The 144,179-nt window shown below is 40.7% G+C and overlaps 1 protein-coding gene and 1 pseudogene across 7 annotated transcripts; both read right to left on the bottom strand.

The window, feature by feature from the left end:
- Nucleotides 1-45,997: 45,997 nt before the first annotated feature.
- HORMAD2 (HORMA domain containing 2) lies at nucleotides 45,998-137,493 on the bottom strand. 7 transcript variants are annotated; one of them, XR_009250387.1, is made up of 12 exons: nucleotides 137,260-137,377; nucleotides 128,010-128,097; nucleotides 122,133-122,274; nucleotides 118,933-118,996; nucleotides 118,229-118,265; nucleotides 113,656-113,676; nucleotides 112,914-112,940; nucleotides 101,146-101,213; nucleotides 97,275-97,426; nucleotides 96,625-96,878; nucleotides 46,990-47,173; nucleotides 45,998-46,158 (listed from the first exon to the last, which is right to left on the bottom strand). XR_009250387.1 is itself a non-coding variant. In XM_058690783.1 (12 exons), the coding sequence occupies exons 2-12, from the start codon at nucleotides 128,058-128,060 to the stop codon at nucleotides 47,069-47,071; spliced, it is 780 nt and encodes a 259-aa protein (XP_058546766.1). In that variant the 5' UTR covers nucleotides 128,061-128,097; nucleotides 137,260-137,377; the 3' UTR covers nucleotides 46,186-47,068. The 7 variants fall into 7 exon arrangements, 6 of the variants coding, with proteins under 6 accessions (XP_058546766.1, XP_058546762.1, XP_058546761.1 ...); XM_058690783.1 differs by lacking the exon at nucleotides 45,998-46,158 and having other exon boundaries at nucleotides 46,186-47,173; nucleotides 96,625-96,696; nucleotides 96,838-96,878; XM_058690779.1 differs by lacking the exons at nucleotides 45,998-46,158; nucleotides 137,260-137,377 and adding an exon at nucleotides 137,384-137,493 and having other exon boundaries at nucleotides 46,186-47,173.
- LOC131489057 (large ribosomal subunit protein uL22-like) lies at nucleotides 86,497-87,562 on the bottom strand (annotated as a pseudogene).
- Nucleotides 137,494-144,179: the final 6,686 nt, after the last annotated feature.

The following is a 144,179-nucleotide window of genomic DNA, read 5'->3' as shown; positions in this document are numbered from 1 at the left end:
CAGCTGCTGTCTTAGGGCTGTGACCACTGCTGTCAGGCTGGCACCAGACCTTGGTGTCTCCTCTCTGGGTTCCATCACCCAAACACAGTGGGGCCTGCTGGGGTGTGCTCACATCCTTGGCCTATAACCCTTTTTGGGGTAATGAGTTCCATAAGTTTATCTTTGTTGGGTACTGTGAATTCCTGTTTATCCAGGGACCCACAGAAATAAACAGAATACTCGGATGACCAGAATTTTCCATCTCAGCATGTTCAAGGATAATCCAAGTCATAGCCACCCCCCAGGCCTTGTAAGACCCTGAGGGGCCACCATATACACCCCTGCCCCCCATTATGTTCCTTTGCATTTCGCCATATGGAGGGGTCATTTGTAGAATTGCAGAGCATTGGAGCTAGAAGTGCCTCAGAGAAAAACCCCTGTGGGTTTCAAACTGGGCCATGAGGGAGCCCTGTGGGGAGGAGAGGTAACCCAGGACTATTTTGGGGTGGGGTGGTGGGGGGGGGAATAGAGCCCACCGAGAGACAGAGCTCAGCGTTTTATTACATGTTGGGATATCACATGAGATTTTCCTTTAAGAAGGAGACTAAAAACAAAATAAAAACACCACAAAACTCAGAAACCACCAGTGTAGTTCAAATCTTCTTCACTTTACAAAAGAAATCTCTGTGGATCCAAGGGCCAGAGAGACAGCAGAGTTCACCTGGCTGATGGCACAGGGGTCGGGGCGGTGGGGGAGGCTGGATTTCAAGCCCCAGCCTGAACCCACAAAAGGCACTGAGCTTCCTGCCATCCTGGGCCACAGCTCACCCTCAATCAGAGTAGCCAGTTAACGGGAATGCCCTCTGCCCTGATCATCTCCCGGCCAGGATTTGACCAGGTTTCCCTCATTTATTCCAGAGTGACCTCCCTCCAGCTTTGAAGAAAGGGACCTGCTCAAGGACCCAGGGTTTACTGAACAAGTCTGTGGTCACTCTCCCTATCCGGGTCATTTCCTCCTGCAGGGGAGGATCCTGCTCACACGGCCTGCCCCTCATCCTTCCTGTGGAGCTGTCTGTCTGGACACCAGCCAGTGTCTGGGTCAGAGACCTGTGCTCCGGAGGAGCCGGGGAGCAGTCAGGCAGTGGGTGGCTTCCCGAGGGGGTAGCATGGGCAGTGAGAAGGTCTGGCTACAGACCCAGGCAGCCCTTGCCCCCGCCACTGGACCAGGATAGGTTAGTGATGCACTGAGCTGACCTCTTCCCCTGGCTCCCTCAGTGCATGTGCATGGAGCCCCTCCCCTACTATGTGGGGACCCAGAGGTGAGCAAGATCCAGGTGGCCTCTAGGTGCCCACTGTCTAACGAGAAGACAGACATGGAGGCACTCAGACACTGCGTGATTTAGGGGAGCAATGGGATGCTGGAATAGAATTACAAAGAGGGGCATGGATGAGACAGGGAGCAGGAAGGGGCTCCAGGTGGAGTGACACTTGATTTGGGACAGTACCTTTTTTTTTTTTTTTTTTCAACGTTTATTTTATTTTTTGGGACAGAGAGAGACAGAGCATGAACGGGGGAGGGACAGAGAGAGAGGGAGACACAGAATCGGAAACAGGCTCCAGGCTCTGAGCCATCAGCCCAGAGTCTGACGCGGGGCTCGAACTCACAGACCGTGAGATCGTGACCTGGCTGAAGTCGGACGCTTAACCGACTGCGCCACCCAGGCACCCCGGGACAGTACCTTTTGAGGAACTGGAGTAAAGGCAGGCAGAGGAGTGAGGGAGCATGGAGTAAGAAGACAGACCAACTGAGACAGATTACAATATTAAATGAAGTGATGCATAGAAGACTCTCAGCATCATGCAGGCCACAAGGGGCTCAAAAATGCCAGTGATTCTTGTGGTTCCTTGTCTAGAACTATGGAATCATGGGATCTCAGGGCATCTTAAAGTTTACCTAAGCCAGTTTGTCATAACAGGGGCGTGATTTTGCCCCAGGGGACACTTGCCCGTGGCTGGGGACATTTTTGATTGTCACAAAGTGTGGGGAGGTTGGTGCCACTGGTATTAGCAGGTAAAGACCAGAGATGTTCCTGAACATCCTATGGGTGCACAGGCAGCCTCCACTTCAAAGAGTATCCGTTGTGCCAGGGTTGAGAAGCCTGCTTCTAGGCTCACCTCCCTCAGACTTCACTCCCCTCTGAGTTATGTCAGGCCTGCACTTGAGCACCCCCCACTCCCAGTGATGGGAAGCTCACTACCCCTCAGGTAGCCTGTTCCGTCTCTAAGGTCAGTGTATTCATAACGTTCTTTCTCTGTGTTCCCATAATCTCTCAAAGTTTGCCCAAGTTCTAGCCACAGAACTAGCCTCATTCAGCATCTGCTTGAGAAGGTTTTAAATTTTTTTAATGTTTATTTATTTTTTAGAGAGAGAGAGAGAGAAAGAGGCAGAACACGAGCAGGGGAGGGGCAGAAAGAGAAGGAACAGAGGATCTGAAGCAGGCTCCATGCTGACAGCTGAGAACCCAAGGTGGGGCTCGAACTCACAAACCACGAGATCATGACCTGAACCGAAGTCAGACGCTTGACCGACTGAGCCACCAAGGAGCCCCTGAGAAGCTTGTAAATACTTTCTTTTTAATAAACACTGAATGCTTATTATTTATTTATTTATTTTGAAAGAGAAGGAGAGTGGGAGAGAGTGTGCACAAGCAGGGGAGGGGCAGAGAGAGAGGGAGAGAGAATCCCAAGGAGGCTCCACGCTGTCAGCACAGAGCTTGACGTGGAGCTCATTTCCACAAATCATGAGATCACGACCTGAGCAGAAACCAAGAATCAGATGCTTAACCTACTGAGCCACCCAGGCACCCCAACGGGCCTTTAAATATTTGAGGACGTGTTTGTGAGTCTTTCCTGCTCCAGACCACACATCCTCCACAAGACCAAGGAAGTTTGACCTGGGGCATAGGGTGATCCCTCTCCTGTATGAAAAGTACAAGGATCTCCCCGACCCCACTCGAGAGAGCAGGGCCTACAGGTGGTGAGGTCCAGGCCCCAGGAACCCAACATCCCCATGTTCTCCTGCCTGCTGCACGGTGCCCCGGGTCATGCAGCTTCTCTGAGCCTCACTTTTGTCTCTTGTCAAGTGGACAGAAGGACACTCTGGTCTTCCTTGCTCAGTGCCACGACATTTAGAGGAGGCAGCAGATGGGAAGATGCTTCGAAAGGTAAAAGCACTTCACAGAACAGTTCAGGAGGCTAATATCCTCATGCCCACAGTTCGCCCTCCCCCTAGATCTGCACTGTCAGCCAGCTATTTTCACACGACTGTCTTCCTCCCTATTCACTGGTAGCCAAGGTGGAGTAGAAGTGGCGATCCCATTTCACAGATAAGCAAACTGAGGTGCCAGAGACTGCAATTAAGACGCCACAGGGCCCAAAGCGGAACCCAGATCCTCTGGCTCCAAATGCAGGACCGTAAAGGCCAGAGCCACCGCGACTGAGGGAGGCTGACAGGCACCATCAGTGGGAAGCACCCACCACCTCCAGGGCCTGCGCCTCCTCCACTCACAATTCTTTTGCCCCTTTGGAGCTGCCCGTGGTTGGGTTCCCCCCAGCAAAACCGGCGGGGTGGCCATGGGCCACGTGCCCACACCCAGGGCACCTGCTGCTCTCTCACATCTCCCCTCCCTCACTTCCTCTCTCGGCTTGGGTTTCCTTCCTCCCTTCAAAGCTCATGGGTTCTCTCCTTTAGAAGCCACTTTCTTTTCTTTCTTGGAATCTGCCCAGGGAGAGACACCTGTGTTTCTGTTTCGATTTCTTCTCAGGCACTGTGTTTCCTGGGGAGGTCAAGGTGGGGGACCCGGCCCATAGGCAGCAGGCCATCATCCGGCTCCGACAAGCTGGGAAGCTGGTGTCTGAGAGGCCCCGGTCCCTCTGTTTCCAGGCCCTGACACCCCAAAACCCCTTCTCCTTCGGCCCCCCATGTGTCATTGGTTTGCCCTCTTTTCTCCAATCTCAACCTCAGAGACTCACAGCATCAGAGGTGGTAGCGTTTGTTGTTGAAATCCAGGCCCAGAAAGGGGCAAGGGCTTGCCTGAGGGGTACAGCTGGATAGGGGCAGATGGGAGTTCCCTGCCTTTCCTACTGTGCCAGGCAGGAATCCTGTCTCAGACTCTCCTTCACTCCCACCCAGCCCCTCAGAACATTCCCTGAGTGTGCCTCTGTCCCCTCCACCTGTGACATCTTTTTCTGCCCCTCACTTTCTTGCCCGACTTGTTCTTTCAGAGGCAGCCCAATGTCACCTACTCCAGGAAGCCTCCTTGGATTGCCTCTTCTTTCACCCCAGCTCCCTAGGCTGAGAGAAGTTCCCTCTCTTCCCATAGTACTATGCCTACCACTCATCTCTATTCATGTGGAAAATTTGTTACTTCCACACCAGGACTCAAATGCCTGTCCTCAGCAAGACCTGCTCCCCCTGGCCTGGTGTCTTGAATAAAACGGTTTGCTTCTCTGCCCTCCCTCACTTGTAAGCTCCTTAAAGCCTGCACCTTCGATCTTTTCTTCTTAAATGCCTTTATTGAGATCAAATTCACATACCATACAATTCACCCATTTAAATGGTTTTTAATGTATTCACAGACATGCGCAACTATCACCACAGTCATTTCTAGAGCATTTTGATAACCTCGAAAAGACAGCCTGTACCCTTTGGCTATTACCACTCCCCATGTCCCCACCCCATCCCTTGGTCCCCACCCTGAGCAAACACTAACCTCCTTTCTGTCCCTATGGATTTCCCTATTCTAGACATTTCCTATGAATGGAATCATACATGACTTTTGTGACTGGCTTCTTGCACTCAGTGTAATGTTTTCAGGGTTTGTCCACGTTGTGGCACGTATCAGTACTTCCTTCCCATGGATGGCTGGGTAATATTCTGCGGTACGGATGGCCACATTTTGTTTAGCCCCGTGGATTGTCTCCCCATTTTGGCCATCAGGAACAGTGTTGCTCTGAACATCGCTGTACAAGTCTTTGTGTGGACCTATGTTTTCATTTCTCTTGGGTAGATGCTGAGGAGTGGAATTGCTGGGTCATACGGTAACTCTATGGTTCATCGTGTGGGGACCTGCCAGATCGCGTTCCAAAACAGGTGCACCATTTCACATCCCCACAGGCAGCGTACGAGGCTCCGATTTCTCCACATCTTGGCCATCGCTTGTTATTACCTGACTTTTTGATTCTAGCCATCCTGGTAGGTGACATGTTTTTTCCCCAGAGGTTTTTTTTTTTTTTTTTTTTTTTCCAGAAGTTATTTAAAAACACCTCAAGAGGATGTGCTTTTTGTAAACAATATATTGGACAAATATAAATTTTATTTATTTATTTATTTATTTATTTATTTTAACGTTTATTTATTTTTGAGACAGAGAGAGACAGAGCATGAACAGGGGAGGGGCAGAGAGAGAGGGAGACACAGAATCTGAAACAGGCTCCAGGCTCTGAGCTGTCAGCACAGAGCCCGACGCGGGGCTCGAACTCACGGACTGCGAGATTGTGACCTGAGCCGAAGTCTGCCGCTTAACCGACTGAGCCACCCAGGCGCCCCTTATTTATTTATTTTTAAAGTTTATTTCTTTATTTTGAGAGAGAGAGAGAGAGAGAGCACAGGAGGGGCAGAAAGAGTGGGAGAGAGAGAGAATCTCAAGCAGGCTGTGCGCTGTCAGTGCAGAGCTCCATGCAGGGCTCAAACCCACAAACCATGAGATCATAACCTGAGCTGAAACAAAGAGTTGGATGCCTAACAGACTGAGCCACCCAGGTGCCCTGGGGATGAATATAAAATTTTAAACAGGACAGATGATATTACAATTAGCAAGGAGGAAGGAATTCAAGGAAACTACATTTTTAAAAACGATTTTCTTTAATCTTTATTTTTGGGAGAGAGAGACAGAGTGTGAGGGGGGGAGGGGCACAGACAGAGGGAGACACAGAATCCGAAGCAGGCTCCAGGCTCTGAGCTGTCAGCACAGAGCCTGACGTGGGGCTCAAACTCATGAACAGTGAGATCATGACCTGAGCTCAAGTTGGATGCCCAACCGACTGTGCCACCCAGGTGCCCCCAAGGAAACTACACTTAATGGGGGTAACATCATTTGATGTTAAGGTTCATAATGAGCAGAGTGTGTGTGTGTGTGGGGGGGGGGGACTCATATCTTTTATTTTTTGGATATCAAGGCTCTGGAGCAGTGAAGCCCTGGAGGCAGACCCAGGGTGGGAAACCCACCTCTTCGCTTCTGCTGGGGGACCTTAAGCAGGGTCTTTTCACCTTGCTGAGCCTCATCATTCTCTTCTGTGAAATGGAAAAATAGTAGGTGGTGGAGAAATAGAGAATGTAAAGTACTTAGCATGGTTGCTGGCATACAAGGTCAGTCAATGTCAACTGTGATAACAACTATGATGATCTCTCCAAAAGCCTTGGAGTCGCAGAGGGTCTCCCGGGGGCAAACGTGCCCCAGGGAGGGTGCCAGCTGAGGGCCCGGGTGGGACGTGGGGGTGCTCAGGGAGATCCTCACCACCTCTCGTCCAGAAGCCCCTTGACCAAAGCCCCTGTCCAGGCTGGCTCTTGTCTGGCATGGGGAAGAGTTTTCTTTCTATGGGCGTTTTGAGACTCAGCACATGTAAGCCTCCTCCTCCTCCTAATGGTTTGAATTAGAAGGCAGCTGGTGCCTTCTGGAAAACCCAGGGAAAAACATTATTGTTGGAGGCCCATCTCCTCTCTGGCAGAGCTGACTGCTGTGGCCTGGCATTCCAGAGCACAAAAGCCTTCGCTGGCAAAATCGGAGCCTCCCCATCCGGGGCTCCCCTCCTCCCCTCCCTCCCTCTCATCCAGCCTCAGCTGGGCCTGGCAAATGCTGGCTGCCAGCTGGGAGTTGGGACAAGAATCCTCTGGCTGTCTGGGCCTGTCCACCCCAGCAGCATGTTGGTGGACCAAGGTTTGACTCAACTCCCAGGCTGGCAAAGTCCTGGTGTCTGGTGAGGTTCAAAGGTGGTGCCCTCTGGGGAAAGGGGGAAGCCACAGGAGAGGAAACAGGGCCAGGAGGAAGGCGGCCACAGTCTGGTTGGACATCAAGCTCAGGGAAAGGAGAAACAGTGTGGCTGCTTTCACTGGACAGATGAGGAAAATGAGGCTCAGAGAGGTGATGTCACCTGCCCACGATCACAGAGCTGGCAATCAGCCTTGCTGTGGCTTCTGCTTGGTCACCGACAGTTAGAGCCACATGACCGAGTCGCCTTATCTCCTGGAGGGCAGAAGACCCGTGCTCTGAGAAGCCGGGTTTCAGATGGGCAGTGGCGATTGCCAAGACCTGCGGGGCCCTGATAAAGCCACTGCGGTACAGAAACAGACACATGGAACGTCCCCTCATGCCCTGTCCTCTACTGTTCCTTACTGCCGAGGCTCCTTCGGTGCCTCTCCCTTCCTCACAAGGGGCCCAGATGTGCCCAGGTCCCAGTAATTGGTCCCCACTCCCAGCTACCCCTCTTGATGGTTCCTTGGGCTTGGGACTGAGCTGGCCCAAGGCCCAGGTCTGGACCAGGGCCATGTCTCAGCCAATGAGTATGGGTGTTTCTGCTTCCTTACCCTACCATGAGGGTTCCCTTGTCTCCCTACCATGAGGTTTGGGGAAGATCAAATGAGGTAACATGAGAGACACATGAGAACTGGGGCTGACACGTGACTAGGTGCCCAAACAGCCAAGTTTTTTATCCATTTCCCCGGCTCTGTGTCTTTGCCATGCTGTCCCCTTGCCTGGAATTTCTCTCCTTTTCTGTGGTCTTTCCAAACCCTGCCTCTCCTTTAAGACCAAGTCGAAACTTCACATTCCCCCAACACCATCCCGGACCTCCCTGGGCCCCATAACCTTCCTGTGCTTCTGCATCACGGCACGTAGAACCTGCCAGAAGACTGGAAGGATGTGCTGTGGTTAACCAGGTTAACCAGGGCTCTCTGGGATAGTAAAGCACAAATGATTTTGATATTTTCCCCTGGTGCATGTGTGTGTGTGTGTGTGTGTTTGCAACCTTTCTTTCCTGCATTGTGCATAAATTAGCCACATAATTAGGACAGAATCATAAATAAATGATTTGTCGAACAACCTTGTGCTCTACTTGGTTGAATACTTCATTGAATGATGCAGCCTTGCATTTGTCATTGCTGTGTTGACAGTGACCCTCCAGGCAGAGGGTCTTGCACTTGACCCGCTCCCTCCCCCGTGCACGCTGCTCACCGTGGGACAAACGTGGAACTGCAATTCAAGGCCCTTCGGTGTGGCCCGCGCTAACTCCCCAGCCTCAGCTCTGTCTGCTCTAGCTCCAGAGACACCCACCACTAACCTGAGGTGTCTCCAGAGTCCTCGCCCACTCTCCCATTTCCGAGGGCCACGCTGCTATCAAAGTGCATCTCAGATTTCATCTCCTTTGGGCTTCCCCTGCCACGCCTGCCCCGTGCCCAGCTCCTTCCTGGGCACTTTGCTAGCTGCCTTGGATTGCTAATTAACTGCCTCCCTCACTAGACTGTAAGTTCCTTAGGAGCAGGGGATGCATCCTACACTTCCCCGCCTCCCCGCACCTGGCACAGCGCCTCGCACACAGCAGAGCAGGTGCCCAGGGAGAAGCCCGGTGCCGGAACCATAAGAGTAATGATTATAGTTGCGATGATAATAATGGCAGCCACCGTTTCCGGAACACTGACCTTGAGCCTTTACCTGCTCAGCCCTTTACCTGGCTTGTGTCACGTAACCCCCCTGGCAACCCAGAGACTCAGATGTTAAGTGCATCTTATAGAGGAGGAAAGACCACCGAGAAAGGAAGGCATGCCGGAGGTGGGGCACTGGGAAGGCACACAGCCTCTTCCTGCCTCAGTTTCCTCCGCTGCACGGGGGCCTGACACCTGCTCTCCTTTCCTCCCTGCAGGTGGTTGTGAGGGTCAAACAGGACAGCAAGCTCATTGTCAAGTGCAAACAGCTGCACAAACTTGATGGTGTGTTGGAGTAAGTGCTTAGCGGAGAATCCATTCAAGCCCAGTGAGTTGCAGGGAACGGGAACTTCTAAAGTTCCCTTTCCCCTGTGTTCTCTAAGGATAATAGTGAAAGTAGAAAAATTACAGTAGCCCTAGTTCTGTAGTATGGGAGGCCTCAGGCACTGGGCAGGATGCACAGCCCTCGTCCCTGGCACCCTCCCCACCCCACCCCCCAGCTCCTGTCTTCCTCCCATTCCAGCTCCAGCCACACCAGTCTCCTACCCTAGTCAGCGCCAAGCTGAGTCCCAGGCTGTATTCTTTGCTTGGAATGTTCTTCCACTCTGCTCGTGTGACCCCAATCCACCCTTCAGCTTCCAGCCCTGAGGTCGGCCCCACGGGCTGCCCTCCCCAGCTCCCAGCCCTGGTAGTGCCCATCGGAGACTGGCAGGGCCTTAACCCTCCTCGGTGGCACCTGTCTTGGCTCTAATGAAACAATTAACCACATAATTATGGTATTAACCTCTCCTGACAGGCCAAAGCTCAGTCGGGACAGGGAGAGCCCTCATCCTGTTCAGGCTGTGTCCTAGGGCCACTCAGTGGAGCACACGAGTGGGGCTCAGTGAAGGCTGGACAATTTGCAGAGTGAATGAGGGAGGGAAAGGCGGACATCTCATTCCACACCATTCCTCACCAAAGCGCAGCCTGGCTGTGCTGTGAGCCTTGTGTGGTCCAGCTGAGGATGCTAACTTGTCCTGAAGTGTTACTGGCCTGTGGCGTGTGGTCTATGGAGCCAGATGGGGTCTGAATCCCAGCTCTGCCGCTTTTCAGTCATGTGATGTTGAGGAAGTTGCTCGAGCTTTCCGGGCCTAACTGTAGAACTGATATAATTGTGCCTCACTGGTGCCATTGATAAGAGGCTTACATGAGTTAAAGATTACAGTGACTATGACTGCAATTATTATTATTATTGCTGGTAATGACTCAAAGGATTCCTCCTGCCAATTAATATCTTTGTCCCGTAACAGCAGGGGCCCAGGTCTTGACAACAGAGTTGGAAAGGCCTGGGAAGTGTGCCAGAAGCCCGGGGCCACAGCTCAGCAGCCGGGCCTGGCTGTGTGACCAGAAGGAAGTCACTCCATCTCGCCCGCTAGCCAGATGACTAACACTGGCAGCAATCATATTTCCTAACTTGCTACCTCACAGGGTGTGGGGGGAAGATCAAACAGAGACATGAATGAGAACTATTCTCTCCACAAATATTTGTTGAACACCTACTGTGTTTCAGGGCTCAAGGAGGACAAAATAGTGAACCAAACTACAGGAGTCCTTTCCCTCTGGAAGCCAGAAATTAAGGGATTACTGCAAAGGGAGGAAGGGCCCTATAAAGGATCGGCCCGCTCAAGGAGGGGGACGCGAGGCAGCTGGGGCACCTCTGGATCCGGCCGTACAACCCGCCTTCTTGCTTCCTTCTAGTGATGGGATCTGGTACCTCCCTCACTCTCAATGCCTCTGAATCTTCATTAATGAAATGGGTTTTGGGGTGGGCCTAAAACAGACCTTCCTCATGGTGCTGATACAAGTATGAAGTGCGTTCATGTGTGCGAGCGCTTAGCACCAAACCAGATGGGGCTAATCTCTTACTGGATGGTGTTGTGGTTAATGCGGAGATCTTGCCTTGTTGTCTGTGACCTTGTGACCTTGTTGTCTGGCCCTGAGGGGGCACCTGGGGTTTGTGAGTGAAATGCAGATGTAACATTGTCCTTCAAAGACAGAGGGAGAGAGACAGACTGGGAGCGCAGCTGGGTAGCTATCTGCAGCTGGCGCCTGGGGTAGTTGGCCACCTCAGGGGGCCAACTTTTGTCACACACACATACAGGAATAGAAAAAGGTTTGAAATATTCCAAACCGTTAATAACAGAGGATGGGATGAGGACATGGACCGGTTATCTTTTACTTTTATGCACTGCTTGCACAACAGATTACTTTTTTGGTTTGTGCCTATCATGATAAAATACACATAAATGGAGAATTTCCCATTTTAGCCATTTTTAAAAATATTTATTTATTTTGGGGAGAACACATGTGGGGGAGGGGCAAGGGAGGAGGACAGAGGATCTGAAGCAGGCTCTGTGTTCACAGGCTGACAGCAGCCAGCCTGATGCGGGGCTCAAACTCACGAACCACGAGATCATGACCTGTGCCGAAGTTGGATGCTCACTGACTGAGCCACCCAGGTTCCCCCATTTTAGCCATTTTTAAGGGTACAGTTCAGTGGCGTTAAATACACTCACATTATTGTGCAACCATCAACACACCTCCATCCATCTCCAGAAATTTTTCACCTTCCCGTGTTGAAACCGCACCATTAATCTCTAGCTCCCCTTGCCTCCTCTCTGTCTGCCATCCCCCCAGCCCCTGGCATAGGATGTTCTGTCCCTATGATTTGGACTATCCCAGGTGCTTCGTGGGAGTGGGCTCATACAACGTAGGTTTATTTCACTGGGCATAGTGTCACCAAGGTTCATGCGTGTTGTAGCATGGGTCAGGATCTCCTTCCTTTTTAAGGCTGAATAATATTCAGTAGGTTACTTTCACAATTGGAAACAATAAAAATTGGGGGGAAAACACCCCAACACCAAAAAGAGCATGTGAATGATTGAAGAAGACATGGGTGGGTGAATGCAGGGGGCCACCCGGGAGTGACTCCGACTCTCTGAATTTCTGATGGGGGGCAGCAGGTCAGCAGGGGGAGAACCGGGGGCAGGCACCCCGTGAATCAGCCCTGATTTCCTCTAACATAAGAGGAGGCAGTCGGGCCTCCCATCAGGGTTCTGGGCCTCTGTCCCATGGCCGAATGGACAATGAAGACACTCAGCCTGCCTGTGACTCACAGGCCCCCACGCTCGGCCCCTGATGCCCTGGCCATTCAACCTGGGCAGCGCTCGGCGCCGAGTTCCCGGTCCCCTCTGATACCGGCCCTGCTCCCGGGCTCTGGGGACGACCCAATCGGCCCGGTGAGTAAGGCGGCTCTGGACAATCCCTCCTTTCATAAACCGCTGCTGCTGACTAATGCCTCCCAGTCACGCTGGGCCCCTTCCACCCCAAAACCAATCCCTGCCCCGGGGGCGGCCCTGTGGGGTTTTGAGGGGAGCTCTCCCTCTCCTGCCAGTGCTGCCCTCATGTCCTGCCCCACCAAACTCTGGGCCCTGCTGGTCGTTTTCCCTTTCCTCCTCCTACACCTGAGCCCCTGGGCTTTGCTGTCACATTTAGGTCTGTCCTGTCATAATCAAACCTTTGCTGAGCGGTTTCTTCTATAGCTTTCTTCTGCCTATCCCTGACGTTTCCTGGCCACCCATGACTGGAGTCACTGGGAGATGACTCCGATGAGGGACTTCAGACACTCAGGCCGGGGGCACTGTTTCTGAGCATGTGTGCAGGGGTGTCTTGGGACGTCTACAGCTCCTTTGAGGCACATGGAGAGGTGTCTGAGGAAGAGATGGGTTTTGGAATCAGACCTGAGTTCATATTCTGACCCTGCTACTCACTAGCTGGGTGACTATCGGCAGATCACTTAACCCCTCTGAGTCTCAATTTCTACAACAGCTTAAAAAAAATGGAGTGGGTATGGGCAATCCTTCATTCCAGAAGGGATGTGAAGGGCCTTCCAGAGAGATTCTTGACCCAGCCTGGGTGAGAGGAGACAGTCTCAACTCCCATTTCTCGGGAAATGGGGGTTGTGCCGCCTTGGGACCACCTGCTCTCCAAAGGGAGGCTTCGGCTAAGGGGCATGAGACATCCCTCCTTCATCTTGGTGCTCATGGTGGCTTGATTGCCTGGCTAAGAAATGGCCTCTTGTTCTCAGGACTGACAGGGGCAGGGGCGGGGGGGTTAGATGACATTCTTTTATGGCATCACGTGAGGGCAGAGAGCTGCACCCGCAGCGGGGAGCCTGGAATGGATAGTACAATACATCAGAGGACAAGAAAAAAAAGATCCCTGTTTGGTTCTGGAATCTCTTTCCTTTTTGGTGAGATGGTGGGGAGGGAGTGAGAAAGGGCCATGGCCAGCTTCTCTTACTGACGGCCAATGGAGGAGAATGTGGAAATGATTTGGCGGGGTCTGACAGGCAGCTTGGAAAACCGGGAAAGGCTCCGGCCTGGGAGGGGAGAGCCACGGGATGGTCCCAGCTGGGCCTCTCACCAGCTGTGTGGCCGTGGGTGAGTCACAGCCTTTCCTAGTGGCATGGCCCTTATCTGCGAAGGGAGGAGGTCAGATGCGAGGCCTTTTTAGGCCTCTGCAGCTCTGAGATTCTCGAACTCTGTAACCATCTCTTTAAAGATGGAAAGCAGAGATGCTGAGCTAGACCAGATGTGGTGGATAAAGCCAAGATAATCAGCCCAGCGGTTTCTCTCTCTCCAGTGCCCTGCGTCAGCAAGGCCTTGGGTGAGTTTTGGCATTCGCTCATTTTGATAGGTAATCAAGGCAACATCTGTGGGCCCAAACTTGTGGAAGAGGGGCTGATGAAACAGTTTTTACCCTCAACCCTTCCTCCTTCCTAAACGGCATGCGGGTGATGTGACTTTCTGAATCCACGAGGCTCCAGGCTGGCTCTCATGCAAACGAGCGTTTCCGAAATAGTTTCTTTGCTCAGACCCCCACATCCTCCCAACCTTTCACAGGCAGCCAGAGTCTGGGGAAGCTTTTTCCCTGAAGAAGTATTTACTATGTGGCTCCCCAGTGCCAGGCCCCAAAATGAAAGGTTCTGGGGGCATGTCTGTCAGAGGGAATGTGCACACGGCACCGGTGGGTGAGACAACTCTGCTTCCTGCCCCTGAGAAATAAAGCAATTCAATGCCCACAGGACAGAGTGGCACGTGGGTGAGAAGGGCTCAGCGAGGCAGAGAAGCACACCCTCCCCCCTGCAAAGGTGGGACCGAAAAGGGTGGGGAAATGACATGAGCTGAGGCGGTGGGGCAGGTGACAAATCTGGTGGTACACAGCTCTGAGGGTTGGATTTCCTTTTATTAAAAAAAAATTTTTTTTAATGCTAATTTATTGAGAGAGAAAGAGAGAGAGGGAGAGACAGAGCAGGAGCCCGGGAGGGGCAGAGAGAAAGGCAGACACAGAATCTGAAGCAGGCTCCAGGCTCTGAGCTGTCAGCACAGAGCCCGATGTGGGGCTCAAACCCGCGAACTGTGAGATCATGACCTGAGCCGAAGTCAGGCACTTAACCAACTGAGCCACCCAGGCGCCCTGGATTTCGTTGTAAAGTAACCCTTCCCCCCACCCCCCTCCACGTTTCTATCCTAGCCCTGATTAGTTTCCTTCAATACCTTGACTGCCTTCGGTAATTGCACTTTCACTTGTTATCTGAATCCACACGTCTAGAGGGAAAGCTCTGAGAGGAAAGGAGGGTCCCCGCCCTCTTCACCATTCCACGGGTGCCCAGACAGAGCCCCACACAAAGAAGGTGCAGGAAAAGTCCCTGTGGCATTCACAAAGGCGTCTGAGCAGGCAGGCGACCAGATCAGGATGATGGAGAGTTGGGCAAAGGAGTTGAACGTTCCATTTTTTATGAGCCCAGGACATTTTTTTCCTTCTTGCTTCCTAATCAGTGGTTGCTTGCCCTTCACCGGAGCCTGAGGTACAGAGCATCCGGGCCTGGAACGCGGACGTGCGTGGGAGGGATGGGAAACTGTGCCGGCAGCCCCAGGAAAGAATCAGTCTTTGTCTTCATCTTCGAATGCACCTGTCGTCCCAAACCCTTGACAAACACTGTGTCATTCACCTTCCAAACCTCTCTGTGGATTAGGCCTGGGGGGCAGGGGTGGAGAGGGGTGCAGGCGGAGCGCACAGAGCTGCATTCCAAGCATTCCTGCCTCCTGACAGCTCCTGGTACCACGGTTGTGAGCCTGGGATGTCCAGAAATTCCAGCTGACTCATCCGTGGGTGAGCAAGGCCAGCACGAGGAGTCAGGTAGAATATCTGCCGATGTCCCCATTTCAGAGGAGAAAGTGGTGGGTGGAGGTAGCAATGGCCAGGATTCTGGCCGTTTCTGCTTGAATGACACTTAGGGGTGACCCGAGGTGCCAGGAAGTGATGCAGGTGCGACACGGGGTCAGGGGTGGCAACCTGGGCTGGGACCTTGGTTGCCTGGATTTGAGTTCTGGCTCCATCCTTATCACCTCTGTAACCTCATCAAACCTCTCGGCCTCTGTGTCCTGCAGTGGAAATCTAGAAATGGGGGTGGTAATTGTTCTGACTCCACAACAGTGGTGAGAATGAAGCAAGAGAATGTGGGGAAGATACTGAGCACGGTTCCTGGCACACAGGAGCTGCCTCACAATGGTGAGTCGTGCTAGAATGTGGCACTTCTGACACAATGACGTGCGAGGCGCTTCCATGAGAGCAGCCGAGTGTGCTGTGAGCCCTCGCTCAGTCCCACAGGACAGAGGCTGCAAAACGGCATGACGGGAGTGTCCCTGCCCTGCTTTGGGATTCGGGGCAGAGACACCCTCTCTGAGTCTCCCCGGTCATGGCCACACCTCCTGTGAACAGAGAGCTGTGACTGCACTCAGGCAAGGACACCACACTGAACAGGCAGCCACTCTTTTGGTCCTCACACCAGCCTCCAGATGGCTTAGAACCAGATCCCTGCCAAATTCCTCTTGCTTTCCCCCACGAGTCGTTTGATGCCAGAGCATTTCTCAAAAGTGGGAAATACAATGCCATCATCATCACCTCATGACCACGTCACTAGAGCCTCCAGCTTGGCCCTGCCTTTCAGCTATCTTCCTGGGAGATGTCTCTGAAGGTTTTTCCCCAGCCCTGTCCTGGGGCTGTCGGGGAAAGCAAAGTCCGGGAATGAGGATGAGACCCGGGACGCGACACGACCTTGGGCCAGCCCTGCTTCTTCACCACCCCCCCTGCTGTCTGTGAGCTGAGGAGGCTGGCTGAGGTCATCCGTTTCCGGGAGTTGGGTCCCAGGGGTTCTGGCCCCTGAGTGCGGGGGAGAGCCGGGAAGATTAACACTTACTCCTCTTCAGCAAGAGAGCACAACAGTTAGAAGACAAATGGGCTGTGGGTTCAAATGTCACCATGACCCCTTGCCGGCTCTGTGACCTCGGGCAAGGCTCACACCCTCCTTTGAGCGGTTATCCTATTTGTAAAAGGGACATAACTTTCATACCATCACCACCTCCACACGTAGCATAAGGATTGAGATGATGTGCATGTCCAGAACTCAGCACGGTGTTTGACACTCACAACGTTAGAGTCCCCCCCCCCCCCCCGCCGCCCCCCAAAACATGAGCCTCGTCATCTTCACTGATTTGTGTATCTTACCGAGTGAAAACCTGAGGCCTGGTGTTGGTTGGTGGGAAGAGAAGTCGGGCCACGTTTCCGTGTTTCAGCCGCCACACCAGGCCAGCTTGAGGAGGAAGCGGCAACAACTCAGGAGAAAAGTCCCACAGTGTCTGCTCCAGCTCCCTCAGGCGGCTCTCAGAGCTCGTGCCAAGAGATGGCTTGGCGCCGTGTTTTCCTTTATGCCCGTTAGCGTGTTTCCAGATGTTTCAGGCAGCAGCTCGTGGAGTTCTTTCAGGTTCTGTTTCTTTGCATCTCCTTTCCTATGGCTTCTCTTTCCTCTGCTTTTCCCCAGCTGGCTACTGTAGCTTTAGAGACAAAAGACGACAACTTTCTCACCGCCTTCAAAATTGTCTGCCCACAGCTCCTTTCCAGGAGATCCCTGGACATGTTTTGGCCAGACAGCTGGATACCTTATAAAATGTTCCTTTGCTAGCAACGATGTGAATTGCCTTTCATATTCTGCACTTGGACTTCACTAGTCCCCGTCTTGCACGTGCCCAAAGACCTGGGAAATGGTGACCGCAACCCAGCGCAGCAAAATGGACGGAGCTTTCTCCTGAACGCCTACACTGCATGACCACTTCACTGAGATCATGTCCGTCTCTCCAATCCCATGAAGTAGGTGCTATTCGCTTCCTATTTTTATGAGACTCTAAGACTCAGAGAGGCTATGTAACTTGTCCAAGGTCACTGAGAGAACCATGTTACCCCAGTTCCAAAGCCCTAGCTCTTTCCATGGCAGACGGATGGCAGGAACATGCCTACCTGGCCTGTCCATGGCCCAGGCTCTGTGACCGGTTGTCTGTGACCTGGGTCCCAGGCCATGGGTTTCAAACTGAAACCTGCCCCAATAAGGAAGTCATTGGCTTTGCCTCTTCACAGACTGGACAGTTAAATCAACTCCTGGAGAAGCATCAGCAAAACAGGGGTGTGTGTGTGTGTAAGGCTATTCATCCATGTGTGAGGGTGTGAGGGAATGTGCTTGTGAAGGGAGGTGTGTGTGAGGATGAACCTATGGGTGCATGTGTGTGAGGACATGTGATGTGAAAATGTGTGCCCGCATGTGGTTTCATGTACGAGGTGCACTTATGAGTAAGGGTGTGTGTGTACATGCATATGTGCATACATGAAAAGGGATTGAGGATGTGTGTTTGTGTACCGATGTGTATGCACGCTGTGTGTGCGTGAGGATGTTTGTGTGAGATGCACGTATGCATGAGAATACATGTGAGGACGTGTGTGCTTTGCGTGAGGAGGTATGTACATCAGCGTATTTGTATATAAGGGTGCATATATGTATCCTTGTCCGTGAGGGTAGATGCAGGCATACTCACGTACGTGCACTTGTGTGAGGCTATGTGTGGGATGCGTGTGTGGAAGGGTGAAGCTTAGGGAGAACGTATGAATGTGGGCATGTATGTGACCCTGTGTGCATACATGTAAGGGTCCAGGCATGCATGTGCGTGTGCATTCACACGTGAAGACATGTGAGCATGCGTGGGGAAGCAGGAAGAGGATGGATGGTGGGGCGGGAACGCTGTGATCACCACCAGATGGATTCTTTGTTTTGTGAGACCTCTCTGGGGTAGAGTACCAGGCGTTTCCCAGCACTGATGACAGATCTATTAAAAAAATGTATTTATCTTCTCACGTGGTCAAAGGGCAGCAATCAAGCAAAGACGGGGTTTCTTTTCTTGAAGGACCGGACTTGCCCCCTCCTGGGCATCGCAGACCAAGGTTTACCTTGGCAGGGTACCGATGCACAGGCCCAGCTTCCTGGGCCCGAAGTTCCCTGGGCTGGCTCCCTCTCCACCTCAAGGCGTGGCTCCCCCTATCTCAGGGCAGATTAACTTCCCTGGCACCGGCTTTGTTTTGGATCATTAAGGAGGAGCAGCCGCTGAGAGTGGAGGCCTCTCCCTTCCACCCCCGGGGCCTGGTTCTGCTGAAAACACTTGATTTAGGGCTTCTTGCTTTGCTTTCCCTGGCTGGGTGTCCCAGGCAGAAGGGGAAACACCTAGGGCCCAGGCTGTTTTGTCTGCTGAGATTGGGGAAAGGGATTTGGTTTCCCCACTGAGGTGGCCCCAGCCTGAGCAGCCACGGTGGGTCTGGATTGTTTGTTTCTTGAGCGTCTGCTCCTGAGGGTGGGCGGGGTAAGACTGAGGACACTGTAATGGGAGGAGGGAGAGCGGGTGGACCTTCGTGATGGTGCAAGGGGGCCTGCGTTCCTGCGTGCATCCTGCCTGGGAAGGCCCCTCTGGGTTCATGTAAACCCTTTTTTCTTTTTCTTTCTTTCTTTCTTTCTTTCTTTCTTTCTTTCTTTCTTTCTTTCTTTCTTTCTTTCTTTCTTTCTTTCTTTTTAAAGTCCTTTTTAAATTTTTTTGTTTTTAATGTTTATTTAGTTTTTTGAGAGAGAGCGCGAGTGAGGGAGGGGCAGAGAGAGAGGGAGATGCATAATCCGAAGTAGGCTCCAGGCTCTGAGCTGTCAGCACAGAGCCTGAAGCAGGGCTCGAGCTCATGAACCATGAGATAATGACCTGAGCTGAAGTCGGAAGCTTAACAACTGAGTCACCCAGGCGCCTCAACCCTTTATTCTTTTGTTTATAAATTCACTTTACCCCATGCTCCTGCCCAAACCTCTGCTTTCCTCTACAGTTTGCCTCAGGGATCATAAAGGCCACAGTGTCTTAGCTCTGAGGGAACACGGTGGTCATCTGGCCATACTCTCTCCAAAGAGAATCTCATTCCTAACATCTTGAGCACTATGCACACCCAGGCTGCTTGGGCCCTTCTGGAGCCACTAGACTGTGAGCCTCCTGAGGGCAACACCTGTGTGTCTCTGGAACCTGTCACTGCCCCAGCACCTGGCCCAGGGCCTGCTGCCTGGCGCATAGTACCAGGCCTAGTAGGCCTCCGTACGTATTTGTCAGATGGGTGAAGGATGATGTAACTTGTTACTGCTGCAGAGAGATGCCCCTTGGCAGATGGCCTTAATCCAAAGATCCCTTGGATCTTTGAGTCAAATTAGATTGAGCCAGAATTTGCTTCCTTCAGAATGTCACCCCCCCCCGGAACAACACAGATTATGGGTACCACGAAAGCCCTGTAGCTAAGTGAAGGCAGAAATTATGCTCGTCTCAGGGCCTCCTAGATCCAAGCTGACTATAGTTACCATGACCATTCCTCACACAGACGTGAGCAATATTTCAGTGGACGTCTTGAAACATGGTTCATGAACTGGCCCCAAAGCTCTAGAAGCAAACTGGTCAGAGACAAGCACACTGGATGCTGCAGGATAGTGTCCCCCACAAAAAGATATGTTGAACTCCTAATCCCTAGGACCCATGAATATTTGGAAATGGTGTCTTTGCTATTTGTTAAGATGAGGCCATATTGGATTAGAGCAGGTCCTAAGTCCATTGGCTGATATCCTTACAAAGTAAGACATTTGGACATATACAGACACACTCATGAGGAAGCAGGCCATCTCTGACAAGTAGGGAAAGCTAAGAGAGAGGCCTGGAACAGATTCCCCCTCAGAACCTCCAGGAGAAGCCCACCCTACTGACACCTTGATTTCAGCCTTCTAGCTATCGGAACTGTGAGACGTTTCTGTTGTTTGAAGCCATCCCATTTGTTACAGCAGCCCAGGACACTAATACACTAGACTACTACCCCCCTGACTCACGTATCAGTACAAAACCTCAGGGGAACCTGGGTGGCTCGGTCAGGTGGGCGTCCAACTTCAGCTCAGGTCATGAACTCATGGTTCGTGCGTTTAAGCCCCACATCAGGCTCTGTGCTGACAGCTCAGAGCCTGGAGCCTGCTTGGGATTCTGTATCTCCCTCTCTCTCTGCCCCTCCCCTGCTTGCTCTCTGTCTCTCTCACTCTCAAAAATAAATAAACTTAAAAAAAAATACCACACATCATTCTTTGTAACCCTGTGGTTGCACCCTTAACAAATTTAAGGGACCGGATAAGAACTACTGGAATTAATAAGAAAAATATTTAGAAAAATGACTGGGCACAAGATAAACACGCCACAGTCAAGGCATTCTTATATGCCAGTAAGCTACCGAGAACCCTAGTCATAGTATTACCTGAAGCCATAAACCACTTCTTGATAAACCCGCATGGGATCCTGATAAAGAACACTACACAATTGTACTGGGAAATTTTATTTTATTTTTTACAAATTTTTTAACCTTTATTTCTGAGAAAGAGAGACAGAGCGTGAGTGGCGGGGGTGCGGTGTGGGGGGTGCAGTGGTGCAGAGAAAGAGGGAGACACAGAATCCAAAACAGGCTTCAGGCTCTGAGCTGTCAGCACAGAGCCTAATGTGGGGCTCAAACCCATGAACCATGAGATCATGGCCTGAGCCTAAGTCGGATGCTTAACCTACTGAGCCAAGCAGGTGCCCCTGTACTGGGAAATTTTAAAAGAGATGTGAATAAAATAGGTGTTGCTAAACGGGGAAATTCAATTTAGAACAATTCTTTAGCCTCAAATGAATTTGCTGATTCATTGCAATTCCAATCAAAACCTCAAAGGATTCATTGATTTTTTTTAATAAATAAATCCACATTTAATGAATGAGAGAAAATGGCAAAGACAATTCTGGAAAAGAAGGGTGAGGTGGAGTTGGGAGAGGCCTGTCCTAGCAGACCTTGAACATATTATTAACTAAAAATATGAGTGTGACTCAGTATCACGTAGATGAGGTGCTGCCTCAATGTCTAGCACCCCCTTCCAGAAATGGGTTCAGAGTGGGGTGTGATGGGCAAGACAGGGCCAAGGAAGACAAAATGGCCGCGTTGGAGGCTTGGGCACTTGAGTGTTTATGCAGATTGAAGAACACTCCCATGTCTACCATCGACAATCTCCAACGTAGAGCGTCATCCCAGAGGAGTGGTTTATAACACCAACAACTCAGTTACTTTCTTGGTGGAAAGGAAACTCCTGAGTCCTGTTTCTGTGATGGCATGAAACGCCGTTCCAAGTCTAGAGCTGTGAGCGGGAGCAGGCAGGGTAAGGTGCGTGTGCCCATCTGCTGAGAGCTGCTGCGTGTCCTTGGCTAATTCTGCCACTATTGAGTTCTTGAGAGGGAGTTTTGTAATCACCAGACATCTTTTCTCAATCTAATCATTTGAATTTCAAGAACCAGATTAGGTTGGGGAAGCACCCTGTATTGACAGACTTGACACATTCAGTTTTATCAGAAGTTTGCTGAGCATCTATGAGGTGCCAAGCTCTGGTATGGGCCCCGAGCCCTGAAAGTTTATGACTTGTCGTTATTGGTGCCTTGCATAGGATGGATTTGCCCTGGGCCCTTGCCGTCAGGTGTCACTAAACTACAGCCTGGTGCTCCTCACCTCATTACGTAAGGATGACTGGATGCGTTACAAATACAGTCATTTTTTTTTTTTGAAAATGTTTATTTATTTATTTTGAGAGAGAGAGCTTGGGCAGGGGAGACAGAGCGAAGGAGACAGAGAATCCCAAGCAGGATCCACGCTGCCACGCAGAGTCCAACGTGGGACTTGAACCCACAAGCTGTGAGATCCTGACCTGAGCCAAAACCAAGAGTCAAAAGCTTAACCAACTGAGACACCCGGGATCCTCACAAATGCAGTCATTTTTACTGAGTGTGAAGGAGTAGCTTAGAATGTTGAGTTATACTTGAGGGCATTTTGGGGAGAACTGTTTTGCCACAGTGATGGTCACAGAGGAAGCCAGATCCCAGATGCTGAAACCTAGGGTGAAGCCAGGGTTAGAAGCAGAGAGAGGAGACAAATGCCAGAGAAGAGAGATGTTGTCCCAGGGGCTGGTGACTGTGGGTCTTGAGGACCAGGGGAGGGAGACTTTATTAAGGGCTGGACTAGTTTAGTGCATGGTGACCTTGGATGTGCACTGTAATGAATGTACGAATGTGTCCAGACCCCAGAGCAGCTCAATTAATTCAGAACCTCTGGGAGAGACACTCAGGCTTCCCTGTGTTGTAGACAGATCTCTGCAGGTGTTTGTCATATGAAAGCAGGTCTGAGAACAGAGCCTCGGCCAGGAATGAGGTTGCTGTTTCTTGCTTAATTGTACTTGACCTGGTACAAATGAAAACGCACACGTACACACACACATGCACACACACACACAGACACATACACACACATAAAAGCCCTGGTCAATACTACAATTTTAAACAACAAAAAAGTCTTTAGCATGTATGCTGTTTAGGATTATCATGACACTGGCGGTGTTGATGATGAAGCCATGAGCGGAAGACAGTTGCAATGATATTTTGACTTCAGAATGATCTCTAGGGCTTATGCACGGTGCTTGACTTTTTTCTTTTTCTTTTTAAAAGCTTATTACTGATTTTTTTCAGATATATAGGAAAAAAAAAAAGATTCCGGAGATAAGAGAACAAAGCAGACTAGGGCTTACTCATCCTACAAGGTCAGTGTCCCTGTCATTTACCTCTTCATGATCCTTATGTGGTTTCCTCTGATTAAAAGTAGTTGTGTCTATGAACCCCTTCTTTTTTTGAGGGTCTCTCTTGGCCAGTCTCCTGGAGGGGGTGGGGTGGGCATCAGCAAAATGTTAAGAAGAGTTTTCTTGTGCCTTTTTAAGAGTTTGTCTACAGAGTGTGTCATGAAATGGGGGAGCCTGCAATGCTTTTTCTAGAAGTTTCTATCGTTCTCGGGGATTTGCTCCAATGGAAGGTAGGGTCATGGTTCTGAATTAAGCACCTACTTGCTGATGCCAGTTAGTTGGACACATTCTGACATTAAAGTCCTAGCCCAATGTTCCAAATGTGAACTGATGTGATACAGGCCCACCATGTGATGTATCCTAAGAAAAAGATCATCATAAGGTTTGGCAGCGGGGCTCTGTGTGTGTGCAAGAAACAAACCTAGGTCAAGGTCAGAGTTGAAGAAACTGAAAAAAGAAACCCAACCCTTTCAGAAGACATAACTCTTCCCTGTCCCTAGGTCTCCCTTAGACCACCACCCAGTGTCACTTCCAGGGAAAAGCCTAAAAATCTAGTCCTAAGAAAACTGACTCTGAGAAGGAACCCGGACAGCACGGCCAGGCTGCAGCTGCTGACATGGAAGAAGCTAGACTGGGGATGACAAGGCAGGTCTCAGTGAAAATCTTCCAAGGAGGTAAGGAGGGAAAAAAAAAAAAAAGATTCCTCATTTACATTGAGAGTAAACTTCCTGTCCTATTGAACAATGAAGCATTCAAAATCCGCCTGAGTAAAAGTCCCCTGATGCTGTGAGAGGGTGAGCAATTTCATGTCAGGCTGTTGTTATGGGATTTATACATGTCCTAGCTAGGGCTTGAGGTGAAAATCGTAGCCAAAAACAATAGCCTTAAACCCCACATGCACAGAAACCTCATTCCAGTGGAGTTTCCTTAAGAGAGAGCCCAGCAGACTTTTCACAAACAAAGTGACTTCAAAGGTAGGCTTGCATCATGAGCCTCCCCCACTTGACACTTCCCTTTAGCCCAGACCTGGCCTTCTGTTTCTTGGTTTACTTTATGAGGTTCTCACACACACACACATTGCAAAGCAATTATCGGAGCTTGCAGGCCAACAGGAAAGTAATTGTAACTGAGTACTTCCTTTGTCAGGCTCTGATGCTGGCCACTGCCTCCGTGATGGGAGGTGTGCCGGGCAACTCAGCACCCGGTGACTCTGCAACCCCTCCCCCACAGTGCGCTCTGGCTGAATTCCCTGGGGGGTGGGGGGTGGGGGGTGGGGAGGAAGCCAGTGGGATGGGGGAGTGGGGGAATTTTCTTACATCACTTGACGTGCTTGCCTTCACTCCCAAAATCCTGAGTCATGACTAAAGCCGTATTGCCTCGGGTCTCTGGCTGAAACCAAGAGGTTATAGATTTGGAAACCTGACTCCATTGGCTGACTCTCGTCCAATTCATCAGAGGCAATGTGTATTATTTTGGTTGCCCCTCTTCAAGCTGAAGTGCCTTCTAATCGAGGGGATTACGTGAGGAAAGTGGCTCTGTAGTGGCTTAGTAAACCGATGCCATGCGAAGGGAACGATATTTGACGTTCGGTGAGTTTACAAAAAGGGCTGTCTCTCTGTTTGTTTAAACCGAGATTAAGTGAAAGAAAAAGTTTTTCTTTCCCATCCCAAGACAAATGTGAAACACATGTTTTCCCTTTTGACTTTGTAGTTACAAGGCTCAAACAATTCTCCCCACCCCCCCTCAGCTGCGAGTTTTCAAGGATTGCAGAATGTTTCCTCTCTTTGGTGGCCAAAGCCAATATGAGCCTTTATATTTCCAGACAGTGGAGCTAATGCTGATGGCCCTGTTGATTCCAGGTAATTGGAGTATGGGGTGTTCCTGAGCCTACCATTGTCCGGGTAGGTGGGCTGGTAAGATCTAGTGCCAGGAACCCAAGAACTGCGTTCAAGTCACAGCTAGGCCTTGGCCTGCGTGGCCTTGCTGAGCCTCACTTTCCTCATCTGTCCTGCAAAGCAAAACTGGTTGACACTGAAACATCTCAACTAATTTCCCACTCTGGAGAGACTGTCGGTTCAAGCTGGTTTTTCTGGTAGGTGGAAGACATTCCTAGTTGAGGCACCCTTTGCCCGGGCTCCAGGCAGTGTGGCAGACTTCAGTCAAAAAGCCCGCCCTGCCACTGACTCACTCACTGCCTTGACCTTGAACAACTCACTGCCCTTCTTTGTGAGGCCTTCTTCTTATCTGAGAGAGGAGGTTTGACATTCTTGCCCCTGACATAGTAGTTCAGATATGTGACAAGACTGAATGAGACTAGGGTGAAAAGTACTTTGAGTTCCTTGGACTAAAGAGATCACTCATCTGGAAGATAAGTTAAAAAAAAAAAATGCTAGCCCCAAAATATTTTTTGGATTATCTCAAGAATAAAGTAATGAAAATCAATATTCTTTACTCTTGGCTTTCCTTAAATCGCTCATGGTTCAGGCAAGGTGAGCACCAGCACGGGCTGTGAAAATCAGGATTTCTCCCCCGATGTTGGCCAAAGCAATGTTCCTTGCTTTTATCATATCGTTACTGTACTCAGAAACCTCCAAGAGTCCCCTTGCCTCCGGCGTTCAATCCAAACTGACATTCAATCCCATTATGACCTGTCTTCAACGTGCATTATTTACCACTTTCCTTACCCCAAATCTTAGAATTAGTTAGAATCTCCACAATGATGCCACAAATGCCTCTGTAAATGTCTCCTCACAAGTGGCCAGCCAGGCTCTGCTTGGACACAGTTGGGGGAGAAGCTGTTGATACTCAAAGCAACCCGAAATTTTCTTTGGTTTTTTTTTTTTTTTAATTTTTTTTAATGTTTATTTGTTTTTGAGAGGGACAGAGAGAAAGAGAGTGTGAGCAGGGGAGGAACAGATAGAGAGGGAGATGCAGAATTGGAAGCAGGCTCCATGCTCTCAACTATCCGCATAGAGCCTGATGTGGGGCTCGAACTCACTATGAGATCATGACTTGAACCTAAGTCAGACGCTTGACCAGCTGAGCCACCCAGGCGCCCCTCAATCTGGAATTTTCTAATAATCCCTCATCATTAGAAGCTTCTCCCTTGTATTGAGTTAGAATCTGCCTCATCATAAAACCCAAGTGCCTGTAGGTCCCAGAGAAGCCACCCCAATTCAGCCTCATTCTTCCTTGGCATTTGAAGATGGCCATCAATCATGTCACCCGGAGAAATCCCTTTTCCAGACTAAACAACTACGGCATCTTCAGCAGATTTTTATTGACTTGGTTTTCTGATTCCTAAATGTCATGGTTCTTACTTTTCCCTGGATATGCTTCCAACAGTCAACGTCTCTTTTTTAAAAAGTGACCCTTTGAACTAAATGCAGTGTCTAAATGTGAACGGGTTGGTGGAGCTAGTACTCCTTTGTTTCTGTAACAGTTAGGTTTAAGTAAGAGATGTGGTACTATTCAGTGGCTTAAAGATCTCTCTCAAGGTGAAAGATCCAGGTTAGCAAGTGCCCTGCTCTCTGCAGGCATTGAGGGACCCAGACCCCTTTCCAGCTGGAGATCTGTCTGCTATTCCATGGGGCGTTCCTGTCCAAGCTAGGTTGCTGCCATGTCCTGGATGCAGGCAGCAAGAAACAAAAAGAGCATGGTGGGGTGAGGGGTGGTGTATATACCTCTTATGGGGGCCAGCTTTCAACACAGACCGTTTGTTACCATTCCACTAATGATGACGATGCAATCCCATGGCCACATGCTGGGAAATGTAGTACAACAGGACTGCCCAGTGTCAGCACCCCATCACCATGGAAGAATGGGACAATGGATGTTGGTGACCTCAAATATGGACAAGCCTCATTGGTCTTTCAGTTCACAGAACACATCAAGCTCCTTCTGCACTCACAGCCCATGCACTCTGGCGTGTTCTGCCTCTCTGCCTCTCCTTCCCTGCACCTGGCCTCAGCTTGACTGCCACTTCTTCAAAGAGGCCTGCCATGGCCACCCCAAGAAAAATGGGTCCCTCATTCTCACCCTCTTTCTGACCTTCATTTGTGTCTCTCCAGGCCTCTGTCACAAGTTGTAGTGATTTCTTGTGTCTTTGTGTCCTTCCCCTAGGAAACTACAGGCTGCCTGAGGGCAGGCACTCTGCCTGTCTTGTTCTCCAGTGTTTTTGCTGCCCAACCCAGTGCCTGACACATATTGGGGGGCTAAATAAGGATTTGTTGAATTAAAGAATATATAGACACCGTATGTTTACTAAATAGTCTTTTTCGCCAAACGCATCACTCTGTTAGGTCATATTATGGTAAACTAAAATGTCTCTTTTGACACCAACTGTTACTGAGACATTTCTCCATGTGCTTCTGGAGTAGTTGATTTTTTTATCTTACTTACAGTCTTTTACATTTATATCTATTGTATTTTAGCTGCTTGTTTGGGTTCACTATTCTAGCCCCAAGAGATCTTTTCCAACACACCCATAGATACATTTATTTTTCCCTTCCAATTTTATATTATCTGAAATTCTAATAGATGCATCTTGTATGTTTCTTTATGTCACTGGCAAACAGGGATGAAGACAGAAAAAAGAAAGGGGCCTAATGTGGAGTCCCGGTCAGTACTGGAGCCCACCCTCTGTCCTGTCATTAGTCCATCCTCAGGCCTCTTTGGGGATGAATGTTTAGTCATACAAACCACACTCTTAACAAGAATGTCACTGCACCTGGCGAGGTCAGATGCCCCACTGAAGTGAGATGCATGGTAGAACTCGGGGCCTTCCATTCCACTCCTGAACAGGACCATAGAAACTTCCAGACAATCACAAGAATCCCCTTGACAATATCCTCCAGTTTACCAGTCTAGTAACCTTATAAAAAACAGGAAATGACTAGTTCTTAATGAATCCATGCTTAGTGACTCCTAACAATTATTGTTCTCTCATAAATGTTTACAAACCTTTATTTCATAATTTCTTCTGAAACTTTTCCAGGATCTACCCTCCTCTCCTTTCTGGAAGCCGTACCACATTGGTGCATCCTCTGTCCTCAAACACTTCTCCATCCTCACACCTCTGAGCAGTTTCTCCTTTGTTCCTCCTGGTAGGAAATGTTCTTCCTGACTCTGAGTATCCTAACCTCTCCCCTCAAGATCTAGCTTGAAAGTCACCCCCTCTATGAAGCTGTCCCTCACCTCACTGCAGGCCTGCAGTGCCCTGAGTCCCTGTGATGTTTGTCCCTCCTCTCCAGCCTATGCCTTGCATGGAACCCTCTCCAAACAAGGTATGTAGATTGAACTGAGCACTGATAATCACCATCTAGTTACACCTAGGAACTAGCTCTTCATTAAAAAGTCAACCTAAGCTGTGTTCAAGGGCCAGATGGTGTGGTCTTCCTGTGTGTTCGGAATGTGTTTTTTAAGTTTTTTTTTTTTTTTTAAGAAAAATTTGGTAAAGTATTATAAAGTTCCAAGGAAGCTGTAGAATTATTATATTTTTCTTTTTTTAAAAACTTTATTTATTTTGAGTGAGAGAGCTTGAGTGGGGGAGGGGCAGAGAGAGGGGGAGAGAGAATCCCAACCTGTCAGGGCAGAGCCCGATGTGGGACTCAATCCCACGACCATGAGATCATGACCTGAGCCAGAATCAAGAGTATGATGCTTAACTGACTGAGCCACCCAGGTGCCCCATAGAATTATTAGATTTTTCACACTCAGAGAACCAATCTGTTTGATAAAACATTCTGGGAAATCAAGATGGATAGCGACAGATGATTCATCTGAACTGCAACATTTACAACATTCTGAATGTTCTAGCAGCAAAGGAGACAAATCAAAATTCAGAGCTACAAGCAAAATATTTTGAAAATTGTTTACCTTCTTTTCAGAAGCATATATAGATTTACAAAAGATTGCAAGCAGGGCTTCTTTAACTACCTTGGTCAATTTAAAATTACTTCATTTTCATACAACTTTGGAAGACTAAATCAATGTTACAAACGCGGTCCACCTGCGTTTCACTTCCCCTGGGTAGCAACAGAATCTGGCAGAGATGCTGATGTCACATCATACCATATTTGAGAGCAAAAACTTAGCTCTATTAGATCATGGAGTCTAATTTCTCCCAATTACAATTGAAAACTTTGTACCCTGGAGGGGAGGGGTTTCAGAAGGGAACCGTTCTACCACTGCTGGAGTCCCCAGGATCTGTCACAGCACTTACAAAACAAGACCCCCTCCTCTTAGCCTCCTGGGGCCTGCCACCTCCTTCAGACCAGAGAAAAACTTTCCTTTCTATCGAAATGATGACTCTGGCTCATTATAAAAATCCTCTCTGCTGCTTGCTTTCTGAGCTTTAATAAATCCTGGATTACTATGAAAACCACCCAGGCACTGACTCTCCATATTTCCCAATGAGTTGTCTGGAGTTGGCTTCTTCTTCATGAGTAACTTCCCCAAATGTTTGGACAATTGCCCAACGCCATGAACTTACGACTACCAGATAAACTTTGCTGAGCAGGGAAAGAAAACTCATCACAATGTCAGTCTCAGAAAGCTAGCACTGACCTCTCTCTTATTTCTTTTTTGCTCTCTCTTCGCTCCCCTTTCTTGCTCGTGGCAATTCATGCCCCTTTTATCAACTAAGAATGGAATTTGTGTTATGACCAAGAACTTACAACATGTGGCTTCTCAGCTTGTCTTTGCTTTCTCTTTCTTATAATTGCTCAGTGATGGGACATCTCAGAGATCAGGAGGAAGCCTGGTTTCCAGTTACTTCCATGCAGTGCTTCACTGTTTTCAAACATGTCTATCCATTTTTCTAGGAAATTCCAATGCTACAGCTGTTCTTGAAAAGGGGCCACAAACATCTCAGTCAGTTAAGCGTCCGACTCTTGATCTCGGCTCAGGTCATGATCTCACGGTTTGTGAGATCAAGCCCCACATCAGGTTCTGCACTGACGGCAAGGAGCCTGCTTGGGATTCTCTCTCTCCTTCTCTCTGCGCCCCTCACCTCAAAATAGGTAAATAAACTTTAAAAACAAAGTGGGGGGCATATTAAAGTTTCCCATCTTAATAGTTTCCCAGCTCTTACTCCATGTGTTCTTAGGTCCATGATCACCATTTCCAGAGTTTCTTTCCAGCCTCACTTTTCCTTTTCTCATTTCTTTCTGCTCTTCTTTCCCTCCAGGGTGAGTGCCTCAGGCCTTACTAGAGCATGTTGCCTCTGTTACTCTCTTAGCAGGTGTTAGGGTGAGCCATAAACTGGCACTGGTACAGGCGCTAAAAAGGCAGCACCATGGGAGTGACCACGAGAGAGAACCATTCTGGAGGTGGGGGGTGAGGCGCAAAGCCACGCAGTTAGAGCAGTTGAGTAAGTTTAGTGTCTAGAACCCACATCCAGAAGCCAGCTGATTTCTCTTTCTTCTTTGTTTTTCTTTCTTTCTTCTTTCTTTCTTTTCTTTCTTTTCTTTCTTTCTTTCTTTCTTTCTTTCTTTCTTTCTTTCTTTCTTTCTTTCTTTCTTTCTTTCTTTCTTTCTTTCAGCAGGCTTCACACCCAGCATGGAGACCAACGCAAGGCTTGAACTCACAACCCTGAGCTCAAGACCTGAGGTGAGATCAAGAGTCAGATGCTTAACTGACTGAACCACTCAGGCGTCCCTAGAAGCCAGCTGATTTCTAAATGTATCTTCCCATCTACAAAATGGTAAATGAAATCTCCTTGAAGTGCAGACAAAAATTTGATTGTGGTTTTTTTTATTGTGGTAAAATACACATAACATAAAATTTACTATTGTAACTATTTTTAAGTGTGCAGTTCTGTGGCAATAAGTACATTGGCATTGTTGTGCAACTGTGACTACCATCCTCCAAAACTTTCTCATCTTCCTGAACTAAAACTTTGTATCCATTAAACAACAACTCTTCATTCCCCATTCCCTCAACTCCTGGTAGCCCCCAGTCTGCTGTCTGCCTCTATGATTTGACTACTGCCAAGTACCTTATGCAAGTGGACATACACTATTTGTCCTTTTGTGACTGGCTTATTTCACTGAGCATCGTGTCCTCTGAGTTCATCCATATTGTAGCAGGTGTCAGAATTTTCTTCCTTTTTAAGGTTGAATAATATTCCATTGTGTGTACACACCACATTTTGTTTCTCCATTCGTCATTGATTTGATTTAGATTTTTTAAAGTAGTGAAGTTCGTATTTTAACAGTTAGAAACAATTGCAGTCAGTGAAATCTGGTAGGAAAAGCATTGAACTGGACATCAGGAAGCCTGGGTCTTGGATTCAGCTCTCTCACTAGTGACTTAGGACAGATGGCTCCCGCCATGCAGAGGACCCCTGCATAAGAATTGGCTGGGCCACCTGGGAGGGTTGTAGAGTCCTTGACTCTGCCTCTGAGAGTGGAGCCTGGGAATATGCATCTCTAAAAAGCTCCTGGGTGTTTTCATATATTCAAGTTTGAGAACCACTGCTCTGGGTCTCATTCTCTCATCTAGGCTAGATCAGAGATTTTTCAAACCAGGCTGTGCCCTTGCTCAGAAGAATGCCAGGGTTCTGTAGAGGGACTACAGGGACACTCAGGTAGATGGGTGTGAGGCCCAGAGTGAAGGAGATCTTCAGAGGCAGGACCTGGGTCCCCGTTCCTATTTGCTTTACCTCTTTTGCCTCTAAGAATCTACAGAACTCTTAAAAAAATTTTTTAAGTTTACTTATTTGTTTTGAGAGAGAGAGAGAGAGAGAGAGAGAGAGAGAGGAGCAGAAAGAGGGAGAGACAGAATCCCAAGCAGATTCTGCACTGTCAGTGCAGAGCCCGATGCAGGGTTCCAACTCACGAACCATGAGATCACAACCTGAGCCAAAACCAAGCTTAATCCACTGAGCCACTCAAGTCCTCCTAAGAGTCTACTGAATTCGTAAAAGCAAATGTAAAACCAATAGACTCTATATTAAAAACCACTTCTACTGAAATTCAATGAATCTCAAAATCACTACATTTATTTTTGAAATTATCATTGAGTTTTATACATGATTGTTTTACAAACTTAATTGGTTTGGGATTCTCTTGTTTGGGATTTAACATAAGGTTGTTTTAATTTAATTTTAAGCTCTGGCAAAAGGTTCCTATATAGATCTGCATGTTCTTCCTGCCAAGCTGCCAGCAGGCCATTTTTGTACTACATGGGCACTGTAGAATGCATATTTTGGTCCATATGTCATAACTGTACCTAATCTCAATATTTCTAGTTCTTAATTGTAAAACATGATTGGAGACTTTTGGGCAAGATCAGTGTTTGACTCCTACTTTCATCTTGGCTTCACCTGGGCCTCCTTTGCTCTCAGCCAAGTGTCTTAACCTCCTCGGAGGGGACCCCTTTCTCTGGAAACTTCCCTCCCTTCCCAGACCCTCCCACCATTGCCACAGGGTCAGGAGAATGGGCACCTGTGCAGTGCAACTGTCACCCTGCTCTTTCACTGCACTGACCTGACTCAGCTGGACCATCAGAGTATCTCCCTTGGGGGCCTGTGCCTGGGTTCAAGGACAGTCTGTCAGCCCCCTCATGTAGCTGGGCCTGTGACTGGTGACCTTGGAGTCATGGGCAGCCATCTCGGCCAATGGACTGGGTACCAAAAAGGCATTATGAAGAGAGAGAAGAATGAGTTGCATGTGTAGAAAGAAGCAGAAACAAAAACCCTGAAGGCTTTATAATGACTGACTCTGTGCCTTGGGTTCCATGAGACACCCCTGCTCACTTATAAGTTCCCTTCTGCTTTTTTTTTTCTTTGCTTAAGTTAACACAGGATGGTTTCTGCCACTTGCAATTCTATGTCATTAATATGCCCTGTAAAACAGGAGTCCAATACAATGAATAGGAGAATTATAAGAATCAATTGAGATAATCATATGAATATGCCATAGAAGCATAAATTCTAATTTATCTCATGGTATTATTGTTATCTGAGTCTCCCTTTTCCCCTTTGGATTAAAAATACTATATTTGTTGGTAAGACTTAATATCCCAAAGTTATTCTTTTCTTTGGAGCAAGACACTGAAAGCAGGAGGAATTTTCAAATGCAAAGAGGGTGGGGATTTTGAAATGCAAATATTTTCAAGTAAGAGTCAAATGCCTGAAAAAAATAATTGAGCTTTATGTGTTTCAGGAAAGGTGCCAGGAATATTCATTCATACACTGCCTTCTTGCCTGCCCTGAGTCAGGAGTGGGTCTGGGAACCTGTGTAGTTCAGGCCCTGAAGGAGCTTATGGGCAAGCCAGGGAGTTAAGGTGTGTTCTAGGTGCTAGGAGGGGAGGAAGGACGGGAGAGGGCCACATCTGACCCAACTCAGGAAGACTTCTTGGAGGAAATGATACTTAAGCTAAAGAATGAAGAGGATGAATAGAAATTAGAAAGGGGAAAGACAGAGAGTTGGAGAAGAGAGAACAGTCTGCTCAGTGGCCTAGAGGTAGAGGAGGGCGTGATATATACCTGGCGCTGAGTTCAAGAGGTGAGCACTGAGCACTGGTGAGGGGAGCAGGGCCAGAGCATGCAGGGCTTGAAGACCACCCCAGGGAGCCTGGACTTGACTCTGAGGCCCTGCAGAGCTGCTGGAGGGTTTAGGCAGGGGATAATTCTGGTCATACTTGTACTCTGGAAAAGATACCTTCCACCAGGGTGGCGAATGTATGTTTGGCAGGGACCAGGTCTGGAGGAAAGTAAGGCCACTATAGGAACCCAAGGCGAGAGGGGAAGGTGCCCTGAAATCCGCTTTAGGAGAGAAAGATGGGTTTATTCAGTTGATGTATATAACACCCAGATGATTTCACTTGTTCCTCACTTGTAACAAATTATTGTCTCCATTGTACATGTAAAGCTTAACTCACACACTTGCCCAAGCTCACAGAGCCATCAAATGGTCCTGAGGGATGTGGGGTAATAGAATATTAGGCCAGTTCCAGCTTTTATTTATTACTTGTTTATTTTTAATTTAATTTATTTTTTAAATTTACATCCAAGTTAGTTAGCATATAGTGCAACAATGATTCCTTAAGCCCCTTACCCATTTAGCCCATCCCCCCGACAACCCCTCCAGTAACCCTCTGTTTGTTCTCCGTATTTAAGAGTCTCTTATGTTTTGTCCCCCTCCCTGTTTTTACATTCTTTTTGCTTCCCTTCCCTTATGTTCATCTGTTTTATATCTTAAGGTCCTCATATGAGTGAAGTCATATGACATTTGTCTTTCTCTGACTAATTTCGCTTAGCATAATACCCTCTAGTTCCATCCACATAGTTGCAAATGGCAAGATTTCATTCCTTTTTATTGCCAAGTAATACTCCATTGTATATATATACCACATCTTCTTTATCCATTCATCCATTGATGGACATTTGGGCTCTTTCCACACTTTGGCTATTGCCAATAGAGCTGCAATAAACATTGGGGTGCACGTGCCCCTTCGAAACAGCATACCTGTATCCCTTGGATAAATGCCTAGTAGTGCAATTGCTGGGTCGTAGGGTAGTTCTATTTTTAATTTTTTGAGAAGGCCAGTGCCAGCTTTTAGCATCTCAGCACAAACTGCTCCCCTCACAGGACTCAGAGAGATAAGACACAGAGTAAGTGAGCCTAATTGTGGGAGAAGAGGTCTAGGTTCAAGGCATGAGTGGTTATCCAGGAGAAAAGGCCTGGGTGTGGTGTTGCCTTGGGAAGTCCTGGGAGAATGTGACGTATGGGGACAGCAGGCAATGGGGGTTTCAGGAGAGGAGCCTTCAGACAGGGGTAGAGGGACACCAAAACCCAATGCTATTTAACAGGTTGGTAAGCCTTGGAGAGATAGCCTTTGAATGTGGCCTGTGGTGCTACAGGAAAGCCAGACAAGGTGTGGACCAGGGACACTAAAGGTGAGAGCAAGGTCACAGTGCACACATCACAGCACTCAGACTCAGGTTCTTAGCTGTGCGATCTGGGGCAGTCAACACAACTTCTCTGAGCTGAGCTGAATGGTCCAACCCACCCCCACGACACAATTGTAAAACTTCTGTGAAATGATATACATTAGAAGCGCTTTGTAAATCCCATGTAAAGGTGACTTCTATATTGTCCTGAGTCATAGTTATTATAGTGTAGCCCTCCCCACCCATTTTCCCCCACATCTTCAACCCCTCCTTCGAAGAAGTCTCTGTGAATCTGAGAGAAGCAGTGACAGGCTGTTGGTTGGAAGAGCTGATTGGCTACCTGACCCAATGCCTTCCCAGGACTAGAAGATTCTGACAGAAAGGAGTAGAACTAGTTTTAAAAACACTCGCAAGAGCTTAAAGGAAGAGAATACAGATTTGACCTTAGTTTTAGGTCAAAGAAAAAAATCATTTTATCCATTTGTCTGCCGGGTATTGCATCTTAAATTTCAAACAGCTCCTACCTGCAATAGCTCCCAGGGGACATAGGACCAGTGACTGTGAGTAAAAGGTAATCTAAAGGGAAAAAAGGTGGTGAGGTGGATTTAGGGGTTCAAGCTAGTGAGTTCTGGTTTCCAAAAAAGCCAAGTTTGACTTAGCAGTTGAGATACACCTGATTTTCTGGTAGCACAACTCAAGTTAGAACATTGGACAGGAAGCTTGACAGAGCAACTCAGCTGCATGCAAACTCCAGAAGGTACTTATTGTGGAAATTTATGCGCATACAAAAGTAATTCCCAGAGACGGAACTTCAACCTCATTGTAAAGGTTGGTCCCTGGTCCCCCTCTCCCCTTCTTCCCCTGTAAATGGGTGACACAGCTCAAGGGAAGAGTGAGGATCGATGTGACTGTGTTTCTAACGCCATGACTGGTTTTCTTCAGAGATGGGAGTCATTCTTTGACTTTCCCTTTTGAATACGTTTTTCTGCTGCTGCCTCTTTAATTAGAACTAGAAATTCAATTAAGGAGGGAAAAAGAGAAACAGTCTTTTCAAGCCAATTTCTCTGTGTTCCTGAGAGGTTTTGAGGTTAGGTCGAACATATTCATGCTGGTTACCTCTCTGGCTATTAACAGGATGGCATGTGACCTGGCTGAAAGCTGTCGCTGGTCATGGCAACGACCACTACGGTCTTGGCTTCAGAGCCTGCTCTTTAACGTCTTGGCATATAATAACAGTTTTGTTTACCAGGTAAATGGGGTTTTTTGAACATTTACTATTACTATTATTATTATTATTATTACTGGAACACCTATCAAAGAAAGAGAAAGCAGCCATGCCAGGGTATGATTAGAGGCCACTGTGCCGTATCAAGGACTTCAGATTTCCTGTTGACTAGCCTACATTTTTCTTTGCACCAAGACTCACCACCCCCTGCCCCGCCCCTAAGAAAACTGAACAATGCAAAGTAGAGACAACATAAATGTTTTGATGGGAAAAGTCACGCTATGTTTCTAGGCTACCGTACTTTTTTCAAGTCTCTTAAAAGAAATCACGCTGAGTCCATTTTCAGGGAAGCTCTTGGACCCTGGAGAAATAAGACATCTACTAAATCAGTAGCCCCCACCCCACCAATCATGGTAAATGCTTCCAGACTTGGCTGAGCCAGTATTTACAAAGCAGACTATGAAAATTATCTGAATGTTCAATCAAATTAATATCTTTCTGTGGGAGAATGTTCACAAGGTATAGCTAACTGAAAAGAGAGAGAGAGAGAGAGAGATACCACTAAATTAAGTGCTTTTGTACACACGCACACACACACACACAGGAAATACACAATTATGCTATAATGAGTGGTGGGACTATGAGGTAATTTTCTCTTCTTCTTCATACTTTTCTTATTTTTCAAACTTTCTACCATAAGCAGGTATTATACTCATACTAGAGCATGGTGTTTTGTTAAAAGCACAGCCTTTGGAGCCAGACTGCATGGTTCAAATTCTGGTTCTCCCACTTCTTTCAGTGACATTAAGCAAATGACTTAATTTCTCTGTGCCTCATATTCCTCACATAGGGCTGTTATGAGAATTAAAGAGTTAATATGTAGAAAGTTCTTACAAGATGTCTCGCACATAGTAAGCACTAGCCAAGTATTTGCTAAATGAAGAAGAAAGGACTTTTTAATTTAGTCAAATCATGGTTCATTTTCTCTGGAATGTCATTGGCCATATTTCTATGGGGTTCATATTTTGTAAGTGTTGCTGAATTGAGGACACTTATATCCCTATGCTTCTGTTTGTCCTCACCGAATATAGTTAGTGTGGATGCATGACATTCGATGGGTAGCTCAAATTCTTAAAGTTATTTGCCAGGTCATGACAAAGAGCAGGGATTTCCCAGGGGTATACTATAACCATCCCCCACTCCCTCATTTGGTCATAGCTGAATTACGGCAAGCCTAATTCTCTCCTAAACCACAAGCTATACTATCACAATTTGATTCATGACATTCACAGAACCGGAAGGATCCTTGACCTTTGGTAAATTCTGCCCCCTTGCCCAGGTTGAAATGCCCTGGGTAAACCTGGTTCAGTGATACGTGCCTCACTTCCTCACGTAGGCCTGGGAGGAGCAGAGGGAAATGAGAACCGGCTTTGTGGTAGATAGTCAAATAGTTGTGAAATTGTTAATGACTGATAGAAGATGAAGGGTATAATGATGAGGCAGAATGAGTTCAGAAGGATCTTTTCCCAGCAACAGGAGAGTATCTACACAAAAGCAAATCCATAAACTTATACATGTCTTACAGACCAAAGAACTGAATGATAGAGCTCATTTTTTGTGTGTGTGTGATAAAAAAACATGTGTTGGTGAGGTGTAACCCAGGAACAGACAGAAAGAAAGAAACTGGAAAGAAAGAAGCACAAAACGGACGGTGCCTCCTGCCTGGGGCAGGAGGACAAGATGGTACTGAAAATCCTATAAAACCACACTGATGCTGTTTCCTTTCAGCCAAGGGAAAAACAGTCTAGAAAAAGGAAACTCCAAATCTCTTGTTTACCCAGCTGTCTGTACAAAGTGAATTATTCATGATTAAATGTGAATAATAAACCTATGCAAATATTTGTTGTATTCTCAATTTTGAGGAGGTTGGGGAGTAGCGGGAAATGAAGTCACTTTAGAGTAATTTAGTTAACTATTTTCTTTAGAAACATATCAAGAATATAGATTTTGATTGTTATTTATATATTTCCCTCCCAACACCAGAAAAAAAGGTGTTTTTTTTTTCTTTAGGAGGCTATGTCCTATTGGAAATGACAATCTAAAACTTTTCTCTTAGTATCATGACATTTATATAATTTCCTTAGAAACTAATTGTGAAAGTTTTTTTTTTTTTTAATTTTCTGACTTTGGAGGCTTAAAAAGGCTTACAGCAGAAGTTCTTCTATAATGGGAAACCTTAACTGACAAGTTTCCAAGTACCTGCTGCTTACTGTAAATTCTTACCTATAAATTTCAGTTATAGGTTTTTGATAAAGGGAATATTACAATAATACTGATACCTGGCAGTTTTAAGCTGTTTATCATTTTGGTTACAGAATTGGTTTAACAGTTTCCATCAGAACTGTTAGCCCTTTAGCTAGAACTAGGTTAGATTTTATGTAGCTTGTCCATTCTAAGAAACACTTAAAACCCAAGCAATAGCAAGGTAGTGAAAGGTGTCTTATCATCTTGCAACCTCTAACTTTTCAAAGTTAGTTTATACAGTGTGTCATCACCATACCATCTTAAAGAGTTCATAGCATGCAAACGGCTGTTCTATGCATTCTGTAATCATAAATGAGTTTCATTAATTAAAAACAAAAAAAACTTGCCCCATCCTTAAGCTGAGTTCATTCTGACAAAAGCCCATGTTTCAGTTAACCATAGACTAGGTTCAGATGAATCTCGCTTTTGCTCCACAATAATCTCCATGTCGGGAGGAGGGGCCAGAGAACTGTTCTGGTCTCCCTTGGCTCCTGGGATTTAGGCTCTGTCTAGAACTATTGATGAACAGTCTTGCCCTCCAAGGGAACTCTCCATCCATCCTCCCAACTAACCCAGAGTCCAAGCAGAGGGATTCCAGGCACCACACCAGATTTAGAGTAGACTGTCCCCACACACTGGTTCTGCCTCATGGTTGTTAAAAACCCTAGGTGGGTCACCATCCATGTTTTGCAGCCAATGAAACAGAAGAAATGGGAAGATAAATTTCTTGTCCAGAAATAAAGGGAGAACCAAGATAAAGACTAAAATTCAGAATTTGACTAACAAATCTCTAGTAAATTCCCCACATTATCCTACCCTGCACGCCCACCCCCACCCCAATCGACCTAGAAACCAATGAATTGGTGGTTTACCAGTAACAAGCACAATTCCTAGCACTATGATTAATCTGCCACTATCTTTTTCTTCTGCAGTTGTTATTTCTGGAGATTTGGACAGTGCAAGATGGACCACACAGAGGAATAAAAGACCAGAAAGTCATCTGAGCTACTCCCCAAACTTTAGGCATACTGCACTGAAACCAACCTAGACTTCCAGAAAAGATAATTCTACCACCTTCTCTCAGATTCAAATCACACTGACTGCATCCTAAGCCCATTCATTTTTATTCTGTGTTGACTGGAGATAATTATTTTCTTCTTCTTATTATTATTATTTTTTATATTTATTTTTGAGAGAGAGACACAGAAAGCAAGTGGGGGAGGGGCAGAGAAAGAGAGGAAGACACAGAATCCAAAGCAGGCTCCAGACTCTGACCTGTCAGCGCAGAGCCCAACGGGGGCTCGAACTCACGAACCGTGAGATCATGCCCTGAGCCAAAGTCCGACGCTCAACTGATTGAGCCAACCAGCACCCTGATAAGTATTTTCTTATTAAAATAAACACATTAACGTTGCATTGTAAGGTTAATTGGCAATGTTAATAAGTGGCAAACATAGGTCTCAAATAAGAGATCGAAGTGGTAATAAACATTTGGAAATGTTTGGAAAAATATGATCTATATTTAATAAAACCCAATCAGTGAGTGGAAATTGGCTTCATTATTAAGATTTCCACTATCCTGTTTTTCCTAGGGTCTATAGTTATCTTAGCAAACTTGCCTCTCACTTTATAGGAACCTGTCTGCATTACGATTTAGTTCAGTGGCTTCTTTCTCACACTATTACAGCTAGGGAGCCATTTCATTATGCTGGCAAGTTTCTGAACCTGCAGTATAATTAATTCCTTTAATAGGCTCCTCCTTAGGGAAGGCCCATTAGTAGACATCACTAGGAATTAACATCTTAGTCCAGAAGAAAAGCTCTTTGGAGGCAACAGTGAAACAGATAAATCTTTGTTGAGAGATGTGGCCAGGGGACTTCACCACAATTCCTTGTGGTTTCAGAATGACATGCATATTCTGGGACCCACAGATAGGCAGAGATAGTTGTCATTCTCAGTAATGCCCTGACCACACCAGTTCTTTAACATAAAGAGGTAGTTCTAAAGGTTATAATTTCTTAGAAGAAAGCAGCATGGCTGGTGTGCACACTGAAGGCAGGGGAATGAAACTGCTCACTGACAGACTATGCCTATCAAGAAAGGCTACTAGCTATTTAAAGCATACTTGAAGGCTGCTAGACAAATCCGTTTTATTTTATTATTTTTTATGTTATTATTTTTTAATGTTTATTAATTATACATAATAATAATAACTTATTTTTGAGAGAGAGAGAATGCAAGCAGGGCAGGAGCAGAGAGAGAAGGAGACACAGAAACTGAAGCAGGCTGTAGGCTCTGAGGTGTCAGCACAGAGCCTGATGCGAGATTCCAACTCACGAACCCCAAGATCATGACCTGAGCTGAAGTCTGACACTTAATGGGCTGAGCCACCCAGGTGCTCTGACAAATCCATTTTATATTAACCTATTAAGGATTTTTTTTTCCCTCCTTTGATCTTGTTAAATAGTAATGAAGTCCTTCTGTTGGAGTTTGAGTATTTTCTTGATTATTTTCACATATGGTCTCTGGAAGCAAGATGACTTTGGGTTCAAAATCCTGCTTCTGCTAGCTGTGCGACCTGGGGCAAGTGGTTTAACTTCTCTGTATCTTAGATATCTCCTCTGAAATGGAGATAACAGCAGCACCTACCACATTTGATTTGGCGAGGATTAAATGGATGGGCACATGTAGGTGCTTAAGTAGAGTGCCTGGCCCAGTGTTAGTGCCACTGATGTTGACTAATATGGTGATTAGCTCTGCTGAGTGGAGGTCTCACCACACCGCCTGCCATGTAGGCCTGAAACACAGAAGCTGAAAAACTCTGACAAAGCAGAGGAGTGGGTGTGTGGGCCCTGGGAGGGGCACTGGCTACAAAGGGACATGAGAGAATGTCTAGAAGGGACAAAAAATGCTCTAGATCTTGATTGTGGTGGTGGTTACCCTGGGGTAAGATTTAAAAAAAAAAACAAAACCCACTCAAATACTTCTTTCCCTGACAAACCCTCCTTAATGTACTAGTCCAGGCCCTAATCACTTTGCTTCTGGGTTAATGCAAAAGTCTCCTGGTTGATTTTCTGTCTCTGAGCTCTTCTCTAATTCCTCCTTAATGTGCCCATGCTCACCCCCTCTGGGACCCCTTCAGTAAACAGGCCTAGAACAGTGTATATTGCCATTTGTTTAATAAAGAGGGAAAGAAATGAATGTGCATATGCTAGTATGTTTACTTATTTGTGCCTAAAATAGCTCTGGAAGGATATGCGAGAAAGTGGTTACATTAGTTACCCTAAGAGGAAGGGAACTGGGTGGCTGGGGACAGGGTGGAAGAGATGTTTTTCATTATATAGTCTTTTGTTCCTTTTGAATTTTACATCATGTGGATGTATTACCTAATCAGAAATAAATAAATAAAATGTAGGAAATAATAAGAACCCTGCCAAGTTCATCTATTCATTCAACAAATATTTACTGGGCACCTACCACTTACCAGGCATATAGCAGAGTTAACGTGTCCATAGCCATGATTGTGTTTCATCAGCAGGATCCTTCATAAACAGTGCGTCACAAGCCCTGTCTGCTTGGTTAGTTTTAAAGCTTGCTTATAGGAGATAGAATGTGCACTGGTTAATTACAGTGGTCATGGCTGGCATATGATTTGGGAAAAAACAAGGTCAGGGTCAATTATGCTACAAAGGATCTCCTTCCATATACTGAAAAGACACAAAAAGGTATAGAGTAGCAAGGATATCAGATAATACCTCATAACTAACATGTACTGAGCATTAATTTTCTGTGTGCCAAACATTCTTCTGAGTACTTTACCTGTATTAACTCACTTAGGTCTCATAATAACTTTGTAAGGAAGACACTATTATTGCCCCCATTTCACAGATGAGTAAATTGAAGTACAGAGAGAACAAATGACCTGACCAGAGTCACACAACTAGTAAGTAGGATGACCAGGGTTTGAACCCAGGTGATGCCTAACTCCAGAACCCCCTAGTTTTAACCTCTTTACTGCTTTTTGGGAAATGGATTTATAAAATCTCCCTTTGCCCCAAAATATCTGTTGAAATTCTATCATTAATAAAAGTGTCATAGAATTTTACAGCTAGCAGAGGCCTCAGTATGCATTGGATTCAATTTTTATCCAAAGGAACAACATCCTGGACAACTTAGCTTGAACACCTCTCATGATGAGGAACTCATTACGTCCAGAAGCAGTCACCAGCTGACAGCTCTAGTTGTTAATAAAAACTGTAAAATGTTGATTGCCTTTTGTACCCGGCATTTTGCTAGAGCATGGGGTAGAAATTCTTCAATATACTGGGCCCAAATTTGCCTCCCTGCAACTGCTTCCCACTGGGTCTGTGGTCTGCTCTTTGGAACAATACAGATTTTGTCTGTGGTTCCCTGCATGTCATGACATCCGCATATATATTTGAAGACAGCTACAAAGTTCTCCTTAGATTTTATTCTTCCCTGTTTATTCAATCTGTTCTCAGATCACATTCCCTAGGTGAGATTCATTTTTCTTATTAACAAGCTTCTGTTTGAAAATGCAAATGTGGGACAGTAGCATATTAAACCTAATCTGATGCCTCCCTGCCACTGAACTGTCTTGAGAGAAAAGGAGTCTCCATCTGGGGAAAGGAGCAGAGAGGGTGTTGAGAAGAGAGGCAACTGGGAGCATGGTTCGACTGCTAGCACGGGTTTGGAGTGGGTGTTGATACAGGATCTCCAGGTGGGCAAAAAGCATCACAGTGATCGTGGGCTCCCAAGACTAAGGAAGGAGACATGCCAAGAGTTAAAAAACAGCAAAACTGATGAACACCTGTTGAGCACTGGCTTTATGCATGCTTAGGGCAGTTAGCTTTCATCACCTTGCTTTAATCCTCACAACAGGGTCACCAGGTAGGTGCCATTATTATCCACATGTTACAGATTGAGTAATATGAGGGCTGGAAGGGGAAATAACTTGTTTAGAAAAAGGCAGTCCAGTTTTGAAGTCAGCAGCCTAAACTTTTCCTTAACTACTTTGATGAAAGGATGATGAAAACCTAACTTTGCCAGCTTACCCCAAAGCTGATTAGTAATTATCCAAATGGAACTCAGATGCCTGAGACTTCCACAGTCTTAAGGAGTTCCGCAATATCCAAATAATGACCCCCAAAAGTCCACTCTTACACCAGGTTTCTGTCCTAAGTATTTGAGTCCTCGAGGAGTGTTCCATGCTCCATCGGTCTGTCTTGGATGTTTTTGACTATCTCAGTGAGCCTGCCTCTCCACTTCTGTCATGATGAAACCCCTGTACTGCTGAACCTCATGACACAATTAAGACCAGGCTGAAATGTTTAATGAGGCTTTCCCCGAGGATGCCCTATGGAGCAAGTCTCACATGCAGTTTCCAGCCAGGTTGCAGGGATCAACCTAAAATCACTATAGGTTTACCCACCACCTCCCACACAGTCAGCCAATAGACTTTGTGAGCCCACCACCTCCTACAAAAGTCAGACTCAACAACTGTGACACTTCCACAAGGTAAAACCTTATTTGCAAAATTGTAGTGCACCCAAGGGGAAGTTACACGAACAGATTAGTATCTCAAGCCTCTCTGTTTCTGGATAGGATGTTGGCTTTACCATTGCATAACCAAAGAGTCCGTTAATTAAGGCCCTAAAGGGTGCCCTCATCCTCTGCAGAAACTGAAAACTGCATAGCAAGTCTCAGCCAGGGCCTCATTACACAACATACAATCACAGTTAAAATATTGCCTTTAAAAAAATACAAACCAATTCTTTCTAAAGAGGATACATTTGGGATAAACAAAGGCATTTTCTCATTTGTATAGAATCTAGGTTCATTCAGTGTGGAGAACCTTGCCTTAACTCTTACAAGCAGTTTGTTAAACCTCATTTTATCATCTGGATATTCCTTCTGAATGATGATGATTATAACTGAGAATTATTTGTACTTTAAGAATCTGTGGAAATCTCCAAAGATCCAATACTATTGGATTTGCAACCACAAATTAACAAATGCTAAGATACACTGAAATTGGCTCTAATAGTGTCATTTTAAAACCATACACAACTTTGAACTTGTATGAATGCAACTTTGACACTGATGAACATTTCCAGCCTCTTCCTGGCAGAAGTGAGCTGGAGAATGAAAGAACCAGACACCAGAGGGACCTGCAAGAGGGGAAATGAAGGTGTGGTTTCGGTGCTTGGCTTCAAAGGCTAGCGGCAATCATGGGTCTAACCCCATCACTTTCCAGCTAAACCAATTTTCTGTAAAGACAGAAAAACCCCAAACGGCCGATGTCAAATTTCCCCTGCATCATTTTTAATTTAACAATGTCCCAGTTTCCAAGCTGTCGTCATCTAGTCTTTGTAAGTGCACTGATGAACCAAACGCAGGCAGGGGGAGGGAATGGCTAGAGTGTACACCTCAGACTCTCCAGCTTCGGGTCTAAGTTTTCATTCTTTTCACTGAAGTTCTAGCTCCTTGATGAACTTGTTCACCCATTCCATTACTATTAAGGCCAGAAATGAATAGACTAGAGAAAAGAAGATTTTTTTTCCCCCTACAAATAAATCATTCAGTAAATAGAATTGAAACCATCCAATCTTGACAGCTGGTTGCACATATGAAGTCTGGTGTGTATAATCAGCTAGTTCACATTTTCATGGTTCTAGGATCCTTTTTTTTTTTTTTAAGATTTTATTTTTAAGTAACCTCTATACCCAGCATGAGGCTCGTACTCACAACGCTGAGATCAAGAGTTGCATGCTCTTCCGACTGAGCCAGCCAGTCATACCTCAGATCCTCTTATAATAGATCTCCTTCCCTGTGTGCCTGTACTCAGCCAAGGGCATAGGCCCGGAAGCTTCTCTCTGCTGCCAAACACACATGTGCACATGCACATATACACGCACACATTGGGCATACACATTCCACCTAGTGGCCTCAATAAAAGACCGTTCCTTTGGGGAAGGAGGGTTGTTAACAGAGACAATAAAATCACTATAGAAATTTTCTAGACAAATTCAGATTCTAGACTTTGATCTTAGGCCAAATAATGAAAATCGTAAATACAGATCGAGAGCCAAATTCCCCTTTTAGACAAAATGGTTTCTCCTGAAATCCAGATTGACTAAATACTCCATATAACTAATTTGTTTTGAGTCAAGGACTCCTAGGGTCTTTGTAAAGCTCCCTTGCGTTCACTTACAATGGAGGTATGCTCACTACCTCAGAAGGCAGCCCATTTCAAAATTTTGGCAACCTGTAAAGTTAAAAGTTCCTCCTTAAACTGAGCAAGATTGACCTCCCATAGTTTTCACCAATTTGGTCTTATATCTACCCTCTGGAGGGACACAAAATAAACTTAATCCCTCTACTAGACAGCTAATCTCTTTATATGATTCTCTTAAAAGAAATTGTGGTGACTCAGGCTACAATCCTATGAAGGATATAATAAACCCAATACCTTTCCCTCCTCCCTGCAGTGGCAGAGTAAGCCTAGTGAGTATACTTATCATGCTGGGAGAGGGGAAAATGCTCCTCCCTGGCAGGCCTTGGATGAGAGTCTGGCAAAGGGTAGTGCTGGACAGACAGGCTTTCTCAGATTTTCCTCTCTGTTATGATAACCCGCAGCCTTCTGCTGGCGAAAGTACATGTCTGGCCCCAGAGATTCTCCTCTTAGTCTGGGTCAGAGGTCCAGGGTTCTTACGTGTGCAATAGAATCCTGGGAGTTCTCTGCAGGGCCCCACCCTCCAAGATTTTGATTTAGTAGAAATGAAACAGGCCTGGTAATTCCGTATTTTAACAAGCGCTCCAGGTGCAGATGTCCTTACTACATTTGAAGAAACATCAAACTAAGAAAAACAGAGAAGTAAAAAAAATACTGTGCATTTTGGTTTTATTTAACTGGAAAGCACACATATTCAACATTTAGCTTATTGAAGTCCTATCCATTTAAATTAAGTTATTAAATTGCATGTTACTAAATAATAAAAACACTTTCAGTCACTTATTATTCATCTAATACTAATCATTAAGTCTGTCAAAATTCCCTCAGAATGAGGGAATGAACAGTCTGCAGGTTATAGACTGATAAACTGAAGTATTTGTTGGGAAGCATTCAACGTGGGCCTTAAGAAGGGAGCCAGTCTTCTGCACTGCAACCTATTGCCTGTCTCAGGTTGGCCAACAGAGCAGGGCATCGGGCCAGATTTGAGGAACTTTACAGGGAGAGTACACTTTGGTCCAACACTTGGCTGATCAATCTCGTGATTGAAGTTAACATAAAAATCACACCTGCATAAGCACCACCACATACATCCATGCAAGTCTGTGGGAATTCTAATAAAGCTATAGAGGGTTCCAGTACACAGGTTACAACAAGTTACAACATTTCACAGTAGTCTAAATACCTGGGGAGTTTAGTTATGCAAAGAAAACCCTCCTTCCTTTGAGAACAACAGCTTATGTCTTTTCAAAATAGCTGCTGTGGTTCTTTTACAGATATAAAGGCTGTCTTGTCTCTAACTCAGCCTTAAAGTAATGCTATCCCAAGGCAGCCCCAGTAACTTTGTTTTCTTGTGGTAAAATGAACCCATGCTCTACTCAGTAAGTTAGCACTTAGTAAATTGATTTAAAAAGTTGAGCAACAAATTTAGTAAAAGATTTTGGTGACAGGAACTTACTTTCCTATTAAGACACTTCATGCATGTTTGTTGTAAAATAAAATTATTTTAGAATAAATGCAGTGAAGGTATCTAACTTTCATTTTCTGTCAGGGATGAAGACTTTCACTGGTTCGCTGACCTTCCTCTTCTTCCTGGAGCTCTGAGAACTTTGCTGACTGTACACAAAATTCATTCTTTGAATCTGTGAGAATCACCAGAGAGGCACAATTCAGCAGAGATTTTGACGTCTGCACAAGGCATATACAAGACAGGTAGACCAAGCATTAATCCCTCTAGCTGCATAACGGATCCAAACCTGCTTTCCTGTGGACTGGTTTGGCCCTGCACAGAGGCCCTGCTGCCAGTATCAGAGTCTGGTATTCCAAGTTTCAGGAGCTGAGGTCCCCTGGAGGCAGCCAGTTTCAGGGACAGTTTCTTGGCTCCCTTCAGTGAATTCAGCACATCCAACTCTTAAGGGAAGAGTTGTCAAGGTGTGGGGCCAACAAGGAGCAATTAAGGGTCAGGAGAGATCTAGGGCACTGATTACTTTAGAAGCAAATATAATTGAAGTCCCAATTTCAGTTAGCAGCAACATACAGCCTTATCTTTCCTATCATATGTTCAGATTAATCAATTGGGGAGGATATGACCCTTCTTTCTGCTGGAAGAGAAGTGTATATTATTGATTAGAGGGAAGTTAATTAGTGAATCATCATGGATATATATTTTCCCATTGGGCTCGGATTTAGTAAAGATTTTAAAGCTTATTTTTGCTTAACTGAGAGAACAACTGGATGTGTTATAATCTTGCAAACAATCCCTAATGCCTGTAATTCCAAGAAACACAGAGTTTTTATATTTTCCAGCCACTAGATGGGAGGAAAGGTTTTTCAATATCCTCTCTTCTTTCTTTCGTAGGAAAATGGAATAAAACATATTTTTAAGCAAGATTTGTCAGAATATCTAATAGAGGTTTCTAACACCATCCTGTTTTCTGTTATAGATGTAAGTTTTTGTTATTATTGATATGTTACTACTATAAAATAGTAGGAGTGTCAAGAAAGCACTTAGGTACCATTTAGAACCAAAGATTGGGTCTACAAATGGCTACTTTAATCACTGTTTTTCTTTAGTTTTAGAAAGCATTTGAATTTCTGATCTCAGAAACCACAAATTCTCTTTGGCTTAAACTAAGACATCGATTGTAAAATGCCGAAAAAATAAAATGAGCAGCTCATCAAATAACTGGTTTGTTTAGATATGTAAAAGCATGAAATGGTCTGCACTAAAGGGAAAGAAATAGCAACATAAAGCACAACAACCAATTTCTTTATCCAGGAGATGAATTTGTTACAGTGTGGCTGTAAAAAAAAAAAAAAAAAAAAAACACTCAGTAAAATTCAGCTTTTCTAGAAATGTTGCTTGGGTATGCTTTCCCAAGCATACAACACATCCAGTTGTTTCATTCCAATGAAAATTTCCTCACTTCTATCAAGTCTGGGTATACTGAGAAGAAAGGAAGATGGATATACAAATCCTCAAATGACAAGTTGGCCTGATGGTTTAATAGTATTGTTTTCTTTTTCTTCTTTACTCAAAAGTAAACCAGTTTTATTACAAGTTTCAGAACTGTATGTTTATTGCAGTGAGTTAATCAAAACATCTTTAATAATGTATACAATTTCAAGGCAACCAGTGAGGCCTGGGAACTCTCAATGGGTTTATGGAAAACTAGTGCATTCAAAAGCAAGTATGTGATCGGTCAGGGGACACTTTCTAACATAGATGAATAATCTATATGAACTGTATATAAACCAACAATTTATTCATACATTTTTTGAGTGTATTTCAACTGGCTGAGTTTGCATATATGATGCCAAAGCCAACCAGGCAAGCAAAGAGCCAGTGATCAGGCAGCCCAGACAGATTATCTGGGTGATCTGAGCCACAATGGATGATCATCAAATGATGTCTAATGCACATCATATTATATTTAAACAGTTAGCTTTAAAAAATTTTTTTAACGTTTATTTATTTTTGAGACAGAGAGAGACAGAGCATGAACGGGGGAGGGGCAGAGAGAGAGGGAGACACAGAATCGGAAGCAGGCTCCAGGCTCCAAGCCATCAGCCCAGAGCCCAGGGCTCGAACTCAGGGACCGCGAGATCGTGACCTGAGTCGAAGTCGGACGCTTAACCGACTGAGCCACCCAGGCGCCCCTAAACAGTTAGCTTTTAAAGTGTTTCTTTTATACAGACTAACAAGAGGCTACTATGATACACTTACCAATAGGGCCTCAGGAGTAGAGTATCTACATATATGTCTGAAAAAAGCCCTGAAGATATGCTTTGTGCTATAGGATATTTCCCTACTTTCCATTTTTGGCTTGGTAACATGTTCTCCATTTGAGAAGCCAGAGAACAGGTTTTGCCTTAAGCACAGATAGGATAGCTAGCTGACTTGGTGACAGTATTTGAACAGCACTGGAAAGGGTCCTTTCTTCTAAATGATTCAATTTATCATTTATTCCTTTATTCATTTACTGAAAAACAAATGTTTGTTACTTGAATGTTCTCCCAGAGTTCTGTATTTGGCCATCTTTTCTCCTTATTCTTCACATTCTGCATATGTCTCCTGGGAATCAGTCACCAATTATAAGCAAAGACCTCCACATTTATATATTCAGCCTAGATCTTCCTTTTGAACTCCAGATCCGTGTGTGTAATCAACTGCCTACTAATAGTCTCCACATGGATGTTCCAAAGAAAACTCAAATGCAATGTGTCCAAATTGGAATTCATCATCTGCCTCTCAAAGCCAACTCCAAATCTTTGTTCCCACTCTCTGTGATTCCCCTAGGGGTGTCCCATTGAAAACCCAAGACTCATCCATGAATACTCCATCATTCTCACACTACCATCTAACTAACCGCTAATTCCTATTGATCCTACCTCCTTAACAGCTCTCAAATCCATCCATTTTTCTCTACTGCCAGTGCCTCTACTTTAGCCCAGGCCAACATCATCTTTCCCAAGTACTAAGTCTTGAACTCCCACTACTACTGCTTCTCCCATCCATTCTCCACTCTGGAGCCTAATTTGTCTTATATGAAATCTGACCATGTCAGTCGCTGTCATCCATCCACTAATGACTTCTCATTGTCCTCAGGATAAAGTCCAGACTCTGTGTGGCCCTTGCCTACCTCCGCAGCTTCATCTTGTCCAGACTTACTGAGAGCTACTTGCAGTTCCCCAAAAGGGCCCTACTCACTTCGCTCTGGATTTTGCCTTTAATGCCCACTCCCATGCCCTGCTTCTCCCTTCATCATCAGGCCCAGGGTCAGCCCTGGAGTTTCTTCTGCCTACTGGCCTTCTGAGATATCTCTATGGTTGCATTCTGTTCTTACCCCTTTTGTGGCATTTACTACATAGTATTATCAGGCCTATGTATCAGTCTGCTCATCCAGAGGATAAACTCCTTGAGGTTAGTGACAGTATCTTAGTTATCTTTGTATTACCAGTTCCTGATATCTGGTAGGTGCTCTTAAATTACTGGCTGAAAGAATGAATGCATTTTTAAGATGAATGTAAGACAAGCCCTATGCTGGGCACTAGGACAAAATCTCTAGCAATAAAAAGATGAAGACACAGACGTTTTCAAGGATCAGGTCTTATAAGAAAGAGGCATTAAGTGCACGATTATAATATAATGCAATACAATATAATAAAAATCCATTCAATAGCCACAATAGACATCCATTAATTAATTCAGCAATTATTTATTGAGTTCCAGCTCTGTGCATGGTACTGTTCTAGGTGCTTGGGACACATCAGTGAACAAAAGAGATAAAAATCCCTGCCCTATGGATTTTACAATCTAGCTGTGTTACTTTTTGGCTTCCTATTTTCCAAGGACATCTCACTGTTTTTAGGAAATAGACCAAAGTTAATATCTTGGCTTTTTTCCACACACCACCAGTGATTCTTTACATTTCTAGGGAGGGAGAGGGGTCACAGGCTGGCTATAAGACCCTGATGAAAGCTATCCCCTCTCTCCTCAGAATGCTCACACCTGCAACTCACACACTCATCCACTGTGGCAGGCCATTTGAGGGGGCACCCCCGAATATCTCTCAGTTATAATCACTACCCCCCAGGACCTGGCTCTGCCCAGCAGTACCAACCTCACCTCCCCACTTGACCTCTCACTCTCTGCCCTCAGTTTTCTCAAAGCGTACTTCTTCCTGATTCTAGACCTTTGCATATGATGTTCTTCCTGCCTAAAATGTTCTTTCCCCTCTACTTCTTTGTCTAGTTAGTTCATATTCATTCTTTAGATCTCAGATGAAAAATTATTTCCTCAAAGAAACATTCCCTACTTTAATTCCAATTAAGTTAGGTCCCCTAATCATATGCTCTCAATAGAGTTCCAGGAGATCAGGGACATGCCTGTCTGTCTTGGTCACAACTTGTACATAGTAGGGGCTCAATATATATCTCTCGATGAATAAATAAGTGAATGAATCTTCAAAGAGTACTCTGCCTGCAGTGTAGAAAGGTACTTGAGGCATCAAGTGGATGCAGGGTGATGAATCATACTGCGGTAGTAGTAAGGGGATAACTTGGGTGACAGTCCAGATGAAGAGAAGTCAACAGTGAGAGAAATATTTAGAAGATAGAGTCAGAAGGATGCCCAAATGGATATGACAGTAAGGAACAGGTAGGTAGGTCAATAGTGACTCCCAGTTTCTGGTTTAACTAACTTTATGGATGAAGGTACTGTTTTTTCAGGTAGAGAACAATGGCAGTTTTGAACTTGCTGAGTTTGGAGAACATGTGAAACCCCCAAGTCGACACATTGAATAGGCAGTGGTATATGGAAGTCTGGAGCTCAGGAGAGAGGTCTAGGATAAGGATGAAAACTCGAGAGTCATCAGCACATGGAGGCTAATTAATGACATGGGTGTGGAAGAGTTTGTTTATTGAGAGATCTGAGCGTGAGAAGGGAAAGGGGCCAGGACATAGCCTTAAGGAACTCCAACATTTAGAGATTAGGTGGAAGATAAGCCAGGAAAGGAGATTGAGAAAGAGAGAGATAAAAGAAGACTAGCAGGCTGTCATGTAAAGAAAGCCAAGGGAAGAGAGTTCTAAGAAAGACTGGAGAAAATAAAAGAGACAATGGTGGTGGTAAGTAGTGTCAGTTGCTGGGAGGTCAAGAAAGATGAAGACAGAAATATATATAATTAATTTAGCCACATGGAAATTACTAGGTGCATCGGATTTGTGGGGACAGAAGTCACCTTGAAGTCAGTTGAAGAGTATATAAAAAGTAAAAAAAAAATTGAGACGGCAAATACACAAAATTTTATAAAAGTCAAGAGGGAGTAACCAACTCACCCTGGGAAATTTAGAAAAATCTTCTTAGCAAAAGAGGGACATTGAGTGGGGTCTTAAATAATGAGTAGGAGTTCACCAGACTGGAGACAGTGAGGAGGTGAGGTAAGAAAGTCATTCTAGGCAGAAGGTTCAGTACATTTAAAGACATTGAATCATGAAAACACATGGAAGGTATATGGGAAAGTGAGAAATGTCCCTTTATTGGCTCTTAGGGTTAAATGCTATGTATCCAATACACTCCTGTTAAAAATATAAATACTCCTGGGATTATTACTCAATATGATGTTAGTGTAAATTAACTCATCAAATGGTCTCCAAGTGGCAGCCTGCTGAAAGCAGGGCCTCACAGGCCTTGGAAAGCAGACATATGTTTCAATATAGAAAGAGCAGTTCAGGGTACAGTACTTACTTTGCATTAGGAGCTGGATCTGCGTGGGGAGCCAAGGGGGGAGGGGGCAGCCCCAGGCAACCAGGAAATATCATGAGTATTTTATGTGCCTGGGGTGAGATGAGAGTGCAGTGAATTTTGCTTACTTCAAAATTATTTGTCAGGTCAGATCTCACAAAATGTTTTCTCTTTAGAAAACCAGTCCTTACCAGTATAGATTTATAATCAAGTGTTAAGCATGGAATCTTTGGATTTGGAAGTTCCCAGATCAAGAAATTTTATGGTTCAGAGATGGTGTGTGCCCCTATAAGTAAGTTATAGCAGTGATGTTAGTTTTGGTTCCTCTCTCTTAACATTTATCCTTTTTTTTTTTTTCACAATTAAAGGTAAATCAACAACAAGTATAAAATAAATGCTATTAGCTCAAATGTAGGTCAAGTTAACATTGATGAATGAGCAGTAAGAAATTGAATGCTTAAAGAGAACACATACCTCCAACTCCAGCAGAGCTGTGAGCTCTCTTATATGTTGGGAAGTGTCTCATGTTTTACTAGAATTTGTGAATTCATTTACTTTCTTGATTTCCTGAAATTTATGACCAGGGTTCTGGGCCACAGATGTCTTTATTTAGGAGGTAAATATGTATTATCCGTAGAGTCATAACCACATATTTCCATTAATATCCAAAAGTTATTATATCAGTTCTCCCTTTCTCCATATTTTCTAAAGCATCATATGGCTTTAAGAGCTCTAGGATTAATTCAGTTATTCAATAAAAATTTTGGGGTACCTTCTCTGTGCCAGATATAATGTGCTAAGCACTAACAGTACAAAGCTGCTCAAGACATAGTACATGTGTGTAGGTCTGGTAGGGGGAAACAAACTGGCTACAGATGAAATGATAGTCATGTATAGGGTACAGCAGATGTTCCAAAAAGATCTTATTAGCTCTTCCTGAGGAAGCTTGGCAAGGCTTCAAAAAGGATGCAGAGCTTGCACTAAACAGTGCAAGATGAAGAGAAATTCACCAGGCAAATGGCATTAGAAATTGAGTTTGCAGGGAGACTATTCTAGACAAAAGGAGCCCAAGTCCAGGTATATAAAGCAGAATATTTTGGAGAACTGGGATAGTTCAGTGCAACTAATATAAAGGGGATAGTGTGGTGGGCTGGGTCAGACAACATCCTTCTCTGAAGTTTGGACTTTGTACTGTAATGGACTGCCATCAAAAGTTTCTAAAAGCAGATTTGTTTTAGAAAGATTCCTGTGGCAGTAGTGTGAATGGTAGACTGGAGAGGAATAAGACAAGGAGCAATGAGGCTACTTCAGAAGAGAACCGACCTGGGCAAAAACAAGAGCAACAAGGAAGTTAGAGAGGAGAGGACTAATAAGGCAGAGGGCTGAGGAGAGAGAACAAATGCCTGAACCCAAACCTTAATATGACTTAATCATTCACTGAAACAAACACAGGGAAGGCAAATAAAGGAGTAAAAAATGACAAAAATTACGTAAGTTTCTGGTAATGGCATTGACCAAGATAGGAAATAGAGGAAGCTCAGGGGGTAAGTGGTGGGAGCATGGTGGGGAGGATGGATGGAGAAATAATTGACTCTGTTTTCAAGATTCTGAAATTGGAAGTGAGACATCCAAATGAAGATGTTCACCAGGCCATTGATGATGTGATCTGGAGCTCAGGATGGAGGAAACTGCATCAAGAGCACATACAGAAAGATGTATTCACTATGGACAAAAGATGGGATATTACTTGGGTTGTCTGGGTAGCTCAGTTGGTTAAGCATCAGACATTTGATCTCAGCTCAGATCTTGATCTCAGGGTCTTGATCTCAGGGTCATGAGTTCAAGCCCCACATTGGGCTACATGCTGGGCATGGAGCCTACTTAAAACAAACAAACAAAAAGATGGGATATTACTTGAGGTCTGGAAGGAAGGAAGTAAAAGTAGATATAGATATGTGTACATTTTTTAATAGAGGGGAAGGAAGTTGAATTATCCATATTTGATGGCCATAATTATTTTTACAAAGTTGAATTTAGGTTATCCACTTACAAAGAGAAGGAATTGATTTTGGGTGGTGCTTAAGACACTTAAGTGGTGAAAGTCTGAACAATGAGAAAGGCAGCCAATGATAGACATTTAAAACTAATGTTAATTGTTGCTTAGGTTCTGGACGGTTTTAAGCTATATCACCTTAAAATTAAAATATGTAAGTTTAACATATTAAATTTTTGCTTTTTTTACAAACATTTGAATGCTTACCATAGACCATATACTGTGCTAAAAGCATCACAAATATGATCTCATTTATTCCTTATGATAACTGTATGAGTGCAGGGAGGGGTTTTTATTCTTCTTTTACAGATGTGGAAACTGAGCTCAGAGAAGCAAAATGACTTGTTCAGTTCACACAGTAAGTGGAAGTCTTGAACCCAGGTCTCCTGATTTCAAATTTAGTGCTCCTTATAATTTATGTTTCATCCCAAAGGGGAAAATGAAAGTAGGAAATTGCAGGAGATTTCTATGTAGGCTTCAAATCCTTCTATTTTGGGTCATAACCTAACAGGACCTCAAACTAAACACAGCCAAAGCTGAGTTCACTATTTTTCCTTTGTAACCAATTTTTCCTCATGACTTTTCAATTTCTATTAATCACCATTTCCCAGTCATCAAAGGTGGAAAACATAGTCACCTTACATTCTTCTCTCATCTAATGCCTACACAGAATTCTTGTAATGAGTAAATGGAATAGCACAGATAGAGCATCTGATATAGCAAGGCATATGCACAAGTCATTCAGTGACTGACAGCTGCTAGCATTTCTACTGCCACAGGCATCCTCTACTCCAGCCAAACTGGATTGTTGTAGTTGGCTGAAAAATGAGCTGCCAAAAGATATTCCATGTCCTAATCCCTAGAACCCATGAATGTTACCTAATATGGCAAAATGTGGGGGGGGGGGGGCAGGGATCTTTGCAGGTATGATTAATGATTTTGAGATGGAGAGGTTATCCTGGATTACCTGGGTAGACCCTGCATATAATCACATGTATCCTTTTTATGTTTTTATTTTTTTAACGTGTACTTATTTTTGAAGAAGAGCAAGACAGGGTGTGAGTGGGGGAGGGACAGAGAGAGAGGGAGCCACAGAATCCAAAGCAGGCTCTAGGCTCTGAGCTGTCAGCACAGAGCCTGACGTGGGGCTCGAACTCACAAGCCACAAAATCATGACATGAGCAAAAGCTGGACACTCAACCGACTGAGCCACCCAGGCCCCCTAATCACATGTATCCTTATAAGAGAGAAGCAGAGGGAAATTTGAACACAGACAAAGAAGACAACATGACCACCTAAGCAGAGATTGGAGTGATGTGGCCATAAGCCAACGAATGCCAGCAGCCACCAGAAGCTAGAAGAGGCAAAGAACAGAATTTCCCCTAGAGTCTCCAGAGGGAATTTGGATCTGCCTACACTTTGATGTCAGCCCAATGACACTGATTTTGGACTTCTGGCCTCTAGTGAAAGAATAGATTTCTAATGTTTTAAGCCACCAAATTTGTGGTAATTTGTTACAGCCTTCTAAAACTAATACAGTTACATTCTCCAAACATACCTCATTCTTTTCCCTCTTCACTATTTCCTGAATTTCAGAAAATGGAAATCTTCTATGACTTATTTTCTGTTAAATTTTGAATAATTCCTTCAAGATTAATCTCTAACTGTTAATCTCTAATGGTAGAGGTAGGTAGCAAAAGAATTATTGATACCTACTGTGTGAAAGACATTGAGTAAGGCATTGCACTGCAGAGAGTATAAAACCGTAATATTAATGCAAAAGAATTCCCAAAGAAATTAAACCCAGACCCACATATAGGACAAATTGTTTACAAACATTTATGCTGTCAGAAAAACACAATTACAAAAACATAATTTGGGGATTTGCTACCTACCTCTACTGTTAGAGAATAACTGTTCAATTACACAGTTATTCATACATCCTAAAGCCGCACTGTTACAGTAGCCATTAGTCAAATGTAACCATTTAAATTAAGTTTAAATCAATCAATATTAAATAAAATTTAAAATTCACTTCCTCAGTTGTATTAGCCACACTTCAAGTTCACATATTAGACGTCACAGATAAAGAACATTTTCATCAACTTTCACAAAAAGTTCTGTAAGACAAACCTCTTTACAGTGGCAATCTGGATATAATCCAAGTAAATAGAAAGTTTCCTAGGGACCATGGTGATAATGGAAATACAGAAACTAAAAATAATTTTTCTTCAAAATGCAAAGACATTTCTTCAAAATGTAAAAATGGCAATTTTCCCAAGATTATTTTATCAAGTTAGTGTAATCCCAATCAAAATTCCAATAGTATGTCTGTTGGAACTTAGTAAACTGATTCTAATAGTCACCTAGAAGAGAAAATGTACAGAAAAATCTTTAAAAAAAGAACTATGGGAGGAAAGGAGTTGCCCTTCCAGATAGCAAAACATAATACAAAGAGTAATGAAGACATAATGGTAACAACTTAGAAGTAGACATATGGATCAGTGATATTGAATAAGAAGTCTAAAAACAAACCTATGTATGTATGGGGCTTTAATTTATGATAAAAGTGGCATTCAAATTAGCAGGAAAGGAAAGACAATTCAAGTAATGCCAACACAATGGGAAAATGTTCTCATATCAGAAAAAAAAAAATTCCAGCTAGTTTAAGAAGCCTGATGAAAAAGCAAAACCATAAACTTATTAGAAGAAAATATAGAAAAATTTGCTTATAACTTTAGCACTGGAAAGGCCTTCTCAATCAAGATACAAAATGACAAAACCATGGAAAGACATCCCATGTTTCTAAATTGGAAGATTTAATACTGTTAAGATGTCAATACTACCCAAAGACATCTACAGATTCTGTACAATCTCTGTGAAAATCCTAATGACATTTTTGTGTGTGTGTGGAAATAGAAAATCCACTCATAAATTCATATGGAATTTCAAAGGCTCCCAAAATGCCAAAACAATCTTGAAAAAGAAAAACAAAGTTGGAGGCCTCATACTTCAGATTTCAAAACTTATTACAAAACTGCAGCAATCAAAACATGTACTGGCATAAAGACAGACATATCAGCCAAGAAATAGAATGGAGAGCCTAGAAATCAATCTTCACCTATATGACCAAATGATTTTCAACAAGGGCATCAAGAGCATTCAATGGGGAAAATAAAGTCTTTCCACAAATGGTGTTGAGAAAACTGAATATCTGCATGCAGAAGAATGCAGCTGGATCCTTACACCACATACAAAAATTACTCAAAATGGAGTGAAGAGGGGCACCTGGCTGGCTCAATCAGTAAAGTATGTGACTCTTGGTCTCGAGTTTGTGAGTTCAAATTCCACAGTGGAGGTACAGTTTACTCAAAAAATAATAAATAATTTTTTTAAAAAAAGAAAAGCTAAAAAAAGAGGATTGAAGATCTAAACATAAAAGTTAAAACCACAAAACTCACAGAAGAAAACATAGAGGGAAGCTCATATCATTATATTTGGCAAAATTCTCTTAAGATATTTTTTAGACACCAAAACAGAGACAACAGAAGAAAAAACAGCAGTGCCTGAGTGGCTCAGTTGGTTAAGTGTCTGACTTCAGCTCAGGTCATGACCTCACAGTTCCTTGAGTTCAAGCCCCGCATTGGGCTCTGCGCTGACAGCTTACAGCCTGGAGCCTGCTTTGGATTGTGTGTCTCCCTCTCTCTCTCTGCTCCTCCCCAACTCACGCTGTCTCTCTCTCAAAAATAAATAAACTTTAAAAAAAAAATTTAAAGAAGAAAAAATAGATAAATTGGCTTTATCAAATTTAAATTGTGCCTCAAAGAATACTACCAAGAGAGTGACTAGACAACCTGTGGAATAAGAGAACGTATTTGTAAATCATTATATCTGATAAGAGATTAATGTACGGAATATATAAAGAACTTCTGTAATTCAACAACAAACAACCTGATTAAAAACCAGGTGAAGGATTTGAATCAGCATTTCTCCAAAAAAGATATGCAAATAGCCAATAAGCAAATGAAAAGATTTTCAACATCACTAATTATTAGAGAAATGCAAATCAAAACCACAATGAGATATTACTTCATACCCATTAGGATGGCTATTATTTTTTGAAAAACCAAACAGAAAGTAAAGTTTTTAGGGATGACATGGAGAAATTGGAACTCTTGTGCATTGGTGGGGGGAATGTAGAATGGTATAGCTGCTATGGAAAATAGTATGGCAGTTTCTCATAAAATTTAAGATAGAATTAATATATGATCCAGCAATTTCACTTTTAGGTGTATACCCAAAAGAACTGAAAGCAGGAACTTGAACAGATATTTGTATACCCATGTCAATAGGAGCATAATTCACAACAGCCAAAATGTAGAAGCAACCCAAATGTCCATCAATGGATGAATACAAAAACAAAATGTAATATACACATGCAATGGAATATTAATGTCATAAAATCGAAGAAAATTCTGACACATGCGACAACGAGGATGAACCTTGAGGACATGATGTTAAGTGAATAAATATGCCAGTCACAAAAGGATAACTATTGTATGATTTCACTTATATGAGGTACCTAGTCAAATTTAAAGAGGCAGAAAGTAGAATGTGGTCACCAAGGGCTAAGGAGAGATATAGAGAGTTATTATTTAATAGGTATAGAGCTTCAGTTGGGGAAGATAAAACAGTTCTGGAGATTGACGGTGGTGATGGTTGCACAACAATGGGAAAGAACTTAATGCCACACAACTGTACATTAAAAATAGTTAAGGGGAGCCTCGGTTGCTCAGTTGGTTGAGCATCTGACTCTTGATTTCAGCTCAGGTCATGATTCCAGGGCTGTGGGATCAAGCCCCACATCGGGCTCCATGCTGAGCATGGAGTCTGCTTAAGATTCTCTCTCTTTCTCCCTCTGCCCCTCTCTCCCATTCATGTGCACACTCTCTAAAGTAAAATAAAATAAAATAAAATAAAATAGTTAAAATGATAAATAAATTTTATGTTATATATATTTTTCCACAATTTTTAAAAGTGGCACTTCTCTTAAATTCAAGATGATTTAAATTAAAGATGACAGGGGCACCTGGATGGCTCAGTCGGTTAAGCATCCGACATCAGCTCAGGTCATGATCTCACAGTCCATGAGTTCAAGCTCCATGTTGCACTCTGTACCAACAGCTCAGAGACTGGAGCCTACTTCGGTTTCTGTGCCTCCCTCTCTGTGCCCCTCCCCCGCCCACATGCACTCTCTCTCTTTCTCTCTCTCTCTGTCTCTCAAAATAAATAAACATTGAAAAGAATTTTTAAAAAAAGATGACAATCTGAAAGATCTATGAAAACTTCAGATGACATATCCTCTGAACCCTAGGAAACTACTCTAGAGAAACATTTCCAATATGCCCATACAGAGAGACATTCCCTGAAACAATGTTCCTAAGGAAAAGTAAAAACAATGTAAATGTTCCAGTAATAGCAGAAAATTAAAATAAACCAGATCATTTTACAACGAAGGAATACTACGCAGTAGTTAAAAAAAAAGAATGTGGTTAATCTAAATGTACTGAAGAGGAAAAATCTCTAAGAAGTGAAAAAAATCAAGTTTTAGAAAAAGACAGTATTATCCCATTTATGCTTTTTAAATGTCCACAAATCAAATATATACACATTTATATGTGTGTATATGTATATACACTATATATACACATATATTTCTATACATTTATAAAGTGATGTCCAATAGAAAAAGAATGGGGGCACCTGGCTGGCTCAGTAAGAGGAGCATGCAACTCTTGATCTGAGGGTTTTGAGTTTGAGCCCCATGTTGGGTATAGAGATTATTATAAAAAAATAAACTTAAAAAAAATAAAAAGAATGTAAGAAACTATTACAAGCCACATACATAACTTTAAATTTTCTAGTAGATATATTTTAAAAAGTAAAAAGAAAAACAAAACAAAAAAACAAAAAGTAAAAAGAAACAGATGAAATTAAATTTTATTTTATTATTATTTAATGTTTATTTATTTATTTTTTTTTTGAGAGAGAGGCAGAGAGAGAGAAAGAGAGGCAGAGAGAGAGGGAGACAAGAATTAGAGCAGGTTCCAGGCTCTGAGCTGTTAGCAGCAGGGCTCGGACTCACTATGAGATCATGACCTGAGCTGAAGTTGGACGTTTAACCAACTGAGCCACACAGGCACCCCGATGAAATTAAATTTGAATTGTTTTTACTTAATCCAACATATTGAAAATACTATCATTTCAATATGTAATCAATGAAAAATTATTGGGATATTTTACATTCTTTTCATTTTATACTGTCATCACAATCCAGTATATATTTTACACTTACAGCACATCTCAATTCAAATTATGTAGCTAATAGCTACCATATTGGACAGCACATCTTATGTCTCTGTGTGTGTGTGTATGTGTGTGTGTGTGTGTGTGCATGTGTGTACTTTAAGTACAAAGTCAAAGGCATGGAATATCTTTATGAGTAGTTTTTGAATTATCTATGAGAATGTATTCATGTGTGACTTATATAAAGTTATATTAAAAATAAGAAGTTCCATATTAATTTCCTTATTAATTTTGTTAAAATATGTCTTTTTAATTACTTGATATGTTTATAATCAACATGCTTATTATTTCCTCTTTTGCTTTCCTTTATTTCAATATGATGAAAGTTTCATTATGAAACTATTTTTGTTTGTAAACTAGAAAGGTAATAAAGGAACGTAAAATAGACTACAAATAAAATAAAGAATATAAGCATAACCTTCATAATTTTTATATTACATGGTATAATCATAATATTTTGGATATATTAATAGTGTATTAAATTTAAAAAAGAACATAAAAAATCTTCAAGTTTATTTGGTTTACCTTTATAAATTACAAAATATTCTAAAATTTTATTAGATACTTTTCAATAGAAGAATATCAGTTACTTTCTTACTTCCAAATGTCTGAGTAATTAGCTATTAATTCTGTGGTAGCTAAAGGTAGACGTTTAAAACACACATAAACAGGGATGTCTGGATGGCTCAGTCAGCAGGGCATGGGACTCTTGAACTTGGGGTCACAAATTTGAGCCCCACTTTGGGGGTAGAGTTTGCTTTTAAAAAAACACAACACATATAAACACACTCAAGCACATACTTGAAGTAATTATAAAAATGAAGAAGTTGTTTCTTGGTTTGTGGCATGTAGGAGGAAACCTACAGGCAATGACATGATGGTGTTACTAGATGTACTAAATTTGACATGGGTTTGCTGATTCTTCAAAAAAGAGATGAAGAGATAATAGATACAGAATTGGAAATGTGATACCTTGCTTCTTATAGATTTGCTATGTAGGTCATTTGCTTGAATCTGAGTGTTTATAAAGTGCTTTAGCAGGTGTTGAAAGTACAGAAATGACTGTAGGGATAGGTCCCATCAAATGTACAGAAAAAGACCACTCTGGTATGAAGACTGTCTGAAATGGAGGGTCTCTATAGGTGTGATATCCAAATCTCAGTTTATAACTGCCTAATCTCATTGGCAGGAAGGAAAGAATAAAGTTGACAGCACTTAGGGACTCTATCCCCTACCCACAAAAGCTCTTTCATACAAGGTGGAGGCAGAATGGCAAAGATAACATTCACTCAGAAGTCAGATTTCCACTTTAAATTGGCCCTGAGTTCACTTGAAGAGAAAAAGAAAAAAGAATACCTCAAAAGAGAAGTAGCTGGATGTTGACAGGGAGGATAAGTTTTATCTTTTTTTTTTTTTTTTTTCAACGTTTTTAATTTATTTTTGGGACAGAGAGAGACAGAGCATGAACGGGGGAGGGGCAGAGAGAGAGGGAGACACGGAATCGGAAACAGGCTCCAGGCTCCGAGCCATCAGCCCAGAGCCTGACGCGGGGCTCGAACTCACGGACCGCGAGATCGTGACCTGGCTGAAGTCGGACGCTTAACCGACTGCGCCACCCAGGCGCCCCAAAGGGAGGATAAGTTTTATATGAGGGGCAGACACCTAACCTTAATTTTTTTTTTTTTAATTTTTAAGTAATCTCTGCCCCCACTGTAGGGCTCAAACTCATGGCCCTGAGATCAAGGGTTGCATGTTCTACCGACTGAGCCTGCCAGGTGCCCCCTAAACTTAATTTTTATTTTACTTTTCCAGCAAATGGTGAAACATTTTCAGTTTCTAACACAAAATAAAAAGAATCATACCTCTCTTTCTGATCTACTTTTATTTTTTTAAATATAGTTGAATCCTTTCAGAATTTTCAATGGCATTAGTTTAGTTAACATATAGTTATTTAATTTCCTGCTTCCACGTATTTTGTTTTGTTTCTCTATTTCAATAACTAATACAGTCACATAGTACAAAGTTTGAAAGGTAAAAATAAGGGTATATAGTGAGACTCTCCCTACTACTCCTGAACCACTCAATTCCTCCTAGACAGCAACCATTGTTAACAGTTTCTTATATACCCTTCCAGAAACTGTTCTGTTTTCATTTTGAAATCACTCAACTGTTGTAAAATTCCCAATGTCATTATCTTCCATTTGTTTTACTAAAACTGGACCAAGTCCTGGCGACAGTAAGAGTACATGAGGAAGTGGAGGGTTGTGACCAAGTAATAGACGTATCTACAAGGTCACTCCTGGTCTACTATCACATGAAGGTGGGCTTTCTTCTTATGGCCTCCAATTATCTTCCCCATCTAGACACCACAAGTTTTCCTCCTGACTAAAGGAAACGAAAGAGGATCAAAGAGTGGAGGGGTAAAAGAGGAGAATAAGGAAAGCAGAAATTCAAGGTGCTGTGCTAAGTGCTGCTGTGGTGATGGGAGCAATAGGAAGGCATGACAGGAATGGACAGTAGTGTTTCAAGGTAGTGGGGAACACAGATGTGTAAACGATGAACTCTAACCAACTTCTAACACAGGTAGGATGAAGTAAGGGCTAAATAAAGGTATAAGCAGCATACTGTAGGAATGTAGAGGGAAAAGAAGAATAGGGGGAACGACTTCATAAATTAGCCCAGGGCTGGTTGAGCATGTCTGACAAGCTTCTCAAACTGCACACGTTTTCCCTGACTCATGAAAACCTAGAACTGGGAGAATGCCAGACCAGTGTGCTGCAGCTCAGTCAGTAGGGAAGTCTTTCGGAACCAATATGGAGAGGAAGAACTTGGCACACGAACAAAAATGTTAAGGAATAATAACAAAAGTCCCACTGAAGCTCACAAACTGGTCTTCAGTTGTGAATCAGAGGAAAAAACATGAGCATTTTCAAAAGCTTTACTAATCAAGGATGCCAGAAATTGCTCACCTCCAGGGGTTGCTGTTTACACTGTTGTCTATGTTTTAGGTGTCCTTGGAATTACACAGTGCACAATCAATACAACTATGCATGGCAACCTGCTAGGGCAAACATCAGTTTTTTGACTACCACTTTCTAAACTTTCTAAACCATCACTAAACTTTTACTTGAGTTACAAGGTATTCCCTTTAGCTAACATTCCTATGACAAGAAAAAACAAACATTTAGAATATTATGAATATATTTTCTTAAAAACCCAAGGTTGTTGAGTATAAACTGCAGTGTAGCTATGCTACAGAATTTGGCTAAATTATATACCTGAAGTATGACATACTATACATATTTTCCAACCTATAAAGATTTTCCATGAGGGGTTAGGGCTGCTCAGTTTCAAATTAAACAACATTTATTTAGAATATTATTTCGAGTGGAATAGTATTACTGTTGCAGGGCATCTGGCGCACTTTTACTCTGAGGCATTTCGAATTTAATGAGTAAAAATTGAAAGTTTCTCTTTATTTTAGAAGAATTTTTCTGATTTTCCCCCAGTATCTCTCTCTTCACAGCTATTGTCTAATTCAGTGATGTATAGACAACCACCAATTTGGAAAACAACATGATTGTTGGGTCATATAAAAGAATTAAAAAATGAGATATGAAACTGATTTTTGTGAGTGCTTAAAGTTATGCCACTATTGTTCCTAATTCCTGATTCTAATATTCCTGATTAGGAAGTGTCTACGTGAAATCAAGAAATATTTATTGCCATTATATATGACTGTGTTTTGTTCTCCTTGTGTTTTGCAATTAATTGTTGAGTATGCAGGAACTGATTTTTTAAGGTGTGTGTGTGTGTGTGTGTGTGTGTGTGTGTGTGTGTGTGTTTTAGTTTGTGAGTATTGAGCTAATGCCTGGTGGTTTTTAGAATTTAGCCACATGTTCCCTTTTTGTGGAAATATTTATTCTGGGGATTTCCACTAAGGGAATTAGAATTAATTGAGCTCTTTTCTGGGGGATAAAGCAGCTAAGGCCATATTTCTATTAGTGCCTTTTTTTTCTTGCCCTACACTAAGAGAGTGTTTCCACACACACAAGACTTAATCTAACAGGTTCTCATGGAATATTACGTATGTAAAATAAGATCATGTATTTAAAAATGTTTGGCACCCCTATCTGGTATATGTTAATCACTCATTACAAACTGGATGTATCTAGTTGATTTTGGTGAATATGTGGTTGCTATAAAGAAATGTACCCTGAGCTGGTCAAGGGATTTTTTAAAAATCTAACTAATCTTGGGGTATGAAATGTATAAAGTATCTCTGACAGATAAGCCAGATTACATATTCAATAACAAAGTCTTTCATTTCAAATTTCAACTACAAATTTCTGGTATTCCTGTAAATCCAACAGTGGAAGATGAACTACATACGCTTGAAAGTGCTTAACTTAAAATGAAAAAGGAAAAGAGGAACACAGAACCTAGAGACACTGAAAATTGAAATGCATATAAACAGACATCTTTTCAAATCCCACCCAAGAAGCAATGAATAAGCTTGAAAAATTATTCATCTGGTTTTTTTCATGGTATAGTGCAAAGACTCAGAACTAGGGGGCTGGGTTCCATCACTGACTTGCAAGTTTCCATCACAGTAAAAAAAAAAAAAAAAAGAAAAAGAAAAAGGAGGGGGATAATATTTGCCATGTACCAAACAGTGATGCTTTGAGGATTAATGACATAATGTCTGTAAAGAGGTTGGAGCTCCTTGGAAAAAAGACACTACATAAATATAAAGTAGTATTAATATTTAGGCTTAGTCCACAATGTGAGACCTGCTTTCTTTGGCTCATGAGGTCATCAGCAGTTTTGTAAGGTGTGCTTAAACACTCACAGAGGAGCTTTGTTAGCTTCCTCGTAAGTGAACTGTAAAGCTAATCTGACCCACCTGGTCAAAGCAGTCACGGAGCCTGTGTTTCCTTTCCATGGCCTCCGGGAAGCTACAGATAGAGTGCTGGGCTCTCTAAAGGAATGAGACATGGCCATGAGAGCACTTCAACAGCATTTAGGGCTTCTCAGGAATGCAGTGGGAGTTTGGGAATGTTTTGACTTAGAATTAAACAAAAGTTTAGTCATATCATATCTTGATTTAGAAGAAAGGCTAAATTCGCCTTTCTCAGACAACGAAAATTTGGAATAAGAGTAGGAATGAGAAAGCTACTTTGGGGAATGGTTAGTTTATATCTGTAAAGGATTTGTAGGCAAATTTGGGTATTTTTGTCCTGGGAACATTGTAGTCTCCAGGGGTTGTAGCCTCTTTGATGGCAATATCCTGACTCCTCATCACGGCTTCATCTCTGAAATGGTTATCAAGGGCAATCTTGCAGAAGTTTCAGTTCTGAAGTTTCAAAGGACAATCAGTTCAATGTAGACATTGCCTTGCAAAGTCTTGTGGTATAACTGAATGACAGAAATCTTATTGTGATGAAATATTTGCATTTCTCAGTTTTAAAAGATAAAATTAATTTTTATTCAAGGGCCTTAGGCATCAGAAACCACCATCTTCAAAATGTGAGGTTCATGAACTTATTATAATCATTAGTGGTTAATAGCGATTCTGAGGCTGTGTCCATATACCAAAACATCTGAACAAAAGATGAAAACAATGTGAGGGAATTTTTTTTTTTTTTTGGTGGATGTTTTGTTTTACATTGATCTAGGTTGGATGTTCTTTAAGAAATGAATTTGGCGCAGTGCCTGTGTGGATCAGTCAGTTGAGCATCCTACTCCTGGTTTTGGCTTGGGTCGTGAACTCAGGGTTCATGGGATTGAACCCTGCTTGGGGTTCTTTCTCTCCTCTCTCTGCCCCTCCCTCACTCTCTCTCACAATAAATAAACATTTTTTTAATTAAAATTTAAAAAATGAATTTGGCCTCTTGTCCACTGATTTCTATGGTCTTACAAACTGATTAATATTGATAACATATGCTTTGTTAGGGGAAAGAGAACAAAAATGCTATAGCCTTCTCAACTTGTAGTCAAATTTATGCTAACTAGAATGCATTTTCTAAATAAAATATTGACTTTAGTTCTTCTTCTTCCCATCCCTTGATGAACAGTACTGTCTTAACACCAAACACCAGTGTTAGGTGTAGCAGATCAAGATAAGCACCCTGAACAGGGTAAGGGGCAAAGGCCCAGGGCAGGAGGGTCAGAGCCCTACAGCGGTAAGGTGGGTATCTATATGTGTGTGGGGAAGGTAATGAGGATGGGAGTTTGGTTACATTGGAGGGGACTAATTAAGTATGTTAAGCATAATGGGAGCCAGGTTTCTCACTAGTGGAGAAAAATTACAAATATGGAAAGTGAGAAAACTAGAATGATTTCTATAGTATTGGATTGGAATTGGCAGTATAGGTGTGAACTCGTGGATTTCCATATAGAGACATAAATATAGATGTATGTGTGTGTGCATGCACAGGTTCATACACATAATTTCCAGCTCTGTCCACTGAGGGAGCCCATGTCTTGGCTCCTAAAATAAACTAATAAAAAAGACAGGTGTCCTGGGGTACCTGGATGGCTCAGTCGGTTAAGCATCTGACTCTTGATTTTGGCTCAGGTCATGATCTCATGATTCAGGAGATCGAGCCCTGCATTGGGCTCTGTGCTGACAGTGCAAAGCCTGCTTGGGATTCTCTTTCTTCCTCTCTCTATACTTACATACACGTGCTCTTTCTAAATAAATAAACAAACAAAAATTTTTAAAAACAAAGAAACAAACACATGTCCTTGGAGAAATAGCTGATTCCAGGACTGGAACAAGGAAGGTACAAGATGAGCCTGAAACAGCATGATGTATCAGAATGTTAAGGAAGTACTCAAAGAATCGAGGGGACATGTCAAAGAACACAGAAGCCAGGGGTGCCTGGATGGCCCAGTCAGTTAAGCGACCAACTTTGGTTCAGGTCATGATCTCACAGTTTGTGGGTTTGAGCCCTGCATGGGGTTCTCTGTTGTCAGCACAGAGCCTGCTCTGGATTCTCTGTCCCCCTCTCTCTCTGCCCTTCCCCCATGCACATGCACACACACACACACACACACACACACACACACTCTCTCTCTCTCTCTCTCCCTCTTAAAAAATATATATAAATAAACATTAAAGAAGAACACAGAAGCAAGCTTGAAGGGGCTCCCACTGGCAAAATCTGAGACAATGAGAACATCAAAATAAATAATAATAGTAATGGATAAAAATAGGCACCCATGAGTCTATACTGATATAACTAATGAATGAGAAGTCTGATGAGAAACAGGATAATTTACACAATTTCAAAGAACTTCCCTATAAAACTACTTTAAATTACAAAAGGAGGAGAATAACTCTACGGTAGAGAAGGCTGGTAGAAACCACTTTAGTAAGTGACCAAAATAAACATCTATCAGTAATGGACAGATCAAAATCATATGCCATTTGACAAGAAGCAATATGTACTCAGCACCATTTCACTGGTATTTTTGAAAAAGATGCAAAGACCCTGAATCTAATCACGAGGAAACCTCAGACAAACCCACGCTGGACATTCTACAAAATAACTGGCCCATTCTATAAGAACTTATCAAGTAGCACAATGTATAGACTTGTTGAATCACTATGTTGTACACCTGAAACTAGTGTAACATTGTGTGTCAACTATACTTTAATAAACACAAAACAATTATGGGGCACCTGGGTGGCTCAGTCAGTTAAGCATCTTACTCTTGATTTCAGCTCAGGTCATAATCTCATGGTTTGTGAGTTCTAACCCCAAAACAGGCTCTACACTGACAGTGAGGAGTCTGCTTGGGATTCTCTCTCTCTCTCTCTCTCTCTGCTCCTCCCCCACACTCACGTGCGTACACTCTCTCTCAAAATAAATAAACTTATAAAAAAACACATACACAAAAGCATGTCAAGGTCATGAAAATCAAAGAAAGATTGAGGAACAGTTCCAAGCTAAAGGAAGTTAAAGCAATTTAACAATTACATACAACATGTGATGTAACCTGGATCCTTTTGCTATCATGGACATTATTAGGACAATTGGCAAAACTTGAATGGAGTTTGAGGGTTGGGTAATAGTAATGTATCAGAATTAATTTCCTGATTTTCATGGTTGTATTGTGATTATGTAGGAGAATGTCCATGTTTCTAGGAATTGCATGCAGTATTTCAGGAGTGATAAAGCAACTGGTTCAGAAAATCATTTGTGTTGTACTTGCAGCTTTTCTGTAAGAGATTGTTTCAAAATAAACATAAATTTATACAAAAAGATTATTTATTTTATTTATTTTTTTAAATGTTTACTTATTTTTGAGAGACACAGAGCGCACGCAGGGGAGGGGTCGTGAGAGTAGGGGGCAGAGGATCCAAAGCAGGCTCTATGCTGACAGCAGTGAGCCCGATGCGGGGCTCAAACTCACAAACTGGGAGATCACGACTTGAGCCAAAGTCAATCGCTTAACCGACTATACCACTCAGGCACCCCAAAAAAGATTATTTTAGAGAAAAAATTGTATATTTTCTTGTTTTTTCCTGTTGATATATGTTTTACACATATAAACAGAATTATTTATATAAATTATACAGAGACAAATATTGTGGAAACTCACATTTATTCTGTTCAAACTTATCTAGTGATTATTTTGAAATGTGTCCACATGCAAATGAGGTGTCAATAAATTTGGCTTGTTCTTGAAACAGAAAGAAAGCCAGAGAAGTGGGATGAAGGAGTGAAGGGAAACTGACAGGAGCTAAAATTGGGAGCCTTGGGCTAGAGCAGATCAGGTATGACCTAGAAGACCATCGAAATTGAGGTGACATAAACAGATATATATCTTTAAAAGAAGATTCTGGGTGCACCTGGGTGACTCAGTTGGTTAAGCGTCCAACTTTTTATTTCAGCTCAGGTCATGATCTCACAGTTGATGGGTTTGAGCCCTGCATCAGGCTCTGTGCTGACAAAGCAGAGCCTACTTGGGATTCTCTTTCTCCCTCTCTTTCTGCCCCTCCCCTGCTTGTGAGAGCGTTCTCTCTCTCTCTCTCTCTCTCTCTCTCTCTCTCTCTCTCACACACACACACACACATACACACACACAAAATAAATGAATATTTTTTAAAAATATAAGAAGATTCTAGATGTCTTGTGTCAAACAGTGCAAAGGCAAAAATGAAAGCAGAGAGAGCACTGCAGGGTACTATTTACTTGAGCTAGAGTGGTAGACTTGAGATAGTGAGAACTGGTCAGATTTGAAATATATATTGAAAAGAGAGCTCACTGAACTTGCTGATGGACTAGATGTGGGTTATACAGGAGATGAGCCAAGGATGGCTGCTAAGGTCTTATTAGAGCAACTGGGTAAATGATGGTTTCACTTACTAAGATTGGAAATACTGAAGATGGACTAATGATGGGAAAATAATATGAATTGTGTATTGGACAGTGGAATAGTGGGGAAGAATGCTTGATTAAAGTGCATTAAATGCCTGATTAAAGAGAACAGAAGGCAGAGAAGTGGACAGAGCAAACATGGACAGTTCTCTTGCAAGATAGATAGGATTTGGTCAATGGAAAGAAGAAAGGCATTCCAGGTAGGAGAAAAGTATATTTGTTAAGATTTGGAGGCAGAAATGAACTTGGTTTGGGGTGCCTGGGTGGCTCAGCTGGTTAAGCATCCGACTTCGGCTCAGGTCATGTTCTCGCAGTTCGTGGGTTCGAGCCCCACATTGGGCTCTGTGCTGACAGCTCGGAGCCTGGAGCCTGCTTTGATTCTGTGTCTCCCTCTCTCTCTCTCTCTCTCTCTGCCCCTCCCCTGCTCATGTTCTGTCTGTGTGTCTCTCTCTCTGTCAAAAATAAACATTAAAAAAATTTAAAAAAAAAAGAAATGAACTTGGTTTGTTTATGACAGTGAGAAAACTGATCCAACTCAAGGAAGGGGAACATATTGGGTAACAGTGGGAAACATTATGTAAAGTGGAGCCAGATCATGAGCAACCTGAAAGCCAGGTTGAGGTGTGTTAACTTGATAGTAGGAAACAGAAGTCAGGAGGTATTTTAATTAGGGAAGTGATATGATGAAAGTTATAAAGAAGATTAGACTGTCAGTGGTATGCAGGAAAGTGCAGGAGGCTGTGGCAGCAATTCAAATGCAAGAGACTCAAGTTTTGGCAGTAAAATCAGACCAGAAAGGGAAGGCTTGGGGGAATTTTGATACCTGACTAAATAAGGAAAATGATTTCAAAATTCTGAACTTAAGACACTGAAAGAATAGAGTTGATGCAGAGAGGCAGGGAAACTGGGTAGGAAAATTCATTCTAGATGTGAAAACAGGAGGGCAGTGGTGAATAAAACGACAAGCATACTGGGGGCACCTGGGTTGCTCAGTCAGTTGAGGGTTGAGCATTGAGCGTCCCACTTTGGCTCAGGTCATGATCTTGTGGTTCATGGGTTTGAGCCCCACATCCGGCTTGCTGCTGTTAGTGCAGAGTCCACTTTGGATCCTCTGTCCTGCCCCCCCCCCCCACCTCAAAAATAAAAATAAACATTAAAAAAAAAAAAAGACTAGCACACTGGATTTGACACAATGGTGGGACATCAAAGTGGAAATTCCCAATTGAAAGTTAAAGTTCTGGGGCAAGAGGACCCTAGATAAGACATTTGGGAGTTAATAGCATGCATGTGTTGCTTGAAGCCAGAGATGGGATAAATCCTCCAAAGGAAAGTATGTAGAGCTTGAAAAGTATATGGTCAAAGACACTGGAGATGTTGAAGTTTGCTTGCAATTAGAGGTGGGGGGAGGAACAAAAGTGACAGAGAAATGGATGACAGGTCAGACAGATGCAAAGAATGAGAACAGTATAATATCACAGAAATAAGAAGAGTATTTAAAAAGAATATATAGGTAATATGGTAAAATAGATCAAGAAGAATGAAAAAAAGGAGTAAAGACTGTGAGAGCTATTAATTAAAAAGTCATTATTTATTCTGAAGAGAGTAGTTAGGAAAGTGAAGATGAGTGAAGTGACCAGCTTTCTGAGCCAAAGAACAGGTAAGGAGGGTGCAGTAAATGGAAAGCATCTTGTGAAAAATTTGGTAAGGAGAGGAAGGAAAAAGCCTTTTAACTAGGGGGATAATTAGGATCATGTAAAGGCTTTTTTCTACTTAATGGTTACACCAACTTCACTTAAATTTTCCTCCCCTCCTAACTGAGAAGTTTAAAATCTTGCTTTTGAACAAAGTCAGGGATTATGACACAAAGCATCCAAAACCAAGTGGAGGAATTTGATTTCTCTGTTGTGTTCTTGTAAACTAACAGGAAGTATCTTTTGGACTTTCAAACTATCCTCTACCAATACTTTTTTTTCCTAAATTGAGATTACAATATTCTGAAGATAGAGTATGAGTGAGAAGTTTTAAAACATGCAAATATTTTCAGATGTCATTATTATACCCAGCAGCCTACCCAGCTGATGTATTTATTTCCAAGTGGAAAATTATGAGTTTATATTCTCTTCCTGAGACTACTTAGACTTAAATCTTTAAAATATAATTTTGTAGTAGTTTTTTGGTATTATGAAGTGTTTTTCATGTTTATTTTTTCCCCATAGGTGAATTCTATCTAACATTTATTTATTTTTTTAATATAACTTATTGTCAAGTTAGCTAATATACAGTGTATACCGTGTGCTCTTGGTTTCAGGGGTAGATTCCCTTGATTCATCGCTTACATATAACACCCAGTGCTCATCCCAACAAGTGCCCTCCTCAGTGCCCATCACCCATTTTCCCCTCTCCCCCACCCCCACCATCAACCCTCAGTTTGTTCTTTGTATTTAAGAGCTCTTATGGTTTGCCTCCCTCTGTGTTTGAAACTATTTTTCCTCCTTCCCTTCCCCCATGGTCTCCTGTTAAGTTTCTCAAGTTCCACATATGAGTGTAAACATATGATATCTTTCTCTGATTGACTTATTTCACCATATGATCCCATCAATAGATGCAGAAAAAGCATTTGACAAAATACAGCATCCTTTCTTAATAAAAATCCTCAAGAAAGTCAGGATAGAAGGAACACACCTTAACATCATAAAAGCAATATATGTAAAGCCCACAGCTAAAATCATCCTCAAGGGGAAAAACTGAGAGCTTTGTCCCTGAGATCAGGAACATGACAGGGATGTCCACTCTCATCACTGTTTTTAACATAGTGTTTGAAGTCTTAGCTTCAGCAATCAGACAACAAAATGAAATAAAAGGCATCCAAATTGGCAAAGAAGAAGTCAAACTTTCACTTTTCTCAGATGACATGAGTCTACTCTACATGGAAGATTCTACCAAAAAGCTGCTAGAACTGATACATGAATTCAGCAAAGTCGCAGGATACAAAATCAATGCGCAGAAATCAGTTGCATTTCTATACACCAACAATGAAGCAACAGAAAGAGAAATAAAAAAATCGATCCCATTTACAATTACACCAAGAACCATAAAATACCTAGGAATAAACCTAACCAAAGAGGTAAAAGATCTGTATGCTGAACACTATAGAAAACTTATGAAAGAAATTGAAGAAGACACAAATGGAAAAACATTCCATGTTTTTCATGTTTAAATGCACTGCATCTCCTTTAAACAAATCCTTGACATACTTATTTTTTTAGAAACATGTTCACTGACTTCTGGGTAGAGATGGTAGATTGACACATACATTTATTTAGTTTCCTCTCCAAATCCCACCAGAATGCTGGTAAAGAGATATATTTAAAGATCAGAAACCCCAAATTACAGAAAGAATAAAAAGGGAAGACAAAAGCATTGAAATTTTGGGAGCTGGAAAGCAGATACATGAAAGATAACTAACATAGCTGGAAACTTAAACCAGCAGCGACGTGAAGCAAAGACCACCCAAATGAACATCAGTCTAAGGGATTTCCAGCATCATGTACTTTTGGAAGAGGAGATAAAGAGGATGAGTAGAAGAGCTAAAATAAGATCAACTTAAAGACATTTATGAAGTTGAAATCCTCAGGTCCCTTCCTCAATTTTTCAAACCAAACAGTTGCCCCTTGCTCACCAAGGTATAATATCGTAAGTTTATTCTCTAGAGAGGGTGATAGTCTTTGGATAGTGGGATATACAAAGCACCCTCCAGGAAAGGTTATGGGGAATTAAGTAAAATTATACATACTAAGTGCAGAGACCCTTAGGCTTCCATCTCTATTTGGCTGCTAAAACACTGGGGATGAACACAGATTCTGAGCACAGATTCCTCTGACCAAGAGGAAAAATTTTATTTTTTTTATTAAAAAAAAATTTTTTTTTAACGTTTATTTATTTTTGAGACAGAGAGAGACAGAGCATGAATGGGGGAGGGGTAGAGAGAGAGGGAGACACAGAATCGGAAGCAGGCTCCAGGCTCTGAGCCATCAGCCCAGAGCCCAACGCGGGGCTTGAACTCACGGATGGTGAGATCGTGACCTGAGCTGAAGTCGGATGCTTAACCGACTGAGCCACCCAGGCGCCCCTAGAGGAAAAATTTTAAGATACAGACATTAAGAATTCTCCCAAAGGCCTGAAGTTCATTCTACAGCGAAGGCCACAATCATAACCATCTATAAGCTCAGGGCTTTCTAGTCTCTCCACTCTTAAATATGAGCAGACAACCCAGAACTAACAGCCATTTTCAGACTTCTGAGGAGAGAGAGGTAGAAGAGATGCACGGAGGTAGAGGTGGAAATGGCAAACAAACAGAGGAAACGGACATACACTGAGAGGAAATCTACTTAGAAATAATTAGTATCTTCTGAGACAAGAGACAATTCTTTGAGCACGAACAAAAACAGGATAGTATAAAAAAGAACATTCAGAAAACAATAACAAAAGGCTCTTAGAAATGAACAGCAATATAAATGAAAACTCAAAAGAAGAGTAAGACAAAAGAGTACGAGTACAACAAAAGCAAAAGATACAAAAAATTGGAGAGAAAAGATTTTTTAAAAAATAGAGTGCCTGTGTACAAGGTCCACTATCTATTAGGAGATCTAGAAAGAAACAGAGGAATTTGAGAAGACGACATAATTTTCATCAAGGAAATAATTGAAGAAAATTTCCCAAAACTGAAGGAGTACCCAAGTTACCATATTTAAATGGGCCACATTTGTGTTTGAGTGACGAACACAAGTAATGAATCTGTATATATAAAAATTATATATTCTGAATACAAGTTCTTTGTCAGATGTATGTATTCAGAATATTTTCTCCCAGTATTGGCTTGCTTTATCATTTTGTTAACAATGTCTTTGGAAGAGAAGTTTTGATAAAGTACCTTTGTAAAAATATCACCTGATTACATATGTGTGGGTATATTTCTGAACTCTGCATTCTAGTCCATTGATTTATATGTTTATCTTCACCACAATGCCACCCTACTTTGTTTAGCGTATTTTTACAGTCTTGATATCTGATAGAGTAAGTTCTCCAACTTTGTTCTTCTTCATAAGTTTTATGGCTTTTCTAGGTCCTTTGCATTCCCATTTAAATTTTAGACTCAGCTAATTTTAGACTCAGGTCAATTTCTACAAAAGTGACCTGTGGAATTTTGACTGGGACTTCATTGAATGTATGGATCAGTTGAGGTAAAAGTGACATCTTAATCAAGCTTCCAATCCATGAACATGGTAAATTTCTTTAATTTTTCTCAGCAGTGTTTTATGGTTTTTATTGTACAGGTCTTGGCATATGTCTTATTATTTCAGCTCTAAGTATTTTGAATTTTTATACTACTGTAAATGGCATTGTAAATTTCACTTCTAATTTATCATTGATAGAATAGAGAAATAAAATAGATTTCTATGTATTGAGCCTATATCCTGTGACCTTGTTAAATTCATGTTATTAATCCTGAAAGACACTAGTCTTTCTTTTTAAGTAGGCTCCACACCAAGTGTAGGGCTTGAACTCTTCTTGAACCTGAGATCAAGAGTCCGATGTTCGACCAACTGAACCACCCAGGTGCCCCTGCAATCCTGGTAGTATCTTTCTTACATATTTCCTGAAATTTTCTATGTATGTAATCATGTCATTTTCAAAGAAATTCAGTTTTATTTCTTCCTTTCCAATGTGTATGCCTTTTATTTCTTATACTTACCTTAATTCACTGACTAGGACCTCTAGTATAATGTACAATAGAAATGGTAAGAGTTGATATCTTGTTTTATTCTCTACCTTAGGTGCAAAGTGTTTAGTCTTTCACCATTAAGTATGATGTTACTTTTAGGTTCTTTGTAAATATCTTTTAAAAGGTTGAGGATGTTCCTTTCTATTCCTTTTTTTCTATTAGTTTCATTTAAAAAAATTTTTTTTAATGTTTATCTATTTTTGAGAGAGAAAGCATGAATGGGGGAGGGGCAGAGAGAGACAGAGAGACAGAGACAGAGACAGAGACAGAATCTGAAGCAGGCTCCAGGCTCTGAGCTGTCAATGCAGAGCCCAAAGCAGGGCTCTAACTCACAAACCGTGAGATCATGACCTGAGCCAAAGTCGGATGCTCAACTGACTGAGCCACCCAGGTGCTTCTAAAAGTTTCTTTTTAAAAAATTACACATGAGGGGCAAAAGTAAACATTAAAAAATTAAAATAAAATAAAAATTACAAATGAATGTTTAACTTTGTGAAATACTTTTTTATTAATTTTTTTAATGTTTATTTATTTTTGAGAGAGAGAGAGAGCACAAGCAGGGAAGGAGTAGAGAGAGAGGAAGACAGAGAATACAAAGCAGGCTCCAGGCTCTGAGCTGTCAGCACAGAGCCTGAGGCGGGGCTCAAACTCACGAAGTACGAGATCATGACCTGAGCTGAAGTCGGACACTCAACCGACTGAGCCACCCAGGCACCCCTGTGAAATACTTTTTTTGCATCTACAGAGGTGATCATGTGGCTTTCTCCTCTATTCTGTTAATATGGTGAGTTATACTGACACTTTTTTTTTTTAATTTTTTTTTTTAGTTACCTTGGTTCTTAAATCTTAAACAAACCTTGCATTGCTGGGATAAAAACCATTTAGTCATGATACATTATCTTTTCCACATATTGCTAGATTCGATTTGCTAATATTTTGCTAAGGACATTTGCATCTACAGTCATGAGGGATATTTGTTAGTCTGTAGTTTTCTATTCTTGTAATGTCTTTGTCTGGTTTTAGTATTAGGGTAATGCTAACCTTATAAGATGAGTTTGAAGACTTCTCCTTTATGTTCTTATAGAGTTTGTTTAAGATTAGCATTATTGTTTCCTTATTTGTTTGATAGAGTTCACCAATGAAACCCTCTAGTCTGGAGTTTACTTTATATGAAGGGTTTTAGTTATGAATTCAATTTCTTTAAGAAATACAGGTTTATTAAGTTTATCTATTTCTACATGTGTCAGTTTGGTAATTTGTGTCTTTCAATGAATGTGTTTATATTATATAAGTTATCAAATTTATCAGAATACAGTTTTCACAACATTCCTTTATTTTGCTTTTAATGTCTGTGGAATTGATAGCAAAATCTCATCCTTCATGCCTGATGTTGGTAATTTGTATCTTCTCTCTCTATTTCTTAGTCAGTCTAGTTAGAAGTTTACCAAGTTTATTGATACTTTCAATATTTTCCAAATTTTTGTATATTTTCCCAGTATTGTGTTGTTATTAATTTTTAATAGAACTCCATGGTCAGAGAAATACTTATTATAATCCTTTCAAATTTAATGACACCTATTTTATGACCCAGAATGTGGTCCAGCTTGGTTTTACAAACACTTGTAAGCAATATATATTCTATAGTTGTTGGATTTTGTAAGATTTTGTAAGATTAATGAGGTCAAATCGATTGCTCCATTATTGAGAGAAGAGTACTGAAATCATCAACCATAATTATTGATTTGCTGATTTCTCCTTTAGTTCTGTCAGGTTTTGATTCATGTATTTTGAAACTCTGTTATTAACTGTATATACCTTTAAGATTGACTCATTATTTTGTGATATCTCTAGCTCTGATAATATTCCTTATCCTAAAATCTTCCTTGTCTGGTATTAATATTGTCATTCCAGCTTTATTACAAGTAGTCTTTGTGTGGTATATCTTTTTCCATCATTTTACTTTTAACTTATCTGACTCTCCATATTTAAAGTGTGTTTCTTCTAAATAGCATATGTCAATTCATTTGACAACATCTGCCTTTTAATTGAAGTGTTCAGACATCTTACTTTTTTTAAAGTTTTATTTATTTATTTTTGAGAGAGAAAGAAAGTGAAAGTGGGGGAGGAATAGAGAGAGAGAGAGAGAGGGAAAGAGGGAATCCCAAGCAGGCTCTGCACCACAGTGCACAAACCGTGAGATCATGACCTGAGCCATGAGTTCAAGCCCCACACTGGGCTCCACACTGGGCCTGAAGTCTACTTAAAAAAAAAAAAAAATCATAAAAGCAACAAAAGAAAACAACTCATCACTTACAAGGGAAGCCAATAAGGCTAACAGCTGACTTCTCAGCAGAAACAACGGAAGCCAGTTAGGCAATAGGATAACATCATCGAAGTGCTCAAAGAAAAACTGTCCTATATTCTATATCCTATATATCCTATATCAAGCAAATCCATATATGTGTAGATTTATATATACATTAAATAAAAACATCCCCAGATTAGCAAAAACTGAGAGAATTTGTTGCCAGCAGACCCATCTTACAAGAAATACTAAAGAATATGCTTCAGATTAAAAGCAACTCCAAGTGACTCCAGATGGTAATTTAAATTGCCATAATAAAACAAAGGACAATGAAATGGTATTGGTAATTATGCAATTATAAAAGGCAGTGTAGGGGCATCTGGCTAGCTCAATCAGTGGACCATGCAGCTCTTGATCTTGGGGTTGTAGGGTTTGAGCCCCATGTTGGATGTAAAGATTACTTAAAAGAATAAAATCTTAAAAAACAAACAAATAAATAAACGGCAGTGTAAAAAATAATAAATAAAAGACATTACAAAGGCATATTTAAAAAGCAATTATACAGGGATGCCTGGGTGACTCAATTGGTTGAGTGTCCAATTTCAGCTTAGGTCATGATCTAGCGGTTCATGAGTTGGAGCCCCACATTAGGCTCCATACTGTCAGTGCAGAGCCTGCTGAGGACTCTCTCTCTCCCCCTCTCTCTGCCCGTCCCCCACCTGTGTGTACTCTTTCTCTCTCAAAATAAATAAAGCTTAAAAATAAAGTAAAAAGCATTGTATAAAATATGTAGGTAATGTATTCTTCAACCTATAACATAAAGAAATATAATATATTTACCAATATCAACACAAAGAAGATGAACGGGAGCAAAGCTGCATTGGGCTAAGGAAATGACTACAGATGATAAAGTAATAATTATAACAATGTATTGTTGGATTTGTAACACTAATAGATGTATAACAATAATACCATATAAAGGGGGAAGGTAGACAATAGAGCCATATAGGAGTAACATTGCTACATTTCCCTGGAATTAAACTAGCAAAAACCTGAAATTTATTTTGATAAGTTAAGATTTATATGATAAGCCCCAAAGCAACCAATAAAATATACATATATAGCAAAAAACAAAAACAAAAAAACAACTAAAGAAATTTAAATGCCTCATTAAAAATATTCACTCAATGCAAAAGAAAGCAATAAAGGAGGAATAGAGGAACAAAAAGAATGAAACGTGGAAAAGAAAAAGTAAAATGGCAGGCATAAATCCAACTCTATCAATAACATTAATGTGAATGTATTAAACTTGTTACTAGAGATAATGAGAGACATTTTATAATGATAAAAGGGCCAATCCATCAAGAATATAAAATAATTATAAACATATATATGTCTAATAATATAACACAAAATTACATGAAGCAGAAACTGATAGAAATGAAGAGAGAAGCAGGCAATTCAACGATAACAGTTGGAGACTTCAATGCCCCAATTTCAGTAATGAAGAGGAAAACTAGGCCGAAGGTTAACAAGGAAATAAAAGATCTGAACAATAGTATAAACCAAGTAGACCTAACAGATACCTATAGAACACTACACCCATTAGCAGAATATACATTCTTCCCAGGTGCACATGGTTCACCCCCCGGGGGTTCAAGCCCCCGCAGTGGGCTCTGTGCTGACAGCTCAGAGCCTGGAGCCTGCTTCAGATTCTGTGTCACCCTCTCTCTCTGCCCCTCCCCCACTCACACTCTGTCTCTCTCTTAAAAATAAATAAACATTGGGGCGCCTGGGTGGCTCAGTCGGTTGAGCGGCCGACTTCGGCTCAGGTCATGATCTCACGGTCCGTGGGTTCGAGCCCCACGCCGGGCTCTGTGCTGACAGCTCAGAGCCTGGAGCCTGTTTCGGATTCTGTGTCTCCCTCTCTCTGACCCTCCCCCATTCATGCTCTGTCTCTCTCTGTCTCAAAAATAAATAAACATTAAAAAAAATTTTTTTTAAATAAAAATAAATAAACATTAAATTTTTTTTAAAAAAGAAGAAAACTAGGGCACCTGGGTGGCTCAGTCGGTTAAGCATCCGACTTATGCTCAGGTCATGATCTCACAGTTTGTGAGTTCGAGCCCTGCATTGGGATCTGTGCTGACAGCTCAGAGCCTGGAACCTGCTTTGGATTCTGCGTCTCCCTCTCTCTCTACCCCTCCTCTGCTCATGCTCTGTCTCTCCCTGTCTCAAAAATAAATAAACATTAAAAAAATATTTTTAGGGGCGCCTGGGTGGCGCAGTCGGTTAAGCGTCCGACTTCAGCCAGGTCACGATCTCGCGGTCCGTGAGTTCGAGCCCCGCGTCAGGCTCTGGGCTGATGGCTCAGAGCCTGGAGCCTGTTTCCGATTCTGTGTCTCCCTCTCTCTCTGGCCCTCCCCCATTCATGCTATGTCTCTCTCTGTCCCAAAAATAAAAATAAAAACGTTGAAAAAAAAAAATTTAAAAAAAAAAAAAAATATTTTTAAAAAGAAGAAAACTACAGATCAGTATCTCTTATACATATGAACATAAATGGTGTTGGGACAACCAGATATCCACATACAAAAGAAGGTCAGATCCGTACTTCATACCATATATAAAAAATTAAGTTGAAATGAATCAAAGATCTAAATGTAAAAACTAAAACCATAAACTCTAAGAAGTAAATATACAGATGTAAATCGTCATGACTTAGGATTTGTTAAAGAATTCTTAGATCTCTCTGTCTCTCTCTCTCTCTGTGTCTGTCTCTGTCTGTCTCTGTCTCTGTCTCTGTCTCTCTCTCTCTCTCTCTCACACACACACACACACACACACACACACACACACATATACACACACACACAAAGCATGAGCATAAGCAACAAAATAAAAATGGATAATTTGGACTAGATCAAAATTAAAACCTATTTGTGTTTCAAAGGACATCATCAAGAAAATGAAAAGACAACCCATAGAATGGGAGAAAATATTTGCAGGTCACATATCTGATAAGGAATTAGACCCAGAAAAAAATAAATAATTCTTACACCTCAACAATAAAAAGATAAGCATTCTAACTTTAAAGTGAGCAAAAAATCTGAATAAGCATTTCTCCATGGAAGATATATAAATGAGAAATAAGCACATGAAAATATGCTTGACATCGGTCACTAAAAAATGCAAATCAAGGGCACCTGGGTGGTTCAGCTGGTTGAGCATCTGACTCTTGATTTTGGTTCAGGTCATGATCTCACAGTTCATGAGTTTGAGCCCCACATCAGGTTCTACACTGGCTCCCTCTCTCTCTGTGCCTCCCTCACTGGCTCTTTCTCTCTCTCAAAATAAACAAATAAACTTTAAAAAATGCAAATCAAAACCACAATAATATACCCTTACTTCACACCCGTTAGAATGGCTAGAATCAAAAAGTAAGATGATAAGGGTTGGTGAAAAAAGGGAAAATTGGAACTCTTATACACTGCTGGTGGGATTGTAAAATGATGCAGACACTTTACAAGACAGTTTTGGAGTTCAAATAATTAAACATAGAGTTACCATATGACCCAGGAATGGCACTCTTAGGTACATACCCAAGAGAATTGAAAATAGGTGTTCAAAAAGAACTTGTACATTAATGTTTATAGTGGCATTATTCATAACAGTCAAAAGGTATAAACAACCCAATGTCCATCAATAATGAATGGATAAACAATATGTGGTATATCCCTACAATGGAATAGTATTCAGCCACAAAAAAGGAATGAAGTACAGTAAAACCTTGGATTGCAAGTAACTTGTTCTGTGAGTGTTCCGCAAGACAAACAAACATTTATAATACATTTTAACTTGAAAAATGAGTGATGTCTTGCAATATGAGCAGTACATGATGCCGACATCACATGATCACAGTTGAATCAATGGTCCTTCTCTCTCTTGCTATGGGATTGTGGATGATCATCAATGCAATGTCACATTTCCACAAAATCTTCAAAAGGAGGCAAAAGTAAATATCATTGGATAGGTTCCTTAATAAAGTTGCACTAAAAGAAAAAGATTCCATTGAGCCAATAGACAGCAGTGATTCCATTAGTGATAGTAAAAGTCGCCTTACACAATAACTCTCTTCTCTTCTTGTCTCCCTCACACTAACCACGAAGGTTTTCAAAGGTAAGTGCAGGTTAATTTGTTTTTCTTTATATTTTGTATTTTATTTATTATTTTGTATTATAGTATAGTATTGTAATCATTTTTACATGAATATTTTTGGGTTGTGAAATGAATCATCTGAGTTTCCATTATTTCTTATTGGTAAATTTGCTTTGATATACAAGTGCTTTGGATTCTAAGCATGTTTCTGGAACAAATTATGCTCACAAACCAAGGTTTTATTGTACTTATACATACATCTACAACATAGATGAAACTGGAAGACATAATGCTAAGTGAAAGAAGCCAGTCACAAAATACTACACATTGTACAACTCCATTTATATGAAATATCCAGAATAGGCAAATCTATAAAGTCAGAAAATATATTACTGGTTGCTCAAGACTTGAGGGAAAGGAGAAATGGGGAAATATGGAGGTGATAACTAAAGGGTTTGGGGTTTCTTTTTAAGGTGATGAAAATGTTCTAAGATTGTGGCAATGGTTGCAAAATTTTGTGTAAATACTAAAGACCATTCAATCATACACTTTAAATGGGCAAATTGCATAGTATATGAATTATATGTCAATAAAGTTGTTAAAGAAAGAAAAATGTTGTAGGGGTCCCTGGTTGTCTCAGTCAGTTAAGCATCTGACTTCTGATTTTGGCTCAGGTCATAATCTCATGGTTGTGAGAGTGAGTCCTGAGTTGCATGCACTCTGTCAGTGCAAAGACTGCTTGGGATTCTCTCTCTCCCTCTTTCTTTGCCCCTTCCCCACTTATAAGCATTCTCTCTCTTTCTCTCTCTCTCAAAATAAATAAATATTTTTTAAAAAGAGAAAAATGTGTAAACAGAATCATACAATATGTAGTCTTGATTCTGGCTTCTTTCACTCAGCATAATGCATTTGCAATTGATCCACGTTGTTGCATGTATTCACAGCTTGTTTCCTTTTAAGTTTATCCATTACCCCATTAAGAAACATTTGAATTGTCCAGTTTTCGAAGATTACAAATAAAGCCACTGTAAACATCTGTATACATGTTTTTGTGCAAACATAGGTTATCACTGCACTTGGTATAATAGCTGTTTTAAAGTCTTTATCTACTAAATTTATCATTGCTGACGTTTCTGGGTCTGCTTCTACTGACTGATTTTTTTAAATGTTTATTTATTTATTTTGAGAGAGAGAGTGCATGACAAGTGGGGGTGGGTCGGAGAGAGAGAAAGTGTGCATGGGGGACCGGCAGCGACAGAGAGTGAGGGAGAATCCCAAGCAGGCTTCATGCTGTCACCGCAAAGCCCAATGCGGGGCTCAATCTCACGATTTGTGAGATCATGACCTGAGCCGAAATCAAGAGTCGGACGCTTAACCAACTGAGCCACCCAGGTGCCCCATCTACTGATTGATATTCACTGGTTATGATTGATATTCACTGGTTGCCGGGGGCACCTGGCTGACTCAGTCAGTAGAGCATGTGACTCCTGATCTTGGCATTGTGAGTTCGAGCCCCACGTTGGGCATAGATACTACTTTAAAAAATTTCATTCTGCTTTATATGTCAATAAAGTTTTACGGATTCTGGACAATAAGAATTGTACATAGTTGAGTGTTTGGACTTGGTTGTTTTCCCCTAAAAAGTGTTGAATTTTATTTTGGCAGGCAAGTAAGCCAGATCCTTTCAAGGCTTGTTTTTAAGCTGTTAATAAGATTGAATTTGGAGGACTTCACTAAAGGGTTGGTTTAGTTCTACTGCTAAGGTGTAACCTATCTGGAGTCCCTACTGAATATTCTGGGTTTTCAACAAGGTCTGTTCATGTAACCGGTAATTTTGTGAATATTTCCCAGCGCTGTGACAACTCTAGGAATTACGAATGGGGAGAAAACTCCCCAACAGATTTCTTTGTCCAACCTTATAGAATTTCTAACCAAACTTGAGATGCTGAATATTCAACCAAAGACTCAGGGGATCCCTACGCCAACTTCTGGAGCTCTTTCTCTGTATAGGTCCCTTCCTTCTGATATTCTGTCCCCAACTACTTCAGCTTTCTCAAACTCTAATCTCTGTTTCTTCAACTCAGCAAGATGGTCATGTTCTGCTTGTTTTCCCCCTCTCTGTGGTGGTGGTCCCCAGAGTACCTCCTGACAGGCCAATTTTAAGGCTCATCCTGCTTTTCTTCTCTCAGGGATCACAGTTCTGTATTTTCTGTTGTTTAAAATCTGAAAATAGTTGCTTCACATATTTTTCCTAGTTCCCTAGCTGTTCACAGCAAGACAGCAAGTCTGTTAACATTATTTCTTCATGACTAAAAGTGGAATTTGATCATTCTATTGGATTTTTGCTGTCCTGTGGGATTTTTCACATTCTCTCCCATATGAATGAATATAAGATTTAATGGATTGAGTATGAGCTTTGAAGCCAGAGACACCTAGATTCAAATACTGATTCTGATGGTTTGTAATCTGGCAAACTTAGACATGCTACTTAATGTCTATGAACTTTCATTTCTTCAGCCGTAAAATGTTATGCAAAGTTGTTGTTGGGATTAATTGAAACCATGTATATATAGCTCTTTGTGGGCACTTACTGAATGGTGATATTATTTATATAACAGCTATTTGGGAGCACCTGGGTTGCTCAGTGGTTGAGCATCTGACTCTCAATTTCGGCTCAGGTCATGATCCTAGGGGCATGGGATTGAGCCCCAAGTTAGGCTCCACACTGAGCATGAAGCCTGCTTAATATTTCTTTTCTCACTCTCTCTCCCTCTTTCTCAGGGTGCCTAGGTGGCTCAGTCAGTTAAGTGTCCGACTTCAGCTCAGGTCATGAGCTCACGGTTCGTGGGTTTGGGGCCCAAGTTGGGCTCTGGGCTGACAGCTCCGAGCCTGCTTCAGATTCTCTGTCTCTCTCTGCCTCTCTCTTAAAAATAAATATTTTTTAAAAAAAGATTCTCTCTCTCCCTCTGCTCCTCTCCCTTGCTTGCTCTCTCTCTAAAAATGTATTTTAAAAAACACAGCTATTTTTTTGTTTTATTTTCCTAAACAGTTTTGAATCAGGGATTTGGTTTATCTTTGTGCACACTACCTTTGTATGATGACTCACACATGATAGGCTTCATATAAATCTGCTGACTGAATAAATGTTGATAGCTTACAACTAGAATACTTTAGAATATTACTTTCAACTTTCTTCACAATGAGCTTCATGTAGACTTGTTTAAATATCAAAAATGTGTTATTAGGTATAAAGTTTCTTCTTGTTCTAACTTTGGTTATCAAGGGAGGATCCCTCCATCATGCAGGAAGAAGCTAATTTGAGGTCGTGGCTCCATAAAGTAGATACATATAACTTCTGTTTCTAGTTCTTTACCACTATCTGAAGCACCAGTCTTCTGAAGTCTTTGATCTCAGTTTTGAGATCCTAATATAAATGCTAAAAGAATTATTCTCCCTATGATGCCTGGATTTGTTATAAACCATAATCTTTTCTGTTTACCAATAGACAATTTGGCTTCAAATGGAAAACTAGAAGCACATATAAAAAGTATTAGAAAAATTGGCCAACTGAATATAGTTCTAGATAATTAAGTAACATTATTATTTTTTTCCAATGTACAATTAACTAATCTCAACAAAGTCTTCACTTTGAAAAAAACCCTAATTTTTTTTTACTTTTATTTGCATCTATGTTATGCAGTTTACTCTTGGACCATAAATTTTTGTTTCTTGAGTTTCTTCTGGGATATCTTTTTCTTCTATGCAACCTCTTCTTCAGGTTTAGGAAAAATCTGCTCTTTTTCAGTAAGGATCATCTGAGTGTGTCAGGGAGAGCTCATGTATGGGTTAACTTGACTATGAGCCCTGTAAGTTCTATGCCATATCTTGGGGGCTTTGTTCACCTGGATATACTCAATGACCAGAGAATCTACATCTAAACCTTTAAGTTCAGCATTACTGTCTACAGTAAAAATTCACCACTCTTTTTGGGCCACTGACTCTGTGTCCAATCCCACTGTTTGGCCTGGGTACACCTACCAAATCCACCATTATAGTGACTGAATGGCACACATTGCTTCTGCAAAGTGATATCTTTCAGATACTTGGGTGATTTTCAGATATGCATATCCTTGATGGCCTGGGCAATTTCACGTGTGTTCTTAAGGTGAACATGAAGATTTGAGCCTCCTGATTTGCATGATTTTTAGAGTTTTCTGGGTCAAGTGAATAGCAAACCATTTTCAGAGATCACCTCAGGCCACTTACAAGAAGAGAAAAAAAAATCCTAATTTAAATAGAACCTAATATTTGTTTTAGTTTAATGATTTTAGTATGATAACATGTATTATTTCAGACTATGAGAAGTATCTTTTTTTTTAGGTTTGTTTACGTATTTTGAGAGAGAGAAAGCAGGAAAGGGGCAGAGGAGAGAGAGAATCCCAGGCAGGCTCCGCACTGTCAGCACAGAGCCTGACACTGGGCTAGAACTCATGAACTGCCAAGATCATGATCTAAGCCGAAATCAAGAGTTGGATGCTTAACCAACTGAGCCACCCAGGCACCCCACAAGAATCTTTTTTTTAGTGTTTATTTATTTTTGAGACAGAGAAAATATGAGCAGGGGAGGGGCAGAGAGGGGGACAGAGGATCCAAACCAAGCTCCGCACTAACAGCAGCAAGCCCAATGCAGGGCTTGAACTCATGAACTATGAGCTGAGCCGAAGTTGGATGCTCAACAAATTGAGCCACCCAGGCGCCCCTCACAAGTATCTTTTTTTAAACAGAACATTTCTAAGTCTTACTCCCTTTTTTAAAATAAAGTTTACTTACTTACTTTGAGGGGAGAGGGGCAGAGAGAGAGAGAGAGAGAGAGAGAGAGAGAGAGAATCCCAAGCAGGCTCCAGCATGGAGCCCAACATGGGACTTGATGCCATGAATGGTGAGATCATGACTTGAGCCAAAATCAAGAATTGGACTCTTAACTGACAGAGCCACCCAGGAGCCCCACTCCCCTACCACCGCCTTTTTTTTTTTTAAACAAAACTTATTTATTTTACTGCTAGGATTTAATAATAGTACATTCAAATTGCTCCTACCTAAGGTTACTCACTATACTCAACTTTTCTTCTGCGATAATAAATATCAATATACTTATTTCTTTATGTAAGTGAAACATAACAGATAATTAGTGTGGCTCTTCCCATTAGAAATAATTCTCTGATAGGTTATAGAATGATTCATATAAAAAAAAAGAAATGACTTATAGGGCTGTGGGAAATTCAACCAACTTTCATTCCTCCTTGCATGGTTAATAGAGGATAACATTTACATTCTATAACGTAAAACAAAAATTAATTGAAAAAATGTTCCTATTTGACAAAAAGAAACTTTGTGGAAAGGACTATAGCTCCATGATAGAGAATGATGTGTGGTTTTTAAGTCTGAATATTTTCTGTAGATAATGTGCCTTCTCCAACGTTTTCAATAATCAACTCCATTTCCAAGAATCTAAGATATCCTTGCCAACACTACATTGTATCAAATAAAGCATATATGTTCATGAGATGTGATGCTATGAAAACCACCAGACTATACCTCAAAAATGCAAAACTTCAGTTTAGAGTTTAGTAGGAAAAAATATATTCTGAATGAAAAGGCTCTCATTTCAATTCACTAGCTGGAATACAAAGAAATTCTAAGGAATTCAGAAAATATCTTTCTAGTCCACACTTAAATGGTACCATTTACTTTGATGCTAATGTAATTTACATTCTAATTTCTCAAAAACAAATCATTTTCACTAATCAAATGTGTTAGTATAAAAGGGTAAAAAATGGGCTTCATGCAGGAATAAAATGCATCCAAAAATGTTCATTGTAACTAAATAAAATGATAAACTATTGAATTGGTTTTTAAGAAATACTTGTGGCTGTTATATTCTTAAAAATTCTGTCTTTAGCTCAAATTCAAAAAACATCATTTGCATGAATTATTTATCCATCAGTTAAATTAATGTGTCACAGATGAGAAAAATATACCATGCTGGATCAAGATTACTAGGTACAAAGGAAAGGCCTAGAGAAAAATGTGTACAGAATATCTAACAATTCTTTCTAACATGGAGGTACAAAGACTCATAAAGAGCTTGGAAAATTAGAAAATTATAGCCTATGGGCCCTTATCTAAAAAATTGATACAAATATGAATTCTAAAACAGCTATAATGGTTTAATAAACTAGGACCATCAGTCTTTAAAGTAGATGTAGGCAACATTAGCCCTCCACTTTTAAAAATATTTGTTTATTTTTGAGAGAGAGAGAGCACAAGCAGGGGAGGGGCAGAGAGAGCAGAGGGAGACAGAGAATATGAAGCAGTTTCCAGGCTCCGAGCTGTCAGCACAGAGCCCAACACGGGGCTCGAACTCACAAACCATGGGATCATGACCTGAGCCAAAGTTGGAGGCTTAACAGACTGAGCCACCCAGGCACCCCAGCCCTCCATTTTTTTTATAGCTGTCTGTACATGTCAGTAATTACTAGAATCCTTTAAGGAGCCTGAGTTAATTATTAGAAGGTATTTTAGTACTCTATTAGAAAGAAGTACTTTTCCCTCAGCATTTAAACAGCATAAAATTTAAATAAGATTCCATATCCAATTCCAGAACATGTGTTGATTGTCACAAGATAGCGAGTTCTTTAAAGAAGCCTGTCCAGGGTTTTCTGTCTAGTATATAGATCTATTGTTATCTGTCCAATTAACTACAACAAAGAAAACAGGCCCAACTTCCCAGTATACTAGGAGGTGCCATTGTGTTTGTGTGCCCTTACTAGCTAGATATTAAGCCCCAAACCATCGCTATTAGGAAAGAAGACCTATCCTGAAGGTGTTGTAGAGGTAGATAAAATGATAAGGACATATTTAGGATGGGGTTTTCCAGACAGTTCTATGTAACCCTGTTTTGTTCTAGGATTCCTTGGTCTCCTACTTGGGCTCTGTGTTCTATTTTCCAAGTGGAGTTAGGTTTTAAGAGTTCTTATAACTTGAGGCACCTGGGGACGCCTGGGTGGCTCAGTCGGTTAAGCGGCTGACTTCGGCTCAGGTCACGATCTCGTGGTCTGTGAGTTCGAGCCCCGCATCAGGCTCTGGGCTGATGGCTCAGAGCCTGGAGCCTGCTTCCGATTCTGTGTCTCCCTCTCTCTCTGCCCCTCCCCCGTTCATGCTCTGTCTCTCTCTGTCTCAAAAATAAATAAACGTTAAAAAAAAAAAATTTAAAAAAATAACTTGAGGCACCTGGGTGGCTTGGTCAGTTAAGCGTCCAACTTCAGCTCAGGTCATGATCTCCTGGTTCTATGGGTTTGAGCCTCACATTGGGTTCTCTGCTGTCAGCGTGGAGGCCACTTTGGATCCTGTCTTCCTCTCTCTGCCCTTTCCCTGCTTGTTGTGTGTGTGCATGCTATCTTAAAAATAAATAAACATTTAAAAATTAAAAAAAAAGTTCTTATAACTTAAAATTTTTTAAAATTTCAAACCTGTGTGCTTTTATCATTTCTGAATTTACTGCCAAATTACAATCTCACTTTTACATTGTTCCTTGGATCTTAAGGATCGATCATACCGGAAAATGAATATTTGTACTATTCAAATATTGAATAATTTCAACTACTGATGAAAATTCTTCATATTTCTTTTTCTGTGACTGAGATAAGGAATAAGATGAAAAAGAAAATTGTGTGAAAGAAATTTTTTTCCATCTTATAGTAGTCTCACAACAAGATCATATGTTAAATTGCTTCTTTACTATAGATGACTGGTGAAAAAGCAGTATAAGCTATTTGATCAAAATTTTGTAGATTTTCTATTTTAAAAGAAAATTTTATGATTTAAGAAAGTTCTTAAAAATCTTTGAGTTAGAGGGGTGCCTGGGTGGCTCTGTCAGTTGAGCGTCTGACTTTGGCTCAGGTCATGATCTCACAGTTCGTGGGTTCGAGCCCCTCATCTGGCTCTGAGCTGACAACTCGGAGCCTGGAGCCTGCTTCAGATTCTGCGTCTCCCTCTATCTCTGCCCCTCTCCCATTCGTGCTCTGTCTCTCTCTGCCTCTCAAAAATAAAGAAACGTAAAAAAAAAAAAATCTTTGAGTTAGAGGTTACCAAAAGTAGAGATTGTAGCAAAGACATAGAATACAGGGAAAGGTATGGAAAGTTCAGTATTGGAATTACAAGTCATGGAGACAGAAGTTCTCTACTATACTGTACTTTTCAACTTGTTTGGAACGTCCTCTGCCTTAAAATCTGCCAATTAAAATATAATTCATCCATAAAATCACCAATTCAATGAAACCTTCCCACACAGTGCCAATTTATCTTTATTTCTGTATCATAACAGCACAGGCTTTGGAGCCAAATTGCCTTGATCTGAATTGTGGCCCTGCTACTTATTCACTGTGTATGCAGTCTTGTGCTAACTTCTCTAAGTCTGTTTCCTCATTGCAGGGTAATAATAGACTCTACTTCATAAAATAACTGGGAAGATTAAAAGTGACAATACATGTAAAGCCGCGAGAACAATGCTCTATTGTTAGTTAAAATTATTTCTATCATTCATATACTCTCCATTATTATTTGCCATTATATTATGTAGGTATTGTCTCTTCAGCCAGAGTTACCAAATGTAGAAAATATATTTTGTATGCTTTTGTCTTCTTTACAATGCTCAGCAAGGTATTGCTCTTGATAGGAATTCAAAAAACATCCCAGAGAATCTTAGCATGAAAGGGATCTCAGAGGTCAAATAAGTTTAACTTTTCCCCTAAATCATGATTTTTCTCTTGCAACACCCTGGAGACCATCATCTATACTCTATTTTGAACACAGTGTGTGTGTGTGTGTGTGTGTGTGTGTGTGTGTCTGTGTGTGTGTATGAACACAGCTGGTGACAAGAGTTCACCTTTCTCAAGACAGTCAGGTTTATTAAACAATTGTCATTATTAGAAAATCTATCCTGAGGAGGTAGAGAAGCTGGCAAGCTTCTAGAAAATGATTTGGTAATACTCATTAAAGAGCTGTGGAAATTTCAGACTCTGTAAATTTCACACCTGATACCATATCCTTAAAAAACAAGGAAAATTCTGTCATACATACAAAAGTATTTATTATAACACTATTTATAATAGCAATATCAAGAACTAACTTAAATGTTTAAAAGTAGGGAAATGGTAGAGTAAGTACCTATATAAAACAAAAGTTCATTAAAATTAGAAATATGAAGATTAAGGTGGGACATATTTATAAAGTTAAGTATAAAAGTAAAACAAATTGTATATATAAACCACGATTAAAACCATATACAAATATGGGTATCTGTGGAAAAAGACTGGAGGTGATGGAACATACAAAAAGAACATTATTGATAAGATGGTAGCAGTTAGAAGATTTGCATTGCTTTTTAAATTACCTTAATGTCATTATAATAATGCTTTCAAATTTTAAAAAGAAAGTTCTTCCTTCTAATGATTCAAAATCAACCTCCTCTCACCCCTGTGATTTTCATTTCCTGTCTCTCCTTCTGCCCTTTGAAGTTACACAAAATAAATGAACTTGAAATATTTGAAAATGATTATTATAGTTTTACTACCCTCATTCTCTGGTACTCTAAAGACAGATTAGAGAGGCGATGCCGACATCAGGGAGACTCAGTAAGGAGACTTAGCTGTCAGTCACAAAGAAAGCAAGGATGACAGCCTGAATCAGCACAATGGCAATAGAGCCAAACTTGAGAAATATTTCAAAGGCAAAATAGATGGAAATGGTAACCAAAGGGATGTGAGAAGTGAGAACACAGAAGTTGAACACATTCCTGGTCAGGCTGTTTGATAAAATGATGGTTACAACACCAAGGTAAGGAACCTGAGGAAAGAAAGAGCATATTTGATCAGAAGTTGAAATTCTATTTGGAGATGTTGAATTTGAGGCACTTGTAGGATATATATGTCTATATATTGATGGAAAGATCAATTTGAAGTTAGGGAGACAAAAACCAAACCAGACAAAACATGAATGAAACAGAGAACAAATAACATCATACCAAAATATACAAATATTTGAAGGTGGGAGAGAGAAAGGTATTTATATTTACGTTATATTTTATATTTATATTTTTTGGTATAAAGTTATTCATGGGGGGCTTTTATAATTGAAAAATCTCTTCTGTTTCTGTAATTATGTCCCCTTTTTAGAGAAGAACATAGAGAACATCTCTAAACTTCCGAATAGACAAAAATTTTTTTTAAAAAACTGCACACAGTAGTTTTTTAAAAAACTATTTGCCACAGCACACTCTTAAGACACTAAAAAGGCAACTCATAAAGTCAAAGATACTGACAATACATGTATCTGATAAAGGACTTACACATGGAATATATATGCAGAACTACAAATCAGTAAAAATGAAAGATGATCGATCCAATAGAGCCCAATAAATAAAAATGACAACTTGGAAAGACACTTCACCAAAGAGGATATCCAACGTGGTCAATAAACATATGAAAAGATGCTCACCTTCATTAGTCATCAGGGAACTATAAACTAAAACCACAGTGGCATCCCACTACACACCCATCAGAACAGCTAAAATTAAGACAGAAAATGCCAAGGGTTGGTGAGGATGTGGAGCAACCACAACTCTCATACATTGCTGATGGGAATATAAATTAGCACAATCACCTTGGAAATTGTTTTGTAGTATCTATTAAAACTAAATGCAGGGGCACCTGGGTGGCTCAGTTGGTTAAGCGTCCAACTTCAGCTCAGGTCATGATCTCACCGTTTGTGAGTTTGAGCCCAGCATCGGCTCTGCTCTCATCATAGAGCCTGATTTGGATCCTCTGTCTCCCTCTCTCTGCCCCACCCCCACTCATGTGCACACACTTTCTCTCTCTCTCTTAAAAATAAATAAACATTTAAAAATAAAATAAAATAAAAATAAATGCACACATATTCTTGACGCAGCAAATCTGCTCCTAGCCGTTCTATTCTCACCGGAAATATGTACATATTTCATTGAGAAACATGTTCGGAATGTTTAGAGCAGTACTATCCATAATAGTCAAAACCAGAAAATTATCTAAATGCCCATCAACATTAGATGAATGAATAGTGAGAACATGCAAGAATATGGATAAATATCACAACATAATGTTGAGAGAACAAATGGCTCATACTCTGATTCTACATCTATAAAATTAAAAACAAGAGAAACTAATCTATGCTAATAGAAGTCAGGATAGAGATATTCTTATTGAATGACTACAAAGTAAGACTTCAAAGTATTTTGTTTCTTCGTTGGGTTTTGATTTCACACGTTTATTCAGTAGGCTGGGACAAAGGTGAGACAAACAGGTTACCTAAGGAGCAAAATTTAAGAACGTGCTTACTCTCACCATGCTTGCTTCACCCTCATCCCAGTCCTGATGTCCAGTTTGTGAATACTTATTGAGCAATATCATTATGATGTGTTTTTCCATATGTAAGTTACACTTGGATTTAAGAATGTTAAAGGGGGGGCCACCTGTGTGGTTCAGTCAGTTAAGCATCCGACTCTTAATTTCAGCTCAGGTCATAATCTCTCAGGGTTGTGAGATCAAGCCCTCCACACTAGGCGTGGAGCCTGCTTAAGATTCTGTCTTCCCTCTGCCCCTGTCCTGCACTCTCTCTCTCAAAAATTAAAAATAAGGGGTGCCTGGGTGGCTCAGTCGGTTAAGTGTTCGACTTCAGCTCAGGTCACAATCTCATGGTTCATGGGTTTGAGCCCTGCATCAGGCTCTGTGCTGACAGCTTGGAGCCTGGAGCCTGCATCAGATTTTTGTCTCCCACTCTCTCTGCCCCTCCCCTGCTCGCTCTCTCTCTCTCTCTCTCAAAAAAAAAAAAAATTAAAAATTTATTTTTTTATTAAAAATTTTTTTTTAACATTTATTATTGAGAGACAGAGAGAGACAGAGCATGAGCAGGGGAGGGGCCGAGAGACTGGGAGACACAGAATCCGAAGCAGGCTCCAGGCTCTGAGCCATCAGCACAGAGTCCAACACAGGGCTCAAACCCACAAACCCACAACCCACAAACAAAACTGACGGAACCACCCAGGCACCCCTAAAAAAAATTTTTAAGAGTAAAAGTAAAATAAAATAAAATAAAATAAAATAAAATAAAATAAAATAAAAGCAAACAGAATTCTGAGTGACAAACTGTCAGTAAGCTCTTCTCTAGACTTACTTAAATCCTTTCATATAATTGGCTGGCTGAGGAAGGAACTTGAATTGACTGATTTTACCACAAAATTCTGATCTTTGTATAAATAGTTCCTACTAAACATACACTTGACAAATGTTATCACATGTATTATTTAATCTATCAATTGAATTATTCATTCTCAAGTTGTCTGGTTTCATTTCCATGGGTAAAAGAGAAAGAAATTCTTAATTTTGAAAGATAAAAATCCAGTTGAATCGTGTTCATTCTTTTCTTAACCTTGGTTTTTTGGGGGCACCTGGGTGGCTCAGTCAGTTAGGTGATCAACTCTTGATTTTGGCTCAGGTCATGATCTCACAGTTTGTGAGATCGAGCCCCACATCAGGCTCTGCTCTAACAGCACAGAGCTTGCTTGGGATTCTTTCTCTCTCCCTCTCTCTCTCTCTGCTCCTCCCCCGCTCACTTGCTCTCTCTCTCTCTCTCGAAGTAAATAAACATTAAAAAAAACCTTTATTTTTTTAAAACTAGCCTATGTTAGCTATATCTTCCTTGAACAGATTCAGAAGAAAGTTGCATCAGACTCTAAAGCCATTAGCATGTATGACATTGTGAAAATACTAAAGATGGAAAAAAAATCTTGTTTGGTTATATTATTTATATTAATTGAAATAAGACCTCTTTCAATATATGAAATACACCAGATTTAAAGAATCAGAAAGAACATTCAAAAGTTATTTTACTATAGTTATCCCTTTAAGGAAGACTCAAACTATCTCAGGCAAACAAATTAGCATCCTAATCTGAAAATAGTTCCTGAAAAGATTTTATAGCATCACTTCCCACTAAGTATTCTAAAAACCCTTTATGTCTAGCTCAGAATCCTTTTAATACAATGTTGACACACATTAAACTTTGTTATCTAGATGACAGGGTGTGGATTTACCTAGGACACAGTGGGGCCCTCGCAAGTACTCAACTCTAGTCTCTACTGGAGAAAGTAGGAAGGTAAAGGGCTGAGTCCTATCTATTTGGCTCCAGTGGCTCCAAACAAGCTCCCTGACTTTTCCCAGGGACCTAGCCCAAAGCTTGTCTCTGTCCACATAACCAACAGTTGACTATCATTTTGTTTTTACTCTGACTTGAGATTATCTGTAACTTCTTTTCCACCACCTCTGACCACTCAATTATCCCAGTAATCAAGAACTTATTTATACTTCCAGTGAGTATGAATAAATACCTAGAATATTTTTTAAATCCTAAAAATGTTACCTATAAATGGAAGAAAGAAATTCATGGGTACCTTTTATAAAATTCATATATTGGAAAGTCTTTTTCTTCTCCTCATAATGGACAATTTCATCTAACAAAGTATCTTCCCTTCTTGAAGACAGTACATTTTTACAATAAAGACTCCCTGAGGTCAGAAGCTAGTTTTGTTTTAGGTTTTATACCTGGCATACTCCATTGGACTGTTACTGTGATATAACCTGTGTAGGAACTCGAAAATGTTAGCTATGTTTAACTGAAGCAACAGAGTCTCACTAAAGCTTTGTCTTACATGATTGCTGCATTCTTCTTCTTCCTCATCAAAGTCTAGACCCTGATGGGCAATCTCAGTTGTGCTGTTCTCCTGAAAGAGATTGTTCTCCAAATCAGACACTCTGGTGGCCTCAGTTGTGACTTTTACTTTCATGCTATGAAAGCCAGTGGAGACCAATCCCACTTGCAGGTTTACAGGCTCCCCCTCAAACAGCAGGAAGTGTGAATTTACCCCTTCTTTAAAACCAGGGGGTTGGTAATCATGAGGAGTCACTGCAAAATGAAAAGGGCAGAAAACCAAGAAAACTGTGTTTAAATTTAATCAACAAGTTAGATTAATCTTTCATGTATACCAACAGATCTCTCAGATGCTTACAAAATCTCTCTATATAAAATATTACTTCAACGCTTAAGAAGGAATTTGACTAGGGGTGCTGGGGTGACTCAGTCCCAGTAAGCGTCTGACTTTGGCTCAGGTCATGATCTCATCATTTTTGTAGGCTCAAGCCTTGCATCAGGCTCTGCGCTGACAGCGTGGGAACCTGCGTGGGATTCTCTCTCTCTGCCCCTCCCCAGCTCATGCTTTCTATAAATAGATAGATAGATAAACAAATTCATAAATAAATACATAAATAAATAGAAGGAATTTGACTAGTGGTCTCCACCTACCTGCATTATAGTAGTGGAGTTTCATAGTAAGTATAACATCATTAGGAAGGGGTCCAAGGTTCTGCATTAGTATGTACAATTTGCGGATCAGTAGAACACTGGCTTTCTTAACATCTTCACTGTTTGTCCCACTTTCGAAGCTTGTACTACTACTATAGCCAAATAGAAAAACAGCATACTTTTCAGTCATATACAATATTGAAAATCTATTTCAAAAAGAACAAAACTCTTTACCATATAATCAAGTAAATACAAAGTAAACATCAGGACACTTGAGAATATCTGTAGAATGTAAATGAGAGCAGTGATTGTACTTTTTGCAATGTATATACAATGGATTTCTTAGGTAGCAAGTTCCTAAGGCATTTTAAATATGACCTGATTTCTTAAAAATTTGAGTTACAAATAACCACATAACAGTGAGAACAGTGGATTTAGAATTAGGAGACTTGACAGAGAAAGACAGATATATGTTTTCACTCATATGTGGAATTTGGGCAGAAGACCATGGGGGAAGGGAAGGGGAAAAAATAGTTAACAAACAGAGAGGGAGAGAGGCAAACCATAAGTGACTCTCAAATACAGAGAACAAACCTCTGGGTGATAGGCATTGAGGAGGGCACTTGTTGGGATGAGCACTGGGTGTTGTATGTAAGCAATGAATCACAAGAATCTACTCCCAAAACCAAGAGCACACTGTACACACTGTATGTTAGCCAATTTGACAATAAATTATATTAAAAAAAAAAAAGAATTAGAAGACTTGATTGGGTCTGCTGCTAAGTAGCTGAATGACCTGGGTCAAGTCATTTAGACACTTTAGGTCTGTTAGCTCACTTGTGAGATAAGCTTTTACACATCTCTACACATCTCCAAATAGAAAATCAGTCATCAGCTCTGGGCCTTTCTACTGTCTGGTTATCTGTCAGAGACATCCCCTCCCCTACATGGATTGCAACAATGGCGATCTATTCTTCTAGCTTTTCTTCTTGTCCACACTGCAATAACATTCTCTATATCACTGCTGCAACAACACACCTATAGGAAAATCTGCTCATATCACTCTTGCTTAAAATTCTTCTATTACACCTATCACCTTTCAATCAAATTCAAGAATGGTATGTGTGCAATGCCTTTCATGACCAGCCACACCCTCACCTCCAACCTCATCTGCATTTACTACTCAGTTTCTTTTCACCTACATGCCTTTGCACATGCTGCTCACTTTGCTCATATTGTACTTTTCCCACTGCTTTTTCTGACTCTCCTAAATTCATCCTTTGATAGCTAGCTCATGTGTCACCTCTTTAAGGAAGTTTTTCTTGATAATTCCCATACATTACTCCTGTTTATAACTGTTTGTATGCTCCCCTTTAGATTATGCATGGCTATATCTTCTCATGCCCACAGTACTGTTTTGTGCCAGCTACAGTAAATACTCAATAAATATTTGTGAGATGAATGAATGAATAAGTTGAACCAAATTACCTTCTAACCCTAAATATTTTTAATTTCTCTCCAAATTCTCTTTTCAAATAGGTCTCATATTTGAGTAGTTTCTAGGAAGAACTATCACTGCAATATATTTGCACAATGCCTTTCACATAGTAAGCATTCAATAGTGAAAAATAATCTTAATTAATTGAGTACTGGAGGAAATGTAAATTCATAAAACAGACATTATTAAGTGAATACATTTGGTCCTCTTTTGATTTTGAATATATTGTCTACTAAGATTTAACCAATTTGAAATAGGTAGCCTGAGTGAAGGGGCATGTAGCATGTAGCTTATGGGATCTTTCAGTATATATCATATTCATAAAATCATATCATGTAAAATCATACTCAAGACTCTCATGTACTCTTTTAAAAGGGAAGCTATTTTTACCATGGAAGAGGTAATAAGGTAATTTTGTATGATCAATCATTTAAATAAATGTTTACCTTTAGTTTCTAGGAAACTAGTAATATGCATTACCTTCTCTCCTCCTTAGTAGCTGAAAGATTTGGCCATTTGTGTTACTGCTCACCTCTTGGCACATATGCCTTCATAAAAGAGATTAATCTGGTTGCCAGTAGTACATTTGACTTTTAGAGAGTAAAAGGCAACTGTTTAATGTGGGAGAATATGTATGAAAAGTGTATAATCTTTCAAATGCTATATATATATATACATTTATATATACATATACTATATATACTATATATATATATATATACATATATATAGTACATATATATTTATGTATATTTATATATACATATACTATATATACTATATATATACATATATATATACATATATATATAGTACATATACTATATATGTACTATACATATATATACATATATATATTAGTTTATGATGATTAATATTTTAATTCTCATTCCTAGAACTTACTTCCTCTTCACATCCTAGTGCTGTGTTTTACAAATAAGGGAATAATTAAGGAGGTGAATCTCAGAGAGAAATTCTCAAACTTGCAGTAAATGATAAGACAGAGCTAATAGCACAAAAAATTGAGAATTAGGCCACGTTTCTCTTCAGAGTCATTCCTTTCATGGGCACTCATTCCCCTGACTTGGAGCCCTCTACCACCCAGGGCTTTTCACTATCATCCATCCTCTCCACTTCTATTCTATCTCATCAGCAAAATTAGATCTTTCTGAATCCAAAAGCTACTGGGATAGGAATAAATGTTGCTTTTCAATAAAATATCTCCATCTATACTGGGGACCCTCTGAAGCAAATACCCACGTCTTTGCTCTTTAACCCATTAGTGTATCTAAAATTTGGCACTTTAGGGGCGCCTGGGTGGTTTGGTCGGTTGGGCGGCCAACTTCGGCTCAGGTCATGATCTCGCAGTCCGTGAGTTCGAGCCCCGCGTCGGGCTCTGGGCTGACAGCTCAGAGCCTGGAGCCTGTTTCCGATTCTGTGTCTCCCTCTCCCTCTGCCCCTCCCCTGTTCATGCTCTGTCTCTCTCTGTCTCAAAGATAAATAAACGTTAAAAAAATTTTTTTTTAATTTGGCACTTTAGACTTGATAGGAAAATGCAGTGCTTTCCAATCTTTTTTCCATACAGGGACACACACAGAAAATTACATTTGTATGATATACTGGGACAAGCAGATGAGAATATTTGTGTCTATAGGCAAATAGTTCAGGGATTTCATCTACTCCAGGCCCAGGCTAGCTATCTTGAGGGCAGAGAAGATCAATATCTTGGCACAGCAATGGAGAAACTTTAGATTAGTGGCTAGATAGAATCTTACAGAGTTCTTCAATCAACACCATGTAGACAGCCTCATTAATATTTCGACTGCTGTGCCACCCACCAACCACCATTGCCTCCAAGGACCACCACCATCACTGCCACTACCATCAGGTACCATTTACAGCTTTTTAAAATATGCCAGGCATGGGCAAAGTTTTGTCTATGCATCGTAATTTAATAGTCACAGCAACCATATGATGTAAATATTATTCATTCCACTGTACAGATGAGAATATTAACATCTAGGGAGGTTGAGTAATCTGTCCAAAGTTAGACCAATAATAGAGTGTCCCAAGCTAGGTCTCTCTGCCTTAGGAATTGGAACTATTAACCACCAAGCTTGACTGTCTTTAGACCCCACTAACATCACCTATGAGAAGAGGAAAAGAAGCAAAGGAAGACTCTACTCTTACCAATTTCATCCACAGATTTCAGAAATTTAAACGATTATTACAGTCTCTTTCTATAATAGAGGGTTTTTGTAGGATCGGTGGGGAAGTTACAAAGGAAATATAAGGCCTATCTATGGCTTCAAGAAGCTTATGTTTACCTCAATCCTATTTCTCATGTTTATTAAACAATTAATTAGATTCTACCTGTCAAAATCCATAGTGGCTCCTTCTTTTGTGTATTTGAATTTGAACTGGTATATTTCAGTCACTTTCTAGAAACATCAAATGAAACAGAGAAAGAAATTACTTAAAAAAAGGAAATCCAGAACCTTACCTGATGATAGGTGGGGAATATTTTTATTGTATACCTACTATAATACCATATACCTGTTTGTGTCACAGCATTACATCATTCAGGAGTAATATTTCCAGATATAAATATAGCTTAATTTTTCTCCCCCATGCTAAAAATGAGTTAGATGGCAAATTCATTTTGTTAAGTTGATTTATTATTTTGAGAGAGAGAGAGCAAGGGAGGGACAGAGAGAGAGAGAATCCCAAGCAGGCTCCACACTGTCAGTGTAAAGCCCAATGCAAGGCTTGAACTCACCAACAGTGAGATCATGACCTGAGCCATAATCAAGAGCCAGCCACTTAACCGACTGAGCCACTTGGGTGCCCCAAGATGGCAAATTCTATTGTTAGTGTTTCAAAGATGGAGAAACTAAGACACAGATTCAAGTATCTGACCCAGCACAGGTAAATGACAGAGAGACCAGTTGAGAATGCATTCATTCATGTAACAGATATTTATGGAATGTCTACTTTGTGTTAGGCACTGGAGTTAAAGTGGTGAACGTGACAAAAAAGGTCCCTGTTTTCCTGGAATACAAAGCCTAGTGAGAGAGACAGTCAATAAGTAAATAAACAAATAAAATAATTTCAGATAGTAATAAATGCTGTGCAGAATATGAAGAAAAAGCTGTTACAGAGAATTGAAGGGAGAGGTGCTAATTTGGTTTAGAAGGGCCAAAGATGGCCTCCCTGAAGGGATGATGATTGAATTGAGCCTCAGTGACAAAAGGAGGTCATGTGCAGATCTGGGGGAGGGTGGGGTATCCTAGGCAGAGGCAATAGCAATGAAAAGTTCTAAAGTAGGGAAGTAAGCCTCTTTCAGGGTCAAAGTGGAAGCCAAGTGGCTGGAGATGAATAAGCAAGTGAGAGAGTGTAGGAGATGAGGATTGTGGAACCTTATTGGCCATGATAAGGGGTTTGGATTTTATTCTAAGTAAACCAGAAGTATACTAAAGTGTTTTAAGCATGGTAGTGATTCACATTTTTTTAAAGATCACTCTGGTTATTTTAATAGTGCAGAGGGAAGAAGAGAAACCATGAGAGCAATTAAGAGGCTACTACAGTAATTCCAGGAAGACTAGAATGGCAACAGGAAAACTAGAAAAATTCAAAAAGGAACCAGGATCCAGGTGCCCAGGTGGCTCACTTGGTTAAGTGTCCAACTCTCAGTTTTGGCTTGAGTCATGATCTCATGGTTTCGTGAGTTCAGGCCCTGCATTGGGCTCTGTGCTGACAGTGTGGGGCCTGCTTGGGATTCTCTCTCCCTCGCTCTCTCTCTCTCTGCCCCTCCCCTACTCACACTGTCTCTGTCTCTCTCAAAATAAATAAATAAACTTAAAATTTTTTTAAATATTAAAAAAAAAAGGAACCAGGATCTATGACTTCAGATCTTGCTTTTTGATTCTGCACTAAAAACTAGATACCAATGCTATTTGTTCCCCTCACTGTTAACAAATCTAGAAACAAAAAGGGACACATCCTCATGAGAAACATACTCCATGTAAAATAAAACGATTGTCTAGTAGTTGAAGTAAACGTTTGGTCCGGATACATTGTAAAGTTTGTCCACATATCTAGAGAAGGTCCTAAAGACAGGTAAAGGATGTAAGTTTAAGTTAGAACACAAAAAATGCCCTTCATTCATCTGTTTAAGTATTTGTTCCTTGACACTGTGGGAATGAGGATGTTAGATTGATCAGAAAACGTCTCAATGTTTCTGTTACTTTTCTCTACTCTAAGACTTGGTCTTCCAACTCTGCTGTTCTTCAACCTTAGCAAACAATTTAATCACAGGTGATCAGGTCCTGGGGAAATTGGCTCATGCTGCTTAAACTCTAAAACAACTAATTCACAGTGGACTTAATTTAAAAGAAAAAAATTTTTCTAGCAAGACAGTCTACTTGGGAAATCAAAGAAAATTTAGAAGACTGTTTTATGAGTACAGTAGGAGAGGTGTGTGACACTAGAGGTGCCTACAGCAACACGTTTCCTCCAGACAGGCTAGATACGCAACATCTTCTCTTGGCGAATGCTGGGTGTAATTGCCCTGTCAAGCAAACAATGCCTATTCTTCCTGCCTGCCCATGTTTCACAAAGAATCTAGCTTTCTGATACTCTGAGTTCTTCTATTTTTTTTAATTATAACAAGAGGAGATCCTTTAGCAGCTGATGATTTTATTAACACTTTATTATTTGGCCCCTGAAGCAATTAATAAAAGAGTTATGTTTGTAATTTTTTACACAGAATGCTAACCTCTTATAACTTCCATCTGACTGATTTATGACAAAAGATATATTTACAGCAGGCATTAGTCTCTTCTTAACATTTCATAAAATATTTTCCTGCTTTTCAGATTAATGTGTTGCCTAATAAAGATGGGCCTTTAAACCACTCAGTGATGGTTTCTGTTAATCATACTGAATCTACTCACAGATACCAAAGCAACAACAATATATAACCTTTCTCCTCCCTCAACATTCCGATACACTGGCAAGACCTGTCAGGCCTTTCTCCAAAGCATATCCCAAGTCCACCCATTATTATCTCCCTGTCCAAACCACCACTATCTCTTCTCTTCTCTTACCTTTTCTTCCCTTTTCTTTCTTTCCTTTCTTTCTTTCTTTCTTTCTTTCTTTCTTTCTTTCTTTCTTTCTTTCTTTCTTTCTTTCTTTCTCTTTCTCTCTTTCTTTTTACCACTTCTCTTTTCATCTGATCTGCTTACTTGTAAACTATTCGACCAGTAATTCATTCTCTATTCTATAGCCAGAGAGCTTTTGAAAACACAAATGAGACCATGTCACTCCTTTGCTTAAAACACCCCCCAACAGTTTCCTATTGCCCTTAGAATAAAATCCCAAACTACCTTAGCCCACAAGACCTTACACATCTGTCCCCTCTCTACCTTTCTGACCTTATCTTTGGCTTCTTTCCCTCCCATCTGCCAAGTTCCAGGCTCAGGGCACCCTTTCTGTCCATGAACACACAAGATGCCTTCCTGGCTTAGGGCCTTTGCACACCTATACTCTGGAGCATGCTGTCTCCAGTTGATGATAATAATATTTGGGCACTGCCCTAAATGCTCTACAGTTATTCATTCTTATGCAATCAATGCTCTGAGGTAGTTATTATTATCCTCACTATACATGAATCTAGTAAGGATTTGACTTCAACACCTACAGTGTTAACTCCTGTGCTATTCTGCCAGTTATGTGCCATTGCCTCTCATAGACCTGCATAGGCTGACTCCTCTGGCCCTTCATGCTTAGCTCTGAAGGCTTTCCATAGACTGCCCTCCAATCCTTCCTCTTCCATTCCCCGCCTTGGCACTCTCCAGCACACTACTTTTCTTTTCTTCATAGCATTATGACTATTTGAAACTCTTTTGCTAGTTTTCGTTTGTTTATTGTTTTTCCTCCTGCATAAGAATGCAAACTTCCAGAGAACAGAGACCTTATTTATCCCATTAACTCCTGTGTTTTTATACTTTGAACAGTGTTAGGCACATAAAGGGAACCCAATTAATATTTGCTGAATTGGGGCACCTGGCTGGCTCAGTTGGTAAGACATCCAACTCTTGATCTCAGGGTTGTGAGTTCAAGCCCATGTTGGGCCTAGAGCCTACTTTTAAAAAAATGCTGAATAAATAAATATTCAGCCAGGATAGAGTTCATATTCAATAGGATTTCATCCTTATAAGGAGTTTTTTAACACTGAGGTTTCTTTCTTGTTTTTTAATGTTTGTTTATTTTTGAAAGAGAGGGAGAACAGGGGAGAGGCAGAGAGAGAGGGAGACAGAGAATCTGAAGCAGGCTCCATGCTGTTAGCACACAGCCTGCCACAGGATTCGAACTCAAGAAATGTGAGATCATGACCTGAGCCAAAGTCAAGAATCAAATGCTTAACCGACTAAGCCACCCAGGTGCCCCTCTACAAGGGTTGTTTGTTTTTTTTTTAATGTTTATTTATTTTTGAGAGAGAGAGACAGAGTGCGAGCAGGGGAAAGGTAGAGAGAGAGAGAGGGAGACACAGAATCCGAAGCAGGCTCCAGGTTTTGAGCTGTCAGCACAGAGCCTAATGCGGGGCTCGAACCCACCAACTGTGAGATCATGACCTGAGCTGAAGTCAGATGCTTAGCCAACTGAGCCACCCAGGCGCCCCGAGGATTTTTTTTTTAAACATAGTCTCTAAAAGCAAAATGTGACTAGAAACAGGAACCGTGGAATCTGGGCCCAGAGAGGAAGATGGCGGCGTAAGAGGACGCTGGGCTCACCGCGCGTCCTGCTGATCACTTAGATTCCACCTACACCTGCCTAAAGAACACAGAAAACCGCCAGAAGACTAGCAGGACGGATTCTCCAGAGCCAAGTGCAGACGAGAGGCCCACGGAAGAGGGTAGGAAGGGCGGAGAGGCAGTGCGCACTGCACGGACTGGCGGGAGGGAGCTGGGGTGGAGGGGCAGCCTGCCGGCCAAGCAGAGCCAGCGAGTCTGGCTTGCAAAAGCGGAGGGGACGGACGGAGTGTGTTCCGACAGCAAGCGCGACTTAGCATCTGGGAGGTCATAAGTTAACAGCTCTGCTCGGAAAGCGGGAAGGCTGGAGGACAAAGGGAGGGAGAGTTGCTGAGCCCCGAGAGGACAGAGCTATTTGGAGGGGAACAAAGGCGCTCGCCAGCGCCATCTCCCTCGCCCATCCCCCAGCCAAAATCCCAAAGGGAACCAGTTCCTGCCAGGGAACTTGCTTGCTCCGCGCAAATACCCAATGCTGTGCTTCTGCGGAGCCACCCCTCTGGCAGCAGGTCTGACTCCCTACCGCTGCCACAGGGCCCCTCCTGAAGTGGATCACCTAAGGAGAAGCGAGCTAAGCCTGCCCCTCCTGCCCCCGTGCACCTTGCCTACCCACCCCAGCTAATACGCCAGATCCCCAGCACCACAAGCCTGGCAGTGTGCAAGTAGCCCAGACGGGCCACGCCACCCCACAGTGAATCCCACCCCTAGGAGAGAGGAAGAGAAGGCACACACCAGTCTGACTGTGGCCCCAGCGGTGGGCTGGGGGCAGACATCAGGTCGGACTGCGGCCCCGCCCACCAACTCCAGTTATACACCACAGCACAGGGGAAGTGCCCTGCAGGCCCGTACCACTCCAGGGACTATCCAAAATGACCAAACGGAAGAATTCCCCTCAGAAGAATCTCTAGGAAATAACAACAGCCAATGAACTGATCAAAAAGGATTTAAATAATATAACAGAAAGTGAATTTAGAATAATAGTCATAAAATTAATCGCTGGGCTTGAAAACAGTATAGAGGACAGCAGAGAATCTCTTGCTACAGAGATCAAGGGACTAAGGAACAGTCAGGAGGAGGTGAAAAACGCTTTAAACGAAATGCAAAACAAAATGGAAACGATGACGGCTCGGATTAAAGAGGCAGAGGAGAGAATAGGTGAACTAGAAGATAAAGTTATGGAAAAAGAGGAAGCTGAGAAAAAGAGAGATAAAAAAAATCCAGGAGTATGAGGGGAAAATTAGAGAACTAAGTGATACACTAAAAAGAAATAATATACGCATAATTGGTATCCCAGAGGAGGAAGAGAGAGGGAAAGGTGCTGAAGGGGTACTTGAAGAAATAATAGCTGAGAACTTCCCTGAACTGGGGAAGGAAAAAGGCATTGAAATCCAAGAGGCACAGAGAACTCCCTTCAGACGTAACTTGAATCGATCTTCTGCACGACATATCATAGTGAAACTGGCAAAATACAAGGATAAAGAGAAAATTCTGAAAGCAGCAAGGGGTAAACGTGCCCTCACATATAAAGGGAGACCTATAAGACTCGTGACTGATCTCTCTTTTGAAACTTGGCAGGCCGGAAAGGATTGGCACGAGATCTTTAATGTGCTGAACAGGAAAAATATGCAGCCGAGAATCCTTTATCCAGCAAGTCTGTCATTTAGAATAGAAGGAGAGATAAAGGTCTTCCCAAACAAACAAAAACTGAAGGAATTTGTCACCACTAAACCAGCCCTACAAGAGATCCTAAGGGGGATCCTGTGAGACAAAGTACCAGAGACATCACTACAAGCATAAATCATACAGACATCACAAGGACTCTAAACCCATATCTTTCTATAATAACACTGAATGTAAATGGATTAAATGCTCCAACCAAAAGACATAGGCTATCAGAATGGATAAAAAAACAAGACTCATCTATTTGCTGTCTACAAGAGACTCATTTTAGATCTGAGGACACCTTTAGATTGAGAGTGAGGGGATGGAGAACTATTTATCATGCTACTGGAAGCCAAAAGAAAGCTGGAGTAGCCATACTTATATCAGACAAACTAGACTTTAAATTAAAGGCTGTAACAAGAGATGAAGAAGGGCATTATATAATAATTACAGGGTCTATCCACCAGGAAGAGCTAACAATTATAAATGTCTATGCGCCGAATACCGGAGCCCCCAGATATATAAAACAATTACTCATAAACATAAGCAACCTTATTGATAAGAATGTGGTCATTGCAGGGGACTTTAACACTCCACTTACAGAAATGGATAGATCATCTAGACACACGGTCAATAAAGAAACAAGGGCCCTGAATGATACGTTGGATCAGATGGACTTGACAGATATATTTAGAACTCTGCATCCCAAAGCAACAGAATATACTTTCTTCTCCACTGCACATGGAACATTCTCCAAGACAGATCACATACTGGGTCACAAAACAGCCCTTCATAAGTATAAAAGAATTGAGATCATACCATGCACACTTTCAGACCACAATGCTATGAAACTTGAAATCAACCACAGGAAGAAGTCTGGAAAACCTCCAAAAGCATGGAGGTTAAAGAACACCCTACTAAAGAATGAGTGGGTCAACCAGGCAATTAGAGAAGAAATTTAAAAATATATGGAAACAAACGAAAATGAAAATACAACAACCCAAATGCTTTGGGATGCAGCAAAGGCAGTCCTGAGAGGAAAATACATCGCAATCCAGGCCTATCTCAAGAAACAAGAAAAATCCCAAATACAAAATCTAACAGCACACCTAAAGGAAATAGAAGCAGAACAGCAAAGGCAGCCTAAACCCAGCAGAAGAAGAGAAATAATAAAGATCAGAGCAGAAATAAACAATATAGAATCTAAAAAAACGGTAGAGCAGATCAACGAAACCAAGGGTTGGTTTTTTGAAAAAAATAACAAAATTGACAAACCTCTAGCCAGGCTTCTCAAAAAGAAAAGGGAGATGACCCAAATAGATAAAATCATGAATGAAAATGGAATTATTACAACCAATCCCTCAGAGATACAAACAATTATCAGGGAATACTATGAAAAATTATATGCCAACAAATTGGACAACCTGGAAGAAATGGACAAATTCCTAAACACCCACACTCTTCCAAAACTCAATCAGGAGGAAATAGAAAGCTTGAACAGACCCATAACCAGCGAAGAAATTGAATCGGTTATCAAAAGTCTCCCAACAAATAAGAGTCCAGGACCAGATGGCTTCCCAGGGGAGTTCTACCAGACGTTTAAAGCAGAGATAATACCTATCCTTCTCAAGCTATTCCAAGAAATAGAAAGGGCAGGAAAACTTCCAAACTCATTCTATGAAGCCAGTATTACTTTGATTCCTAAACCAGACAGAGACCCAGTAAAAAAAAAAGAACTACAGGCCAATATCCTGATGAATATGGATGCAAAAATTCTCAATAAGATACTAGCAAATCGAATTCAACAGCATATAAAAAGAATTATTCACCATGATCAAGTGGGATTCATTCCTGGGATGCAGGGCTGGTTCAACATTCGCAAATCAACCAACGTGATACATCACATTAATAAAAGAAAAGATAAAAACCATATGATCCTGTCAATCGATGCAGAAAAAGCCTTTGACAAAATCCAGCACGCTTTCTTAATAAAAACCCTTGAGAAAGTCGGGATAGAAGGAACATACTTAAACATCATAAAAGCCATTTATGAAAAGCCCACAGCTAACATCATCCTCAATGAGGAAAAACTGAGAGCTTTTTCCCTGAGATCAGGAACATGACAGGGATGCCCACTCTCACCGCTGTTGTTTAACATAGTGTTGGAAGTTCTAGCATCAGCAATCAGACAACAAAAGGAAATCAAAGGCATCAAAATTGGCAAAGATGAAGTCAAGCTTTCGCTTTTTGCAGATGACATGATATTATACATGGAAAATCCGATAGACTCCACCAAAAGTCTGCTAGAACTGATACATGAATTCAACAAAGTTGCAGGATACAAAATCAATGTACAGAAATCAGTTGCATTCTTATACACTAACAATGAAGCAACAGAAAGACAAATAAAGAAACTGATCCCATTCACAATTGCACCAAGAAGCATAAAATACCTAGGAATAAATCTAACCAAAGACGTAAAAGATCTGTATGCTGAAAACTATAGAAAGCTTATGAAGGAAATTGAAGAAGATATAAAGAAATGGAAAGACATTCCCTGCCCATGGATTGGAAGAATAAATATTGTCAAAATGTCAATACTACCCAAAGCTATCTACACATTCAATGCAATCCCAATCAAAATTGCACCAGCATTCTTCTCGAAACTAGAACAAGCAATCCTAAAATTCATATGGAACCACAAAAGGCCCCGAATAGCCAAAGTAATTTTGAAGAAGAAGACCAAGGCAGGAGGCATCACAATCCCAGACTTTAGCCTCTACTACAAAGCTGTAATCATCAAGACAGCATGGTATTGGCACAAAAACAGACACATAGACCAATGGAATAGAATAGAAACCCCAGAACTAGATCCACAAACGTATGGCCAACTCATCTTTGACAAAGCAGGAAAGAACATCCAATGGAAAAAAGACAGTCTCTTTAACAAATGGTGCTGGGAGAACTGGACAGCAACATGCAGAAGGTTGAAACTAGACCACTTTCTCACACCATTCACAAAAATAAACTCAAAATGGATAAAGGACCTGAATGTGAGACAGGAAACCATCAAAACCCTAGAGGAGAAAGCAGGAAAAGACCTCTCTGACCTCAGCCGTAGCAATCTCTTACTCGACACATCCCCAAAGGCAAGGGAATTAAAAGCAAAAATGAACTACTGGGACCTTATGAAGATAAAAAGCTTCTGCACAGCAAAATAGAAACAGGAACTGCATATAGTTCAGTTCTTGAAGCAATCTATTAAAAGCGGATGCTGACCACCTTCAATAGGCACATAGGAATAGACGGTGAAACAGTAAGATACCTAGCCATTCTTTTTTTTAAAAAAATTTTAATGTTTATTCATATTTGAGAGACAGAGAGACACCGAGCATGATTGGGAAGGGGCAGAGAGAGGAAGACACAGAATCTGAAGCAGGCTCCAGGCTCAGAGCCATCAGCAAAGATGCCCAATGCGAGGCTCGAACCCACAAACTGTGAGATCATGACCTGAGCCAAAGTCAGACACTTAACTGACTGAGCCACCCAGATGCCCTGAAACCTAGCCATTCTTTACAGTTTTATCATGCATTAAGTCGTGTAAACCTTTTCTTAACATATTCACATTTTGGTTTACACATCTTATTAATACTCTCCACATATTTTGTAGTATGTGTCTATAGGAAAGCTGTACTATACCTCATCACTATTTTAGTTATCTCTGTCAGTTCATCTCTGTCATGAAATGGAGCAACCAGAACAAAACTGCAAGTATAGGAACACCACAACTTTGTACAAAACTCCATTGGCCCTTGGATTGGGTAAGCACACTTATTTAAGACAGAGGTTTGCAACTATTATTCCATGAGAGACTCTTCACAAAATCACTACAAATTTTAATCCATGTGTAAAATGCTTTTGCCTCAGGTATATATTAATATTGCTATTGTTTGTTTAGTTTTGTTTAGGGAAGAATATACTTCTATAGATATGAATCAAGAAACATGGCACAATATCAGATAAATGCCAAAGAAAGACTGTGTTTATGTGGGAATGTGGTTTTGTGAGTATATAAAAAAATGAGATTAGGAGGTAAGTAGTTGTATCAGTGGCTTGACGTTAAACAGCAACTACAAAATAGTGCAATCCCATGGATACTTTTAGGCATTATGAACATTGCTATTCCATAGTTATACTGTACTTATTGCTGACTGGTTTCACCTTCTTTTGAGTCTTTTAATACCCTCAAACATGACACTAAAATTTCTAGTAATCAAAAGTGTGCCATGAACACACAGAAGTTAGGGATCAGTGCTATATGGAACAATCTGCAAGCATTCAAAATATTAAATATCTTTTCTGGGTTATAAATGATAGTTCAGCACCTCATTTTATAAGCTTTTGTTTTCTAACTTCATTATTTTACTTGTATCAAAGCTCATTTAACAGCACCCCCACATACACCCTCCACCATAAGAGTTTTCTGCAGTTAAGCCCAATTTATTCAGCATTTCACTATCTCAAAAGCACTGGTTTCAGACTAGGAATTTTGTATACATAAGAAAACAAAATAATTGCATTAAGAAAATGACCAATTGATTAACAATTTATCAGAAGGTTTTAGTTTGGGAAACTTCCCTCCAAACCTACAAGAAAAAAAAAGCATTTTGAAACTAAATAAGAGAAAGATAAAAAGCAGTAGTTTGGAATTGTTACCCACCTGTATGTACCAGCTTTCTTCCACCTTGCTAAAACAGCTATTTATAATCTTCCCCAAAAAGGATATTAAAAACTAAAAATGCTTAATTTAGTCTTGAATGCCATCAGTTAGGCTAAATTCATAGGCTTAAGAAAGAAAATTGAAAGCAAAGAACAGGGAACAGGAAAAGGAAAAAAAGTTAGGAGGGAAGTAAAGAGAACAGAATGAAAAGAAAGAATAGAGGCCTTCACCTTCCATTTCTGTATCATTGCCACAGCTGCCATTCAAGGTAGCACAAGGAACTATTACATGCCAAGGACTATGAAATTCACTTTGGGACACAGAATACAAGATAAGACACTTGTCCTAAAGAATTCAAAATCTGGTTGGAGAGATAAAGTAATCTACATGAATCAACTGAGAATGTTAAATTGTGAAGTCTTGCTAGAAAAGAAATTTAGAGAAAGAAGAAATTAGTGTGAACAGCATAGGCCAAGAGGCTTTTATGGGAGATTTGAACATAAATTGGCCTTGAGTATGAGCAGGATTTGATAGGAAAGATGTTTAGAGATAAAAGAAGATGTAAAAATCTATGAAAAGGTCAAAAAGAAGAGAATTTAATTGGCAAAAAGGAGAAAAGTTTAGAATTCTGCCATATTTTCCAGAAGGCCACAAACAGAAAGGATTCAGAATCAGTTAAAATAAATAATAAAATGTGATTTTATACAGGCAGAGATTTTTAATTTTAACATGTTAGGGAATAGGCTTTCCTCTATGCTTTTTCTTTAATACCCCTAAGTAGTTTTTAAAATCTCATAATAAATAATTGGTGAAGTTCATAACAAAACACACTGAAAGAGCTCATAATGAGTTACTCTGCTCACACAGTAAGCTAATAACATAATCAATAGCCTCAACCCAGGTAAACATGTAAATATAAAGTATAATCACATCTCAATGTGTGTTCTTACCTCAGGTTCCTTGGGATTTGTGTAAAGCTGTTTAAGGAAAAATAAACAACATTTAATTTCTGAAACTTACCAGATTATTCCTCACTGAATACTGAATTAAAAATGCTTAAGTAAATCAAATATCTAAGACTCCCAATAGTATCTTCTCATTTTCTTTCTATTCTTAACTATACATACCATGTTATATCCAGAAGCGCACAAAACTCCAAAAAGTCTACAAAACTGCAAAAACAAAAACCTCCAAGTCTTTAAAGTAACTCAAAAAACGAAATCCTGATGGCCAATATATGAAGCAGACGGTATATCCTATATACCCCCCCATGTATTATAACATACCTAAGAAATACATAATTTGTGATCTTTTATTAAAACTTCTGATAGATTCGGGGCACCTGGGTGGCTCAGTCGGTTAAGCGTCTTACTCATGGTATCAGCTCAGGTCATGATCTCACGGCTCGGCTCGTAAGCTGGGGCCTCATATCACAGTGCAGAGACTGGTTGGGATTCTGTCTCTCCCTCTCTCTCTGCCCCTCTCCCATTCCCTCCTCTCTCTCTCTTTCTCTCTCAAAATAAATAAACATTAAAAAAAAAAAAAACTTCTGACAGATTCTATTTTTTTTAATTCCAAAATGTCATAGGACAGATAAAGAAATTCAGGAAGAAGTGGGGATAGTACTGTTTTAATGTTTTACTTGCCAAAAGACAACAGAGACATGGGCTTGGTCTTTAAATGTGTACTTACTGTAAGTACTGCCATGTGTAGCTTCAAGAGAAAAGAAAACTACTGTTAGTATATACTTGTACAGATATTATTGTTATTTTCAATAAAAGCTAATTAAAATATGATTTAAGAGACGTTCAAGGATTTGGGTAGAAGATCTGAAAAAGGGATACTAATTCACTCATTTATTCAAATGTGTATAAATTTACATACATAGGGTTCTGCTGGGGAGAGGAAGGATGCAAAAAAAATACTATCTGTACTCTCTAAAAGTTATATTTTAGTTGAAGAAGCAAAAGATACACAAAATAATTCATTATTATTAAACATTAAATATGCCACAAGTATCTCCAAAAAATTGTCTTTTGAAACTAATCTACTAAAGAAAAAATTTTCAAGTCTGGTATGTCTATAAAACCCCTTGCCCTACCTGCATATATATTACTATAAACAGATTCTCTCTGCTTGAAAGAGTAATCCAATATATAGATAGAGATACAATCTAGCCTCTGATAAAAATTTAAAAACTAGAATACAAATTAGAAATTTTCCAGACCAGGGGCACCTGGCTGGCTCAGTCAGTAGAGCATGAGACTCTTAATCTCAGGGTTGTGAGTTCAAGCCACACATTGGGTATGGAACCTAGTTAAAATTTTTTAAAAAAGAAAAAAATTAGAAGAAAATTTCTGGACTGATAATTTCATATCAAATTATTCACCTATTTCACCCTGAGGAATAAAACTTTAGTGACACTGTGTGGCTATTTTGGTTACTGCATACAATTTATTTTTAAGACTATACAGTGAAACTTTATATTCATTCATTCATTCAAAAATAGAAATGGCTACTGATCCCAAGGAACATGCAGACCAACAGGAGAGAAAACATTAAACAAAAAAGCAAACAGATAGGTACATCATTACAATCGTGTTAATTGCTATGACAAAGCATCACGAGGTGCTTGAGAACATTAAACAAAAGGACAATCTAGGCAGGGGTAGGGGGTTGTGTGCCAGGAAAGACTTCTCTGGGAAAGTAAATATTTAGGCTGAGACCTGAAAGATACATTGGAGTTAGCCAGCTAAAAGGTATGGATAGTGAAGAGAATTTTGCAGGCAAAAAAGAATACTACAACAAAAAGAAAAGGCATTTGGCATGTTCTAGAATCCTTGTGTGGCTTGACTATGGTTAGCAATGGTGAGAGTGATGACTTGGAAAGGCAGGTGTAGGCCAGATTATACAGGTTCTCTGTGAAGGACTCTCAATGTTATTTTAAAAGTCATGGAAATGGGGTGCCTGGCTGGCTCAATTAGAAGAGCATGCAACTCTTCATTTTGGGGTTGTGAGTTTGAGCCCCACTTTGGGTGTAGAGATTACTTAAATAAATAAAACGTACATACATACATACATAGCCACGGCAGATTTTCAAGCAAGAGATTGACATGATCAGACACATTTCTGAAGAATGTAGTGTGGACACTGGGTTAGAATGGTAGGGGATTGAAAATGGGAATAAGGAGACAAATTAGGAGGCTATGTACAATATAGTCTCTTTTTTATAGCTATCTAAAAATACATACATGCTTACTTTAAAGAATTTAAGCACAATAGGAACTGCAAAGAAAACAGGGTAAAATCACCTAAAATTTCACATCTAGAAATAATCATCATCTTCAACAGAACATCTTTCAAAATCTCTAGATACTCAAACTTGACTTTACTCAAACTATTTAAAAAATTTTTTTAATATTTTTATTTATTATTCAGAGACAAAGAGAGACAGAGCATGAGCAGGGGAGACGCAGAAAGAGGAGGAGACACAGAATCTGAAGCAGGTTCCAGGCTCTGAGTTGTTAGCACAGAGCCCGGCGCGGGGCTCGAACTCACAAACCGCGAGATTATGACCTGAGCTGAAGTCGGACACTCAACCGACTGAGCCACCCAGGCACCCCTACTCAAACTAATTTTAAAACATTAACTATTTCCTGGGGCACCTGGGTGGCTCAGTCAGTTAAATGTTCAACTCTTGATCTTGGCTCAAGTTGTGATCTCACAGTTTGTGAGTTTGAGCCCCACATCGGGCTCTGTGCTGATGGCACAGAAGCTGCTTGCGATTCTGTCTCTCCTTCTCTCTGCCCCTTACCTGCTTGTGCTCTCTCTCTCTCTCTCATAAATAAAAACTAAAAAAACAAACAAACAAAAAAAAAAACCAACAACATTAACTATTTCCTAGTAGGAAATTAAGATACTAACAACTGAAAAGCAAATATAAATACTATTAAGAATCTAGGCCATCCGTCTAAGGTGTTGTCTTTTAATCTCCCAAAACAATAAATTTAATTGATTCAGTCATACAGGTAGTCATTTAAGTAAAATAAATCCATCAAACTAGGTAGATAATCTTTTTACATCACACTGCTATTTTAATACACCTAACATTGTAATTATTTATTTAAGAAGTGACTCCATTAGACTGTAACCTCCTTGAGTGGAGGAATCACATTTTTCTCTCATCCAGGATTTAGGTACAATGTCTGGCACAGACTAAATAGATAAGAAAGGAAGGGAGGAAGAGAGGGAATGAAGAAAAGAAGAAAGGAGGGAAAGAAGAATAAGAGAAGGTGGGAGGAGAGAAGGAAGGAGAGATGAAGGGAAGGGGAAGGGAAGGAGGAAAGTAGAGAGGGAGGGATGGAGGGAGGAAAAAGAGTTAACACTTACATAGTGTTTATTATGTGCCAGGCATTGTACTAAAATTTTAAATCAGTGGTTTCAAAGTATGGTCCCTAAACCAGCAGTCTCAATATCGTCTGGAATTTATCTGAAATGCAAATTCTCACATCAGAAATTTTGGGGAGTAGAGCCTGGCAATGTGTGTTTTAACTGTCTTCCAGGTGATTCTAATGCAAGCTCACATTTGAAAACCGGTGCTTTAGATTAGTCCATTTAATTCTCAACCTTAAGGAGTAAGTTCTGTTATTATCCCCATTTTGTATATAAAGAAACTGAGGAACCAAGATGCTGGTACTTGCCCAAGATTATACAGGTGTTAAGTGGCAGAAATGGGATTTCCTTCAGACTGATTCCAAAACTTGTGCTCTTAACTATATTGTAGTGCCTGTCAATGATGGATACTGAAGAATTTTGGAAGGAATTCATTTGAAGGAAAATGAATGAGCACCATTCAGTATGCATTCTCCATTTAAACCTGTCCAAATACTAAAGGCCTTCAAAGTTCAAAAGCCATTTTCTCCCGAAGATTTCCTTCATGCTCCTCACTAGATATAACCCCTCCTTTTCCATATTTCCATTGTAAACAATCAGTATCTTTCCTTTAGCATGCAACAATTTCTAATGAGTATTATGGTTACTTATACTTGTGATAGAGGTGTAGTCAAAATATTTCTGATATTTTTACATAAAAATATCAAACTAATATGAAAAAAATAAACATTTAACAGCACAATATGGCACAGGTATGGGCCAATCGGAAAGGATGCCAATTTAGCCTTGGAGCTGGGTTCCTGGAAGCTCCCCCTGGGCCAGATGTTAACCTTTTAATTGCTAGATTATGAATCAGTCTGGGGAGATCCCAAAAGAGACAGTGATGAGGTGAGGGGGACGCCATGGTGGGGGTCATTCTGGGTCTCAGCGAAGCAGCTATTTACCACCTAATATTTCAATATTTTAACAACAGGCACAGCTGGGCCAGTGTATCATGGCTGATCATCAGCCGTGCATATGAATATCATTTATTTTCTGCCATGGTCTAGAAGATCTTTGTGTGCACAATCCCATATCTGTTTTAATTTTGTATCCCTCAGTCCCCCAGGTCAGTGTTGAATAAATCATAAATAATAACTGTTCAGTGAAAAAGGAAATGTATGAGTGCAACTAAATAATCCTATGTAAGGCTTATTCACCTCAAAATTTCTTAAAGGAATAGGAATTGAGGAAGTTAAAAGAAGATATAGATGGGGAAAAGGAGGGGACGCAGGCAGAAGGTTAATTTATATACATCTTGTCTCTTCAACTAGAACCAGGGCCTCTAAATTTTACACCCTTCATAGCTGTCTTGGACAGCAAGAAAGATCTGATGCACTTAAAATTCAGCTGCATTTTTTAAAACTCCAAGTTACAATACTAACTATTTTGAGGGAATGTATTATATACATGCACCAACATAGTTAACAAAATAACCAACATAGAATAAAAACTGATTATTCAAGTCTATTTTTTCCTTTCATATCTGTGAATTTAATCGCAACTATTTTGAACATATTCAATGTGCTAAATGCCAGATTCTTGTCTCCTCTGTCCCACATCCTCTGGATCTCTTCCAGTGACTTCAGAGGAAATTCTGTGGTCAAAAAGATATGAGTATGTAAAAGAGAAAAGTGAGGGTTTCCTTTCTAATTAATGAAAACAAGACATTAACGAGACAACAAAGACATAAAATAAAAAGAAACTGTTTCAGAAATGCAAATGTAGGCAATGGTACACTTATTACACAACAACAAAATAAAGGCTAAACATTTTTTTTTAAGGGATAAAAGATGACTCTTTAATCTTGGTGTAAATTTAAAAACATTCTTACGTATCTCTTTTCCAAAGCATCAAAACAGCCTTGAATCCTGTCAAGAAATAAATGTTTGATGTCAATTTGGACCAGATGCAAAAGCCAAAAAAATTTCCAGTACAGCATATTCTTTGCTTTGAGGTACGTTAAATTGGTAATCATTTTACCTCTTACATTTAAACTTTTTTAAAACTCCCAGTGTCATTTAATATGTTGATAGAACTTTATAGTAATAGGTAAGCAATTTTAAGGTAGGGAACTACATCTTATTTTTCTTTTTGCTTCCCATAATGTTTAGGATACTGATATGCATGTGATGAGTAATCAAATTTTGACCGCTATTTTTCTCTCTTTTTAAAATTTTTGTTATTGAAGTTTAGTTGACATATAGTGTTATATTTGTTTCAGGAGCCAAATATTTTTGTATCCTTGTATAAGTCCATTTTCTTCAAAAAATAAACTAAATCAATATCTTAAAATTATATGAAATAATTGTTATAAATTTCTAGGAAATTGTAGAAAAAAAGATGGAAGGAAGAAAAAGGAAGGAAGGAAGGAAGGAGAAGGAAATGGAAGGAAGGAAGGGAGGAGAGTGAGAAAGAGAAAAAGAGAAAGAAGAAAGAAATGGTTTTAAGGAAATGATCTTCCCAAATAGTCTTATGGGTAATTTCAACCACGATAAAAATAATGTTGTTCTACTTTTGCGAATTTCAATTACTTACCATTTGATAATATGCAGTGACCCCGGACATTTTTTATCTTCTCGAAGTATTTTTAAACTGAGGTCTACAAAAATAGAAACACAGTCTATTTTCCTCTACTAAATGATTGCTGTACTAAAACTGTCCATGCTAAATAAGGATATTTCCTTTAACTATTTTATTTGCATAACTTAGTTTTATAGCTTATAAAAACATTTTGAATCTCTAAATATCTACTTTAGAAATAAATTCTATGTTGATGATTAGCTTAGTTCCAATTTTGATTATAGTCTAGCAGTCTCCCCTTCTACAATGCAGCACAATTGAGTTGGCTGCAAAATCAATTTGTGTTACTTCTTTGCTTCTGTTGAATTTCAAGTAATCATAAGGTATTACTGAGACCATTTCCATTAACCAATTTAAAACATGTACCTCAATTCTCAAGTCACTTCTCTCATATTTCTCTCCCTCTCAATGAAAATACAGACGAAAATTCTTCCCATAGATTATTCTCAAATATTAATTTCCATCTGAAATTCAACCACCTTACTATAGTCAGAGAAGAACAGGAAAATCATATTAAAAGAATTTTAGCTTAGAGGTGCCTAGGTGGCTCAGTCAGTTAAGCGTCTGACTTTGACTGGCTCAGGTCATGATCTCGCCGTTCATGAGTTCCAGCCCCACATTGGGCTCTGACAGCTCAGAGCCTGGAACCTGCTTCAGATTCTGTCTCCCTCTCTCTCTGCCCCTCCCCCACTTATGCTTTTTCTTTCTCTCTCTCTCTCTCTAACAATAAATAAATAAATAAACATTAAAATTTTTTTTATTTTTTTATTTTAATGTTTATTCATTTTTGAGAGACAGAGACAGAGCGTGAGTGGGGAATGGACAGAGAGAGAGGGAGACACAGAATCCGAAGCAGGCTCCAGGCTCTGAGCTGTCAGCACAGAGCCCCACGTGGGGCTCAAACTCATGAACGGCGAGATCATGACCTGAGCTGAAGTCAGATTTTCAACCGACTGAGCCACCCAGGCGCCACCCCCCAAAAAAATTTTTTTAAAGAGTTTTGGTTTAGATCACTCTAAAATCAATCACTGATACAGGTATGACTTTGCATGTCACTTCACCTTTTCATGTTGTTTTCCTGTTCTAAAATTGATGTCTTCTCTATCTCTATTGAGATACATGAAAATTACTCCATATTGGTATAATATTTAGAGATTACCAAAAAGAGAGTGACATAGGAGAACTGAACATATTTATGATGTATGCTACTTTAAGTACAAACATTGAGAGGGAAACATATAACCTCCACTAACATTATCACAAAAAATAAAGCCATAAGTAATAGTGTTACCCATGTTGAATGAAAGAGAGAGAGACAGAGAGAGAAACAGAGACAGAGACAGAGACAGAGAGAGAAAGGGCCTGAAATGGAAACACTTGCCCCCCACAAAGAGCAAACCAAGACTTAATTGCAGGAATGTAAACTTTAACAAGTCAATCTGGAATTTCCTGATCAACCCTAGTGAGGTAATCTGCAGGATAGACCCCTGCCTTTTCCCCACCCCCCCAAAGAAGGTGACCCTGCCTGATACAAACTTTTCTTTTACTAATGACTTCCTTGTCCCACTCTGCCTATAATAGTTTTCCATTTTGTACAGCTTCTTAGAACTATTTCTATTTGCTACATTGGATATTGCACTATTCATGAATTATTGAAAAAAACCAATTAGATCTTCAAATGCACTCAGTTGAATTTTGTTTTTTAACATTTCACCCCCTTACTATGCCTAGGGTAGTGACTGACGCACAATAAACCCTTAATTAATTACCCCAAAAATGTCTTTTTCCAATTTTTCCCAATTCTGTTCCAAATGAAGAGAAATGCAACTCTGTGCTACATATAAACATATTCACAATTACAGATTTATTTTCTATAGATCAAAAGAAGACATGACACAAATGAAGTTGTCATGACTGCAAATATCATGTTTTTGTATTTATAGCACCACATGCCTTTCATTGATGCTAGTATAGAGAATCAAATGTTAAGAAAATTAAATTGGAATGAGGCCAAGGTATATCATTAAATACAGATGTGAGGAACTTTAAGTTAGATCTTGAAAAATATGATCTTACAAGGAAACTTCTAGCTCTTTACATTTATTTTCCTAAATGATAGTTCCCATTTTAGTGACAAATCAGCAAGATTTTTCTGAATTGTTATCACAATTCAGCTTTTAAAGCTAATAATAAAAGATTCTAAAAAATTGAAGAGTCCTAGGTACATTTTTTTTCTTTCAATACAAGAGAAGGAAAGGAGCCAGAAACAGCTTGTAATATAAGGAAATGAGATCATAAGTTTAAGACACAAGAAATAAAAAAGAGGAAAGTAAGAGACCTGGCAATTGAGAAAAGAAAAGCACTATTAGAATAATAATTGTCTCTCCATGTTAATCAACAAATGGGTTTGGCATGAATATGCTTTTCTTCCAGCATATTTATATGTGTCAACAGTATAAAGAGTTTTTCACCTGGCTGCATTAAACTTCCTCAATGCCAAAGTAAACCTCAGAAAACAAACTCAACTGAGGCACAAAATAGTGCAAATCTACAGCGCCCAAAATAGATTTTGATCCAGCTGCTGCTTTAATAGGTATGGTTTAGAATTACTAGGCTTGTCTATACAGATTTATTTTCTTCTCAGTCTGTCATTTGGTATCCAGCTAGGAAGTAATGATTCCTGTAAGTAGAACCACTAAACATAGTTAAATTTAAATGGAAAATGAAGGGCGCTTGCCTGGCTCAGTTGGAAGAGCATGCAACCAACTCTTGATCTTGGGGTTGTAAGTTCAAGCCCCATGTTGAGTATAGAGATTACTTTAAAATAAAATCTTTAAAAAAAAAAAAAGGAAGGAGTGCCTGGGTGGCTCAGTCGGTTGAGTGTCTGACTGTTGATCTCAGCTCAGGTCCTTGGCCTCAGGGTTGTGAGTTCAGACCCCATGTTGGGCTCTGTTCTGGGCTCAGAGTCTACTTATAAATAAATAAATAAATAAATAAATAAATAAATAAATAAATAAATAAATATTAGCAAACTGATCTTGAAGAACATGCTCATGACTTGGAATTAGCACACTCTGTGAAAAATGAAAGGTTTACTCTTACCAAGTAAAGAAAAAGGCTACAAAAGCCAAGATAATCACTGAGTTAAACTTTACCATCCAAATGCCGTTCTCCATAAGAGCTCTCTGGAAACAGGCCCCTTAGATATGTTATACATGAGATAGAAGTAGCAAAAAGTTTCTTCACCATTATCAATGACTCATGCTCATTAGTGATTTGGGATGGAAAAACTGTTTCCTGGGGAAAAAAAGAAAAAGATGAAAAAGATTAGTATTCTTTAATATATTCAGCCATCATGCCTTTACCACAGATATGATGGAAAGATTTTTCAAGACTTCAAATCTGATACCTTTACAGATAATCAAAAGGAAACAGGGCTTTGAAAACTGCATTAAAGTTGATCTTTATAGGTAAGGCAAAGAAGAAAGGCAGGGACAGTTACCCAAGCAATTCAAGACTAGTATAATTTACTTCACAATGATCCATGGGTTTGAGGTGAAACTGGAGCTTTACTATGATTACATAATCTCCTTCCTTTTCACACACTCCTCAGATCCCCAATGCAATCTTTTACCCCCTACATTCTCTCCAAAGTCATCAAGTACATCCTATCATCGACCTCTTCTGTCCTCTTACTAGGTAACTTCTCTGCAGTGTTTGACACTTTTCCCACATCTTCCCTCTTCCCTTTCAGCTGCCATAAGAGTTTTCTTTTGATTTTTCACATATCCCTCTGTATCTATCTCAATCTCTTATTTTTTCCAGTTTTTCTGCCCTTTAAATGTTTAAATTCTCTCTTCAGTCCTTTCTCTTTGCATAGTTCTCACTTCTTGGGTAATCTCATCTAGTTTCACTGCTTCAGCTATAGCCCATACAGAGAAGACTTCAAATCTTTATTTCTGTTTAAGCCCTACTTCTGTGTTTCTGTTTCGTGAACATCTACTCCTAGGCCACTTTGTAGAACCCTCAAACTCAATTTATCTCTATCACCTTTCACTGAAACCTGATCCCAAGTTTCATTCCCAGACCAATTAATCAGCCTCCACTCTAATCATCCAGGGTAGAAGTTGAGTCATCTTTGGCTTCTCTTTCTTGTTCATAGTTCATACCCCATTTCCAAGCACTAAACCCTATAATTCTCTCTAAAAGAGTTCTCAAATATATTTTCTCCTTTCCCTTCTCACTGTCACTGCCTTCACTTAGGACATATTTACTTCTCCCGTTTATTACATGCTGTAGCCCCGATCTCTCTGCCAACAGTTACTTTCATTCACTCTGTCCTTCACATTGCCATCATTAACTTTAAAGAATATAAATCTTATTATGACATGACCGGTGTTCATATAGGATAGAGTTCAAGTACCTTAGTGGAGCATTTGAGAACTATCAGTCTTGGGGCGCCTGGGTGGCTCAGTCGGTTAAGCTTCCGACTTTGGCTCAGGTCATGATCTCACGGTCCGTGAGTTCGGTCCATGAGTTTGAGCCCCACATCGGGCTCTTCTGACAGTTCAGAGCCTAGAGCCTGCTTCGGATTCTGTGTCTCCCTATCTCTCTGCCCCTCCCCTACTCATGCTCTGTCTCTCAAAAATGAATAAATGTTAAAAAAATTTTAAAAAAAGAACTATCAGTCTTATCTTTGCCTAGCTCTCTTGCCTCATTTGCCACCCCCTCCTCTCTGCCCCTACTCCCTATCCTCTCCTATGCGCCCTACTCTACCTATGTGGAACTACTATTCGTTTACTATTCTACTACCATGTATCTCCATGTTTTTGTACTTTGATAGGGTTTTGCAGGATACTAAGGTAAGAACTTAGAATACTAAAGTTCTGTAAGATATCAGATAGCCTTCTATAAAATGTATGAGTGCTAACAATAGCTTCCTTCTAAATTATATGTGTGTATGTATGATATATTGAAAAATTCATACAGTTATTCTTAACTGATTGGATAGTCTGCCCTAAGAAATGGTATGCCATATTAGGAATGTCATAAGAGAGTGACAGACGCATAAATTTTACTTCAGCATATAAGAATTTTCTACCAACTTAAATTCATGTAGAATATTTGCTGATTGTTTGTTTTGCATCTTGAGTTATCATTTCAACATGTTTGTCATATTCAGTATTTACTGTGTACATGTATAAAAATAAAAATTTGATCATTTTTGTAACAATTAATTAGTCTGAGACTGCTTTTTGCTCTTATTTAATCCAACCACAAAATATGTCTCATGAACTCCAGCTGGCATTTGTCAATACATTTTATTTTTAAAGTATTTTCTAAATATTGATGAATTAGACTATATTAAACTTAAGAACTTCTGTTCAAAGAGAACGTGGGAGAAGATATTCTCAATACATATATCTGCAAAGGACCCATATCCAGGATATAGGAAGAACTCCTAAAATTCACTAAGGAAAAGACAGACAACCAAAAAGAAAAATGGACGACAGACTTGATAAGACACTTCATAAAACAGGATATCCAAATGGCCAACAAATAGCACTCAAACTTCATGAGGGAAATGCACATTAAAACCACAATTAGATAACATTACACTACCTACCAAAATGGCTAAAGTTTTTAAAAATCAGAAAATACCAAATGTTGACAAGGATATAAATCAATCAAAACTTTGAAACACTGGTTACAGGAGCATAAATGGGTACAACCTCTTTGGAAAATTTGCTCAGTGGTATCTACTAAAGCTAAAGATACACATGTTCTATGACCTATATTTCACTCATAGATATACACCTGACAGATACGCATACCTATGCTCACCAAAAGAATGTTCATAATAGCATTATTTGTAATAGACCCAAAATGGAAACTATCCAAATGCCCATCAACAAAAGAATGGATGAACAAATTGTCATATATTCCTGTAATGGAATAATATACGGAAATGAGAATGAATGATCTACAACTATATTTAACAATCTACAAATATATTTAACAATTTAATAACATATTTAACAATATGATAATTCTCACAGACAAATCTGAGCAAAAGATACCACATACAAATGAGCGCTACTGTATGACTTCATCGATATAAAATACAAAGTAAGTGAAACTACTTCCATGCTGTTAGGATGGTTAAGTCTCTGATGATCTTAATCAAATTCAGAGGTCTTTTTACTATACTACACAGTTTCAACTGTTGAAGTTTGAATAATTCTGTTACTTAGAGGCAGGTACTACCCGTAAATAGGCCTTTGATGAAGAAGAACTCACAAAAAAGCTTTTCTACAGCTATATCCAAAAGACATTCTAGTCATGATTTTGCTATATAAACTTCGTTCTTCTTTGGCACACTGGCAATGAATTATCAAATTATATTATATTCAGTTGTTAAAATGTATATAATAAAATAACATAATAAGTATACAATAAAATAAATAAATAAAAATATATAATAAAATAATATAAAATTATAATACTCTTGCATGTATGATAGGAACTTTGGGGACAAATCAGTATGGATCTTAAAAGCCAGGCTAAGGAATTTATGGTTTATTTTACAATCAATGGGAAATCAGTGGATTTGATCAGGAAAGTGAGTAAAAGAATTGTTTTAGGAATATTAAGCTATAGCAGAAGTAGGAAAACTTAAAGCTGAAGGAGAATTAGGTATGTATGTGGTGTGCATGTGTGTGCATGTAAATTTTACAGAAAACTGCTTTTTGTACTGACAGAGCTTCAGAAATTAAGGTCCTTTTGAGTAAGTGGGTAATAGTTGGCATGGCATCTATATAAGGCACCTTACTGAAAACTTGCCAAAACTTAAAGGTAACACTTGAGTAATAACCATTTGTAAAATTAAATAACCTGAAAGTATAAAGACATTTACTTTAAATATAGAATCTAAAAGGCCACTTGCAGTAATGAAGATCAATAGTTAGAAAAGCCCTCTAAAGTTCTGTTATTTTTCTATATCCTAGGGATTATTTGTCTTAGCTCAACTGTTCTTATTTTTCTTAGCTCAACTGATCTAATACCTTAAGGGTCATCATTGATGTTTTCATAAATGTCAAATACATGAAAATACTGACTTGACAATAAAAAACACTATGTCAAGCTATTTTAACAAGACAGTGTGCTAATGACATACGTGATGTTTGACAGCTCAGCTGTCAAATTACATGACCTAAGACAATTACTTTACTTCTCTGAGCTTCAGTTTCCACCTTATTGTGAGGTTTAATTGAAACAATAATATAAAGCCCTTGGCACAGTGCCCAGTACATGGTAAATGCTGAATAAATGTTAGCTTCTAGAATTGTTATTATTGTTGTTTTAAGTATTAAGTAACAAAATCATACAGTCACTTAAAACTTACTGGGAATAGTTCATTCAGTCCAAACTACAAAGATCTGTTTATATTAAAACATCAATTTGTTAATTTACAGAGAGAAAATAACTCCCAAGCTGACTGTAATTCATATATATATACCCAGCTCAGCATTTCCCCCCAGGAAGGAAGCACACTTAGGAAACCAAATGAGATCAGGAATCCAGTGAGTATATTGAATTCAAGCCAGAAAGATGACTACTTTCTCTCTGCCCTAATTCTCCTTCAGCTGGAATCTTGCCTTTGTTTGCTGCAGCTTAATATTCCTAAAACAATTATTTTATTCACTCTCTTTTTTAAATAAATATTTATTTATTTATTTTGGGAGAGAGAGCAAGTGTGAGTGGGAGAGAGGGAGAGAGAGAATCCCAAGCAGGCTCCCCACTGTCAGCCCAGAGCCCAAAACAGGGCTCAATCCCACGAACCTGTGAGATCATGACCTGAGCTGAAATCAAGAGTTGGATGTTAACCAACTGAGCCACCCAGGTACCCCAATTTTATTCACTCTCCTGACTGAAGAATAAAGCAGGGGCGCCTGGCTGGCTCAGTAGGAGGAGCATGCAACTCTTGATCTTGAGGTTGTGAGTTTGAGCCCCACACTGGGTGTAGAGATTAAATAAATTTTTTAAAAACCTTAAAAAAAAAAAGTAAAGAATAAAGCATAAATTCCTTAGCTTGGCTTTTAAGATCCATATTAATTTGCTCCCAAAGTTCCCATTCGGTTTTATTTCCTTTTTCTGACCAACATGATGTCTCTCCACTCCACTAAGGATACGTTCTTCATTATTCTCTAAAATGTTCATTTCTCATTTTGAGCCAAAGCATGTTGGTAGGTTTTCCTGATAGAATTCTCTTCTCTCTCCTCTACTCAAATCCTTTTTATTATTCAAAGTCTACCTTACATCACATTTCCTTCATGAGTAATATACAAACTATTCCAGTCTATACAAAATCTCTAACTTCCTATAATTTGTATTGTTTTACTCTTTTTCACATATATAATGTATATACTGCTTTCTATATTGGCTTGACTCCTTTAAATCTTATTTCCTTTACCAGATTCTAAACTTCTGGGAGATAAAGATTTATTTATAATATGTATTATATAATATCAAGCTCTTAATTAATAAATGAATGATTCATTAATGAATGTCATGGGACAAGACAGACCTGCCCTTGTGAACTCAGGAAGGATGCCTGACTCTGGCATGCTCCCCCAGGGGCCCAGCCTCCAAGTTCTTCTCAGTGCTCTTTCCTTCAATCCTTAAAATTACATCATGGTGCATATCAAAAATTTCCTAATTGCTTCAGGAAATGAGGATCTAACAGAGAACTGTTCTCTTTAAATATCTTTTTTGTTCCTGATTTCTTTTACTCTAGAAAATCTAAACATATGAGCATGAAACAAGCACCCAGTCAGTTACTTTGTAGGAATCTATTCTAATTTCTTGAACATCCTCAGCCCATTAGGCAGTTAAAATGTAGACATACTCTGCCAGAATATTATGTGCCAATTAACTGATAAAACTGCTATTTAAAAAAACACCAAAGATTAAAGTCATGATTCTGAACTCACTAAATAGTCATTGATTTTCATTTAGTTCTTAGTAAATACCTTAGATGCTTTGTGAATTTTGATAGAGTGAGAGAGCTGAGCAGTGGCCATTGTAGTAATGTATCAAGATTCTTTTAACAAGTCAAACCTGTGGGGGTGAAAAAAAAAATTAGAGACTTTGCCAAAATAACCTTTTTTGTGACTTTTCCAAAAGAAGGACTATATAATTAGCATTGACTATATTCTTTGGAAAATTAGTTTAATAACCATTTTTATCTCCACTACCAGTTTTCTATAAATTTGGCTTATGATCTCTAGACTAGTATTTCCAACCACCCAGTGAGAATTTAAGTTGATCTGCTTGTTCCCAAATACATTTGAAGGAGAAAAATACATTGTAAATTACCTAAAGATTCAACAATATATATTTTTTAAAAATTTTTAATTTTTATTCATTTTTGAGAGAGAGAGACACAGAGTGAATGAGTGAGGGAGAGAGAGAGAGAGAGGGAGAAACAGAATCCGAAGCAGGCTCCAGGCTTTCAGCTGTCAGCACAGAGCCCAATGCAGGGCTTGAAGTCACCAGCCTAGCTGTGAGATCATGACCTGAGCAAAAGTCAGACTGACTGAGCCACCCAGTCACCGCTCAAGAATATATTTTACTCATCCTTTTTATTCCCTTAGAGGGCAACTGTGTTCTGTGTGTGTGTGGCTATATATATATATATATATATTCACGCACATGCACATTCTCTCTCTCTCTCAATAAACTTAAAAAGATTTCTTGATTTAACTTCATGTGTAATTGGCTTTCAAAGGTAACTCAAAAGTTAAAGTTCACACTTCACACCCATTAGGATGGCTTTTCTAAAAAAATGGAAAATAGCAAGTGTTGGTGAGGATGTGGAAAACTTGGAACCCTTGTGCATTGCTGGTGGGATTCATACAGCTACTGTAAAAAACATTTTGGCAGTTCCTCAAAAAGTTAAACAGAATTATCATATTATTCAGCAATTCAACTTCTAGGTATACCCAAAAGAACCGAAAGCAGAGAGTCAAATACTTGTATACCAATGTTCATAGCAGTATTATTTACAATACCCAAAAGATGGAAACAACCCAAATGTCCATCAATAGTTGAATGGATTTTTTTTAATGTGGTATATACAATGGTATATACAAGTCTTAAAAAGGAATGAAATTCTGATACATGGTACAACATGGATGAACCTTGAAAACATTATGCTAAGTGAAATAAGCCAGACACAAAAGGACAAATATTGCATGATTTCACTTACATAAGGTAGAGGTGCCCAAAGTAGTCAACTTCATAGAGACAAAGTAGAATAGAGGTTACAAAGGCTGAAGGATAGAAGGAATGTGATGTTTAAAGGGCATACAGTTTCTGTTCAGGCTGATGAAAATTTTCTAGGACGGACAGCAGTGTTGTTTGCACAACACCATGATGCACTTAGTCGCCACTGCATTGTATACTTGAGAATGGTTGAGGTGGTGAATTTTATATTATGCATATTTTAATATAATTAAAAAAATGAAAGTTGAAAATACATCTAGTTTTGAGGTGCCTGGCTGGCTCAATCAGTAGAACATGTGACTTGATCTTGGAGTCATGGGTTTGAGCCCTACATTGGGGGTAGAGTATACTAAAAAATAAATAAATAAAACAGAGGGACTTTAAGTTATAAAAAAAAAAAAAGAGAAAGAAATACATCTGGTTTGCACTTCTATTCCTTCACTGGCATAAACAAAGAAGCAAATTCCCTTTTTCTTTTCAAAGATATTTATTTATTTAAAAAAAATTTTTTTTAATGTTTATTTTTGAGAGAGACAGAGACAGAATGTGAGTGGGTTAGGGGCAGAGAGAGAGGGAGACACAGAATCCAAAGCAGGCTCTAGGCTCCGAGCTGTCAGGACAGAGCCCAACGTGGGGCTCGAACTCACGAGCTGTGAGATCATGACCTGAGCCAAAGTCGGACGCTCAACCAACTGAGCCACCCAGGTGCCACTGATCTTAATTTAATTTGTATCGGGGCTGCTTTTCAAGTTATGGAGTTCTGACCAAATAACCTATTTAAAGTAATTCCATTCTGGATCACCCAGGATAGCCTGTGACCGACCTTCTTTTGTGTATTGAACAATGCAAGATTCTGGATGATTTTGCAAATAAAAGGCAGAATTATTTGAGGACACGGCCACAAGATGGTGATAGAGATTATAAACAAGTAATATTTAATTTCTCTCAAATTACTTCTTCAGATCAGCACTAGGGGACACTCTTTTACAATATCCTGTAGGACACTGAAAACCACCTAATAGTCCTTTAGTCCTTAAACATTGCCAGGTGTCTTTTGTTGACTTCAAAATATAGCTTTCATTTCTGTGTATAACCTTCAAATCTGACTCAACACATCAATTGTTTCCCTTAAAACTTCAAGAAATAAAATGAGCAAAATAAGGAACTACAGAAGTTTAAGCCCTAGTTCTGGTCCATTAAGCCATGTAAATGACCCCCTCCTGGGGTAGTTATTAGTCTTAGAGACAATACATAAGAAGAATAGGGGCACCTGGGTGGCTCCATTGGTTAAGCCTCCAACTCTTGATTTCAGCTCAGGTCATGATCTCACAGTTCATGGGATGGAACCCCACATTAGGTTCTGTGCTAACAGTGCTGAGCCTGCTTGGGATTCTTTTTTTGCCTCTCTAAATAAATAAATAAATAAATAAATAAATAAATAAATAAACATTAAAAAATAATAAATAATAATGAGAAGAATTTTTAAATAGATTTCTTCATTGATTTAAAAACAAAAATCTCTCTATGGGAGTGCCTGGCCGACTCAGTCAGTAGAGCATAATCCCGGGGATTGTGAGTTTGAGCCCTACATTGGGTGTAGAGATTACTTAAATACATAAACTTAAAAAAAATTTTCTATGATCATAAGACATTCTGATGGCATTTCTAGAGAATCAAGCACTGAAAAAAGCATCATTCAATTAGGACATAATGGCTAGGACATTATATCTATATAGGAATGTACAGAAACCTGGATTAAACGGATACTATCACTGAAAACTCAGACAAATCAGGGCACTTGTTTTTGAGAAAGGATTCAAAGTTGGTTACTATTAGCATTTGGTAAATACCTGAGGAATTAACATTTCTAAAATAAGTAAAGTTAAATTTTATTTACACATATATGTGTGTGTGAAGAGAGAAATAAACAGCAGTATAATGTAGTAGAAAGCAGCTTTGGAGTTAAGGAACCTAGGTTCAAATTCTGTTCAACTATCTAGTAGCTTTGTAACTTGGCCATATCACACAATCACCCTGGGCCTCAGTTTCCTTTTTTGTAAAACAGAGACAATAAATCCAACTTCTCAGGGCTCTTACAATGTTTATATGGGGATGTGTACATCCAGAGAGCATACCTAGCATAATGGTTAAGTACTCGCACTCTTCTGGAGTCACATTATCTAGGATCAAATTTCAGTCTACAATTAACTTGCCATATCATCTTGGGCAGATTGTGTGCCTCGGTTTCCCCATCTTAAAACAAGGATAGTAATAGTACCAGCTTCACAGGGTTGTGGGAGGACTAAATGAGTCATTTTATAGAGGGCACTTAGAACACTGACAAATATTTCATTATAAGTAATAAAGCATGTTTATTTTTTAAAATCTTATGTTAGTATTTGAACTCCTAGTTTTCTTCCAGCCTTCCAGTTGTTCCTTCTCATTGTCTACTTCAGACTTTTTTCCCCGCGCATTTTTTTAGCATTTGTGTTCAGGGTTCTGTACTAGGAGCTCTTTTTTTTTTTTTTTTTTTCTTACTTCTAAACACACTCCCTGGATGAACAAACACATTCCCATGGTTTCAATTACTGTATCTATTCACATGATTGGATATAAGGAGCCCAGGTCTCTCTGAGGAGTTAGAAATCTATACCTCAGTCTATGAGACAGTTCCACTTTGATGTTCCCAACACATCTAAATGTCAGTTCTTTCCCCCCAAAACCTATTTCTGTTCCCTAGCTCAGTAAATGACATCATCAAATACCTAACTGTTCAAGCCTAAAAACTATGACTCAACTCTGTTCCCTCTCTCATTTCCACATCCAGTCTCCTTAACATTTATCAAATATGTCCATTACTCACTTTATACATGCTGTTATCTCTGCTTTAGATCAAATTAGCCTCATCTTTTGTCTGGACTGCTACAACCACCAGTCTAGTCTGCCTGTCATTGATCCTGCCCTTCTCCGGGCTGTTTTTTGTACCGTAGCCAAAGTTTTCTTTCTAAATTGTGAACTTGATTATGTAACTTCTTAGACTGAAATTCTTCAATGGTTTCCCACTTTGCTCAGGATAAAATCCAAACTCCTTACCATGGCTTCAAGATCTGGCTCATGCCTTCTTAGCCACATCTCTAACCATTTTCCCTTACACTTTTATGAATCAGCTATTCTTATCTACTTTGATTACCCTAAAGGACCATATTCTCTACAGCTTTCAGGATTTTGCAATATTCCTTCTGCCTGAAACATTCTCCTCCATTCTCAATTCTTACTTATCTCCTGGACATGGTTTAGTATAATGTTCTCAAGGAATATTTCCTGATTCACTACAATGAGCAAGTTGGGTTATGTGCCCATTGTAATATATACTGTATCATGGTTGTATTTATGTATCCATCCCACCCTACTGTGAGCTAACATGAGAGTAAAGTTGTGTCTGTCTAGCTCATTTATTTTTCAAAGTTTTTTTAAAGGTACAATTTAGTGGATCTTGGTATATTCAGGGTTTTGCAACTGTCACTATTAATTCTAGAAGATTTTTGTTCCCCAAAAAGAAACTCTGTCCCCATTACCAATCACTCCCCACTCTCTCCTCCCCGACACCTTGCAACCACTAGTCCATGTTTCATCTCTATGGATTTGCCTATTCTGGACATTTCATATAATGAAACCATGTAATATGTGACCTTTTGCGTCTGCTTTACTTCATTCTTTAAAAAAAATTTTTTTTTTAATGTTTATTGTTGAAAGACGGAGAGAGACAGAGAATGAGCATGGGAGGGGCAGAAAGACAGGGAGACACAGAATCCAAAGCAGGCTCCAGGCTCTGAGCCATCAGCACAGAGCACGTGGGGCTCGAACTCACAAACTGCGAGATCGTGACCTGAGCTGAAGTCGAACACTCAACCGACTGAGCCACTCAGGCGCCCCTGCTTTACTTCATTCTTGAATCCTCAGCACGATTACAGTATTGAAACAAAATAGATGCTCAATAAGTATCTCCTGAATCAATAGAGATACTACAAGAACAAGGAAGAATTAAGCATCTAGAAAAGAATTACAGAATATTAATATTAATAGGTAGAAGGAACTTTGACTGTCATCTACTCCAAACATCTAATTTTCTAGATGAGGAAATCAAGGTCCAGAGAAGTCAACTGACTTAGGGTCAATCAAACATTTAGTGGTAGAACTGAGAATAAAACTCAAGAAACTCTGACTCACAATTTAGGGGTTTTTCTACAATGACTCCCCAAAATAAAATCCCTTTTTGCTTTCATCCCACCTAAAATAATGCACTACCCAGGAAGCTAGGTGGCTCAATCCATTAAGTGTCCAACTCTTGATTTCAGCTCAGATTGTGATCTCATAGTCATGAGATGGAGCCCCACGTCAAGCTCTGCTCTGGGCAGGGAGTCTGTTTAAGATTCTCTCTCTCTTCCCTCTGCCCCTCCCCCACATTTCATGCATGCTCTCTCTCTCCCTCTCTCTCAAAATAAATAAATATAGGTAAATAAATAAAATTATGCACTACCAGTGCCTTCCTAGTTGTTGGGCTCGCTTGCTTATTTCTAAATACAGTAGTGTCTTTGTGTCTTTTTCTGTTTTTCTAGAATGAGTTCGCTTTAGGAAGGCAAAATGTATCTAATTTTTTTTTTTTTAATAGCGAGGCTCTTTTCAACCTCTAACTATTCTGTTGTTACTGTTGTTTTCCCTTTGAGCAGGTGTTTTGTGGAAGTCTCCTATTCAAGTACAAACTCTGCTTAATTTTGAAAGCTCACAAGCTAACAGCCCCAGGAGGTATGACACTACACATAATGCACTCTTAGAGAATAACTCTGATTGTTTTTTTATCACCTTGTTCTAACTCATTATCTAAAAACCTAGGAGAGATTTCATAACTATGGATTTGAAGAACAGAACTCTAACTTTCAAATGTCTTTCACTTATATATTTGCTTGCATATTTGACCCACAAACATCTGAAACTTCACAGGGCATCAATATCTTTCATTTTTATGCTCGTCTACTCTGTGACAAGAATTATGATCTTGAGAAAGAGAAAAGATTTCTGTGCTTTCTCAGATAAAGACTCATGCTAGGCTTACCTCTTGACCTACATCTCAACTGCCCTATTTAAAATGGTGACACAATTGCTTACTGTTTTACCCTTTTATGTGTGAATCCAAGATTCAGATAAAGATTAACCAGCTACTGTTCAGCGCATTAAAGCCTAAGCCACTTTTTTCCTTCTTTGGCCATTGTGAGTGAAGCAAAAACCAGTCTTTTATTATGTTTTTATTATGTTTGCCCAAAGACAAATAGTTGGTTTCCTAACACTCCCCACCCATCTTTCTCAATCTTCCAAAACCATTTTTTCCCAACAAATCCCCTTTCTCTCAAATGAGTAATATCGAATAGCTGGATTCTAATAAATGCAACTAGATGATCTTTCTTGCCTGATTGGAAGGATGGCTTTACTGAAAGGAAGTACATTTTGACCTAAATGGGCTCAGCAACATAGAATTGGAAGGGAAAGGACACATCCTCTACAGATAATCCAATCTCTTCACTTTAAAGAAAAGGAAAGTCAATTTAGTGGAAGAAAGATAGTCTTTTTAACAAATAGTACTGGAACAATAGGACATGCATAGGCTGAACAACCCCCCCTCCCCAAAAAAAAGAACAAAACAAACCCTCAACCTAAATTTCACACTGTATACAAATATTAATTCAAAATGGGTCATGGAGGGGCGCCTGGGTGGCTCAGTCGGTTGAGCGTCCGACTTCGGCTCAGGTCATGATCTCGCGGTCTGTGGGTTCGAGCCCCGCGTCGGGCTCTGTGCTGACAGCTCAGAGCCTGGAGCCTGTTTCAGATTCTGTGTCTCCCTCTTTCTCTGACCCTCCCCTGTTCATGCTCTCTCTCTCTCTGTCTCAAAAATAAATAAAATGTTAAAAAAAAAATTAAAAAAAACAACAACAAAATGGGTCATGGATTTTGACAATAGAGAAGAGGAAAACGAAGTTCAACAAAAGAACTTGGTTTATTGAGGCACCTGGGTGGCTCAGTCGGTTGAGTGTCCAACTGCAGCTCAGGTCTTGATCTCTTTCATGGTTGGTGAGTTCAAGCCCCACAGTGCAGAGCCTGCTTCGGATTCTATCTCCCTCTCTGTCTCTCTGCCCTCCCTTGCTCACATACTTGCATTCTCCCTCTCTCAAAAATAAATAAATATTTAAAAAACATTTTTTTAAAAGAACTTGGTTTGTCAAAGGTCACCCAGTTACTCAGAGGTTTCACAGAATTTGCTTCCACAAATTATCATTCACCATTTTAATAAATCCCATTTGGCTCTGGTAATTTCTTCTCCCAGCTCACTCAGAATAAATGGTTTCCACTATATTAACTGGGTATTTGTACATGCTATTTTCGTTTTTTAATATCTTCTTCAGGCTATCTCAATTATTCATTCATTCAACATTTACTGGGTGACCACAATGTGCCAGTCATCATCTAGGATTACAGTGATGTAAAATAATACTGTTCACATGGCAAGAGATTGATGATGCTCTAATGGGGGAGACATTAGACTCTCAGCCTAATTAAATAAAAAATTCCTATAGGGGCAGGCGCCTGGGTGGTTCACTTCATTAAGAGAGGGACTCATCATTTCTGCCCAGGTCATGAGAACCGTTGGGCTTTGTGCTCACTGCGCAGAGCCTGCTTGGGATTCTCGCTCTCCTTTTCTCTCTGCCCTTCCCCTACTTGCTTTCTTTCGCTTTCTTTCAAAATAGACATTAAGAGGAAAGAAAGAAAGAAAGAAAGAAAGAAAGAAAGAAAGAAAGAAAGAAAGAAAGAAAGAAAGAAAAAAGAAAAGAAAAGAAAAGAAAAGAAAAGAAAAGAAAAGAAAAGAAAAGAAAAGAAAAGAAAAGAAAAGAAAAAAGAAAATTCCTTTAGGGGCAAGCACCCAGCTTTATCTTCATTTTCACCAGCGAGTACATGATGTACCGCACCCCCCCCCCCCCCCCCCCCCCCCGCCATGCTCTGCACATCCGAACACACGTCGGTGATTGGCTAATCTCGCGTTTCAAGACACTTTCTCCCCTGTACTGTTTGGGGAACTAAAGTCCACGGAGATTAAACGCACGTCCCGGTTAAGGTGGAAAAGGAGTCAAGGTCATTCCGTGCGGACCCATCCCCAGCTCTGTCATCTCCTGATGATTCTGGCAAGGACTGATTCTGGCAGAACACCTCCATGTCTGGAGAAAACCTGACCTAGCTAAATTCACCCCCAAAGCTCCACGCCCAACGCACTCCCCCACCCCGCCCCATCCTGACTGGCCGCTGATTACCCTTGCAGCTTCCTCACCAAGACTCAATCCTCCTTTTCCACCGAAATCTGAATTCAATAGCTACTTTGGTATTCACACTACAATTATCACCACTCTTTTTTTTTTTTTTCCCCTGGTATATGTGAAAAAAATTTTTTTTTAAATTTTTTTTAACGTTTATTTATTTTTGAGACAGAGAGAGGCAGAGCATGAACAGGGGAGGGGCAGAGAGAGAGGGAGACACACAGAATCTGAAACAGGCTCCAGGCTCTGAGCTGTCAGCACAGAGCCCGACGCGGGGCTCGAACTCACGGACCGTGAGATCATGACCTGAGCCGAAGTCGGACGCTTAACCGACCGAGCCACCCAGGCGCCCCGAAAATTTTCGAAATCGAGCCCTGAGGGCGGCGGGGGTGGGTGGGAAGGGTGTTATCTAGAAGCTTCTCTTTGTTTTTTTCCTCAGCCCCCCCCTCCCCCCCCCCCCCCCCCCCCCCCCGCTTTCCCGCTTCTCCTCAGGGTACTTCGGGGCTCAGCGAAATACTTTCAAATCAAACTTGAAGCCTCAAGTAAAAGGAAAGGAAAAAAAAATTAACCTAAGAACACGGAAGTAACAATGCTCAAGCGCCCTCTTTCTCCGGGCACCTTGCCTCTGCACAGCCCTCACCTCAGCTCCTCGAAGTCTCTCTCAGATCTCTCAGAAGGATGCCCAACGGCCTTTTCGAGCCCAAACCCTTTCGGGCTCATGAATAGTCAATGACGCCTTTCTGGGTGGGGCGAGAGACTCTTACTCATGAATAATTCATAACCTCTCCAAGTCAAGCCCGGGCGGCCCGCCTTGTTCGGCTTCATGAATATGCAAAAAGCTGCCAGAGGCTGCTAACGGCCCCCTGGAGATCCCTGCCCCCTCGGCGCCGGCGTCGTCCGCGCCTGGCCTCCTTCGCTCTGGGTTCCCCGCCACATGCCCCCCGGTCGCCGGCGCCGCGTCTCTTCTGCCGCCTTCTCGCCCTTCCGAAGGCTGGCCACGCGCTCCCGGGCCTGAGGAACCCGTGCCTGGCTCGCGGCGCCGCACGCGAACCCCGACGGGCCCTTCAGTTCAGGACCACTCGGCTTGCGCAGCCGGCACGTCGAGGACAGCCCGCCGCGGGGCTTGCTGAGGAGACGCCTGCCGGCCCAGGTGAGGCGGCGGCGGGGAGGCCGACGCGGGCGGTGCTGGGTTAAAGCCCGGAGGACCGCTTTTTATTGCGTGCCTGGGACCGGGACTGGCGGCGGGGGGGGAGGGGGGATGAGGCGGACAGAGAAGCCTGAGGCCACTGCAGAGTGGGATGAGGGAGAAGCATCTAGAGCTTTTGGGGACGGCTGTCAACCTGGAAGCGGGAGCTACAGGTCTAGAGACAGATGTTTTCATCCTTGAGGGTATCTCACTTCTTTCCTAGCATAGACCCAACTTTGCGTTATTTCGAACGTTGATTTGTAATTACGCAAATGAAACCTCAGCGAGGTGATCCCCTTAAGCAGTCGGGTGTTGGTCTCCTCAGATCCTTTCTCACGCGTTCAGGGACATACTCAGTGCCTTGTGGAGCTTTTCTAAGGTTCGTGAAGTCCTTTGAACCTCTGCAATGGGATTTCTTAGAAAATGGGTAAAGGAAGCATGGGGTTGCTTGAAACCTAGTTTTACTTTGTTTCTGCAGTGAAGGAAAAAAAGATACCAGTTGGTAAAAACATGAGTTTATAACATAATGACTAAGCCATAATTTGGGCTAAAATTGTTCTTTAGCGTAGGTTTTTTTTTTTTTTTAATGTTTATTTATTTTGAGAGAAAGAGCCTGTGCGAGCAGGGGAGGGGCAGAGAGAGAGAGAGAGAGAGAGAGAGAGAGAGAGAGAGAAAGAGAAAGAGAGAATCCCAAGCAGGCTTCCCGTTCAGGGCAGAACTGGACCCAGGGTTGGACCCCACGACCGTGAGAACATGACCTGAACCAAAATCAAGAGTCTGGGCTTCAACCGACTGAGCCACACAGGTGCCCCAAGTGCAGGTTTTCTCATCCTCTCCCTGCCAAATTGTGATAAGATGTGGTCAAATGCAAAATCGCCCTTGGTTGAGATCAACTGATTTAATCCCAAACTTTCCAGAAGTAATTGTCTTTAAGCTCCAGCCTGGCAGATGGTCTCTCTGCTCCAGCCCTTTCCATCATCAGTATTTACCAGCTTCCATCTGGGGGGACCACTAGTCCCTCCGTGGTAGCTGTTCTCATTCTCATCTGCCCTCAAGTCTCAGCTTTGGTAACTATGCAAAGAGCCTTCCCCCTCTTCCCTGTGCTAATGAAAGTTTCTCTCTCTCCACCCTGCTCGCAAATGCAGTTATTACCTCTCATTACTACTTTTCCTTCCTCAAACGTATCACAATCTGGATTTCATTTATTTGTTAATCTGTTTTTCTTCACCACCTAGAGTACAGTAAGCCGTAGTAGAGTTCTCATCCGTCTGGGTCACTCCTGGATGTCTAGTGACCATCCCAGTGCCTGGTACACAGTGATCACTCAATAAACATTGGAGGATGGAAATATATAACCCTCTCTTCCTCCTAAGTACGTCTGTGGAGTTTCTCCTACTCCTTTCCGTTCTCATTCCCTGCTGGGCTCCTTGTGACCTTTGTTTAGAACTTGAATGGAAGAATGAACGCCTAGAAGCTGTGACTTCACTCTTCCCACTGACTTATCCACTCCTTGAGGGCAGAAACTGTCCTTTATAAAGTTCACTGAAGGTATTCATATAGTTGAATGAACCAATCTATGACTTTAAGGAACAATATTAGACAATTAAAAATTGATAGGAACACTGGGGGCTTTAGAAATTATCAATTTAGTGACACCTGGGTGGCTCAGTCGGTTGAGCCTTGACTTTTTATTTCAACTTTTTTGTGATCCCAGGATTGTGGGATGGAACTCTGTCTCAGGCTCAACGCTCAGCACAGAGATTCTCCCTCTCCACTCCCCGCGCCCCCATCACAAGTGTGAGACAGAGAGAGAGAGAGAGGAAGGGAAGGGAAGGGAGGAAGGTACTTTAGGGATGAGAGCTTAAGTAATTTGTGCAAAGTCCTCAAGCTTGTTAAGAGACCAAGTCACAAGTCTCACACCTTTCTTTCAAGTCTCTTTTCTAATCTCCAGCCAACCTAGTTTCTTATTCCTTTTCTGTGAACATGACTTAGAGCTCAAACATGAAAATCCCAAGCCAAAGACCTGCTTCTTGTCAACTAAAAGCTTTTGAGCTTGTATCCTTCATCTTTTGATTAAATCTACCCTGGGGATAATGGCCTAATGAGCTCAAAAGTGTATGATATTCAAACGATTACCCATCTTCTCTTGTACCTTTCAGTGATTAGAGATTGGAAATTGTCCCTGTCAGAGCAAAGTACCTTGTTTGTTTTGGAAGGAAAAATGTACATTGTGGGAGAAATTGATCGTTGTGTATAAATTTCCAAATAACCAGTTAAAGTTTGGCCAAACCCTATATCCAGTAGAAAAATAACATGTGAGGGGCGCCTGGGTGGCGCAGTCGGTTAAGCGTCCGACTTCAGCCAGGTCACGATCTCACGGCCCGTGAGTTCGAGCCCCGCGTCAGGCCCTGGGCTGATAGCTCGGAGCCTGGAGCCTGTTTCCGATTTTGTGTCTCCCTCTCTCTCTGCCCCTCCCCCGTTCATGCTCTGTCTCTCTCTGTCCCAAAAATAAATAAAAAGCGTTGAAAAAAAAAAAAATTTAGAAAAATAACATGTGAAACAAATTAAAATAAGGTGGGGAAGGGGAATCTTACTTGAGATGACTTTCCTTGCCTATCACTCTTTAGACATGTATGTTTCCTTTTACTCTGTGTTCCTGAAACAGTTGTCACTCCTCATTAATCAGTCTCTGGTTAGACCTTTGTTTTTTGAGAGCTAAAGACCATTTTTCCTTCTCAGTTAAATTCAGGGTTCCTTCTTTTACCTTCTTGATTATTTTAACTAGGCAGCACCTGGTTAGTAGAGTCTTGTGGCATCCTCTCAGCTGTTAGGATTTTGGATTTTTTTTTTTTCTGAGGCATCTGACAGCACTTTTAGTCACAGGGAATAGATAAATGTCTGACAGATTGGAACTTTCCCCATCAAGTTCAGTTTAAGCTTGGAAGTCTTCTCCGAAAGATGGTTTACATGAAGGTTGTCAAAAATAGACATATTGAATATAAAATATATTTTCAAGAGGACATCTCTAGATGCATTTCCCTTTTCAGTGTACACAATCGTGATACCAAATACAGAGAAAAGAAATTGGGGTGGAGGGAGAAATTAAGAGTAAAGTTTGGTTTCTTTATCCTCTTTACTTTCAACTTTTATTAGAACTCTTAAAATCATAACTTACAATCTTCATAAAGCTTAACACCACCATATGCATTCATTCATCAAGCATTTATTTTATACCTGCCATTTGTAAAGCACTTCGCTTGGCATTGTGGGGACCAGAGAGATAATAATTTGGTCTCTGAGCTGTGGAAGTTCACAGTTTAGTAAGAATACCTGTAAACACATTACTCACATAGAAAATATTAATGCTATATTAATGGAAGTATAAATTATAAGATGGAATGTAGAAAAGGAAGCTATGCATTCTAAATAATGAATCAAGACAGCTTCACAAAGAAGGTAACATTTTAGGAGGAGAACATGTATATATAATTTCCTTTGCTCATTCTTTGGCAATGGTTAGACAATTTCAAACCGGTAAAAGCAGACATTTTGCCCACCACTTTAGAACTAGGAAAGAAAAGGAGGTGTAAGATTCTTTTTTTCCATTCCTGGTAGCAGCATGCTTCTGAAAGCTGGATGTTACCTTAACAATCCCAAATGCCTCATTCATAGTTAAGAGGAGAGTGCCAGCTGCATTATTTCAAGCCCTTATTTCCACATTATGTTGTTATTTTATTCTGGTCTCCATTGGGGCATATAGTAGCCATTAGATTTTTAATTAATTAATTATTGTCAGTGGTGTTTATAAATGTTTTTATGAATGTGACTCTGGAGTCCCAGAATTTTAAGTGTCACTGAGAAGAGAAACAAAATGATTTAGAGAACTGAAGTGTTTTTTTTTTTAATGTTTTTATTTTATTTTTGAGAGAGAGATAGCAAGAGCAGGGGAGGGGCAGGGAGAGGGAGACACAGAATCTGAAGTAGACTCCAGGCTCTGAGCCTGATGCAGGCCTCGAACTCATGAACCATGAGATCATGACCTGAGCTGAAGTCAGATGCTTAACTGACTGAGCCACCCAGGCACCCAAGAACTAAAATTTTGAATCAAGCCTCTATGTGTAAGCTAGCTACATTGCCTAACTTATTTAGGGTAATTTTTTGAGAGAAAGACAAATAGAAAGGATTACCAACGTGGCTTTAACTTTTGAACTTGATCCATTCTTTGGCAGCCAAAGAGAAGCCAGTCAGTATGAAATAGGCCTTTCAAAATGAAATAAGTCCAACTATAAGGTTTTATTATAAGCTTCTGCTGCTTCTGCCCATACCCTGGCTACCTACAAAATACAATTCCATGTGTAGGTGACAATTTATCATGGCCTTCATGGCCATTCAGAGTTGCATATTGATTTCTACATCCTTTGAATTGATCTTTTCTGACTGGCAGAAGAATCTTCATGTGGGTTGTATGTTTCTGAGGAAAACTTAGTGTTTAATGAATTGGAATAGGAAATGACAGTGGCTATAAGGGACATGTTGCTGTCTGCTTGAATGCCCTAAGAAATGATGTCAGGGCAGGTAATAATTCTGAAACATTATAGAAATGTTCTATTTGGCTACTTGTTTCTCTTTTCTGCTGACTAAGGAGTTTTGGTGACATGTAAAATGATGTTATACTTCCTAATGTTTATCATTTAATAGGAAAGATTTCAAATGAAATAGATTTTAAACTGGTTTTTCGTAACTGCTACTTGGTACATCTTCATAGAGATCTGAGATGAGGTGATGTTCAAAATTTACCACAGTACTGACAGCCTGTATTTTGAAACCCTTTATTTCTACACATTTTGATGCTTGGAACGTGACAGTTACCACAAAAAAGGTTTAGAACTCCTGTGAGACCATAGTGCAGCCTCAGCCCTTTGAGAGGCTTTTTTTCTTCCTTTAATTTATACTAACTCAGTGATAAATGTGTATTAATGACCTCTGGTTGAGAAGGTTATTAATTTAAGATTCAGAATACTTATGATCTTAATCTTAGCACAAATTGAATGCTTTCAAGTAAGACATTTGAGGCAAGATGTTCTTTATTTCTCTTTTTATTTAAATTATTGCCCCTTTATTTTCCTTTCTTTTTCTTTCTCTCTTTCTTTCTTTCTTTCTTTCTTTCTTTTTCTTTCTTTTTTTTTTTTTTTTTAAGTAACCTCTACATCCAGCATGGGGTTTGAACTCGTGACACACAGATCAGGAGTCACATGTGCTACTGACTGAGCCAGCCAGGTGCCCCCAATGCAGGCTTTTCTATCTCTTCTCAAAAAACAAACAAACAAAAAGCAATTTCTTTCTGCCAAGAGAAAGATTTAACAAGTGGAAAGTGAGTAAGACATTAACAGGAAAATCACGTACGTACATAGCTTTTAAAAATGGAAGGGAGGGGGCGCCTGGGTGGCTCAGTTGGTTGAGCGTCCAACTTCGACCCAGGTCATGATCTCACGGTCTGTAGGTTTGAGCCCCGCATCGGGCTCTGTGCTGACAGCTCAGAGCCTGGAGCCTGCTTCCGATCCTGTGTCTTCCTCTCTCTCTGCCTCTCCCCCATTCTCACTTTGTCTCACTCTCTCAAAAATAAATAAATGTAAAAAAAAAATTTTTTTTTTAATGGAAGGGAGAAAGAATTTCAAGAAGACCTCATTTGGAGATTTACTGTGACTCACACCTAACAAAACTCCCAGAAAGCCAGATTCCTGTGAAAGTCATATTTTCAAATATGCCAGGAGTTTGGGGCTATGTTAATCTTGGTCACATTAGTGCACAGCGCAGAAAGATTTACTGTAGTAAGAGGCATTGGAAGAATTCAAAATATCACCTTATCAATCCTCTGTGGACATTCCTCTCCCTTTATTTTTTGAAGAGTGCCTAGACATAAGACATAATAAACACACACTGAATGAATGCATAGATGTTGAAGAACCCCAAATATCCCAGTGATGAACTGGATGTGTTCAAATTATGCCTAATGGAGTTGATCTTTGAAAAGGTTGCATTGCAAATTTCCTGTTTTTGTTGTTAGTATTATTTTTCCATTTATCCTAATTTGAAATCATTATCTTTTTTTGTTACCTTTTTTTCAAGTATAGCGTATGTACAGAAAACCATCCTCTCTTTAAAATGTACCTTTCATTGGGGCACCTGGGTGGCTCAGTCGGTTAAGCATCTGACTTTTGGTTTCAGCTCACGTCATGATCTCACAGTTCGTGAATTTGAGCCCCACATCGGGCTCTGTGCTGATAGCATGGAGCCTACTTGGGATTCTGTCACCTTCTCACTCTGCTTCTCCTCTCCTCACTCTTTATATCTTTCTCAAAAAGTAAATTTAAAAA

This window comes from Neofelis nebulosa, chromosome 11 (genome assembly GCF_028018385.1).
Source record: "Neofelis nebulosa isolate mNeoNeb1 chromosome 11, mNeoNeb1.pri, whole genome shotgun sequence".
Lineage (NCBI taxonomy): Eukaryota > Metazoa > Chordata > Mammalia > Carnivora > Felidae > Neofelis > Neofelis nebulosa.
The sequence above is the reverse complement of the archived record's forward strand: the minus strand, read 5'-3'. Positions and strand labels throughout refer to the sequence as shown.

What these genes read in the sequence shown, in the direction of transcription:
- HORMAD2 (XM_058690779.1), bottom strand. Translation starts at nt 128,060, where the DNA reads ATGGCCACTGCTCAGCTCTCTCACTCTATCAAAATTCACAAAGCATCT. An exon ending in TCACTGCATATTATCAAATG is followed by an intron (nt 118,266 to 118,932) that starts GTAAGTAATTGA and finishes ATTTCTTGACAG; the next exon opens with GATTCAAGGCTGTTTTGATG. An exon ending in AAGAAGAATGCAGCAATCAT is followed by an intron (nt 47,174 to 96,624) that starts GTAAGACAAAGC and finishes TGATTCTCACAG; the next exon opens with ATTCAAAGAATGAATTTTGT.